The sequence below is a fragment of the Dermacentor albipictus genome, chromosome 4 (genome assembly GCF_038994185.2).
Source record: "Dermacentor albipictus isolate Rhodes 1998 colony chromosome 4, USDA_Dalb.pri_finalv2, whole genome shotgun sequence".
NCBI lineage: Eukaryota > Metazoa > Arthropoda > Arachnida > Ixodida > Ixodidae > Dermacentor > Dermacentor albipictus.
In genome coordinates, this window is record NC_091824.1 from 150,931,698 (window position 1) to 151,075,876 (window position 144,179).

Below are 144,179 nucleotides of genomic sequence, written 5' to 3' on the forward strand. Positions count from 1 at the left end.
AAAGCCTCTCGCAGTGATCAACAGTTACCACTGCACTGAGTCCGGTCACTCTTTCCTATGCTTGTGGAATCGCGTAAACATTAGTCGCCCTCCACCGCGTTTCTCTTACGATTACACGGAATCTATTCCTCTAGTGATGTCAGTGCAAGAATGAAAATTTGGAATGGCATCGATAACTGCGCTACACAAAGATGCATTTACAGATCCAGGTTTAGATATTTCTTCAAATAGTCGTTAGTTACGATTTATTTATAAAGGCTTTCATGTCTTCTATAGGTGGTACAATAGCCACTAGTGCCCACACTAGCCGTATTTAGTTTACTGGCAAAGTCCAATGGCTGCTTCTGTACTCGCTTTAAAAGCCAGACACAGTTCTAATTTACCCTGATCTTCAACCTTTCTCCCATCCCACCAAGTTAGGAGTCATAGTTAGATATATTAAAATATGACGTGGTATAGAACACTTCTCAATGCTTGATCACTGACACCTGAAGTCCGTTTGCTGGTGCAATTCAAATATGATGTTTGTGAGCAATGCTTCAAATAATGTTTACAAAATCTCTCGTTACCACATTTTGCAGAATTTTAGAAAGCGATCTGACATGGAAACAGCTATGCTGGTAATGCGGGTGCCAAGCATATGTTAAGGATGAACAAGGAATGCAATCACGTTTCAAGGGTTCTACGCTCAAACACTTACAATGGGTATTTGCACGCAGCATACTTAATTGAAAAAAAGATTCTAAAGACCGAAGAACTGGCAAGCTTTCAATCAAGCAATATAAGTTACAGCAGGAAACATATTTGCGAATACAGCGGCTCAGTAGAGCATGTAGCAATATAAAAAGGTAGGTTTTTCTCTTTTCTTCCTTTTTCACAGTCCCACGGCGTAAGTGCCTGAATAAACAAATCTAACAGTTATCCTCTGTTGGGGGCTTCTAAGGCACTTAGGATCACCGAGCGCTGCTTTATGAGCCTACATTATTTAGGAAGTTATTATACTTTCGGTATAGTCGCTAATTCTTCAGGCGATAACATGTCTGTAAGGTGATTTCGACAAGAAAATTGTAGGTAGGCTACATTTGCCCGGCAGTAATGTTCTAGTCAGGAATCGTTTGAGCCTATACAGGTGTGATGAGTCGTCGTAGTAGCGTAAAAATATTCCCACCCGACGCCTACAAGAGCATACTTTAAATCCAACTTTATTAATAATTGTATCGCAGACAAAGAAAAATAAAAAGAACGGCCACACAACTACACAGCATTGTTCTAGGATGGGTAAGATTGACGTTGCCTTACAGCCCATATCACTTGTGTTTAGAGTTGGGTAGCGCTGCAGTTTGGAGGGAGTTAACGCAGTCTACCGGAAGCCACTTGCTCGAGATAGCTAGCGTTCGAGTATGCTGTTGAATTTCGACTTATAAGCTACCTGCCAACTAATCCAGAGTAGTGGCCACCCTACGAAGCAGCGGCATGTTTGAGAACCACAGGTCGCTCATTGCAGGAACCATCTTTGTCGCCGGACCACAAGTGTCATCTATGGGAGCCTGCCTAACAGGTGGTCCATGCTGATTAAGCCCATGCAAGGTCATGCAAGCTGTCCAGATCAGGAGGCTTCCACATATGAACTCCTAGTACAATGCTCCCTTACAAATGCGCTGCTGCGCGCAACGCTATCGTGTTGCGTTATAAAAGTGGCGTACACTATGCAGCTTCAAGCTGACATACATAAACGCTAGATCAAAGGAAAGCCATGTGCATAAAAGTAGGAAGCAAGAAATAATGTTAAGCTTGCGAAAACATTCTGCCAGCTTCACGCTTAGTTGGAGTCTAAAAGCAAAGCAGAATATATCTGCTGCATAGTTCAATCGATGAAGACAATTTCCTATTATTCAGTGAGGCGCCGGATTTACACGTTACAATCTAAAAAAAAGAAACTTGCCTTTCCGGTAAAGTACTGCACAACAATAAGTAGTATTCACCCGCCGAACTAAACTTAACGAATTTCAGTATTGTGAATTAGGAGATCCAAGAAGCTCGTTTTTGTCCTCCAGTGCAGCTATGCACCGAACATATGTGAGAATGTAAGCTGTCTCACTGCCTTTGATTTAAAGTGAACAAATATAGGAACACGCTATATTGAGGAGGTTCTTTCACGAGAAATGGTGATGTCATAGTAACCAGCCTATTATCTTTGCCATAAGTATCAACAATTTTTGTCGTTTCTGCTTCTTCGTCGTGTTTTCCTCCTCGAGCTACAGCCATTCAACTTGCCTTGCTTTTACCAGCGCCTCATGGAGCCTGCCTGGATTTACATTACTATTTCATGTATGTGTTCAATTTCGAAGCATCCTTGCCTTTGTTCACTATTGTAATTTCCTGTGGTCAGCTTTACGTACTCAATTGCTATGGCATGGGCGGAGATAAATGCAGAAAAAAATGCAAGAAAATACCTACATAAGTGGAAGCGATAGAAAAATAGTGGCCTAACATATGAGACTCTCTTGAACCTAAAGAAGGTGGTACTGAGTGCTATACTTTTTTAGTGAGACTTGAAAGTGTTTTAGGATAGTTTACCCACCATTGTGCCGTATCATCATGCAATGCTAGTGCTTAAAATGTAATGAACATTAAACTGGCAAGGAAAGAGATGAAAAGCTTTAGAGTGCAAGCTATTAAAGCCCGATACCCAACTGTTCCCATTGCACTTTCTTTAGTGGGACCAACTATAGAATCGCCTGTTAAGTGTTCAGCATGATATACTCAAAGAACTATTAACACTCGCATCCGCGCACGATTAAACACGCAGGAACCTCGAGCGCTCAGCGAAGCCGAGAATGCAGCAGGTGATCGGCATTTCATTATTGCCGTCGCTGCAAGTCTTATTATTGACCATGCAATGAAAAATCCTCAGGGCAGTATGCCGAAGCCACTGGACTAAACGTTGACTCTTTAGGTACTTTAAAGCGTACGTTAATCGTACGCATAACAGAGCAAAGCCTTAAGAGTGTCCCTGGAGAGCTTAATCAAACTGATTGCTCACGCAGCGTGGAACTTCTTCGCGAATAGTAATAGACGAATCAGTAATAGTATTAGTACTAAGAGACGAACCAGTAATATTGGCTCAAATTGCACCCTGCTCAACCCTTCTTTGAGTGCGGGAGCAAACAGCAATTTTTTAAACATTACCGCTACTGATTTGTGGTGGCGTTTAAATGCCGTGTACGTTTGAGGATCGCTGCCTGAAATTTGGAGGAGTACACAGACCGTAAAATAATATAACAAACGAAAATACAAAATTTACTGCGCTCTGAACAATTTTTCGAAGGTCTTGACAGCGTTCTCGATCCATGCAAGCCGACGTTGTCTTGCAAGCCTCATTTGCCATTCCTCGCTGCGTGAGCTGCCAGTTCGCACGAGCACTAACCGCACTCACACGCGGCAGCTACGCCTTGTGCCACGCAACGTGGCTCCGGAAGCGGCTGAAGGTTCATCGGCCACGCTGCGCAGCTGAAGCTGCCTGAGGAACGCTGTGTTCTCGTAACGCGGTCCTTCGTCGCCGAACGAGTTGCGTCGCTCCTGCTGCATCGGCTGTGGCTGCTGCTGGGGCTGGGAGTATCCGCCGCGAGGCAGAGTGGCTCCCAGCCAAGCTTGCCGGTGGTGACGAAGCATTTCCTGCTCTTGCGAGCCACGCGCCCTGGTGGCGGGCTGTCCCGCACTCCAGGACATGTAAGAGTCCGTGGAAGACGCACTGTCCCGGCGACGGCGCGTTCCGAGTTCGAAGCTCTCAGCTGCGGCAGCGGCGTTAGGGTAGCGTCTCTGCTGGCTGGAGAAGGCACTGGTGGTGGTCTCGTGGAGATGGTGGCGCCGTCTTGTGGCGGCGGCAGCAGCGATCACAGAGGGTTCATCGCCGTCTTCCTCCGGGCACTGAGCGGTCGAGGAGTCGTCGTTCGGACAGAAGGGCGGTCCGGGCCGCTCCTCCGCTTGTTCCCCGTTGTCGTAAGGGGCCTGCCCGAACGTGGTCTCCGCCTGTCAGACGGGCGTCGATATGGTACGGCGCTCCCGCTCAGGAGTGTCCCGCCTCTGCCAACATCAAAGAGAGGAGGCGGAATAGGAGTATGAGCAGAAGGATTGACGCCGAAATGGATAAGTACTTTTCGACGTCGCTAAGGGGCTAATGTATGTCTATAACACTCCTTCATTCAATTACTCCTTCTGTTTAAATTTTACGTGCTGAGCCTTCGTGTCCATAAGTGAATACACCATAAAGATGCCGTCTCAAACTCATTTCATGCATCGCACCCAGTATGTGCTTGAGAATCCTGACCTAGACATGGTATCATCAAAGGGGATACGAGAGTTAAGAAATACATTCAAACGACATAGCCGGGCCTTCATGGTGCATGTCCTGTATGCTTGCACCGGTGTTGCACTGACATTTGCGCATTCCCTTCAACACTGTGCATCACACGCGCACACTCTGCAGAGAATACGAATACAGTGGAAAGAAGAATAGTTATAGACGAGAAATTATCTGTGGTTAGGAGGGTACTACTACCAATGTTCAACATTTTTCAGTAGGGCGGTTTCTTAATACTTCTTATGAGCATAAATAGAAAAACAAGGAAAATAGGCAAAAACAGATAGCGACCAGTTATCGCGTCTTCTTGCTTCGTGTCTGCATATTTGCACAAAAGCTTGGCAATAGCTATAGTTTAGGAAAACATAATACAAAACTCCATAACAGTAATTCCCGTTACCCTTTTGTTTACTACAGCCAGGAGAGCTATAGACAGCTTACGCCATCGCTCTAAACATGCCAGTTTATGCTGATAATCTAATTTCAGCACAGAAGCCTGCTCTATGACATTTTAATTCGTGACAAAACTCACTAGCCAACTTCTGCAACAAATCACGACCCGCACGGTCGAGCACCGGAACAAGTGCGGCTTCAGCAAGAGCTACGCCAGCAAGGTATCAGGGCAAGCAGGCAGACACACAGCAGTGGAAATCACAGTCGCACACGTGCCATCAGGTACGCTCTGCGCTCTGGCGCACAGCTGCGAAAGGAGCGTACCTGCGGGCTCCTGCGCATGAGTGTGGCCGTGTGCAGGGGTGCCTTGGAGGAAGCGATCATGCGGTCCACCTCGTCGGGGTCTGGCATGCCGCCCTGGGGTCGGAACGTGCCGCCACTGCGCTGCCGCTCCCCGGGGCTGCTGTCCAGGTCGCCGGCCACTCCACTGCCCGGGTAGTACCGCTCGCGGTACATCATGTCGTCACGAAATTGCTGAAGAGCAACGAGAACCAACGAAAGGAGCATAAGCATGGCGCGGCCTTTCTTAAATGGAAACAGAGGCTATCGGATGAAAGCCGGAGCACATTCGCAAGGGGTCATTATTAATAGGCTAATTAGTTCTGCAATCAAGGCTGACAGGCACGTAGGCGCACATCCTGAGCCGTCCAAAACACTTCTTGATCCAATAGCAGGAAAATAAATGGAAGAGGGGCGAGAGAAAGATGAGGGAGGGTGGTGCAGTTACTCTTAATTGGTATCAAATCACCTTTAAGCAGCGAGAAAATTCTACCCCGCGCACCTGAGGTGGCATCTGGACTTTGACATTTGGCAACGTGCCGTACATCATGCCGCCCTTGGAAATGCCCACGTCCTGGCGTATCCTACCATTGGATCCGTTCAGTTGCCGGAAGACCCACTCAGGATCTGCGATGGAAGAAAGGAAAATTAAGAAAAGAACAGGAATGGTTTTTCAAAAGGCTCTCAAAGAACTCAACGTGGGCATTCTAAGCGAACAGGAGTAGCCGGTGCATCCTACATGACGTAAATGATGGTAATGGAAAATTAGAACAGTGTGCAGGTCTCATAGTGAAAACATTTTTTACAAAATTTCTTCATTTTTTTTGTTTTTTGTTACTTACCTTCCAAATCTGTCTTTGGCGGTATGATATCCGGGTCTTTGATGTCACCTTCACTGGTGTCCTCGACAACGACGCCCTTTCGCAGAAGAGTCTGTGACCTGCGCACCAGAGACGCCGAACCAAAACGAACGAGAAACAAAACAAAAAAGAGGACGGAGGGGAAAGCCGTGCACAATGGCATCAGTTCCTCTACAGTATGCGACGAGATCTAACTTTAAATTAACAGACGAAGGTGCGGAGTGTACCAAGACGCTTCAAGCGAGAAGCTCGACGTCTTCGTCATAAACCCTAATTTTCAAAAAGTGCACATAAATAATGCTAACTTGAGGTGATGATAGCTAAATACAGAAACTGCGCAAGGTCAACCACACCGATGATGATGATGATGATGATGATGATATTCGTGGTTTGTGGTGGTCATACTGGTTGTAGATGTGATGATGATGATGGATTTAAGGGGGTGTTACAAAACGTACGAAGCGCACGCTGCTTCCACTATGCCTTTTCTATTTCGTGTTCATGTCCTGCTTATCTTTTCATCTGCCTGTTTATATATAGTTTACTTAAATTCAGCTTCTCCGCCATGTTTTTCCAGTGACGCATAGGTATGTGTAGGGGAACTGTACCTGAACTTTTTCCTACATGTCTCAAAATTGCGTAATATTCCTTCGCCGAAGCGTTGTTATAAGGAATTGCATGCACTGTGTGCTTATTTCTGAACTCCGATGCCCACGTCAGTGAACAGCGACGTTAGCAGTACTTTGGCTGTCATATCTTTAGGATAAGGTTCTTCGTGAAAACCACTGACACTAACGTGGAGGCCTTTCGCAGATAACCATTCTGAGGCAGGTTTCAAAGAAGGCAAGTAAATAAATAAGCATGGTCTCTTTTGGGTTATCTCCAATTGTGAATACGTGCCATGTTTAAGGATCGTTATCATTGTCACCTTCTCCAGCCTAAATATATTACAGCGTATTTTTAACAATTATAGCAGCATACTGCAGACTTTATTCGTTATATACAAAATGTGCACTCTATACGAGCGAAATGAAACAGATACTCGTGTACTTAATTTAGGTGCACGTTAAGGAACACCACGTGGTCAGAATTATACAGGAGTCTCCCACAACGGCACGCCTCATCATCAGATCGTAGTTTTGACAAGTCAAACCCGAGAATAACTTTTCTTGCAAGTACTAATCATGCATTTCTGCATAAGACAAATACTTGATAGCTTGTAGCTTTATGGTAAGATTTGTATATTATGCTTAATATAAATTTATTCTACAGTAACTTATGCTTAAATGTGTTCTAATTTATTTCTGTACCATGAATTTATTACGAAATCTTATGCGCAACATACAGATACACGTGATTTCCGGTATATTTACAAATTGTGCTGGTTCGGACGTTACCGAACCGAAGGATTACCGAAGAACGTTACCATGCATTTGTATGCGATAAAAAGCCTGCAAGCTCGGTCAATAATTAGGTGAGCCATTCTCTGGCTGGCATAGCGATAAGCCAAGACCACCAGTAGGACCAGCGTTTTACTCACATCCAGACGCTGTCAGCAATCCAAGGTCCAGGGCTGCTCGGCCAGGTAATTGTCTCACATTTGGCCTTTTCACGACACAGTGCATGCGCTACCAGCATGTTTATTTTAAAAATAATCAAGAGGATCACTCGTTGCTTCAAAAATAATAAAAACGTGGCATGATTTATTTCGGCTGAGTACTTTGATTTCACGCCACTTTAACAGCGCTTCCAGTAAACGTAAATATAAATTCGGTATGCTCGCCATAAGCGAGCGCTCTGTTGACTTGTTGCTCCTTGTAAAGCATCCTTTGCTCTAGGCTTAAGTAGCTTAAGTGTGCAGTCTCGGACTGCGTATGCTGAAATGGCAGGTCAACGAGCTGTTGATACCGGCGGCACCACACCGAAGTGAGGAGGTGATCACGAGACGAGACGAAGCATGCAAGCGATGAGTGCCACGAGTGCCACCCTCTTCACCATGCTTTATCGAATGATCGTTCATCGTCCTCCACCCGGACGGTGCCACGGGTACAACTAGGTCGTTGCTCGGCCGTTTCGGCCCACGTTGTTCGAGACTGCGCCAGGAGACGCTGTTGCGTTGCTGCGATAAAGAGGTTTTGGGCAACGCGCACTTGAGAAGTTTGTGACAAACGAGTTGCATGCTTTTTCTCGAAGAATTAGTCACTACATTTCTTTCTGTCTCCGAACGCGAAAGGACTCCGCTACTCACTTGTCAGCCGTGTTGAGCTCCCTGGAATCTGCAAGAGAGAAAAAAAAATATACGGGGGAAATGAGGCAAAGTCAACAAACTAGATAGTAAGCTGCGTGACAAAGAGAGTGTGACATTCGGTTTCACGCCAATGAGAGGAAATATGTCTGAATTCAGTTCTGCAGACAACGGCGAAAGAAAATGGGAACGGACAACCAGAACCACAGCAGGTGTATATGATGTTACCGAATCAAGTGTCCAAATTCCACTCAGTGTGTCTAAGTGATAGTAAGGGCTATCGTTCACTTGTACTGCCAAATAAAGAGCTATACAGATTCACAGCCTAACGTTTAGTCATTGAATATAAATATGCAAATTAGTAATTAATTTGACATCCATAAAATACCTTTGAGCCAGGAAGGCTCCAATTTGTTTTATTTTGAGATAGTCATGTTACATGTTATATTACTTCAGTAATCATTGTACAGTAAATTACAAGGACCTGTTTGAGTTTCGTTGTGCGCATAATAGTGCGATATTTCTGTTTCATGATTACACAGCGAGGCCAATACAAAGCTCGCTATGACGCTTAATAAATAAAATCTTATTAGTATCGCCATGAAAGATAACGTGCTTCGCTATTTATGATATACATGTCCGAATAAGATCCGTCCTAAAATTATATTGGGACATACTACCTACAGTCTTATTTAATACAAAGGTGAATAAAAATAGTTTGTCGACTGTATTTGTGACACAACTGTTACATGATTTCTTGTACTATAAATAACCTAAAGGAAAGCGTTATCAAGTTTTTATCAGTGTTTATAAGTGCGCATTTACAACGTCCTCAGTTGCTAAATCAATTATCAGCAGCTGTAACTTCATTGCCTCACTCTCGCTGTATTCTTTTATTCTTTGACACATGGCGAACGTGTCATGTTATAATAAAGCCTCGCGGTGTAATATTCTGTGAGCATAGTCCCCAGGCCTGAAACATGGTAGTGTCAAATGTACTTTGCAGAGCACCGCTCAGGTTTATTCCTACTCAGTTGCGGAAGTTAGGGAAGAGGACCAAAGAAGAAAAAGGAAACATACAACTAAGATTTCACATTTGCGAATATGTATCTACTTAAGGAGCTGTTTCTTGGATATTGAAGTTGTTTATGCCAGAGGTTGAAAAACAGTGCTATATACTCAAGACGCCGTCAGTGTGGTTATCACCGAGATATAGATAAGCAGTGTATTGGGTCAATCATGCTCCGCAGTGTTTAATTTGTAGCACTTCTACTTAACGTCAGTTAGGCGCATATTACGTACTGTGTTTCATGTCCTGGAGGGAGTACTTTTGCTCGATCTCACGGACTAATCTTTGATGAAAGCAAAGTTTAGAGGCTTCTAGCTCATTTAATGCATCACTTGCTTATTAAGCTTTCTCTGCGCATGCGTTTATTCTCTACGAATATGCATGTTAATAGTAGCCCAGTAGAGTTCACAAAACACCTAAAAATTACGGCTGTGTGGGACCATGTCTTATAGCGCTTTAACGTCCTCTTGTCACATCGAGGTCAATTTATGTTCGCACTACTGTATTGTTGTGTAAATCCAGTACAACCGTGTCGCGTAAAAAGATCACAGTGCTTTCGAACTATACTGTGGCTGAAGAGCGCATTTATTTTTCAGTAATTTGCTCATTCTTCTCATCTTTAACTGCACCGCCGATCTTGTGCACGTGCAATCTTCAGTCACAAAAAATAACCACGCATTCAACAAACTCTAGCAACCTAATCCACGAAAGCATATATTCTCAGAGAATAATCTACTTTAAATTGATCTTTCTTGTTATTCATCGTGCATTATTTTTACCTGCGTCGTTGTCATGGGCACGCATTCTCATGATGATAATAATGATAATGGCTACGAGGATCAGCGCAGCCACAGCCCCGATCAAAACGCCCAGAAGAGGACTCATGGCGAGCTGCAGAGAGTCACCTGCAAATATGTGGGAAAATATACACAGTGATAAAAATCTGTGACTACACTATTCCCCCCAAAATATATTGTGAACGAAAAATTTGGTAGAAAAGAACATGTTTACTGTATTCTGCATTCAGGGTTAATAATAATTACGCATGAGGGAAGCTTGATGAAGGCAAATATGAGTTAGCAAACGATTTTTCTATTGGTTTTGCTGCTATACGGGGGGGGCGGAGGGGGGGTGCACAAATAGATAACATTTGTAAAGCTATTCAAGCAAATCATACTTGTTGAGAAGTTGTCGGGAGGCTGGGTTTTGAAGCAACAAGCAAAGGATGGAGTTACTCAAAGGTCCTTAAAATTAATTTGTTTTGTTGTTTAAAGATTCAATTATGTTATTCGCCCTTTCATACTTCTATAATATAGCAGCAAAGCTTATATTTTATTATAGTGATGTTTTCCCCATATAATAAATTTTTTCAACCTAAAACATGGGTTTTGAAGAGGACTGGATAAAGCAGGCCAAAGCACGATAAGGAAAGACACGAGACTAGACTTGGACATGTAGATAAGCTTCTCGGAGCTTTCGAATTGGTGCCAGGCCTTGCGCGGCAAGTAGGCATTCGTACGCATGCCAAGAAAACGCTTGTTAGATTTGAAGTACGTCTTGTACCTCTAATACTTAAGCATATCACACAGCAGATTTTTTTTAAATAGCGCGATGCAGGACGAAGGAAGAAGGCACAGTCCAGAGCACTGACTTACACTCAAATGCTTTATTTTTGATAGGAGGCATATATATCCAAACGAAGGTTATAAAAAAACTCAGCTTGACCGATAGCTCATTTCTTTTCTCGAAATGGCGAGGGATGGTGAGCTTCGAAAATTTATGGCGTGCGCTGATCGCTGTATTTTTTAGCTATAGGCATACGTTAAAAAGTGGGGTGCCACCGCATTTCTGAAGATGTAAAACCAGCGAAAACGAACGCGCTGCTACAGAACCACGAAATGCTTCAAAAATGCTACTTTGCCTTTTAGACAATAAATTGTCATTTAACGATGGCTAGTTTGCTGGAAGTACGACTCTTCTGCGCAAGAATTATTGCTGTCTTTTACTTCAGCTTACCGCAAATGGATAATAGGGCCATTATTCCCATGTGCTACTCGAACGCCCCGACCAATCGTGCACTAGGCTGCTGATCCCAACTTCAATGCACAAGCTCCTCACCTTAATTACGCATTTAGATTTCTCGTGAAAGTAATGTCGGGCTCTTTGAGTAATACATTCAAATGACTAGAATGATGATATCTTCCATAGTCGATTTTCAAAAATTCTGCAGGATGTGAAAAAAATACATCCGATAACGTACCACAACGTAGCACAATATGCCACTCCTGAAAAACAACTGTGCAATACAGCACTATGCCCCAAATATGCTGCATTCTCAAAAAAATATACGCATCGCATGAGCGTCACAAAATCGAAGCTCTGACCCCAGTGCTGTTCAATAAAACCTAGAGCAAAGCTGCATGCTCGCAATTGATGAGCACTGCTTTTTCTCCGTTCACGTTGGGTCCTTGCTTCTATACAGTGTGAACAGACAGATGCACCAGACTGAACCTGCGCGCATGCGTTGTGAAAAAGGGGGACATGAGTGATCGGCAAGTTGAATGCAGAAGTTTGTTCCGTGCACTATTTCTTCTTTTCTCTTCTTTGTCTTCAGTTTGGTGCAGCAAACGCCAAGTGCCCTGCGACAGAGTGCAAAATCCCTTTTCCCGTTCAGCTGCAATTGAGTACCAGTGCGTGCTCTCCCACGCTGGCATTCTTCGGCGATGCTTAATTCTCCCAATGGTTTCGTGCTTCCGGCGTATGTAATTGAGAGCTTCACTTTGTTTACAAACGCCGAGATTGGCCACCCGCGCATCAACAGGAGCAACCTTGAAAACTTGCGGTGTGTAAATAACCGAGGCGAACACCGAGAACGCCATAGTGATTAAATACGAAGGGAAAGTACAAAAAGCAAACGCACAAGCGATACACAGCAGGTTATCTGGTGAAGCAGCGACAGCTTTGGGATAGAACAAGGCACAAAGCGGCACGTAACGACCATTTTCTTTTTTCTTGTTAGCTTTTTGTTTCTTCTCTAGTTAGCTATTTGTTCAGCATTAAACACTGATTAAAACAATATACGCTCCTCATTCCAGTCAAGGTCATGCTCTTTCCGGCTATCGCATCAAACAACAAATGTTTCCAATGAGAAATGTCCATTGGCGAACGAAAGTGGAGGGGCGTTCTATACTACTGAATATTAAGAGCACTAGTAGTGTACAAAATGCAAACACGTGCAATGCAACGAAGTATTCGGAGCTCCTCCAGTGTCTCGCCCAGCGCGTACTTCTTTTGGTGAGGCGTGCGCACACACAACGACCTGCTTCAGGGCGGGCAAATCTCTTCAGGGAAGCCTGCCTGGCAGGTTTCTTAAGCACCCTGCTACGCATGAGGACCGCTAAACAAAGACACAAGAGTCTCCTTCGGGCGCGCCATGGAGCTAAAAGTTGGAATTCGCCTCTTTAGAATTTTAAGGAAAGGTACAACAGGTGCAAATGCCGCGCTGACTCGTCGACACGCGTTAACGTGTGCAGCGTCTCCTCGGCAATTTGAATTGCAAATCCGACTAAACCCTGAGATGTGGAGGGGGGCGTGGCTTAAGTACCCTGCAAACTTTCACACTAACGTCGGGCGTTCTCACTGAGCTCCGGCAGGACAGTGTCTGGACACATCGTGTTGCTTGAACCGTGGCACTAAAGTGGGAAGGAGGAGAAGGGGAGAGACTCCGCTTTCTTATGTTTGCATGAAACGCGGGAAAATATGAATGTATGAGGAGAACCACGCACATTTCTGATATTTTTTGTGACTGTTCCTACGACAATGCGGACCACTCCCTTTGGGGGCTAAGCAGTCGTGCAATAATCTCGCACTGCTTCCTTGAGTTCGTCTTTCAAGTAAACTGAAGGGACATTTATGAACGAAGGGCCGTCTACGAATAATTGGCCACATTACTTAAGCGGCACTAAACGCAGGAAATAAAGCATAAAATAGGTACCACACAGATCTCTTTCAGAATTTTTACAAGATATTTACATAGCTGGTAAACAAGAAGCGTAAATTGGCACACATACACTGAGGACAGGCATACACAGAATTTTCAGTGCACGCGAATTCTTGCACTCTTTTAAAAGCTATGTTTCACCAACTAGCTCAACAAGAAATACTCTTATTGGCACTTAGGATCCGATGTGTGGGTTTCGCATGCGTTATGGCCTTAACAAGAGTAATTTGTGTAATAATTTGATTTTCCCTCATATTCATCTAAAGTAACATGCCAGGCATGCCACCAGGCAAACCTCTTCAATATTCATTAAAGTGCCTGCTTCCCTCTTTTTCTATTTCTCCGTCTTTCCTAAGGGAACTACAGAAGAGTGGGCAGGTAAATGATAAAAGAAAGAATTGAAAAACTGCAGCAATAAGACGCGCCAAAACAAAATAAATAAAACTCACAGGCAACCACGCCACAAACGCGAAACAGCAATGCACACGTGCTGTGACTGGCAGTAGAGTGACGAAAATGGTAATGTAACTAACAGTTCTCCTTCTTTACTGCCATCCCTTTTGAAATATTTGAGTTTTTCAGCCTACCCTGCAGCTTGCCATGATGTCTCTCGAAAATGCCAAGAAATGGTTGCGTTATCAACAGGCAATTGCTGAGCGCCGTGATACTGACTTACTAACGCTGTATCAGTTGACAAGGCTTGTTAATAAAAAAAATAATTATTTGGAAATTTACTGTAAGCGACGGAGATAATTAGCGAGGAAGAAGGAATAGATAAGTATTATAACATGCTAAAATAATTAAATTCTAGAGTTTTATTAGAAAGAACCACAATATGATCATAAGCGATGCCGTAGTGGGGAATTCCAGATTAGTGACGTCTGCTACCGGGCTAGTTGGCAGATGGCTTTTAGAAATGGTCTTAGGCACAAAAATATAAGACATGGACACACGCACACGCTTAACTGATTTTTTTTCTGCGATGCTTCACTTCTATACCCTCAGGCATGCGAACAGGAACATACACAGGTGAGGTCACAATAGATAAAAACCAAACCTAATCATATACTATCAGCCAGGAAACTAAACTCATTCTCGTGAAGAGACAACGACGAAACACTGATTGAGCGGTCATCAAACTTTCTGTTATACATCACCTCTGCTAGTTTCCGTGCCACAGTATCCTTACTTTTTCGTAATATCCAGGTGTTTTCCAACAAAGGTTCACACGTGCACACTTTACAGTGAAACGGCAAATGTGAGCCAGTCCCATTCTTGACTGATAGAGCATGTTCTGGCAGGTGGTCATTTATACAACGCCCAGTGTGGTCGTTGTGTACCTTGCTGCAGTCTAAAGGAATCTTATACATGACGCCAGCGGAGCATTTTTTCAAGAAATAATTTACGTGGTTCTTTACACACTCGGCCCTCTTAGCGGAAGACAGGAGCGCAGAAATGCGAGAAAGTTTACGAGGTGCCGAAAACACTACCGGTACATCGTACGTAGAAGCAACATTCTTTAACGAATGAGCAATTTTGTGTACATACGACATGACAACAGGATGCGTTTTCTGTCTTCGTTCGCATTCTTCTGAAGCACTGATATGCTGACACCGAAATTTCTTCAACAAAGCTTCGCTCACCGAAACTAACAAAGAAGAAGGGAAGCCTGCCGAGCCAAGTCTAGACACCTGCAAATTAAAGGTTTCCTGGATGACTTGGGGGCAAGATCTAGTTAGAGCCAACTGTATGCTAGTACTGGAAATAGCTCCTTTTACTGTTTTCGAATGGGTGGAATGAAACGGCAAGAATTATTTCTGTGCACGGGGGCGATACATCCAACAAACATGGTTTTCATGAACAGTGAGATGAAGGTCTAAAAATTGCAGCTTTTCAAAAGTACGAAGCTCATGGGCAAACTTGAGCCCTTGCCCAAGCACTTTAAAAGTACGCCTTTAACACGCATTGTGTAGGCACAGTCCTGTTGTTTGTTCAAAGCATTCAAAAAGTCATCTTCATACCTAAAGATCTGCAAAACCTTGTTATTTAACAAAGTGGTTCCCAAGTCATGGTCAATGTTCACAAGAAAAATGTTGCATAAAACAGGCGCCACACATGACCTCATACGTACACCATTCCTCTGTACAAACAGCTCATCTTCAAAAGAAATGAACGTTGCCCTAAGATAGAACTCCAAAAGCGCTAAAAAGCTTTCTACGGGAACTTCAGCCTTGTTCTGAAACGACACATCCCTATTTTTTTTTCAATACAATACCGCAAAGCCATAAACAGCTCTCAGTAAAGTATAAAGTAAAACAGCTCTTCAATATCAATCGATAAAATATGCCCCACAGAGCGATTGTCCTCAAAGAACGCAATTATGTCACCAGAATTTTTTACTAAACATGGGTCGTCTACCACAAGACTGTTAAACTGCTTCAACAAATACCGACTGACCAGTACCTCCCAAGAATTGTTTTTGCTAACTACGCAACTGAACGGCATCTCAGGTTTATGAGGTTTCGCGTGGAAAAACACAGAAAGATTACTGCCTTTGCACTTCCTGATGCTCTTTGTTAACGAAGGCAAGCCAGGATCATTGGACAGAAGAATAGCTTCCGCTTTTACCTTGGGGGCTGACAGCCGCACACTTCTGGAGTGAAGTGTGGGGCTTCAAAAGTGAAATATCGGAGAAAATAAAAAATCGCTTGCGAGTGTGCGCCTGTCCTTGTCTTTTATTCTGTTGTCCGTGTCTTATATTTTGCACCTAAAGCTATTTCTAAAACTCCGGATGAACTTGGACCACGTGTGGTTCTTTAACGTTTACCTAAATATATAGAGAAAAACAGAAAAACCAAGGAGAAGAAAGGCAGGGACGCCAACCAGACGAGCCTTCGGTTTGCTACCCTACACTGGGGTAAGGAAAATGGGGAATAGAAAAAGGGAAATAGTATAAATGCTGCACTGAGGGGACAGCGAGCAGAGGCAAGTGCCATAGCTGGTGATGTGCGTTGAAGACATCTGGGATGACCCAAGCGCAAGTGGTGGTTGTGCGAATAGGAGGCGGCGTGTGAGCCATGTGGGTTACTTAGGATTTGCACGCATTGAATTAGGTGTATACAGCACTACCACTGCACTTCGCGTTTACGGAATATGCAGCTGACTTGAGCGTAGCGAAGAGTATGCGAAGAATATTCATGAGGAACCCCAGCATCGCAAGCACTTTCCGGTATTGTTGGGGCAATTTGGTGGGAGTGGGCGCTGTGGACTCTACCGCAGTGCGCTGTATCCTTCGAGGTGACTGTGGCTCCGGCTTTGGCTTCGGCTGTGGCTTTAGCTGTGTCATCAGATGTGGTGGCGGCTGTAGTTTTGGTAGCGCGGGCCAAGCTTCCGTATTGATGTTCTCCGGCGCGTCCTTGTTGTCAGAGTTAGACCCAGTTGGTGTTGGTTAGACTCGACTCCGCAAGGCCTAAGGGGTGAGGAGTAGGCACATTCTTCACAGAGGCATCGGCGTTCTTTGAAGTCAGACGGCGTCAGGAGCGTCGCTTTCTAACGGCCGCAACAGCTTCCTGCCTAGACGAACGGTCTTTCGTCATTTGCTTCAAGACCGCCGTTTCCTTCATTTTGTCGCAGTAATTTGAGGTATACCATCATGGGACCCAAGGCAGGTGGAGTATTTGAGAACCGTGACTGCACAGGAGTCTGCAGCGTGGTGCTCTGCGAACCTTTAGCAAACTCTCGTTTTTTCGCAAACGGCGCTCGCCTGTCCCAGACTAATGCAATTGCGGCATTGTATATAGTGGTCGCAAGGAGTTTCTAAAGTGGCCAACTTTGACGCGGGAGGGATGAGAGAGTCACTATCTCATCCCTCCCACGTGTGTAGCATTACATGCTAAGCACAACATTTTAAACTTCTTGACCTCATGGTAATAGCGCTGAAGTCACACCATCAATCATGACCTGTTACAAAAATTTGCCACTTGATCCCAGAAGCATCTGCAACTGGCTAACCTCCCCGTCTTTCCGTCTATTCCTGCTTCAATCTCCTCCTCCTTCAACTTTATTCAAATTTGAACTGATACTCGAGGAATTCCCTAGGCGAAGAAAGCTATCACAGATATCCAGTACAACGCCGGTAACAAGGAAAATATATTTGAGCGGAACAAAGCGACGGAGAAACTGAGCAAGGTCTCCAGAACTTTAGCTTAGTAGAAGCGAACGGCGATTGCTTGACAGGAAATCAGTACAACCATTACTCTACATGGATATTCATGCGTGGCCCGGCCTAGTCAGGCAAATGCTTGCCTTTAGCCATGTCCCCTAAGACATGTGCATTGCCTTAAATAAATAAATCAATAAAGAAAGAACGAATAAATGGACAAATACAAAAGATAACGAGCACAATCAAGGACAGAAACTGTCGTTGGTTCTCTAATGGTGGTTAGACATGAGGTCTGCAAAAAAGGCACTTTTAGTTTGAATCCATTACCTGGTAGGCTTAAACCATATGAAGCGTTCAGCTACATTTCTCTGTTAAAAATGTCAAGAAAATAAAAGGGCGTATGTAAAAGAAAAAAAGCTTTGAAGCGAAACAGAAGCCTCGAATAGTGGTTCGATCAATATTCAAACTGAAAAAAAAAAAGCGTGCTGAAAAAAAGGAGCGGAGGTACGCCTGTCAAGGAATAGCACTCTCTTCTAGAGCATAGCCCACCTGGAACTAGTTGGTGAAAGCAAAAACGCAGGTCGCCTTACTAGAACAACCAGGACCCGAACGGTAGAGGCGTATAGTAGTGAAATATCCGAACAAAATTGAACTTATCTCCTTCCTCGCGAAACTAAAGACAAATGACACAGAATAGCAGTGGTCTGGTGAGAAACCAGCGGAAGAGTTTCTTCGTAGCTGTCTCTTTTTTTCTTTTAGCCAGGCTTCCGCGTCCACTGCCAGCTTTTCTGAATTTTCCCCTCTCCCTTTTTTTCTTCTTTCGTTGTTGTCGCAATGCAGAAAAGTAAATGTTATCGACAGAACCTTGACGTCTGAATTCCGTGCTTGAATTGGTCCGCAGAGCAGCGCATGGGCAAATTCCAACCGGGTGCGTTCGAGTACCACACCAATCTCAATTTCTATCTCCTCTTTTTTAAGTATCTCTCAGCTTTAAACTTTTCTATTCGCTTTCTCACATATAGGTTCTAGTTGTCTCCGTTATTGTTTGCTGTGAATTTCAGTCTACGCCTTCCTATTTCCAGATAAAGAACGGAAAGAAACGGAGACAAATGTTTTAATCATTCAAAAAAGAATGTGGCTTAGGGAAAACTCCACACCGCTCTTTCTTCGATTAGGGAAGGACAGCAGCACAAACCTTAGGGAAGACACATGGACACAACAAGCACGCGCTATGCAAAAAGTGAGGGAGAAACTGAAACCCAGAAGAGCAAGCAAGCGAAAGCTAGCCTGGCCATCGAAAAAGAAAGGTAGAAAAGAAATGAGTCAAGCTAACCCAAGCGAAAATGAAAATATAACACAGAGGTTCAAGATTACAGAGAGAAGCAGACGAGGATAACATAAAAAAAGGAAGCTAGAAGTTCGATGGAAAGGCAGTGCAAGGTATGTAAAAGTATGCGGACAGCGTTGAGGAAGGCCTGGCCTTTTCGTTCATTGCATCTCGCGAGCGAAACTATGCTGAAACGTTTAGTTTTTTCTTTTCAACTTATTCGAGGGAAGGCTTGGCAGTGGGATCAACACACAAGGGTCGATCAGTACGTGATGAGATGCCAGAAGGATTGAAGAAATGGTAAAATGACTAAAACCACCTTAAAGGGGTGAGATACACCGCATTCATGCATGCGCACCATTCTGAGCATTGCGGACAGGTCGCGAGAGAAAAGCGGTGCTTTTCTGGGAAGTCTGGATGAAAGGAAATTTTCGGTGCGCCCACGCACGCGCATACATATACATATACATTGTGTGTATATATATATATATATATATATATATATATATATATATATATATATATATATATATATATATATATATATATATATATATATATATGTATATATATATATATATATAATATAAAATTTGAGCACATAACTTCATTTCCCGATGGCCTTTCGGCATAACCTCCTGGCCTATTCCTCTCTGAGCTATGAAGTCATCTCAAGTTTTTAGGTACAATGTACTCAAGGTAATACGACAGGACAATATTTTGAAAAGCGAAGTAAAGGAGTGCAGGCAATTTGCCTGAAGTTGATTCCAGTCAGTTGCCCTGCATGGGTAAGCCAATGTTTACATATACGAAAAGAAGAAAAAGCAACGGCCCAGGAAAACCTTGAAAATTGGCAGGTGCATAGGAACTGCGTCACTGGTAGCAGTATCAAAATCAGCCAGGCGTGCAGAAGGCACCAAAATGTGATGAAGTAGCGCATTCATAGCCTGATACATAGACGCTCGTTGTGACTGCCACATAGGGAAGTATGCCCTGCAATGAGAGCCGTTGTCTAGTCTCTGAAGCATTTGAAGCTTCGAACGAAAACGTGAGCCCCCCCCCCCCCCCCACAAAAAAAAAATATAAGAAAGAACTGACGTGAATCGTGAGTTTATTGAAAGTGTAAGAAGACAGTATACACTTTAGGAGGAAGACAAAAATCATAATATCCCTGTTTGCAGAGAGATGTGCCCCGCCAGGCACATTGCCTTGTCCGAAAGTGTACCTGAATTTTCACACTTTGAATAAGCTTCGCCTCACTTCAGAAACAAAAGACAGCATAGTGGAAATTACTGTTGGGCTAGTGGTAACCCGTGATATTGCATTAATTAGGCGCAATTTAGCACTCCCGCATTCATGCGTAGACTCGCACACGCATACACTCAAGAACACCACCCTCCCCCCCTCCACGCCAACAGGCACAGCTTTCACTACGAACTGTTTATACAGTGCATGAGCCCCAAAATATATAGGGACACCCATGCGCAGTGACCAACATCCCAGCCAAACATATAAAACACAAGCAGCACATTTTAGGAGGCCCAACTTCGATGCGGCCTATTCAAATACATGTAAAACGCAAACATGTTTTACTACGATAACCCCTGCACCAATTTTAATTAAATTCATTGAATCTGAGAGAAAAATTTAAATTCTAGTGACTGTTGGAAACGAAATTTCGATTAAGAGCCTGAACTTTGTTAAAAAGATTTTCAAAAGTTCACAAGTTAGAAAAGAATAGAAGCACGAAATCGACAGATTAATAGCTCCGCATGAAAAATAGATATCGTGTTTCTGTAAACAGCACCCATTAGATAACTGAAAGCGAACAAATTCAATATGTCATTTTATATCTTACGCGAATTCTTTACGTTGTACGCAAGGGTTCTGCAGAAGCAGTATTTTCATATTGCTAAATTTTTTAAGATTCATGTGTAACAAATCAATTCTGTCCACTTTAGATGTACTATTAAATGCAATTCACAAAATTGTGGTATCATTTTTCATTGCTGAGTTACAGAGTTGTAAACTCGATAATTTCATTTTCTGAAAATTTCAGATTTTTGTCAATTTTTAGTACTAACTTGACGACGTAAATAAAATAGAAGAAACCAACCGTCACTAGATCTTAACTTTTTATTTTAAATGCAACGAACCTCGGCAAATTTGATGTAGTGGATGCTGAGAAAAAGAAGTTTTCCTTTTAGATGTATTTAGATAGGAGCACCCGAGCTAAAGCTTCCTCTTAAAGCTCTGTATAAAGAAATGAAAATTCCATTGGAAACAAGACTAAGCATGGTTTTCTGACGCACTGAACCTTTATCTTTCGGATGAAACAAAAAAAGAACCCCTTCTAATGCTACACGTGCCGTTTGACTTTCGCTTCTACCGAGAACCTGCGTATTAGAAAATCGCGGTTTACACCTACTTCATACAACGTGCGTTACAAGATACGCATACTTTACCTCTTCTTTTTTTTTCTTTTTTTTATGCATATACCTTTATACGGTCGTTCAAACATCTGTTTGCCCGACGTACACTTTTCCACAGTATAGTGGAATAGAGTATACTTCTCCCATGGAGCGCTTTACAATGGTCAGCTCTCGTTTTCTTTTATTTCTTTTTTTTTTGTTGGTATCCGCGTTTATTGTCACTGCATACGCGCGGGCAGTTTCCCGAGTTTCTCGGCCGCCGAAAAAAACCAACGGCCCCGCATGCCTGGCCGTGACCTTCTTTCGATTGTGGGCACGTGCGTCTGGTTAAGCACCCTGCCTTCTCTCTTTTATCTCTCTCTCTTTAATTTGTGGGAGAGCTCATGAATATAAGGCACCACTTGTGAATTCGTCTCTTAGGGCTCCCAAGCAATTCTGTCCTTTTGTGTTTCAGGTTTTAGCATCTGGATAAGTGACTCGGCAACCGTATTTATAACCGACAAGGGGATGGCCTGCACCCAACGATCGGCTTACTTGATTATTAAAGCTTATGCCCATCTTCCTTATATGCATAAGCTCTCCCACAATCTAAAGAGGGTTGTGGCCAGGCGTCGTTTTCTGGGCACCCGAAAAACTCGGGAAAGTGTGGTCGCGCATGCGCAATGTAAGAAAGCGCGGATGTCACAAAAAAACATCAGACGACGTTCGTAAAGTTCTCCATGGGAGTAGTATACACTATTCCACTATCCTACTGCAAAGTTCACGTCGTGCACACAGAGATATGTTCTATTGACCGGTTAAGGGGACATTTACAAAAATAAATAAAAAGGAGGGCAAGTAGGCGCATATTGTAGCGCATGCTGTATCATGTGGGTGTGAACCACGATATTATAATACGCAGGTTCCCAGAAAAAAAGCAAAGTCAGTGGCGCTGTGAAGCATAGAAGCTTTTTTTTTTTTTTCACCGAAAAGAATAAAGTTCAGGGCGTGAGCGAACCGTCCACATATTTTTTTCTGACGGAATTTTCCTCTCTTAATGCAAAGCTTTAAAGTGCGTCCCTTACTTGTTTTTTTATATGTTCGGCTTTATTGTTGGTCCCTTCGCATACATGTCCCTGTGTAAATTTCGGTTCCATCCGGTGAATAAATATTTGGGAGTGAGCGCCCTGTGTGGCGGGTGTTCTTGAGTGTATGCATGTGTAAGTGTGTGCATGAGTACGGAAGTGCTAAATTATGCCTAATTACCTTAATATGAAAAGTCAGAAGACTTCTACGATGCTACTTGGTTCTGATCTCCTATACTAAAAGAATTATGTGGTTTTGCGTGCGAAAACAACGATTTTATTATCAGGCACGCCATAGTGAGGGACTCCGGAAATTTGGACCCCCTAGGGTTCTTTAACGTGCACCTAAATCTAAGTATATGAATGCTTTCGCATTTTGCCCTCATCGAAATGCGGCCGTCGTGGATCTCCTATGGTAGTTGCCGCTCGTATTTGGCGTCTTCTGAAGAACTACTACTTTGTGACGCAGACAACTTCGTTGTTCCGCTACACTAGCTACTGCTTTGGCCTCCGAAAAACATGCACAGACGCCACTATTTTTCGAGTCAATATGGCGCACAACACGCCTCAAAAATGTATACACGCGTTATGCTCAAAGTAATTGGTTAGTGCAGCAAGCGCAGTTTCTCCCTAAATCCTTTGCAGCACAAGCACGAGATCGGTATGAAAGTCGAAGCTCTTTTTTTTTTTATCGAGATAGGATAAGTGTTAATCAGAAGAGGAGTTGATAACGTCGCAACGACGATGACGGGTTAGTCAAAACGTCGCATGGGCGGACACAGGACGTCAATTACGAGCCTTTAATTGATGTGACATATCAAAGAAATCAACTACCAGTTGTCGTAACAGTACTGACAATGAGTTGACACTCTGAAGTAAATGTGAATTCACCAGAGCCATAACTATATATACAAACGAGTGAAACGTGTGTGCCAAATCTCCCGTTGCTACAGCGTAATGCGATTATATGACCACAATGGCTCGGTGGCTGTAGCCTTCTTCTCTTGAGCACGAGCAAAGTAAATTTACTTGTAGGACTGAAAAGCTTGTTCTTTATTTCACGTGCAATGCGCCTAAAGTGTGTAAACTTGAAACTACCAAACCTTTTTCGTCTTTCTCTTTTCGCGCGACCATTTCCGAAGAGGCGCTGAGAGCAGAAACTTACTAAAGACGGGTTGAGAAATAAAAGGAAGTAGTACGTGCAACACAGTCAAAAGAGAAGCTAAAATAAGACGCTCTCATATCCGCGTGCAATCCAAAGGCAACGCTTTCCGTTTTCCCTTCCTGCCACTTTACTTCCGACTTCCAGTTATAAATATGAGCCTCCATTCCGTACATTTCTACTGATGTTCTGATGCCATCACGCTTAGACGCCCGCGCGTGGACATCGCTGCGTGACAGTTGCCATCACTCCTGGCTCCACTCATCTGAAAAGTAGGGCGCCGCTTGCTGCATGCGAAGAGCGCGTGCTCTGAAGTGACGTACGCAAATCGCTGGACGAAGTCGAGCGCACGCGCTCACACGCAAGAAGCGAATGAGGGAAACGCGCAAGAAAATGATAGTAATAGTACGCAATAAGCATGCAATAAGTAAATAAAACAAAACAAAGCTGAGGCGCTACGTTATTCTTTGTATCTTGGATTTTCCTTCATCTGCGCCGATCTACTATTGTCATTTTTTCTTTCTTTTTCAATTCGGGAATGATTCTGGGCGTCATTTGTTTCTTCTTATTCGACTTATGTAGCGTTTGAATTTTAACGCGTTTAGATTGTCATTGTTACGTTACTCGTTTTTCTTAACGGCTTTATTGCCGCCATCTCAACTACACACAGCGCCATTGCAGAAACAGCACGAGTCAGGCACCTAATGATTAATTGCACCTCTTCACTTTACCTCTGAGCAGTGTACGCGTTTTTACAACATCGCGTTCTAAATAGGAGCAAGGACCACCACAACAAGAAGAGTATACCGTGAAAAGTGTAGGCCTAATTTCGCAGTAAATTGCATCCAGTACTGCATCTCTCGCGTGCGTACACGCATGCACGCACAAAACAAGGCCAAAATGATTAATTCGTAACTATAAGGGTCTCCCGCACGTGTTCTTGTGAGAAAATTTGCTAATTAATTTTCGCACCTGTCGGCGCAAGCTTTCCCTATTATGTATGCCATTTCGCGCAGTGCTTTGCTGAGTGCGCTGCAAATGCGAGAAAGAGTCATGTGGCATTAATATTCAATGCTACATAATGCATTCTCTATGGTAGAAAGGAGCTTATTGCTGCCGAAGAAACGTCAGAAACATCTTAAACAAGCACAGTGAAAAACAAGACAGCTTAGAAATAACATGATTATGTAATGTTTGGTCAAATTTTAGTGTGAAAGCAACGATTTTGCTAATAGCACAGATGTCCCATTGATTCGCAGGCCCAATTCTTCAGTTAAACCTCCGAGTTTCTAGCGAAATTGTGCCCATAGATGGTGACCACCTTGACGCATAAACTGGTATACCACGGCCACATCTACAGAAAATTACCCAATTTATGCATGATACAATAGGCACAGAACTGATTAGGCACCAAATTTCAATTTTCTGCCAAGTCTATTTCTGCCATACAATGTCACTTTTTGTTCTACAAAGTGCGATCACTGAGCATTACGCCTAATTCTTTAAGATCTATCCTAAGCTTGATAATAAGTTATCATTACAGAAGTGCAATTCCCAAAGTTTAGGCAGAGTACTGTACACTCTGAACCCTTCGCTACAGCTCCGGCCCCCACACTGACTCTCTCAACGGCAGACACTTCTGCTTATAAGCTGTGGCTTGGCGGTTTATTCAAGAAAGCCTGCTCCACTCTCATCGAAACGGTTGTGGGAGCTCTGTGCGCTGCTCACGGTTCCACCGAGACCATCGATCACATGCTCTGCGAGTGTTCTCGCTTTCGGGCAGAGACACGATCACTCTCCATCGCATCAGCTCGATTGGACGACGGGGCTTTGTCTACTGCCACTGGAAAAGCGGCCTCACCGTTCAACCACGCACGAGTTTCCGAAGACCCTAATTCATTTTTAAAGACCGACCATCTCGGGGAATTGTCTTTGACCACGTAGAACTTCCCTAGTACATGTATATGGTTAAATAATTTTCATTCTCTCCATCTTTCTGTTCCGTTCGCCCACCCCCTCTCAGTTTTCTCTGATGCTGTCCAGCTGTTACCGGTCCCTCCGGTACTGTCCGCTGATACGCGACTGATATCTCTTCAGCGATCAAGGCACACCTTAATTGTTCGAGTGATACACTACAGACTTCCGCTTCCGGAGCCCATAACATGAGCAAAACTCGTGCTCACCGTCTCCGTCGTCGCGCGCCTCCTCGGTGCTCGCTGTGAAGATGTCGCTGTCGCTGCGCCCTTTGGCGTTCTGAGCGAAGGCGCGCACTATGAACTCGGTGCCCGGTGGCAGCGGCTGCACCAGGAACAACGGCCGCTCCTTCTGCTCTCGCGTCGCGAGCGTCTCACTGCGCACCGAGTCGATGACCTGAAACAGTGAAAGGTTGTCGATATGCGTCACTGCATGCGGTGCCACGGATATATATGTCGCATGACACTCCATCCAGCCCCTCTTAAAGGGGGGATGGGTGCAAAACGACATGCAAAGATCGTTTGAAAGAAGCTTCAGTGACCGCATATTGCAATGGCTGTTGCACTCTCCAATTCAGTACTCTATCCTACGAGTCATTGCAACAAGTGTTTGATTGCACTGCAGCTTCCGTCAAACCTTCGGTGAACCATTTCACTTACTTCATTTACAAAATAAATTGGCTAATCAGGCAGGTAGCCTTGGCGATACTGAAAGTGAGCAGCTTTGATTAGCTGCAGCAAGAAGTTCAAATAAAAGAAAATGAACGAGTATCCTTTTTTCTTCGCGTAAATTACGCGCTCAAACTATCACCACATTCTTCGGCAGCGCGATGTCAAGCGGACCGTGAGCGCTTAGTGCGTAACGCAGTTCCTTCTTGCTTTTCACAATACATTCCATTTGAGGCTTAGGAAATTCGTAAATAAGAACAAGCGTTACGCCTGCTAAGGGTAAGGCAGCATGGTCGATCTTGCGCCGGCAGAGCACGCTTTGCCGGCACGCTTTGCCGAGACGATCCATCAGCTATGGAGACATTCGTCGACAGGAAACTCCTGAAATTCTTTGCTTTTTTTCTCTTATTCTCAAAATAACATGCCGGAGTGCAACTTTTTCTCGCGTCAAAATCTTGCTCGAACGCTACCGAGCCATCAGAGTTACGCAGCAGAGTTACAGGCACAGGCGGCCGCTGAAGATTTCTGAAGTTTGGCTATACTTAATCAGAGTGCGCTTCTTAAACCATGCCTTGCCGTTTGCTGATGGCGCACTGCCACGTGATTCAGCTTCACGACTTTGATATTGCATTTGGTGTCAGCAATAAATACTCGATTACAAAAACATTATGTTTGTCCCCCATGTGAGCATACAAAAGCAGGGCACTAGGAGCTGTGAAGTAGTTGCTGTGCATTGTGTGGCAGCAAAGTGAGGCCTTAGTATAACAAGCACCAACGAGAGACAAAGGCGGTATGTTTAGGACATTTGCTGGTTCTACTCTCAGCAATGACCAAGTATTAGCCAATGAGTGGAACAAGACGCACTACGTTATAATACTTCTCTTTATCTTAAGGAGTTTAGGAGACAGCTTTTTGACCCACGTTTCCGTCAACATTAGTCATTCTCAATTATGTGCAGAGTGCACACTGTAACACTCTTAGTCCGCACAAGGGTAACTAACAGCTTTGCAGTGTCGGCACCGAATGTTTACAGGGAATATCTTCCTTATTTACATACGCGCAGCTGCTTCCTTCAGTTGGCCAAAGAGTAGCCGGCTGCACGAATGAGCACGCGCTGCAATTCTCGGCCCGTATTCGTGAGACTACTCATGCTTTAGCATGGTCCGTCAGACCAGGCGCTGTACAAATGGGGCCTCATACGTGTCTTCTATATAACATTATCGAATGCGACAAGCATTACATTAATATATATGAAAACCAAGAAGGAGTATTTCATAATTTGTGCCATGGATTCAAGGCTACATGCTTGGGCTCCCAGAAAAATGAGCTCGCTCGCATATCCTGCAACTCGTAAGCAATCGAATGTGATCATCCTTGACAAGGAAGACACACAAAAAATAATAATTATAAAAGAGGGAGGGGGGGGGGGGGTTGAGTGTAGGATCCCATTTACTTTTAGACTCACCTCGAGATGAAATGTTTGCTCCAGCCCACCGTCGTATCCAGAGTCGCATTCTATTTTGAGCGAATCAGCGGTGGCGTTGACCACGTTGCAATTACTCAAGGGCTCCGGGGGTCCTGTGAAGGAAATAGGACAAAGCAGAACAGAAGGTAGACTAATAAATACACTATTACTATTTACTGTACATTTGCTACATGTACCAAAAAGAAAGCGTAAGGAGAGGTTGGCATGATTCGAAGACAATAGCAGGACTTCCAGCAGCTACATATTATAGACACCGAACAGCTCCAATAATCTCACATAGGTGAATTGATTTATAATGCACACAGTCAGTTAAATACGGTTTTATGCAACACACTCTTTCAATGTACCAGATCAATCTTGCCAAAACTGTAGCACTGAGCCGGTGAAGAAATCGCAGGAAAATTCATTAGGGCACGGAGCCTTCACACTTAGCTGTGATATTTTGCTCTACGCGGTGCTCTGTTGTTAAACGCGACGAATAGAGCGATTCGAGAGAGGCGACAAATGGCGAGGAAACTTCCTTTGCAGTTGGTCACTGTGAAATATAGGCGTCGCACCGAGTGCTGCCTTGATAGGTGTATGCTCTGAAAGAACGAAATTTCACTACTTATACAGGCAACCAGACTAAACCGGCTTATGTAAATGGTGAGCGATAAGAGAGCGAGCATGGTTGTTAGTCGACCTGTTGCCCCGGGTCTATTTCTAAAGAAGTTCCTGAAAGCGAAGAGCACGCAAAACCCCAAAGAGCTCAAGTGGTGCACCAAGGTACACGTGGTGAATGTTTCTCAGGAAGAAATGGGGCTTGCTTATCTAATATGGGATCCGTTATGTTATATTGACACTGAAAGTGCCTCTATAGCAACTGCAATAGATCTGCTTCCGAATGTCGTGTTCCACTGCAGCAGTTCTAGCAGAAGATGGGGAAACCTGCTGCTTGTTGCGAAATTTTAGACTATTTGACATGCAGTAGTCGGAACGAAACAAAAAAGTGGCTTGGGTTCAATGTGGCTTGAACCTAGTTACACGAGCGAAAACTCTTTTAAGCATGGTTAGACACGGTTTTGCTTCTTTTAATGTTTTATTGCACATCAAAGGCTTCATCACTGTCTTGCTGTGGCTTGACTAAGGTAAAGACTGATTTATGTTCTGTAAAGTAGTTTCTTGGAGCTAGAACTTGGGTTACACTAATGTTCGGACTCATCCTGGCGTCTGCAGCGACTTCATCCATGGCGAGACCAAGCGCCACCGAAGCGGCTGTTAAAACCCTCGCCTAGTCACGTGATACATAGTGGCGAGGCTCGAGTTCAACCACCTCTGACCACGAAAACAGGTTGAAAAGGTTAAGAAAGCTGTTCGCTTTCAAAAGGATATGAGCTGGGTAAAAACCTCTCGCGAGTGCGTCTGTAGCACTTCGCACATTAACGACTCTGGTTTTACATCACTTCATTTTACGCAGATTCTTATGGCTGTTGTTGCTGCTTTTTTCGAGAGCCTTCTACTGTGCAACATCTGGGCCTACAATGCAGCATCTGGGCCAGTGAAAATATCACAGGCCCTGTGTTGTTCGGGCTTTCATTGATCCTGTTGTAGCGCTGTTTTTCTCGGAATCTTCCTCAACACTATAGCCCCAATTCATACCCTTCTACTTTTTGTTCTCATATACGAAATTTTTATAGCTACTGCAAAATATGCTAGCTAAGCAATCAAAATTGCTGTTTAGTGTACAAGGGCTGCCCTAAACAACAAGATTATGGCGGTAACAGGAAATGCAACATATTCAACAAGAGATAGTTAATACCGCGTAAATATATACTGCTTGTGATTTAGACACGTCAGAGTTTTCGAGATCCCTTAATATGAATATCGATTCGGAAGTACAGCGAATAACCGTAATCTGATCCAATCATCCCATGTGCCCGTTGAATAACACTGGCTGTGCGGTTCAATCTCACCACAAGAATCAGGGATTGTGAGGGCTTCATTATTTCCCGTGTACTAGTTGCGTCGCTATATATTTGGTTCTATCAGTAGCAGTGCTGCCCATCGCATTGCCTCGTCTATAAGCCGAAACTCGCATCGGCATAGGGAATGAAAACATGGCTGTATATTGCATGTTCCATCATGCCTCGTCATAAATATAGGGTGCTTACTTTTAGCTCAACCAAATTTTTAGAAGTGCCTGTGGCAGATACCACAATTCTAACACTCCTAAGTGGTCGAGCGCGAAGCAGGACAGAGCGACACGGAAAGGACGAGGACGAGCGCTTACTGCTAATCGAAATGTATTGTTCGACACAGAAGATTATATGGAAACAATGTGACATTGCCAACATGCTCCTGTAGGAGCATGTCAACAATTTTAGGAACGGAAGGGAAGATTTTTTTAGCCTTACATTGTAGTGCATGCGGATGAGCGCCACATTGTAGCAAAGAAAAGGAATTTTTACGCACATGGATTACTGCATGCGCATCCTTGTCGAAGCAGCTAGCATGGCATGTGAAGGATGCCCTTGCATAAGTTAGCGATTCCTGGCCTTACCGCAAAGGGAGTTGGCATTTCTAGACAACGTCGGCCCGAATTGTGAGGCCAACGATGGTATCTCTGTTTTATGCCGCGTTTCGCATCTTTTCTTCTGTTTTTTTTTCTATACAAAATTCTGCATTAAAGACTAAAATTTAGCTTGGCAGTAAGTACCTAGTCCTTTCCGTTTCCCTCTGTCCTGCTTCGCGTGGCACTATTTCGCCCTAAAGAAAACCAACAAGCCAATACAAACACCCTTCTAACACTCCAAGAGGTGGACATTACTCCTACAAAAAATCAGAATGCTTAAACAAGTAATAAATGCCGTAACGTTAATTACCTTTCTTATTATTGGCTCATGACCCATATTTAATCTACGAATTGTAGCTAATGAGTCCGCATGGCCTATCCACTTGTAACAAATTTTGAGGAGGGCACCAGTCTCAATATATGCGCCTTCAAACTTGTGGTAAAAATGCACTGTTGTTCCACTTACTTTTTGTTAAAGAAAACGCTGCTTTGTGCACTGAAGAACCAAAGTAACTGGGATGCCAATGTATTTTGTCGGATACTCTGAAGATTATTAGAAGTGGTCTTGAGAATTCGTTCCAAGTAGATATACCTTGCATACTCAATAGCTACAATTCGTGGATTGAAAAATGAGCCGTAAAGTAATTACTGGCTCATAAACTTCTTGCTTTCGCCCCGCGACAATTTACTGTGTATAGCGTCATGGGCGCGAAAGACCTGACACATAGTCGCGAATTTAAGCACGGATAAAAAAAAATACTTCTTGCAAGCGATCTATGATCCATTTAGCCAGGCACTAATTTTATTACGATAGAAAATATACGGACACTCTAGGCGAATTTCCACCATCGTCGCCGTCGTCAGCAAGTTTCCGCGATCATCGAGGGAGATGTGTTGCTGTTTTTCTGAGCGCGCGTTTCACCGTGCTCGTTAATTTAGTTAGCAAGCGAATGTTCACAGCAATTTTCGCAGCTTATAAAACTACTAAGCTTGATTTGTATAGCTGTCTAATAATTTGTTATAGTAATCGATGACTCGACTTTTGGGCGAAATTGCGGCTTTTTAGCCGACGCTGTTTTGATCCGCGAGCACGATAGCTAAGTGGCTGACCTTGTGGAACGGACGCTGGCCTGGTGCACGTACCAGGCCCTGACTGAGAATTCCTCCAAAGTGCATTCGAGAACCTACTTGGAGCTCTATGTTTTCGAACACAATAAACGGTCTCCTAAATGCACTTGTGAATATTTTTTTCACTCTGCTGACCATTTTGTAGCAAATAGAATGTAAGGACTACGTTTAACATGAAGTGTCCATGTCATACCGAGTTCGTTTTTGTTTAATTCTACACATTATTCGCATAGTCGATACATGCACTTGCTTCAGTGCTAGTTCATTGTTCATCTCTTGTATGCATGTCTTCTTTTCAATACTTTCCTCTTTTCCGTGCTCATCGCTACTACGATTTAGCTTTCTGTGCGACAAGAAAATGCCAGACATCTTCGAAATTCAAAAGTCAATATGGCTCCCAAAAGACACCATCGAGAAGTGTTTTCTTAAAATTCGATATACCAGTTCAGAGGATAACACCGAATCCCTTTCAGGAAAGTACTGCTGGCGGCAGCTCACAGATTCAATTTGTGCGAGAGTTTCTTGAAGAAAAAAGTAATGCTGAGAGGAATACAAAAAGGCATCCGATCATTCCGTCCGATACCAGAAGTGCGGAATAGTTCTTGAATCTTGTCGTGTCGACGCTGGTCTTTCCGTCAAATCGCTCTTCATTTTAGGAGTCCTCTATTCTGACTTCTAGAAGCGAAATAAGGCAAATGCAGTCCTCTTCCATTCAACGAGAGAGACAAAAAAAACACACACACACACAGAATGGAGATTGTGAAAGTGAATAGTGGATGTAAGCGCGCGGCGACACCATAAAATAAATCCGCAATCAGCGCCAAGATAAAAAGAAATGTCTTCGCTTCGACTGTTTTTCATGCTTCCCTCGGGCAATACTCCTTACTGACTTTAGAAGTTCCTGTTTTTTCGGCCCGAAGACATATGCGTCTACGACTCTCCTTCACGACTACCAACCCATTGTCATCAAATGTAGGCAGTGTAAAGCTTCACAGGAAAGGAAAGTTTAGTTTAGTGTAGTTTTGTTCAAATGACCTTTCCAGTTTACAATGCTATTAGGTTAGTCGGGACATAGAAAAGCTGAGATAGTTCATATCCTATGCGGAGTACACCTGCTGCTTATACATATTGACGAAATTTCTTGCTTTAGGCAAAAACCGTCGCTCATTTTTTTCTTCCCACTAGCGCCTACTTCGCGAGTGACGGTAATCACGACTTTTTTTGTTAGGCAGCCGTTGAACTTAAAATAATTTTATTAGTGTCTTCGGTTGATAAGCTCTGAATTTGAATTTCTCGGAATTTGCTCTAGTTTAAACTCTAATTATACTCACTAATCATGAAAATCTGACACAAATTATTTCTGTTCAAAACACCCATATGCGCCCAGTGTCCATAATTCTGTATACTCATATTGGTTCGTACATCAAAGCCAATATGAACCCATACGAATCAATACTAATATATGGGATTATGATAAAGGGCGCATGGAGATTTTGCAATATTATTACTGAAAGAAACAAAGTACCTCACTTCCGTACCGCCATCGTGATCTCTATAGCAGCGCTCACTTTTTGCGCACTGTACTATATTGGCATTATATTCTGTGTTTACGCTGAACAAAACATGCGAAACAACGCAGCAGATTTACTGCAGCAACTAAAAATTTCATCGTATGCATGCACGTTTTACTGTTACATTTATTGATTACAAAACGGGGAAGCTACGCAGTGATTTCTCGGCATTTGATTGTCCATGCTGATGCATTCAACTTTTAACAGGGCATCATTGTCTTAATCGTTCATTTAGTCCGATACATAAAGCGGGACACAAAAACTCATTCGCTAACTATCAGCCGAAATCACTCACAAGTGCCTGTTCCAAACCACTGAGAAATATCATTTACAACATGGTAATCTAGCACTAAGATCAAAATGAGTACTTTACGAACGTCCAACATGGCTACAGAGCCGGCCTATCCTGCTTGACGCGATTAGTTGAATTCGGCAATGACCTCTTTCATTATTTTTACCCTGGTGAGGAGATTCACTGCGTATATTCTCTGGCTTCAGAAAGACTTAGGACACCGTCAGGCAAGCTCTTAACTACACAAGCTGGCTTCTCTTTGTATACACTACACTGTCGTAGGTAGAACCCGTGACTATATTTAGTTGTGAACTCGGCATGTGTTACTAAACGGTGGTTGGTCTTATAACTTGAATGCTTCATCTGGTGTCCCCAAGGGGTTAGTTTAGGGCCCTACTTCTTCATTTTTACAAATTCTATTTTCATGTAATTCAAAGCACTGTGCTATTGTACGTAGATGACTGTGGCGTTTATAGCAACGTTAAAGATGTATCCGATGTTTCTTTTCTATGACGTGACTGGACAGTATACAGCACTGGTGCGCAAAATAGAAAAGGCATTTGAATCCCCTTGTAGTTCCTACTTGTTCCGCTCACACGTAAGTGTTCCCCTGTTATGCCTACATAACCTATTGAAAATGCAACCCTCAAGAAAGTACCCCATTACCAATATCTGGCATCTACTTTGGGCACAACATAACCTGCTGTAAATATATGTAACGTATAAAAGCGTACGAAAAAGCGTATGGAACGGTAATCTTCATCACACGGGATTTGCACACCGCGATAATGAAGGGTAAGGAAGTTGTGTGCAATTCAAATCTTAGATCTATTTTTTAGTGCGCTTGTGCGTTTTGTGATACACCTTCAATTACTTCATCTTCTGCTTGGGAGCGTGCACAAAGCCGAGTCGCGCATTCTGTCGCAAGCAAGTACGAATTCTGCAGCAGTGTTACAGACATAAAGCAAAGCTGAGGTTGGCCACCTCTTCAATAATGAAGGTTATACAGAACCTAGAGTTACTTTAAGGCATTTATTTTAATAAGTCTTACGTTGTTAAAACGCACTATTTGCTAGATTCGTACTCCTTATACAAGCAACGCGACCACGCATTGAAAATAAAGGAAATGCTATCTGCAATAATGATTCTCGCGGAGTGAAACAAGCTTCCCAAGGCCATTAAAAAATGTATGTCAGAGGAGGCGTTCTACTCAATTTTGTTAAATCTCTCATAAATGATGCTTCATTTCTACTGCAATAGCTTTCTTCTTAACATTTAGTCCACCTTTCTTGTCATTCTTTTAGTTTGTATATGTAAGCACGTGGTTTCTTGCAATATATTATCCATAGTACTCCTCTGCAACAATTCCTTTCATTAGAATCTGCAGGTAAGGTTCATAAACAAAATAAGTAGAACATGGCCACTACTACTCCGCGAACGCAGCAGAAGAAACTTTGTAAAAACGTTCAATACAAAAATTGTAGGAAGCTTAAGCTTCGCCTTTAAGATTGGAACGCGATAGCATTCAAAGATCCCCGACTGCTTCTCACGTTCCCCGAGAAATGCGGCTTATATAACCGTAATGTTTATCGGGGAACGCTGGCGGGGAACGCTGGCGGGGAACGCTATGCACGAGGGTGAGCTTTCTGGTAGAAAAGCGGCCTCTTGCATGTGCCGATCCCGGAGTCAGTGCACAGCCACGCCAAACCTCAAACGGCAGCTGGAAAAGGGCTTTGCGTTTGAGTTTCCGCGTAACAGAATTCTGTTTTCTCGTGTGCACAAATTGCAGTCCAACGCTATCATGTCTGTAGGTCGCGTGTAAGTCGTACATTACGAATTTTCTGAAGCATTTTACTTCGAGAAATTCAGTTGGTTCAGTTACGCTTATGCGCCACGCGGAGGGCCTGCGTGGTTCGGGATGCGTGGTTCGCCATGATTTTTCTCTCACGGACAACGCCGCCGACGCTGGCGCGAGCGCCAACACCGGATTTTATGTGACACGAGGCCCTCAGCGCTATCGTGTTAAAAGGTAACCGATCGATTCCATTCAAACGCCAATAATGATTTGCCGTATTTACTCTAACGCGCATTTATTTTCCCGGAAAATGTGATAATAGATCACGTGCGCTTTAGACTCGAGTACAAAACAATATCTGCAAAACTTAAAGGCTATCCACACCACCATTAAAAAATTATGTAATTCACACACCGCTGAAGCTGTATGAGCATATGACCTGCGGTAATTTTGTGCCCACTCCGCAAGTTTATTAGGGTATACTATATTTTAGATGCTTTATGCTACGCTGCCATTTTTGCAAAGTGTTAAATAAATGCAGATGAGGTGCTCTGGGCCGTTGAGAATGTTAAGGAGGCCTCAGAAAGTGGCAATGAGTGATGTCCTTTCTGTCCTTTACCACACAAAAAAAAAACGGAAAGTGAAAAAGCAGAAGTTTCGTTCACGGAGCAAAATATACAGGGAAGCCCACTGATTTCATAAGCGTTCATTTGCTAATGCGGCGAAGTGACGTTTCGCCACTAGTAGTACAGATGGCAACGCCTTGCTTTGCTCCATGCTAGCAGCTAGATTTCTCGTGTTTCTTTCGCTGCTGCCTCGCCAACCACGGTTCCGGCGTGCACCTCGTCTGTCGTCTGCTTCAGCTTCCACTATAGACGCTTGCGCTGTATGTCACTTGTCGCATATAAATGTGCATAAGCATCGTCGTTCGCTTCAGCTCGTGCTGCAGACGTTCACGTGTAGATGTACGCTTGCTACAATAATATGGTACAAAAAAATTTTTCGCTCGGCAATTTCTAAAAGACTTTGAATGCGTTTCCGGCACTAGGTGGTTGCATTTAAATCCACGCAAACAATGGACGTAAAGCTTTGAATAAATCCGACTCGCAGCCTGCTCACGCAAATAGCAGCAAGCGAACCACCGGTGATATCTAGGCGCTTGCTAGATTTTGCGCATATACATCATGACATAATGTATACTTGAAAAAAAAAGTATGAATGGTTAAAATCGCAGGAAACATCATTTTAAGTAGAAAAGAACGCGAATTACAAAAACCTTATGCCCGGATACTAAACTTCATCTAATTCCGTTCCGCAGCTATGATCTTAGGAATAAAGGAGTAGTTGTTATCAACATTCGTGCTCATCTCACACACACACAAGAAAATTTTCATTTCCTTTGCCATACCGCACTATCATCCAGGAGTGAAACAGTTCGTGACTTCCCTAACCCACCATCGAAGGAGCCTAACAAAGTAAAACCATTACATTGGCGACGAAAATCAATTTTGAGTTGAATAAAAGACAGGACAATCAAAGTGCGCCAGTTGAAGATTAGAACCACGATAGAAGCGACAGTGCTTACCGCGAAAGCTTCATATTATGACCGCATAGAAACTACTCGAGACAAATCGGTATCAAATGAAAGCAATCTATTTAAGTTTGCAAAACCTATAAAACAACCGAGCAATGCAAAACGCGTTCCCGCAATCATACTGACACGCAGCTTCGTTCTTTTCTTGTGCGTTTATCGTCTGCTACGCGGCCCCACTTTGGCCACGCAAGAGCCGTTTCTCAAGTTGGCTGTTGATATTCAATTTCTGAGGCACGTGGCGCACTGTACTTGTGTTTTCAGCCTGGAGAATATGAGGAGGGATGCGCACTAGTGGAGGCTTGTGGTGGAGAGCGTGAGCCCAGTGGGAAGTGGCTGCTCTGCATCGCTAAGGGAACAGGATTGGCGAGTGCCAGAGTCGGCTCCACTCTATATCCAACTCCATGGTTTTGCTGCTTAAATTTCTTGAATTACGAAAACCATGGCGCATGTCAGAATCAACAGCATTATACACACACACACACACACACACACACACACACACACACACACACACACACACACACACACACACACACATATATATATATATATATATATATATATATATATATATATATATATATATATATATATATATATCGGGCTGAATAAGTTCATTGCACATTACAAGCAAGTGCTCGTAATCATTTAGTACGGTAACTGTTCGTCCCCTATGCGCTACCATTACTTAACGCCACGCCTACTACGCGCCTAGAAATTCATTAAAATTGCGCTTTTTTTATTTTCCCTTCGAAAACAAGATTTGGTAAAAATATCAAACACTCGAACTCACCAGCGGCGACGATTGTGAACACGCATGGCTTGGCCTGCGTGCCGACGCTGTTCTTTCCCCAGCAGTAGAGCATGCCGTAGTCGGTGCGGCTACGAGGAACGTGGGTGGCGACACTGCGCAGTTCTTTGTCGACCGGCATGGCGGACAGGTGCCGCTCTCCCTCGAAGGTGCTGTTGAAACGCCACTGGAAGGACACATCCGGCGGATCAGCTTCCAGTTCGCAGGACACCTGAGCCGCCTCGTCCTTGGCGACGCCGTAGACCAGCTTCTGTCCTTCCCGGCACACCGGAGCGACTATGTGAAAAGGAATGTAATGCCACTTTTAACGAGACATGTTGCTAGGTTGTTGATGCGCTATACTTAAGAAGATAAACGCGGAAATAATAGAGACACAAACACGGCGGAGAATACCCACCACTGGCGCTCAACTAAAGGCACGTTTTGGGCAAAAGTTAGCGGACAGTTGATGGTACGCACATGCGCAGAACAACCGTCACCCGGCAAAAAAAAAGGAAGAAAAAAGACAAGACTTGGAAGTTCTTTATCAGACGTGACGAACCTTTTACATCAGCCTTGCATGCAAACTATTCACTTCCTTTGTAATGTTTAAAAATGTGTCATTAACAAAAAAGACAAGAAAGAAAACAAATCCAAAAGACTATTTCTCAATCATGAGAATGCTATGCAAGAAAGGTATTTTCCTAGCTCAGTAACGCCCGAACACAGTTTCGTATAAGTAAAGATTGGAACAACTGGTTCATATTAATTTTAGGTAGAATTTATTTATTGTAGTAATTAATTATGTAGTAATTGATTCGCTTACTCCGTCAACCATGACTAAAACTTCACATCGGCGAATTAAGTAGGCAATCATAAACTTTGACTCAAGTTTCTCGCTCCTAAATCAGCATTTTGAATTGTCAAGCTGTGCGTAGCACATACGACGATATTTGCAGGGCATTGCAGGGTTAATTTGTTCCCTTTTTCTGTTTTCTTGCCGGGATTGGTCGTGGAGAACATTGGTTGTGCAGCTCAGAGAGCTTCATTTTAAGAATGCTAGCGATAATATTGCTCCATTGTGCGTCAAAGCACGCCGCCAATGCAGATCTTTGTACAGTACGCATATGGTGATGAAGCTCTCTATATAGTACCACCCAATAAAGAAAATTTCAGCGCTGATGCTGCTTTTCGTTTCTATTCGAAAGCATGCCGTAGTACTAGCAGTTACTGTAGGGTTACTTAAAGTGGTTGGAAACACTTCATTATTCCTGCTTCATATAACTTTTCAATGGACACAAAAAGCGTACGGGCGTTCACAACGTAATCAGTATAGAAAAGGGTGGCATTTTCACATCTTCGAATTATGCTGAGTTCTTTACCCTAAATATTGTTAATAAAACTGTTATCGCAGGGCCAATGCACACGAACATTGGCCGGAAGTGTCAAATTATGCGCACGGTAAAATGAAAGCTAACGCAGCAGTTACATATTGTTGGCTTGGGTAAATTTTACTTATGTTAGTGTAAGCTTCTGGCTTCACGTTACACGAAACACCAAGTGAGCTATATTTTTTTGCGAATTATTAGCATTTATGACAGATTATCAATAATTAGAGTGAAGAGCTGGCTGCTTGTAAAAATGTGCTAAATTTAAGAGAATTACCGTACTTCGAATGCATTCAAATTATGGGGCGTCCCCAAGCAGCTCCTTACACGGGTTGTATGAGAGACGACGTAGTGGTGACCGCGGACCAATTTCTACTACCTTAGGTTAGTTAAGGTGCACTTAAATCGAAGCGCACGAGCTTTTATTTATTTATTTATTTACTTATTTATTTTTACGTATCACCTTTATCCAGACGTACTCACCGCGACCAGTAATTAAACATGTGACCTCGCACTCAGTAGCATAACTTTATAGGCACCGAAACACTGTGACGGATGCGTTCCGAGTGCTTAGAGCGTTTAGACATACTAAGCCTCAGCAGTGCCAGCAACGACGCACTGTGACTGATTGAAATCGCGGTACTCACACTTGACCTGTAGCTGCAGCTGATTGCTTTCGCCGTGACCCTGCGTGTTGCTGGCGAGGCACTGGTAAGTGCCAGCGCTGGTGCGGCGGATGCGCAGGAGCCGCAGCGACTGGTTGCCGAACACCAGGTCGAGGCCGGCGTCTCGGCTCCGGTCGAGCAGGCGGCCGTTGTGCTTCCACCAGACGTCGCGCACGGACGGGTTGGCGCGCACCGCGCACTCGAGCAGCACGTCCGAGCCCTCGAGGATGGCGCCGCTCGCGTGCGTCGAGGTGACGCTCAGCGAGAGCTGCGGCGCGTCTGCAGTTCGAAGAATAAGAACGCAGTGTTCGACTAAGTGTCTCATGCACCACATTGGGAACATGGGTTCGACCGTCAACCGCACTGTAGATCGACAGAGCACTTGTACACACACACAAAAAAAGAACTGAGGATCCATAAGTACTTCTTATGAGTTGCCAATGCGAAAGCGTTAATCTCCAAATGAACGCCGCTGACCGGTCCTTCGAGTTTTGCGCTGGGAGTAACGTACCATTGTGGTACGTGCTACCCGAGCCAGCCAACAGCAGCAGCCTGTGGTGCCAATGCCGCATGCCACCGAAGTGGCGACGTGTCACGGCGGTGCCATTTCTCCTCACGCAATACCTGGGGCTCTACTACAGCAGCTGGAGTCGCATCCAACGGGAACTCCATCGAGGCGCACTCCTAACGTGGCATCGCAGTTAACGGGAATTCATAGATGCTGTCTCGCTGCTACAGACGCCGGCTTTTTCGCTCAATGAGCCATTAGACATATTCGCAAAAAAAAGAGAAAACAAACAAAAGAAATTCGCAGTTCCGCCCGAAAGGCGAAGCACCGATTGCGATAGCAAATTAGTAGACAGCTGTACCATGTAAGGATAGTAGTTTTATCGACCGTATAAATTTGTAAACATTCGCTTACTAACTGAATTAACAATGGTAGAATGTGTAAGCGTGACTCAACGAGGCCGTAGAAAGAAACAGATACACAGAGACAGCGCTGTCTTTGTGTGTATGCTTCTTTCTACGTCCTTGTTCAGTCGCCACATTCTATCGTGGATTCAAACCAATTAGCCCGTCAACGTGTTTTAACTAAATTAACCAGCACGCTGTCAAACACACACAAGTAAACATGAACACATCTCGCTCGGTGAGCGCGGAAACTCGCTATCAAGGCTCTGGAGTAAGAAACCGCGGCAGCAGCTTGCGAATTGACCTTCGTGAATCTCTCGCTCCAACGCGAACAAAACGTTGAAATCACAGCGCATACGAAGCTACCGGCACTACGCGTACTCTGCAAATGATGATGGTAGTGATCTAAAGAAAGGAAAGACGCTTGATTCAGATCGCTTTGAAGATGAGGCCCGCGCGGGTGCACACTTAAGCCACGTCACAGATCGCTTTCAAGACACAGTAGCGCCGGCAAAGCGTCCCTACAGCGTCCGCTATTCGTGTGGCCAACGCCTTAGTAGACGCCGCGTTTGTCTCCACTCTGTAGGGAGCAGCGGGCGAGGAGGACATCGAGGCACCGTAGCCGCCGCCGGAGAAGGACGCCCCTCCTCCCTCGTCTCGCCCCCCTTGCCTCGCGCTGCACAGGAGAGGGCACGCATCCGAGCAGCGTTCCTTGTTCGCGCACGCGAGATTGAACCGTGTTCACCGGCTCACCCTCAAACGCTTTCACTCATACGGAATTTCACGGCGACGGCGACGGCGACAGCAGAAATGCGCCTGGAGTGTCCATATAACTGCTATCGCACTAAAGGAAAAAAAGGATAACTGCGTTCCGCGGCTGCATTTGATTCCGCACTGAATGCTGTCGTATTGTGCGCACTGCACATCATTACTTATCCTTTTCCATCTTCTTTTAATTGGAGCCTTTCTTCCTTCTATTCCTGCTTAGCCCTCCCACAGTGCAGGATAGCAGGCTAAGCTAAACCTGGTTAACCTCCCTGCACGACCTTTTTCTTTCTATCTCACTCTCTACAAGGCAAAGCCGCGGCGCTAGTTTCTGTGACAATCGCCACCATGACTCAAAGTAAATATTACAGGTCAACGCAATGAAAATAGCGTAGCAGATTATTTTTGTTACTAAGTGTTTGTAAAATTAGTGTCGTAATGGGAAGATTAAGCCAAAGAACCAAGATACATACATGCCGGAGGATCCCTAAAATCAGCATTCATTGCGCACTCACAGCCTCCCATCCTGGGTATTTTACGTACTTTCGATTACCTTATTTCAGCACACATAACAAGCAAGCAGAGAGAAGTACTAATTCATTACGAATGTGCACAATCGCTATTTGTTTAAATAAGAAAGACAGATGCGCTGGTAAAGAGAACGCTACGCTATACATCTACGTTGTAGTGTAATGGGCTGGCGACTCATTCACAGTAATACTCAATGTTTCCCGCGTGTAATTAGTCAGGTTTATTTTTGGCTCTACTGAACTCTCTCCGTGCTTCTGTCTGGAAATTAGCGCAGCGTCATAAAAGGACCGAAGCATAAAGGCTTAGTCTCTTTCATCTTTTTTATATTGTATAACATAATCAGGCAATGCAACATTATTTCACTCGCCAAAACTGCAGCTCTAGGCTGAGAAAATTTCGTGTCAGATACTACACAAAAATGCTTTGTCAGAGACGCAAAACACAATTAGAGCAATTATAATGGCATGCTTCCTATTCCTATTTTCCAAAGACGTCTCTTTGTTTTTTCAATAGTACAATGCTTTGCGCCGATAGTATATTTCGATCTCGCAGCAACGCCAAATAAAGCATCCAGTCACAGAAACTGGGCCGAACACGGCAGCTGACGTCTTCCAAATCGCTTCAGGCGAGACGGATGCGACAAGAAACAAAAGATGGCGAGACAGAGGGAAAGTGAAGGCCGGGTAAATCAATTAACGACGTCTCTGAGCGAAGGCCGCCCTAAGGGAGAAGCGACCCGTCAATGGCGGTTACCGAGTGAGACCCTAAACGCATAACGACAGCAGTGACCTTCATCATTTCGTGAGAGAGGTTGTCGGGATTTCATTTAGCGACAGCTCGCCCCCTATCGGTGCTACAGGGAGTCGTAAAAGACGCCTTATCGCAGGCGTGATTGATACTCAACGATGTATTAGGCACAGTGAATTGGAGACAATGTAGCTGATGAAACGAGAAAGAGGGAGTTTTAGAGATAGTGTACCGAAGCGGCTTGCGTATGCAAAAAGCCAAACTCTTTTGTAGGCCTTTTCTGCGTTATCTTGAACTCTCTTTGCGTTATCATGTACGCCCGGTGGTTTGCTTCGTCCTCCTTTGGGTCTCACATTTCTAAAACTAGCTATTTCCACCACTAACGTGTGATGGATAGAATCGCTGTCCCGTGAATGCATCGCAGCTGTCACGAAAAAGAAGAAGCAGCCAGATGTGGGACGTTTTTTGGAATTAACAGGTGTCTAACATAGCGTAGTAATAACAACGCAGGTGCTCTTTGTCTCAAGCTCACATTTGAGAGTAGTATAATGATCAAGCTGTGAAACACTGTGCCAGCGATAATATAAATAAAGTAGAAGACGAAAACAGGCACGCCATGTGATTGTGGGTTGACCTGTAAGCGTGAACTCACATTGTGCATTTTTTTTAAATCTTTCGCCAATCTGATCCTACAGCACACTGAGCCGGCTAAGCGGCTTATTGTGCTGTTAACTGCCGGTGCAATTAAGCCTTTCACAAAAGCGGGAATGTTCAACACGCCGGTTAAACAGTGCCTTTCAGATTCATCTAAACGTAGGCATTTCTAATTTTGCGAAGTGTCGGGTTCAGGAGTGCCAGCATGCCAGCACACGTTGAATAAATGACCCGAAGTGCTTCACAAAGTAAACTTATTTGCTGATGAAGCGATTCGATAGTGCGAAAACGACAATAACGATCCCAAGCATTGCTGTCTCGCTTTAATGCAAAATGAGACTCGGAGTTTGGCTGCCCTTGAAACGAACACGTGCAAATGCAGTCGAGTTTCTCGAGTCCCACATGCTCGTCGATGAACAAGCATCAGGTAAAAGAGAGCGAAGGATGAGCGCAGCGCGAGCTAATTAGCAGTTGTATTATTCCACCCGCTCCAAACTTCCAATCCAGCATCCGCTTACACTCGGAGCTTTGTGCGTTCGCGACTGGACCAGGTGTGACTACGCACGAAAAAAAAAAAGTAAAAAGCATGGATTACGCTTCTTGAAAAACGGGTTCACTTGTGCACTCACACGTGACAGACAAAAAGATGGCATCCTCGATGGCGCTGTCGGGCAGCTGGGGGTTGTCCGCCTTGCAGGTGAGCAGGCGTTCGTGGTCCTCGGGCCCGGGCACAAAGATAAGCGTGCTCGAGGTGACGTTGCCCTCGAGCTTCTCCACGGTGCGGCCCAGCTGCTGGCCGCCCTTCCACCACGTTATGCGCGCTGCCGGCTGCGCACCCCGGGACTGGCAGCGCAGCTCCGCCCGGTGACCCGCCACGAGCACGTCACGCGCGCTCGTCACCTTCACGTCCAGGGGACGCACTGCGCAGAGCGCGAAGACGGTTGTCGGCGCCAGTGTGCGTGTTATTTAACCGAGAGAAGGAAAAAACTCGGGAGTGAGAATGATAGGGAGTCGAAATTTTTTCTCCACTTCCTGCATCTACGTATCGACATTGGTCGACAAAGGAATGTCACCGGATCTAATGTTTAGACAAGGAGCTTTGCCTTTGTAGGGCTAGCGTCAGGGAAGACGCTGCCCTCACAGAGACAAGTCAGCTTGTCGAAACGTTGGCTGCAGCGACATTCCTTCATGGACCAGTGTGAAACACTTATAGGTACGACATGCTTACCTGATAACCTTGGTAAACGTCGTCGAATATGCCTTTTCATCTCGTTCCCGTCAGCACATTAGCTTGTGCGCATAGAGGGTGCATAAGAAGCGTTGGTACAGAAGTGAAGGTTGAACTTTCAGGCAGTAATTTACGCTCTGCAGATGCGCAAATTAGGCTACGCTGAAGCAAACCGTATGCTAGGCCTCTGAGCGCTTGACTTCTCGCTCTCCTTTCCAGCCTTCGAGTTCACTCGCCGTCTTTTACCTATCGCGTCGCGACAAGCACCTCGAAGACGGCTGCTTGCATTTCAGCTTGAATGATAGGGCGATCGTGTCTCTTGCTCACATTTCAATTTTACTTGAATGAACACAGCGATTCTGTATGAGCTGTTAAGGCTTTCACGGTATGTATCATAATCGTCATCCAGCACCTGGAGTATGCAGGCGAACAGCTAGGCTAACATCTCCAGCATATCATTAAATCTTGTATCTCTCTCTCTTTTTCTCTAGCCTTCATGGTTCTGTGAACTTATGTCTCGCTAGGACTTCGTACCGCTGACAAACACGGCCGTCACTAATTTGACTCTATATCTCATATTTTGGCGGAATATTTTTTTGACCCGTCTATCTATCATGTTTGCACCGTTGTACGGCGACGGTAGGAAGTAAGGGTTCCCTTCGCTCGATTGTACTCCTGTACTATTATCCACCGTTCCAGAGCGGCCGATCTCATTGCTAGAGTTCGTGGAGCGCCGTAAGAATATTATCGCAAACACTATCCCGGCCATTATTAGAGCAGTTAGCCAAAAAGCTGCATTAATGGCCTCTCTGACATTCTTTCGCCTTCTTCATGTTTTGTATGTGTTATCTATGCCTCTCTCTTTGTCTTGAAACAAAAATGGCGATTTCTAGTTTGCATGGCACTGCATGTCCCCGATAATGTTTTCCGCTAATACCACACCTGTTGGCACCTGCAGGTTCAAAAACGCTCTGCCCGCACTGTTAAGACAGTAAAGCTTATTCCTATTGTACAGGGCAGAATTAGTTCATAAAAAAAGTGAGCTAGAAATGACAGGGCCTCGCATAACTCCTTCGAAATTCTAGCTATATTCTTGGACAAATCACTGTATCACGTATTTGGTATAGATGAGGTTTTCTGACAAAAAAAAGAAAAAAAAACATCATCGATTAGCGATAACAACAAAATCGCGGGATGGCTCATACGAAAAATAAGCAAGAGTAACTGCATAAAAGATGCACAATAATGTATAAAGATGCCAAGGACGAATCCCTGCTGAATACACAGACTAAAGTGGCTTGGTGGCACTAGCCTTACATTAAAAATACGAAAACACAGGCCTTTCATGGGTTTGGCTTCGGAAGAAGCGCGGGCCGACATTATAAGCCTCATGTAGAAATATGGCTGTGAAAAGGAAAACTCGGTACAGTTCAAGTTTTTACGGCTGCGCGAAGTGCATTTAAAGTGAGCCGCTGACATGCACACTGAGTCCTTGTTCTTTTTGTAATCTAGTGACGCTTACACCGTGACAGCTGGTGACAGCGCGACTTGGACCCGACTGCTTATTCATTTTTCGCATTATACGAGACCCAACGAGCTTTATTGCTCTACAGTGAATTCACTGCGCAAGAAGAGTTGCGTGAAAGCCTAAGCTTTGACAGAATTTAATATGACACGTAGAAGAAAGTAGGAGCGAAGGAGGAGAAAAAATGAAGGCTTAGCTGATAAAAAAATTCAAAGGAAACTAAAACAAGGTTCATCCCATGAATGTTCTAATGCAGAACACACGCACATATAAATGCCATGAAACAGGAAGAAATCATTGAAAGCGAGTTAAAGTTCCATCATTCAAGAGTAAAGCTAAGCGGCTTCCGTACTCTAAGACGGCGCTTCGATGATTCGAGTTGAAATGCAATCAGCTGCCTTTGAGGTGCCTGTCGCGACGCGATACGTAAAATACGGCGACTGAACACGAAGACTGGCAAGAAGAGTAAGCAGTCAAGCGCTCTAAGGCCTAGCATACGGTTTGCTTCAGCGTAACCTAATTTATGACTGGGCAGAGTGGAAATTACTGGAGGAAAGTTCTACTTTCACTTCCGTACCAACGCTTCTTATGTGCCTTCTATGCGTACAACCTAATGCGTTCGCGGGAATGATATGAAAAGGAACACGCGACGCCTTTTACCAAAGTTATCAAGTCAGCCTGTCTGATATGATCGTTTTTAATTTTTTCCTTTCTGCGTTCGGTGTTCTGCGAATTCAAGTGTAGGTTCGAGTCAGTTTCCGCCATTATTGAACGTGCTTTTTTCGCTTTAAGCTCCGAATCTATCAGTAGCGAGAAACTGAGCCGCCATGACTTGACAATGTAATTTAAGACAGCAGTTTTCAAGTACCTTAGGCAATTCAACTGATTTTATGTCTTTGAGTAAGCCCTGTAAAGTTGAGAAGATAGATCTCACGCTTGGTCTTAGGAATAGGCATTGTGCATTCCTTGGCTGCTTTATAACCGTGAGTACCATAATCAGATAATATATAAGATTCTGGTGGTTTACGCGCCAAAACCACAATAAAACTATGAGGCATGCCGTAGTAGGGGATTCCAGACTAATTGTGATCATTATTTAACGTGCACTCAATGCGTGGTAAAGGGGCGTTTTTGCATTTCGCCCCCATTAAAATTTGGCCGCCATGGCCAGGATTTTATCCTGTCGCCTCGGGCTTAGCAAGGCAGCACCAAACAACCACGCCACTACGGCGGGTTGGAGTCAGGTATCGTGGCTCTTGTTCCTTTTGTGGCTCGTCTTAGATGTTTGCGCTGTTACGTTTAGTTCAGAAGTATGTACCAACTAGGCCCAAATGAAGTGTTACTGAAATTCCCATTTAGAATTTACTTAGATGAACACAGCGATTATGCACGCTAGGCATTATTTCATTGTGTTTCGTTAACATTCTGGCGCAAATTGCTTGATATTAAATTTCTTGAGTGAACAGTTCCGTAGCAGCGAGTACGGCTAAATTTCATGGTTTCTGGGCACTTATTGCTGGTCTTGATTTGTTGACAGTGAGGTTTCTTCATGCACGTCGATGTGTTCTCCCATATGTGGGAACACATCGTTGTGAGCTAATGTGCGCTAATGTAAGCTAGTCAGCTCACATCGATGTGAGCTAACAAACCTGAGGCGAAAGTGAATATAAAGCGTTCCTTCACACAATGAAACAGTAGAGGTAAGTTATTTAGTTTTTAACTATTGTTATTGACGTCCACCATAGTGCAGTGCCTGCCATGTTTCACTTTATCCAAACAGTTCGCAGAGTTTAGTGAGTTTTTGATCCGCTGTGTTTGACTATTGTATCAGTTTTTATTTGTATGACTAGGGTTCGGACAGACATGCCTTCATTTCTCAGTCTTCCCACTTACTCTTTTTGTCTTTCTTGATACAGTAAGTTTTTTTTTTATAATCCACATGAGCACATCAACAAGGCCCGGAAAAACAGCACCTTTCTGCGGCCGTGTTAAGTAATTATAAGACAGTTGCACATGTTTGGTTGCAGCTCTATGTAAGGGTGAAGAAAACTACGTAATAGCTAGTTTTATTGCTAGCTTTTCGTATGCCCTTATAAAACACATTGATACAATCTGTGGAGAAGGAAGAGGAGGAGGAGGAAAGAAGGGAGGAAAGAACGAAGGAAAGCTAGGGAGGTCGACTAGACACACGTCTGGTTGACTATCCTACACAGGAGGAGGAATTTCAGTCAAGAAAAGAAATAAAGGAGAGGTAGAGAAGAAGGTACTGTTAGTGCGAATACGTGCGGTTGTCCATCACGTCACGCCTACAATCGGTAACTGTGGCCAGTCATTTTCATGAAACGTAGCAGAACCCGTGTCACTTTGTAAGCTTGTAACGCGTAGGGCCATGATCCGAGAATCTTAGTGTCTGAAAATGGTCTGCTGTCTAACAGGTTTAACATCCTCCAAAGAACGTCGCGTTCGATGTCATAGAGATTACAAAACCACAGCACGCGCTCGATCTTCTCTTCACACTTGCATGACTCACAAATGGGTGTGTCGGACACTCCGTGGAGAAGCTACAAACCTTCTTTAAATGCTCTTTCCCTTCAATATACGTTCCTATTGCTTTGTAATGATTTGGCGGCATATCTGCCGATATTTGTGGTTAAAAAGCTTCTGTCCTTTGGTCTGTCTCTGTTCCCTGGTTTGGTCTTGCTCATAAATATTAAGTGGTTGTTTTCGAATATTCACTAGACAATAGTCTACAAAACCCCTGGGGCCAAAATACTACACAATTTCTGTGGATAGCCCATAGAAATAATTTCGCTAGCACATTTGCTAGTATGGTCTGGTCCACTCACGGTTCATGTCGATTGTCACGGAGGCGTAGACGGGGAGCGTCAGATTGGTGTTCGACGCCTGGCACGTGAGCACGCTACGTGCGTCCGAGCGCTCCAGTTTTGGGATTAGCAGCTCGTTGCGCGAGGTGGCGTCGCTTGTGTTGAAGTACTGGTCGTCCAGAAGGTTCATTTCCCGCCACCAGGTAACGGCCGGTAGTGGAGATCCTGAAAAGTAAGGAAATTATGCAAGATCTGTAAGTTGTTTTAAAGTGAATGACGACGACAAAAAAAATTGAGAAATAGTTCATTTTTGTAACGTTCGGCGGCATTGCAATGGCAACGCTCTCTTTTATCGAAGCTTTTTTTTTCTTTTTTGCTATAGTGACACGCACTGCTTGCATTGATGGTTACTTGATGACAAATAACTCAGCTGTAGCACGGTTGGCTGTGACTTTGTAGAAACGGGTCCCTTGGTGTTAATAAACTCAGATGAAATTCCGCGCTCTTAGTGCGTGCCTGTTACTCACTTTTCCTGTGTTTTATGTTGTTCCCTTTAATGATGTGACACACAGGAATCCTAGGATTGCTACATAACGCAGGCCCCAAACGTATTTATAACCAGTTAACGCCACATGCACAGACACACCAAATGTGCACAAATGCGCTTTATGCAAATATATCATCACGTATACGTGCGCACATCATTATATATAGTTTTTGACGGAGAGTTTAGACGCTACTGCTTCATCTAAAGCTAGACTTCCTGCAGTGAAATCATGACAAGCGCTTAGTGAAATTCGGTGAATGTTCCGTCTAATCTAACACGACTTTCCGGTTGCTGTTATCTATTCCAAATTTATCATTGGCGTGAGTATTCGGCCTGCAGGAAATTACTGTGAGTGCTAATGTGAAAGTAAGCCCTCGGCCCCGGGCGCAGCAGAAATAAGATTACAAGCTGAATTTTTTTTTTTCATCGATAACGGCTGTTGCAGCTACGGGGTTGAAGCTCTCGCCTGAAATTGTATCTTACCTCCCCTCGTTTCACAGGCCAGCTTCAGGGGAGCCCCTTCGTCGTAGGGACCAATGACGTCTTGCAAAACCTTGCCCGACTCGTCAGTGATGATGGCTTTCTTGGGGGGTACTGGACACGGGGAGGGGAAGGGGGAACGCACCAAGTTCTCGCTCAGAATCACGCATCTATATTTCAAGTTACTCGAGTACACGTTGGGTTTATATTTTTCATTATTGCGTGCAGATAGCAACGCAAAGAGCGACGCTTCACCTTGGTTGTTTCTTAGCGCACTGTTAGTGCGTGCTGACGTATACGTACGACTGTGTGTTTAAGCAGACATGCATAAGTATCATAATAGAGCGATAAAGCGGTTCCATGCACCGAATGAACAAAGCGGCCTTTAGTATACACCTAAGTAATGCAATACGCTTAGTATTTATGGAGCTATTCCCGGTTAGTTCGTATTTTGCGGGAAGCAGTGATAATGTAATTCTGAACTCAGAAAAGGCCAAAAGTTCTGTGCGTTTTGCCGGAGACAATAGACCGGATATGGGCACCTACTGAAACATGAATGCTGGGAAACCCCGCAGGCAGTAAATGCTGGTTCTTTTTCATAATCATTCACAATGAGAAAACTGGGCCTGTTTGACTGCCCAGTTTCCATGGGACGCGGTTTCAAATCTTCAAATGTTTGTCAAGCTGAACATGCTAAATTAAAACTGCACAAATATTATTTTATTTCGTTATTTTCAATACTACAAACTTTCACGCTCCACTTTTTTGTTTTTATCGGCTCAAATTGGTCGCTAACACTCTACTTGACAGCACTGCTAAGTTTTACATTCCATCCAGTGATTTAAGCTGATATCTGTAAAACCGTTTGAGGACATATTGATCTTTCCTGATTTGTCCCTTTGTGCTTTTAATGTTTACAAATGATGTTCTACTTGCAGCCCAAGGTAAACTATGCAACGTTTGTGTTGCTTTATCGGATCACACTGATATTGATAAGGTCACTGCAAGCCCACAGGTTTCATGATCCTTTGAATCAAGTACATTGATTGAATCATCACGGAGTCGATGCTTCGCAATAAATATCACGTTCATTACCATTTCAAGAAATTTGCTAGCTCCTTCTCTCTGGTCATTACTTAAGCAGTTCATAACATATAAACTTGATTTATTTATAGTGCAAAACTATTTCGTTTCTGTATATCTGCGGGCTCATTCTTCGTGACACATTAGTACAAATCGGGGACTTCGCTACCATCTCACATGACGAACGCGACGTCTATATTGTCTTGAACGCAGTGACCTCTTGCGCCACTCTTCAAAATTATACGAGAGGCGTCTTAAGTGTCTTCACGTGGCTGACTCACACAATATCGATTGAGCATTCAAAGATAAATGAGTCAGCCACGGGTTACTCTTTCGAGGTTTCGAAACACAGTGGATGGTAAGCTGCAACTCAAGGCGCCACACATTTTCGTGCGAAATGATCTGTGTTCACTTCTTCGTCCGCGGAATGGCGACACCAACCTATCACTTCCAAGGACACGACATAAGTGTGCGTCCTCGCCCATCGAAAGTCCACACGGCACTTGAACTCCCCGGCGTCTTCTGGCCGCACTGGATCTATGCGGAGAAGCGCAGTTGGCAGGGCGCTCGTGTTGAAGTCGTAGCGTCCGCCGAGATCAGGGCTGGGGAAGTGCTTGGCTCGCTCCAGGGGAGAGTTGCGAGCGTCCACACTGTAGAGGGGCCCGTGAACCCCCGACTTGGACCACAGAACTAGCGTAACGTTGTCCCGGTCGTGGTTAGACGCCGGTACCGACAGGTTGCACGGCAACTCGACGGCGCCTTCCACCACTGCCGTGAGACGAGGGACCACTGCGTGACACAGATGAGTTTTGATGACACCAATCTACTTTCTGCAGTATTATAGTACACCGAGCGTTGTCAAATTAAGACGACACCATTTCATCGACAATTGAAGTTTCGTTTCGCAGGCAAGTCCCCTTGATCAACCGGATATCTCAAACAGGTACTGCTGTGTTACACAGGTGGTGTCGCGCGCGGCTAAATCTTGTTACACTGGAAAACGCTCCTATTCTTCAACATCCCTAACATAGTCGAATTTTTCTTTCGCTTTGTGCTATGTTGAGAGATCGGCAGAATACATCTTCGCACCTGATATGTAGTTGCGTAACTTGTTGCAGACCTACAGACCTTGTAAAATAGAAGTGTGCGATCTAAATCATGAACAACAATGCCATGCCTAAACAAACTACGATGTACACGACGTTATGCTAAAGTAAGTTGGACTTTTACGATAAGGTATTGACACCACGACGTTTGTGAACACATCGGAGACAACTTACAATAATTGACGCCACTGACCGTGTCATGCTCAACACTTCAATTCTTGTGAAATAAGCGAAGCTAAGCATTTTCATGCTCTGTCAGTTCTTGAGAGAGAAACGAGGCCAAACGCTGACGGCTTCCTTTTCAGGAGGTCAGATGTCCGCGACTGCAGATATTTCCTGGCCGCCACTTGCAACAAGGACTATGATCATCTTCTTATGGGTGGGAAACGCAACCCGGACGAAAGACAAGAGGGCAGTACACGATACGAACGCAGTTTACTAACAACTGGTTTATTTTTTCAGACAAGGGAATAAAATATACAGAAAATGCAAACACGTGTGAAATGACGCTTACAAGACTGAAAAGGTGTTAGCCAACTAGCCAGTCAAAAACTCAGTTTCTTTACCCTGCAGAGTGATAGAAGTCTGGCTGACGCATGCGCCCGAGTTTACATGCATGAAGTAGGCTTCCATAATCTCGCGGTTGATTTGATTCATATTTTATACAATACTTCCGTTTGTTCAAACATAGGTTTGCATAAGCAAACTCTACAATGCGTGGCCAGATTAGAACCTGTTGCATTCCTGATCACACCTTTGTGCTCCCTAAGGCGGATGTTAAGGCAGCGTCCTGTCTGCCCGAAGTACTTCTTTCCGCACGAAAGTGGAATGACGTAGACCACTCCCACCGAGCATGCCACAAGCTTCCCCAAGTTTTTGACGCGGCACAGAGCCTTGGACGCCTGTTTAGGTCTATTGACAAGATTGCAACTCTTGTTTAACGAGTTCTTTGATGAAAAGACGACTTGAACGCCATATTTCATGGCTGTCTTATTTAACCCATGTCCCATCTGATATACATAAGGGATGACTGCATACTTTTTTACTTTTTCGATCTGTGTGTAAGGCGCTTCCCCTTTTTTATTTTCTTCACTAGCCCTTCACATATTGACAGGGTAATAGAATTTGGAAAACCGGCCTTCTCTAGACGATTGAGTTGTTGCGAAGAGCTCAGATTGGCGAAGTGGTGGCATGACATTCTACGAATTAGTTTCCCTCTTGTCTTTCGTCCAGGTTGCGCTGCCCCCCCCCCCCCATAGGAACATCTTCAATCATGAACTCGCCCAGCTTGCCGTGTTAATAAAGGACTATGGTCACTTGCACCCTCGTGGTCGGCTTAGTGAACACGTGGGCACTGGAGGAGTTTGAAGTGACACTTAACGTAAGCAAGAAATGAGTTTAGGTTTTTTAAAGTATTCTTTCTGAGTTGTATTTTCATTAATTTCGCAATGATCGGTTGATAATTAGAAGAGAAAATGAGGTCTATATTTTCTTCCTCTTGTCTTTAATTTCGCACGAAACCGCCGTGTTGGTACGTGACTGCGACGTCGTGGATTGAAAGATTTCCTCACATGTGTTACGTTGCAGCATCGCAAAAGTTCTCGAAACCTGTGTAATATCAGTCTCTTGCGCTCATTTTGAATGTACTGCAAGTCCTTTTCAACCAACAAAAAAATAATAATAAGTATACCGGACAAGACGCTGTCAAAATTTGTGACATCATAGTAAACGTTTGCGGAAAATTCAAGGAAGCATCACCACCGTCTTTACTTAGGCCTTTTCTGAAGCCTTTCCTTAAGCCTCTTCTGGAGAACCAAGCCTCCTCTCGCAATAAGAGAAGCGCTACTTAGAATTACAGATCAACTTACTTTTTTTTTCTTTTAGCGTCCCTTCAGGTCGCCAAGGAAACAACAGCGCGTGGATGGTCTTTAAACCGATGCACGCGAAAAAAAATACGTTGTTCGTATCTTAACACAAGGTGCGATCATTGATCCTTAATGTCATTAGATGATCTTATCAAGAAGCCCGGTTAAAGCGACAAATTGACACATCCAACAAAAAAGACTGACAACCCGCAACAGGGATCACACAATAACGCTGCCGTCATCGTCGTAAAATTGCGTGTGAAAGCAGAATAAACTCAGCGCAAAAAAAAAAAAATAAGATTCAGAAATCGGAAACAAAAATGATTTTGTCTTCGGACAGTTACAGTAGTTCACGCACCTGGCTTTTTTTTTCCTTTTGAATACCAGCGTTCGCATTATATATGAGTGCACTGCTTTTTCGACGCGGGAAAGGCTAGACGGCAGTTGTAGACGTAGAATGGGGTCCAGCTTATGAAATCGGCAACTGATGGCACTTGAACTCTAGAAATATTGTGACCCTTTGCGTGCGAGCAGGCGAAGTTTCTTGGCAGTGTCCGAGCTCTCCAAAGGTATTGGACGCGTCTGAATGTCTACCTGGGCAGACCGGGTAGCCCTGTCAGCAAAGTTGTTGCCGACACTGCCACAGTGAGCAGGAATTCACCGAAAGATTATGTTGTGCCTTCTTTCCAGAAAACGGTGGTGTACTTCCCTGATGTCGGATATCATCTGCTCGTAATTTCTGCGGTGTAATGCAGACTTGATATTGCTAAGGCCTGCGTTAGAGTCACAAATTACGACCCATTTCTCTGTCGGCTCTTCGGTGACATACGTCATAGCGGCATTGAGAGCTGCATGTTCTGCCGACGTAGATGTAGTCATGTGTGACAATTTCAATTTAACTTAACCTGCTTAGCTGGAACGATGAATGCAGCAGTTGAGCTGGTAGCTGAGGTCGAACCGTCGGTATATGCATGCATACAGTCATGTATGTCTGGTGTCCTGTAGTTGGAACTGGCGTTCGCGAACGCTTACTCCTATCGTATGGGAATGGCCGAGAGCCCGATGTGCGACTCCTGTACATGCGAGGATACCATAGAGCACCTATTGTGTACCTGCCCTCGTTAGGAACTGCGATGCCTTTCACTGTGGACAACTTTTCACTGTGGACAACTGTGGACAACTCAGAGGACAACTCAAGCCCTCTGAGGCTTTGGTAGGCCTGCTATATGTACTTTGTTTTCCTTATGCACAATAAAGATTGTATTGTATTGTATTGTATTGTATTGTATTGTATTGTATTGTATTGTATTTAAACCAGCTGGGCTCGAGATAGTACTCCGAGTCAAAGATACTCAGACCGTGGCCACACCTATCACTGGCACGAAAAGCGATTCATGCACCAGTACAATACTGGAAGTGCACCGGCGTAAGAGACCGCTTATAGTGTCCCTGTGCATCCTCGCACACGCACTCTGTGCTCTTTCTCTCTCTAATTTCCTCTTTCTATTCCCCTTTTCCTCGCCCCCAGTGTAGGGTAGCAAACCAGGTGCTCGTCTTCTTCACCTCCTTGGCTTTCCTGTACTTGCTCTCTCTCTCTCTCTCTCTCTCTATCGACACTGCACAGAGCTCCTTTGCAGTGCAAGGATGCTACCGGCACTAAAAAGGAAAAAAAGATATACATATATGTATACAACACCAAAGGGCTACTTTTCAGTACAACCATTTAGGTATGTGTACTCTTTCCTGTATATAGTTCATTACATAATGAAAATGTATTGCTTACGAACATGTGTTATCGGTCTAGCTGGCATTTCATTTTCGTTTTTCTTACCGCTGAGGAGAACGCCTAAGGCACGTACAAGAGAACCTCAAGTCTATTTCTGCACAACATCTGTGCGTGTTTGTACGTGTCTTGTGTATCCTAGGTTGTTGAGACCTAATTGCCCCTTTCGCTTCGACTGCCGAAAAATGACGCAGTAGCCAATATGTTAAAGGCAAAAGATAGTAGTAATAGGTAGTAATATGCCAACAACTACAGCTGCGGTTCCTAGGAACAAAAGATTGACTCGCCATCCCGGCCCCCAGAAAGTGGATGTCCAGCGAAGCTGTTGAGAACCATCAGTGCAAACTCTGAGCAATGCAATGCTTTATTGAGTCAGACTAATGGTAGTAATGATAATTTAGGGCAATGGTAGTAATCGGAGTGATGGCAGTGTGGACAGCATGCTGCCGCTGGTCGTAATGCCGCTTCTTTTTTCTCTTTGCCGCTCCTCGTAGTCACGCTGCTCTTCGGGAGTCCTAGCTATGCGTTGCCTAACCATAGCGGCGCGGCAACAACAATGAAATCAATTGCTCGGCTAGTTATCTTATATACGAAGGCTAGCGACGTCACTCCCCATGTTGCAAACAGCCGTCGCTGCGGCGCCTTGCGCACAAGTGACCTTTACAGGGAAACGTATGCGGAAAGCGCTATGTGCATTGCATTGTTGTCAGGAACTCGTTAGCATCAATTATGTGCTTTGCATGCTTCTTTTGTGGTTGTTCTTTATTGAAACGAATGCTGTTCTGTATGTTGTACGCGTGATTACACAACATATATGCACTCTTCGCTTCACTTTGCTGAGTGCTTGAAGCCTACTTCACTTCGGCCACGGGCCAGCCGGCTATTGCACACCTCCGGGATCGGCGCAGGTTTTTGCCCACGGACGCGAACACGAAAAATGCCGACCAGTGAGAGGCTAACAGTTTCGCTGTAAAGGAGGCGTTAAATATACAAACTGAATCTTACAGATGACGTAGCATACCTTACCTCAATGGAAAACTTTTTTCGCTTTTCTAAATAAGGGACTACACTCGCGTGTACACTGTGAACTTTCGAAGCAATCCGCCTTCCCTATTTCTTGAACCAGTAACGTTTGTTTCTGCAAAAGTAGTTTGGTCCACATTTATCAAGCCTATGTTCCCCACTCTTTTAGTAAACCATTCCATTACTTTCAATATCATAACTACTATATAAAGCTTAATAATTAATTTTCTTTTTCAGACAATTATCTTTCGGCACTTTGGCTACGTGGAACTTTCGAGTTCCTGTGCGTTAGAGTGATAGAGAAAAAGAGGGGAGGGGGAAAGGGGCATTCGGTTAGAAAGGAACAAATGAAGCAGCCGAAGTCAACCGACATCCGAGTTGACACAATTTGTTTCTTTCTTTCTTTTTCTCCTAACACGCTGCCGACAGGCCACGTTCTGATTCACAACAGCGTATGTCGATCACTCGTTTCCTGAATCAAGTTTCTCTATCGTATCGTTTTCTGGAGCCACCCTGGCGTACATAAGGTGAACCGAGACACGTACCCTAGTCCGTGCATGTGGCCGTAAGGAACGACTCCAACCATATAGAGAGACAGATAAAAAAGAAATAACCGAAAGTTTGTGACGGAGAGATCAGTGTTGGGTTATACGGGAGCTCCGGGAACAGAGAACAGCAGGGTGCGAGTGTTGACAAAAGGAGCGTGCAGAGAAGGCAGGCAGGCACGGGTGCGTGCGACCACCTATAGAACAAAGCACGACCGGGTGACGCGTGGTGGCTCCCTGAATGCAAACGTGACGCGTCGTTGATTCGGCACCACTGCCTGCGCCGTCGTGTTGTCACGCCTTTGCGTTTCCTCCCTTCGCGACAGAGCTCGCGCATGGTTCAACTTGTACATTCGCCTACACTCTCTCTCTACCTCTTTCACGTTCACAGTGTTCATTTGCTTGTATCGAAGGGGGAGACCGAACAGCCGCACATTCCCTGCCGCGTGGTTCGTTTCGATCGCGAGGAAGTTCGGGGGAAAGGATCTCTCTGCCGCTGTAGAGGCTGCATCATTCTTTTCCGATACACGCTTTCCCGCACAGCCGCGGCAAGGACGTGCGTGGAATTGCGGGCAAGGCTTCGACAAGTCGCACGTGACGAAGGTCGCCCGACACAGGCCCAGCCGGGCGAAAGGGAACGTGAATGCGATAGCCTGCCTGGAAGCGAGCTCGGTTGACGGCAACAGCGCCGCCGAATAGGGAACGAAGCCAGGGAATCGGGCGCTGTTATGGGGCCTTTGTACGAGTAAGTTGTGATTTTCTGTTTCGCAACAATACGAAAAAGCATGCGACGTTGCGGATGCGGAATGGTGACAGCTACTCGTTGTTTTACGTACAAAACGTTATTAGGAGACTACCACAATTTTAGCTCGGGTGAGTTGCGACAAGGATCTTGCCGCTGGAAGCAAAACGTCCAACAACGGCAAACAAATCATGCAGAAACACAACAACGCCATGAACGCCATACGGAATTTCATCTAGCTGTGCAATAGGTAAATGGTATGCTTTAAATAATCTCACGTTTACGCAAGCGTAAATCAGATAGCATACTTTATTATGCCACTATATAAATTAGTGTTCCATTTATGAGAATGCACAGGAACACATATTATATGAATATAGCTTAGAAGTTTTATCAATGCCCATTAGCACCAAAAGACTTTCACTTTGTCCAGTACCGTTGAAATTCGGTAGCGTCGTTGCTGAACTTAAGTGGGAATTTAATAAAAACTACACAACTTCCACATTTCTGCAATCCGCAGGTGATATAAAAATGTAAATTTTTCGCACATTTGTTCTTTATTAGCTACAAATACGTGTCCTTTTTTTTTTCTTAGAGTTGGCTATCCGAAAGCACAGTTAAAGAACCAAGGCAGCTCAAAACGAAAACTAAACAAAAAATACCAGCACACATCAATCCTGACAAGCAGAAGCGCCAACGATCCACAAAGAATAAAACATACACTATCAGTGCAGTTTTGAGCCACATTCGCGATGCACGTATATCTACATCTCGCGCACACACGGTAGCAAGCGCTTTCGCTGCGGCTGGAATTCCTATACGGAAATCCCAGCGTCGAATTAAACGACCTGGCTCGTGCGGAACATGTCCGTTTGTCTTCGCACGTCAAGCGCTTTCACTAGAACACTCACCGTTTTGTGCAACGCGGAAGTTTCTTAGCGACCATGTGGGAGAAGCCCACGTCAGGGGAGAAATAAATGGTGCCTTCGAAGTTTGTCGCAGCGTAGCTATACACGAGCAAATTCTCGAGGGTGGAATGTAGTCCACGTGTGCAGTAAATGAGACGGAGTTCACGGGTGGAAAAGCCGGGCGCCGAAACGGCTCGAACCGCAGCTAGAGCTTTGCTTTTTCGGGAGTAAGAAGTGTCAATTTTCTTGGCTCTCACTGTGCGCTTTGCCGGCCGAGTACTGTGTGGTTCGGTCGACCACGTGATTCAATGACGCGTGTCATTCGGGCGAGAGGGGACTTTGCGCGACGCAGCTAGGTTCCAAATGGCTCCTAACGTTGAGCGGGAGTTCCGGGCACCTTTTGCGAATGATAGAAAGAAATGTCTTCAAGCAGGTGCTGCTACCAGCTCTAGCTTGCGACGGAGGAACTGGGACATAGATGCTTGTGTTTCATCGCAATGAGCATACAAGTCTTTTTTGCTGTCTGGTTTTCGTTGGTATGAATGTTTTCCATACACCCCTCACGCAAGAGACAATAACGCATTTTACCTCAGCTTTCTCTACGCCCACTTCACTCACACTTCACGTGCGCACGCACTGCATAGAAGTTCGCTGTGGTCTCGTGTTTTCGACAAACCGCTGTGGCCAGGGAACCAGTGGCGTGGTCAGCGTACCGAAATTGATAGAAAGAGGAATTTAAAGAACTTGGAAAAAGTGAATATTTAACAAAATTCATCACGAGTGTCATTGATGCAATGGAAACAAAAAGGTCAATCACGTGCAGAATTCGATGTTAATATTGGATAAGTTTCGTGCGAGTTCAGAGGCTCTCATAAGACAGGAAACGTAAACAACTTTTTTTTAGTCTATAATACAGGGGGCAGAACGTTGGCCTGCTTTAGTACAGCAGAAAAACTGGCACGTATCATTACCGGCATGTTCCGCGGAATGAAATGCAGAAAGTCGCAGTCAATTGTCAAGAAAAAGGAGCTAATGAAGGTATGAAATTAAACTGCATGAGCACGTCGACAATTCTTGATCGTAAGCAGTAAATTAATGTTGTGAAGCTTCCATAGCTCTGGGTAATAAATTTAAATGTATTCTGTCATCGCGCTAGTTATGTAAATAGTAAGGAACCTAAAGTGGCCGTTTGATTAACACACTAACCAATAAAGTCTCGATCAACCGGAACCTTATAAAGCATGCAAAAGGAAGCGGTAAAAAGGGAAGATAAAGTAAAAATGAGAAAAATACTTTGAAAAGATATATAACGCTAACGTGCATCTAGCAAGTGCAAGTATATCGAATAACATGAAAAAGTGAGCAATGCAGAAGTGCATTCGTAGCGTTCATGAGCCGAAGAGAATAAGGAAGCAGAAAAATACCAGGCGTCTAGTAATAACGAGAAACTAAACGCTAAATTGACTAAGAAAGGGAGGAGAGATTGAACGAGAGTGAAAAATGCAGTAAAGAGAGAGAGAGAAAGAAGAGTAGGCATAAACTTACTATTGCTACGACTATGGCTATAAATAAGAGTTGCTAAAGGTTGAGCAATCGTCTAGTATGTACAAACCTCGCTCTCGCCTCGTAAACGCATAATTCTCGTAGGCGTCGACAGCGACCGCTCTTCCTGTGTTGGAGCAGCAAGAAGATATCGCGAAACACTGTGAGATCACGAATAGGTCATACAGTGGACATATATCACAGCAAGACGACACTGCACAATTATAAGGATAATAATAATAACAACAAGAACAAAATAATAATGATATAGGCATAATATTAAGCTGTTACTCGTTTTATTGTTGCATTGCTGAACTTGGTTTTTTTTAACCCTCTGGAACAATGGCAGGCCTGAAGGAGTAAGCCGCTGTTCCAGCTTGAGAACTTCCTAGATTATAAATTGCATTCCCCCCTCACTCCCCATTTCTTCTTTCCCTCTTCATTTTTGCAGTCAGCAGACACGAAACAGAGTAATACGACAGGGGCCAAGATGTTGATCCCTGTCGTATAATTAGTGCGCGAGAAGACTAGATTAGAAGGATCCTCAAAATAAAAACGAACCAGACAAGGTGCCGAAAGAAGAGCAAGCTCTTCTGCGATTAGCACAAGAACACCTCATCTACTGAAGACAACAACTTCGTAACTCGCACTGCTTAGGGTCAGTTGTAACCCTGGCCTCACCATTTACAGCAATAGGGTCAACATGGGTCGCACACACGCCAGCGGTGGCTTCGTAAGCTTTCTTAAAAGCACCTCCGACCAACCCGCAGATGATCTGCACGATACCACCTGCCCCCTTCTTAAATGTCCTGCCCTCCTTTCAAAATTCAATAATGCACCACCAACGTTTTCCCTCCATGCTATCGCGCGGAACATGGCGAGGAACATAGTGACGGACACGGTGTTTCTCATTTAGTATAGTGCAGATTTGATCGCCGTATTGCAGGAAATTATTAGACTCAAGCTTCAGTTACTTCAGTGGGCGAATCAAGCCGGAACGGGCTGCTATCGCACACTGGACAATTACCTCACACCTGATATTTTGTTCAAGTACACCTATCCTCACTCCTCACTTCTAGCGGTAATCACAAGATATAAGTTTCTTATTCACGTTATGTGGTTCGGTGGCTGATTTGACCCATTTCAATTTAAGGAACACAATTACCCTTAAATCTATTAGGATAAGCCGGAAAGCTTATCACGTGCGATTGAATAAACGACATGAACAGTGTACGCACGGCGTTGTTGATAGCCGCTGGACTATAGACATAAATGAATATAGGAAAGAAGCTCAAGTATTCGATAACGGAACAGCGGTAATATCGCTCGAGAAACATGAAATATTTGCAGCGTGCGTTAAAACAGCCAGTGCTGGATATTTTGCGTACAACATCTGCGCGCCCCTCTACATCAACGCATTTCTACAGCAGAGTGCGATCGCGTTTTACTCCCTTCATGCGACTTACAGGAATATAAGTTTCAGCGCAACTTCCATCGCGACCACGCTCGAAGAATGCCTGCATCGCAGCGGTCACTGCGCGGCCTGCCTTTTCAGTGAGCCATCGGACGTGTCATCACCATAAGGCAAACAACGACGATCGAAAATTGAAAGGACCGCCACGTGGCTTTCAGGCGACCTCACGCGTGCGCCACCACCGAACCAACTTCCTTGGGTCTCAAAACTCTCGAAGCCCGTGCGCAGCGACTGTGACACTTTCGATCCACTCTGCCGAGGGCTTATGCGGCTCACACGCGGCACTGAGTGGAAACGCTATCGACCCGACAGCTCTCAAAGGCGCGGAAATGCGGCGAGGAGTGTCAGCAAAGACGCCGAAGCAAGGAAAACAGCTGGAATCGCGCCAAACTCTCTTCAACGGGTGTGCGTGTGCCCGCTCTCCCCTTTTACGCGCCCGTCATCGAGAGAATCTTCGTTAATGCCACGTCTTTCATCGTCGCTCGGCATTCCACCGACCGCACTCCCACGGGCACGCGTGTGAACGTTCTTATAACCTGCTCGCGCTGGTCGATCGGTGCCCTGCTGTGACAATGTTTTCAAACTCGACATTACGTATGAACTCGTTCTGACATATGCTGAACCTATTACAGCCTTGATTGACGTCGCCGTGGGCGACATTTTCGGCGCGTTTCGAACTGTAGACCGCTTTTCAAACACATGTCGTGTACCCAGATCGTTTATTTACAGTTGGCGACCCCGACGTGTATGCGCCTCCTATATTTTTGATCACCTGCCTTCAGTCTTTAAACAGCTGGAGAGTGAGTTCCTAAACTTCTCTCGTATTTTTCGGATGCATAGACTGTTTTTTTTTCTTTTTTTGCTAATGTGTACCCTGCTGTTTAAAACGTTTAGGCCGTGTGGTATGTGCTTCCTAGTTATTACATTCAGGGGCAGTGTTTTTTTAGTATGTGGCGTGAAAGCATCAGGAACAAATGTTTGAAAAAAGGAGAGCTATTGCAACATCCATTTTTTGTTTCATGTTTTAAGCAGACATCAAGCTTTAGCATGCGCAAACAAGGTTATTCTTTTATTTTTGAATGTATTAGTGTTTCGTCTAGTGCGGAGACATTTAAACTATTGTACTCGTTATTAATGGAAACACAACCTGGTACATAGTCATGTTTTGAATAACCCTTCATCTGCTCACAAATCAGCGTATCAAGTGAGGCAGAACGCAATGTTCAATAATATAACTTAGACGGAATATAATCCAGAGAAACGTCACTCTCAGTGTACACGTGGAACCAGCACTCCATTATCCTACTATTTAAGAGAGCCGGGCTTGACTACACAGCATCAGGTCATCTCTTCTTGCATAATGGCATTGCGAAATAGAGAACAGGGTAAGTGCTCATGTAGTTGCCAGCAACCTCAGTATATATAAAAAATATGTATTCACGGAAAGCTCTCAAACAACTTAAGGCATAATAAATATGAAATCACAAAAACCGCATGGAATAACAGTCGACACTAACCACTGGACTAGCCTGACGGGTTCGGATATGCTTAAAGTGAACGAGACCACATTAGGTGTTGCAATCGAATGCGAATCGTATAAAGTCCACGGTTGCATTTAACTAAGAATGGCATAGAAAAGTGAAATGCGCTCCCATGGAATACTCAGTGCACTGGGAGACGTGACCACAAATATACGGACAATAAACACGAAAGTGTGAGGCTTCGTCATAGGAAGACAATGAAGAGCGTTCGATAGGGTTTGACAGGGAACACCAGATGCTGCATTGCGCTTTACCCTCTTTTCTATATATTATCGCACGTGTTTTCTTGCTTTTACTGTGTACTTCGAGAACCAGAAACTAGAAGCGGTGAGTTAAAACAGAGTGAGTGCGGTAACAAATAAAAATGAGTACGGCGCGGCGCGTGGATGAGCCCAGAATCGTGGTGCGGCATAGTATATATAAGCGCGCTTCCTTCAGGAAAACGTAACAGCTCTGTTAGGCTCTTCACGGCCGCCCAACTCTTTGGTTCTCGCATATCCAGCCTCCCCCGCCTCTTCTTTATACTCGAGATAAAGAAAAGTGTGTGTGGGGGGGGGGGGAGGGGTAGAGACGCCGACCTGGCGCGTTCCGCGTATCCCGCTGGAAATAGCGCATACATATTCGGCAGCGGAAGCGCAACGACTGCACGCTGATGCCGCGCATAGCAGCCGGCGCGCAGACCATGTCTTATCGCGTTTGGGCATCTTCTCAGAGAGAGAGAAACAAGCAAAAACGAAGAACGCGAAGATTGCCCTCGGGTACGTGGTGATAACAAAACGAAGATGTAAGAGGCGCGCCAGCATGACTCACTGGGCGCACGAATTTGTCCGTGTGCGTGCGTGTGGGCTGCCTGCCCGATGCCGAGAAGAGAGACGGGTCGGCGCGCAAGGGCGTGCAGTTCGTGCCCAATGGTGTGTCGCCGCCACTGGCGGAGTCGCGTTTATTCCGCACCGCAGAGCGGCACACGTGGAACATGGGGGAGTTTCACCGCGCAAGGAGAAGGCGAAGCGGGCGGGCGGGCGGGTGCAGTGCTGGCATTGGCCCTCTGCTGCTGAGCACTCGTGAAGCCGGTGTCCGCGTATCTGGCGGCTTTCCCGTGCACCGAAATGCTGCGCGGCAGGAATGCGGCGCTGGCGTTTACGGGCACGAGTAGAGATCGCGTGAAAGGGTTTCGTGGAACAAGCCTGCTGAAGCACCCAGAGCGAGTGTACCTTTGCGTCAATGCTCTCTCCGAATGACTGCTCGTTAAAAGTCTCTTCCCCTTGTTTATTTTTGGCTCATTTCTTCATTTTATCGAAGTTAGAAAGCATTGAAGAAGAGTTACCTCCTTTCAGGAGGACTGATTTGGTGGCTGTTTACCTGCCACATTCGGTTACCTTGGGATATTGAAAGTTGCCAACCTGTCCAGTTAGAGTGAGCGGTTTGCAGAAAGGAAGATAAAAACACTAAAAAGATTAGTGCCGCATTCATTGTGCGTGAACGTGGATTGGTTGATTGCTCTAGCTACTGGACACAGCCATCGCATTAGCGGGAAGAATATATAAAAGCAGAAAGAACAAAATTGATGCTAGGAAGCATAATAGGCATTCCGGCTGTATATGTGACCCTGTTGGGATTTTGCAGCACTTTCTCGTCGAGTACACTCCACAGCTCGGAAGTCTTCTTTCATTTAATTTCTTTCGCTTGGAAGAGTAACAAAGCAAGTTGGAAACCTTATGCCGACCTTTAGGAAAGATAGGAAAGAGCGCAGACTACCAACTTTTACTGCAAAGAACGCCAGGAAGCCAATATGATGTAATAGAAGGTCTATTTATTAGCTAGGGTTTGTTTCAAGTCAGTTAAGTTGACTTGGTTTATAGCAGTTTACACTAAAACGTTCGCAACAAAGTAACAAAGTAGCACTTTAATTACAACTATGGGATGAGGGAGGGGGGGCACTTTCTGCCACGGCGTAAACTAGCGCAACAGCAAATAGACAAAAGCACCTGAGGCTTAAGCACCTAAGACAAAAGCACCTAAGGCTAAGGTGATGGGAAATAACAAATAGTATCGAACACGTATAGATACAGATGGCGCAGGATAAAAACTCCAAAGTGAGAACTTTTAGACACCACCAATTTCCAATGTTAGCAGGAGCATAGTGGAAGCACTTGAAACACGCATTCTAGTTAGTTCCTTCCAGTGATGAACATTTCTCCCAAAATAGGATAAAAATCTTTCTGGAACGGCCTCGCCTGGTTTTTTGTGCTATTTATTATTCACGTAGTGTAACAGATAACACCACTGTCGCAAACCAAAGGCCGTGCTGGCCAGCACGGCCTTCACTGTGCGGCGTTGACATTACATTAACGTACGACAACTGATTCACCGGTGGACTATCAATGAAAATCAGGCACTCCCAATTATATCAGATAATGGGAGAAGTACTTCTTGTGTGACGCATGGGTCCGCGAAATGCAGAAAACAGTGTCACAATATAACGCTTCTGAGCAGTCATTAGATTTTTTTTTAAACGTTTCCGACAGATTCAGTATTTGCACTATAAAAATACTCGCTCTATCCAAAGTGCTTATTTGCAAAATTTTTCATGGGCAATTCAAGAAAATATGAACAGAACAGGAATATCACCCATGAGAATACGAAAAGCTTAATGAAAACGCCACTCACACCTATAAACATGGTAAATAAGGGTAAATAATGGTAAATAATGGTAAAGAACGTTGGGATACAGTGCAAAAACTTGGATTGCTCACCCGCAAATCGCTTGAGAAGTATATCAAGCACAATTACTCACTTTGGGTTTCGTCGGTGACTGTTGACATCGTGCGAAGCTTGATACCTGGAACACCTGGAATGCAGAAACTAAATGTTAGGCAGGATATTATAGAGCGTTGGGAGAGCTACACCAAGTATTATAATTCAGAATCAGAAAGTATAAAACGCAAGCGAACAACCCCTTACTGCTTTGTTCTTATTTCGCTATTTTTTTTTTTACCAAGGCGATGAGGCCTTGGCGTTTCTTAATCCAACTTGCGCAATTTGAACATCAATTACATGTCCTTGTCAAGTGAGTATGACTGAACGAGTAGAGAATCCAGTTTTTATGTCCATTCAGCAATAAGTGGAATTTGTAGATGGAATATCACCAAAGAAACATGCACCGCAAAGGACACGCATACACTCTAAGAACAGTTTACACCCCTTGGCGTGCCCCTTCTGCCACACAACAATAATCGTCATCTGCCTTGATGCGTTTCCTTTCTTTATCGCTGCGAGCCCGGAACTTTACAGTAACGAAAGGCACGCGCGTTATCAGCATAGAACAGTTTACACCGTTTGGAGTGCCCCTTCTGATATCATGAGTGGGCGTCAAAAGTTGACGTACCACGGAATTAAAAAAAAAAAGAGCAATAGAAAGTAAGAAAGAAAAAAGAAAGCTGACATTATTTCCATTGCGTGGGCACTCAGCCTGGAATTCGAATTTTCAACCATTAGTACTATGTATTGTATGTGCGAATAACATATAGTACTGATTTAATGATTGCGGCCACAAAGTAGTCTGAAGTTAGCGTTTTCTGAGGTCCCGCGGACCGTAAGCTTTTGACGCCGACTGCCCGTGCCAGTTGTCCTTCTTCTATATTAAATGTTGTTCATTTGAAATGGACAAAATCGAGCACAAAATGAGAAATCGTTAGGGTGCAAGGTATGCTTATAACAAAAGGAGATCATATTTATTTATTTATTTATTTATTTATTTATTTACTTATTTATTTATTTATGTATGTATTTATTTAACATGCTTTCAGGGCCTGAAAGAGCTACGAAGAGCAATATTAACAGTAAAGAAGAATAGACGCACAGTTGGCAACAGCAATAAGAAATATATATCGATTGTTGCACTCACCCCGTTATTATTTGTTATTTTTGACTCTTTTACAACAACAAACCTTTGAAGTATATTTTGGAATCTTTGGAGTTTTATTCGGAGACACGTCCTCAAGAAGAATTCAGTGCGAGGGAACAAAATATAAGAACGTGGAATGGCCTGGGACACAATGCGCCAGCCGTGGGTTTCCTTAGGCAGACGCAAAAAAAAAGAAACAGAAACCCGTGCGATTGGTTGTACTGGAAAACGCTGTTGACACATGCGACACTGGGGCAAACATCCTTTCTTATACGTGGCACCCGTTCGGGATCCAATGCCGCCATGTGCGCGCGCGCGCCACTGGCGTAATGTTTGCGCACGCAAACTTCCGAGCCATGGCTTCGGCGACGACGATGACGAGTCCCGATGCGTGCGTCGCTCGAAGCTGCTTTTGCCGATGACAGACTCGCCTGGAGCGGGGTCCGCCCGCTTCTCGGGTCGATGCGTTTCGTTCGCGTCTGGGGCGTCGGGACACAAACACGATGCGCAGCGAAAAACGCAGCGGAGTTGGGCACGGGCCAAAAAGATGCACGGCGACGATTTGCCGCTCGAGGCACTTCGCGCGTATTCGCGGCCTTCTCTTACGCTCGGAAAGCAACAAAAAGCTGTATCAGGAGTTTTTCATACTGCTCTAAAATTTTCTCATTATCACATTTCATGTGATTATGATATTTGAGAAGTTGATCCATTAATTAAGACCAATTGTGTAGTTAGGACGGATAGGAAAACATAATCTGAGTATCTCCCAGCGTCGGCAGACAACATTACCTAGGTACCGTCTAGCTACGTGGTATTTGCATATTTTAATATCTTGGAGCAAGACCGGTGGGACGCCCTGCATATGGCAACATATAAGGATTCTGTACGGCTTGTGTCAGAGGGGCACGTACCCATTCTGTGCATACGATGGGCCAAAAATAGGCACGCATTCAGTGACATGTACAGAATTTCTGAATTAAAGAAAATGAAGTAGATGAAGGAAACCGTTGACCATATTGCACTACTCCATTAAGCGGTGTGCGTGCCTTGGCGTACCTACGAGTTGGCATCATATGCTCAGGTCTTAGGCACGGACTTATTTATTATTACGCAGAGCGGATACGCACTTACTGGCACTATTTTGTAGATCATGATGCTGGGTTCCTAAAGCCCGTTTTCCGGTACTTCGGCTCACATATAACTTTTGTATCTAACCGCACATGTTCTCTTCACAAATCGCAAGGCTGATTGTAGAACTGATTTGCTTTGTTAAGTGCTATATATGTCATCATGTTGTCAATTAATTCGACCTCACGCTGTGATTAGCTAGCTTCCAAGATAGCTGAGATGGTAGAGAGATCACCCTGGAAACGTCTCGGTGCCGGGTATGATCTCCTACCAGCATCAATTTTTCTGCATCCGGGAAGTTTTCTTTTTGAGAAACTTGTATGGATTCTACCTTCGCAAATTTTCCCTTTTGAGAATGCCTTAGGAGCTTGAGTCTCTCCATACTGCACCAAGTGTCCTAGCCTAATGAAACTGCGACGACATGTACGTGGCTGCCCTACTTCCGCTGCAAAACGAAAGTAGGAATGCGCAATTTACGGCAAAGAACCTTTCCATGTTCGGGCCTCCATGGCGATTTCTTCCTTAATGAACGCGTGCATCCGTAGGATCTTCGCAGCACTAAGCTTGGAACTGGGCTATTTTGCGCCATTCTGATTACGGCACCGTACGTGGCTTGCACACGTTCACGGAGCATGCAGACTTAGTCGGAGGATCCTCTCAGGGCGGTTGCAACTGTAGGAAGAATAAACACAGTCGCTCTGATCAGACCATTGATGTCTGATTACAGAACTTGCATACAGTAGTTCAACCTGTGCACTAAATCAATTTCTTGGCTACTGTTCGGGTGCGTGTGCGTGTATTTTTTTTATTCGCTTGGGTTCCCACAAGGCATAACTTTAATATGAAATTGAATATAAGCATGAAGGCCAGTTTTATGCAGATACAACAAAAGCAACTTATACAGCGTATTGTTCATGATCCATCTTTCATAGTTTTCAGACTGGTTGGTTCTTATCGTCACACCTCCAAATGCCCTATCACGGCCTGTCTTTGCTCTAGGGCCGTCCAATGTTGACAGACTTCGGACATTTGACTTCGTTTTCACGTGGTTGACTCCAAGTGCAAGAGGTGGCTGGTATAAAGCCTTCCACCATGTGAATCCACTGGAGAGAGACTTCTTCCACGCGTGAAAAATTGTGGGGAAAGATACAAACACGCGGATTTCGGGCAATGATAACATGGATTTTTGGGCAATGAGAAATGACCGGCAGTCATAGCGAAAAGGAGGAGTTGCAGGTATGGAAAAAGAAAGAGAGAGACAGATGAAGAGGAAAGACAGGGAGGTTAACCAGATATTAGTCCGCGGTTTGCTACCCTACACTAGGGTTGGGAGACAGCTTTCAAAACATGAAGCGCCAAGAGACAGCACACAAACAATGAACAATGACAAGACAAGGCGCTTTGCAACTGGTTATTGAGGTCAAAAGCGGCGGAATATATATAACTGTCCTCGGGAATTCCACTGAAAAATAGCTGCTTGTCGGACCTCATACCAGAAAGACAGTGGCTGCTGAGCCATGATCTACTCAAGGGTTGCCAGCACCGGACTCAGAGCGTCCAGTACTTAAAGCGGCCTTCTGGCAGACAGTGTGTGCATGCTGTTTAGCAACATGCGAATGACATTCAATAAAGGCCTAAGAAGAGCTATCACTTGCTCATCTGTTTTCCGCGACTCCTCGGATGGAGCACCTTGCTCTACTGAGGGAAGCATCTGCTGTTGCTCTTTTGCCGGTCGTGTACACGTAAGCGGCTATTCCTTTCTAGAGAGATACCTGGCAGTTTTTCGCTTCCAACATCGGTGTTTGGGGTGCTGGAAACTTCCGCTGATGGTGCTGCATGACGAGTCGACTTTTCTTGAAAAGTTGATATTTTCCGTCGTGAAGACCTTCGTTGGTGACGTCGTCTTCACTGGACCTTCTCACCGGCGTCCCTGTGGACAGAACTTGGTCTCACCATTTGTTTGAGAATGGAGATCTCTTTCTTGATCTGGGGACAGTCTTTGGAAATGGCGCAGTGATTATCTTGACAGTTAGGACATTTCAACATGGTTGCGCTGCAGTTGTCTTCTGAGTGGGGTTCGGCGCATCGAGGGCATACTGTAGAATTTCTGCTAACACCCTTCACATGGCCAATCTTCTTACAGTTGACGCATTGCATTGGTCTTGGAAGAAATAAATGGTCGGACTTGGTAGAAAAAGTGACCAACCTTCATGTAGGAAGGAAGACAGTCACTTTTGAACGTTATCCTCACACAGCCTGTGTTGCCGAGGCAACCAACGTGCACAATGACGTTGTGTTCACTTGCTGGTTTTATCAGAACTGGGAAGTTCGCGTGATGTATTTCCTGGCCAATGTCATAATTGACTCCTGTTATTGTGGCACCATTTGCTGGCATGATGGATCGGTCCTTGATGTTACCCAGCTGCGTTACATGTTGTAGTGTGTTCAGCGCGCTCGGGTTCATCACATCGATTGCCAGGATGTTTCTCTTAGTGTTTATCCTGACATCCTTGATCTCATTCGGCACGATATTTTCTAGATACACGGAGAGTGCTTAGCTGTTGACGACGCGTGGGTTGTCAGTATTGTTCTGTGGCACAAACAGACTGGAGTGAGGCCATCATTGAGGCGCAGTTTACACGGTGGTCAAACTTGACGCCTAAGATGCGATGATAATTCTTCGTTTGGCCTTGCGGTGCAGGACAGATCGAAAGTTGTCTTCCAAGGACTCATCACCTGATCTGAAGTACAGCTCTGTGTCCTCTATATCGCTCCATATGTTTCCTCGCTTCCTCGAAGCAATTTCCGCAGGTGAACGGGAAGCGGAGGGGCCTCGACATGTTGTACATCCACCACCGCGATGTAGGGGTTGGTAGACCCCACAAGTGAATTGAGAACTCCAGAAAAGCACAGACAGGCGAGATGTGATCTTGTTGTAGCCTATCACGTGTGTGGCTCCTACCCACGATGGGGCATTGGCCAAGAAATGGGTGAATTATTCCAAATTATTATGGAGCATTAATTTCAGAATATCTATGGAATTAGCATTCAATAGCGTAGAAAATTATCTCTTAAGATCAAATCAGGAAAATCATATCAAATGTGTGATAATTTAAAAGTACAAGAAAGTAGAATTCAGCGGGGCATTCATTTGAATTCTGCAAGAAATGTTTAGACAGCGAAGCAAGCATCCCTGTGGCTGAATTCCAAAGTGGAGGCCCCGAACGAAAGAATAGCAGGATCTGTTAAGTCCAGGCCAAGTCTCCGAAAAGTATTTCCAACAATCTTTTTCTTGCCGCAGTAAAGTGGCGACGAGATAGAAGAAAGTGATGTATAGTCCCCACCTAATTACAAAACGAGCAGAGGGGGGAGGAAACCAAACCCGACCTGTGTAAGTAGAAATTCAGGAAGGGAACGCGGCAACGTATTTTGGTGAGAGAGACCTCAAGAGTCTTTGTGTTACAGGATTCGCTACGCCAGGGAAATTCCAGGTGCTTTTAATCTGTAGAAGCAGCCAGAACTTGGTTTGATAAGGTTTTTCTAATTGATCGCATCCAAAATGTAGCCGCCGTGATCTGTGGTGTCACTGGTAGAATAGGAAGAACAGGGCCGGATAGTGATGTATTTGCCAGTGTGTTCAACAGGAGAAGCACTTCGTTTTCCTCCCATCTCGTGGTGAAATAGTGAGCATTGAGGTCAACAAGGTGATTGTTGTGACCATGACCATGTACCTGCACCCAGCGGACCGTAATCACCACATGTAAAGTCTCGTAAATTTTCTGGATCTGCTTGCAAATGGCATAACGTTTTTGTTAGCTGTTTGAGGTGCTTAACCGCACTGAGGCAGTCAGCACACATGTGGGCTTTGTGAACATTGGGAAAATTTAGTAGGGTTTCTATCGCACTGTGCATATCCCGCAGCTCAAATAATAAAAGATCTTAAGGGTACGATGCATAGCTGCGGATAGCTTGGATCTTAGGGTGTATCGGAATAAAGGAAGCTATTTGTCCTCCTCTTGGACTACCCACCGCGTCCGAGTAGATCCATCAGTGTCCCTTAATTACGGTCATTTCGGCGATGGGAATAGTATGAACCCATCGGCGGAGCTTTGTCTTCTTGTTAGTGGTTATTGATCTGCAGTGCCATGGCGGAAAATTGTCCAAGGTCTTAGTCATAGCAAAAACTTCATAGAAATGGCTGCCTTTCTATGCATCCTTTTCGCTCTCTGTCTATCTTATATAAATGGGAATAGAGCGCTGAGGCTGCTGGTATGTCGCATATTTGCCAGTATTTATCTCTGTCTGCGTGTGGTATCTTTAAGTCTTCTTGCTTGGTGATGCTGGTCAAAGTTGTCGCTGCTGTATTGATTCTATGCGTTTTATCTCTCGAACTCGATTTCCCTATCAATGCACGGCAGAAGTTCCCTTTATATGTTGTAGCTTGAGATGGGTGCAAGCAAGAAATGCTTCAGAAAGCTTTATGGGCATACACATTTCACTATCTCACCTGTAAGGAGACATCGCAGTAGGAAATAGGAGCAGCTTAGAATTTCTTCAAACTTGTTCATTACTGGACCAGCACCGCGGTCACCGGCACAACCGAGGTTGGTGCAAGCCCAAGCGCATGACAGTGCTCATCTAAACGGCTTCCATGGTTGCTAACTGAAACCACCATAATATAATTGTGTATAATCGTACCTCGAAATAGTAAGACATGCCTACGTGGCTGCAAGCATGCACCGAAAGCTTTGGCTGCATTTCGATTGCTGACTCTCAAAAATTACTCGAACTATGTCACAATTGACTGCTTGCGTGCTTTTTATCCTCCTTTTGTAACCCGTACGCTCGGTGTTATACAATCCATATTTGACTTCAATTCAGCTCTCTTAATTTTCTAGTTCCGATATGATGGTGTTCGCCTCCTCCACTGGGCGTCATGATTACCGCATTTTTGTAGTCTTTATAAGTTTAGAGCTAAACTTCCCCGCAGAATAATTTTTGTTTTGCACCGATTACTCATAATTTGGCGACATGCCTCTGAACAAGGCAGCTGTTCATCCGAACGCTCGCCTGGTTTCACGTATACAGCATCATCTTGAATTCTAAAGATCTAACATGCCATTCCAGAATGGTTCTGCCCTTCAAAACATTCGTTCCTGCTTAAAATGACATGGTTTTGGGCCGGTTGCAAATTAATATGTACATTGATACCATCGTGCATACAACGGGACATCAGTGCGCAAGTAAACAATGCAAGAGAAACAAACCTTTTCCATGCAACTGCACGACAGCAGATAATTTATGTTACTATGTTGGAAAAGCTAGCAAGATAGTAGGATATTAGTCCGACGAGAATTTCAAAATTGCTAGTGACCTCCCGGGAATCCCACCTGGACATACAATAACAGTTTATGGCTTTAAAAAGCAGCAGCCACACAGTGAGACCAAACCAGAATCTGAACATGCCTCATTCCAATGCACTTAATTTCGCACACTGACGAATTCTGTTTATTAATGATTACCAGTGCTTGTTTCGTGCGCGTTAGGTGCAGAACATTCAGTTTTGCCCCCATCACACCTGATTTTCCCGTACAAGATTTCATGTTATGCAGCGAAGATATATAAATTTCCTACAATTTCCTTATCAGTGATTCATTTGCACGTGTGAGACGAAACTCAACGTTCTTGCGTTATAATGAACCCTGGAAAGACTTCATATATTCACATCAACTTGTAGACACCATCATTACTCTTGCATCTGTGCTAACGAATCCATCCTTGGTTATGCTCATTGTTTCGGTGACCACGGCATGAGGCGACAAGGAAGCCGGACAAGAGGGTCAGCAGAAAAAAAAGAGAGACCCGATGGGACTCTTACTTAATTGCTATCCCACGCACGAACGGGCTTCCCGGGTTCGGGAGGTCTGCATCCTGCTCTTATTTTCTTTTTTGGGCGCTGTCGGAGCCACGCGTCCTCCTCTCGCGGCGCTCTCGCCGCAGACGCGGACGTGCGGGACCCAGGGCAATCAACTCCAAGTGGAGAAATCACGGCGTCAACGGACAGCAGCACAAAGGACACTCGGTCGTGGTGCTCCATTGTGCCTCGTCCCCTGTGCCAATCGTCTCGTGCGAGCTACTGCCGCGCAAGCATCGAAAGGATAGTGATGGGCAGTGCCGAGAATTGCTGGTTTGCCTTTTGTAAATTACTGGCACCTTAGAGTGCCATGTTCCAAGGACTCTTGTTTTTTTTCTGTTGGTATTTCTTCATGCTCGTGACTGAGTTGTCGAGATGGCATTCTTCCTATGGCCATTCTGCTGTCCAGCGTCCTTACTTTCCTGCCTGGCGCATTTTGTTATTTGGTTACTTATGTGATGGCGTTGAAATCAATTATCTTCTTCTCAAGAGAAAAGTCTAGAAATATGAAAGTTTCAATTGGTAACTTAAGCTATGGCTGTCATGGGCTAGAAATGCTTGGCTGGCCTCATACAAGTGAGTGTATAACAGGGAATACCAGAAACTGCAGCCTCACTGCGTGGTAACGGGTCCTCAGTAAAACAAGTAGCAACAGGCGTACATTCACAGGTCACTAGCAAAAGGTCAAGTACACATAGGAGCATCAAAAGTTACCAAAAGAAAACAAGAAAACAATGAAAAAAAAGTTTGAAACATTCTAAGTCTCCGTACTTTTAAGTATTATTGCTGTCGATTTCGTGGTTTACTTCGAATATGTTTGTTTATTATGACTGCAGCATGAATATAGCGCAATTTGGTCTATTCAAATGGATTACCTGAATAGGTGGACATTACTTAAACGACAAATTTAAATGCCCAAATGGGTACTTAAAAATAGTCACTAGTAAACATTTTAAACAGTTAATTTACTTCAGGGCACAAGTTCCAATTGCGAAATTGATGCCGAGTAGTCATGAAGTCACGTCTATTGAGCATAAATCCTAAGATTAGCTGCACTTTACAAATTTGCGGCCCCAAATCTGCAAATACATACTTTGGTGTTATACTTACGGTCGTCCAAAACTTCATGGCGTATGATTTTGAGAAACTGTTGTCTGGAACGCCAATACCCTCCGGAGCTGACATTTCAGGCCAGGTATCTTTAAAGTGATGCCAGCCCAGCGATTTCTGGCTAAGAAAAACATAGCTTGACTGCAATTTGTCTCTAATTTCGTAATTAAATTCGCACAAAATTATTCACTAAAGGTTTCGCGCAGAACCATTTCAAGTAAGTCATCCGTACAGTATGATATCTTATGCAGATACGTGCGTTATAACAGCCACTTTCGTTTGGATCTCTCCGAAGTGAAGCAAAAAACAAACGGTATGGCCACTTAACTCGGCGTAACGTCTTCTTGTGAACTCTCACACAACCCACAATAAGAGTGATTAAAAGTCACCATACCCTGTGAAGATCTATGCAGAAGACACCGGTTGAAGCTTACTCTACCACACTAGCCGCGGCACCCGCACCAAGCTGACAATCGTTAAACATGTTTCACTGGCGCCACAGCACATTGTGCCCAGTACTCGAAGCCTCATCTACACGTGATGTACTTGCGGTAGTAATTCACACTAACAAACAATCAAAAAGCGACCATTCTACTACTGAATGAGAAAAACTTCATCTAGCCCCATCGCTTTTACTGTCTGTAGCAAGACCCAAGTAGACTGGAAGTAACAATAATAACCTTTATCTACAGCGCGAGCATGCTTCCAGCTCATTAACGATCCTCTTCCCTCAAGGGTACCTTTGTTTAAACGGCCCCTGGTGTTGCGTTTCCCACGCACTGCCCCAACATGCTGATGCATTTGTGGAAAGAGAGGCACTCCATTCCTCGAATCCGCCCTATAGCAGGGATTCCTCATTCCTACACTCTTAAGCAAAATTATACTCTTTGGGTCATATCTTGCCACACAATAATACTCGTCATCTGTCTTGTCCGCATTTCCTTTCTTTAACGCTGGGAGCCCTGTACTTCCAAGTCACGAACAGCATGCGCGTTATCAGCACGACAAAGCATTCTTAACAGGAAAGTAGCGAGCGCAGCGTTTTCATTAAGGGAAACGCAAGCAAGACAGATGACGATTATTGTTGTGTGGCAAATAAACACCCCAAAGGGTGTGCATTTGTTTAATAGTGCAGTTGCATAACCCATAACCCGGCCTATGCAAGGCACTCGGCGTTCTGGTCGCTTTCGGCATAAGTGGCAGATCAGCTAACCTCTGCCGATGTCTATAATGGCCGGCAGAAAGCCAAGAGGTGTAGTTTGTACATTGGTATATTTTCACATACTTTCACATAATATATATTTGAGCCTGGCTGTAAGAATACGCACTTCTTAGTACCCTCTTGGTAAGGCACATGGACAAAGGAAGAAATAAGGAAACTGGTATCAAATTACGATGAATCCACCAAATGATGATGCAGGGCATGGAAAAAATAAATAAATAAGTAAATGAATAAATAAATAAATAAATGCAAATGGCCGCTGTCCTTAAGCAGGGTTTGAGCTTTCAGTGCTCGCCGTTCGTGTACCAGAGAAACTGAGTCAAAGCATATACACAGGTTGTTAGTTGTTATCTGCGCGCGAACATTCCCGTTCGCAGGTTCAGGAGACAGGAAATATGTGTGATGTCATAAAGATCGCAGCGACACACACCTACATACATACACACACAAAGGGGAAAAGAAAAGGGGGAGGGGGGTGGAAAGAAAGAAATGGATAAATAACACTGTGGCTGTTTAGTGCTAGCGGTGTTTCGGGGGAAAATCACGTAGCGCGGACATCTTTTTTCTGCGCGCCGAGCTAGATTGAGATCGACGAGCGGCTACGTGTCCCGGCGGCCAGCGAGGGGCCATCTCGGTGCCGGCAAGCGGTCTTGATTGTCGCAGTGAGAAACGTGTCTCTTCTGTCCTCTGAGGTCGCTGGGCCTCCATGAGGCCTCCGCCTGAAGGCGTCTTTCGCGTCTCCTCGCGTCCAGCGTCGTTCTCCGGTCTACGCTGTGCGGCCCCTAGACATCGTTTCGCGCGTTCGCCCAAGCGCGCTTTCCCGCCACGCGCCGAAAAGACCGGAGAAGATGACGTCCCGTAATTAGGTCTCCCGACAAAGCGAACGTCCCCGGGCCGCCAAATGGGAGGCGCATTACCCGGGTCATCTGCGAGTGCGTTGCACCCCGAGACTGTCGATAATCCGCCGAATAAAGTTTCGTAGCGCCTTCCGATGGACAACCAAACACTCAATGTAACTTAATTCACCGAACGCACGCTGAAACAGCACAAACTGGTAAACCTAATGCGCTGCCCATCAAACAGAGCGAAGAAGACAGATATTAAAATATAGCCGCTGGTACATTTCAGCCTTCCTATCAATGTGCGAGATCAGAAGACACCAGAGATAGATGCACTCCTCTTCAAACTAGAGTAAATGCGTTCTGCAGCACCCCTTGGCCAGCTTACGCGTGTGTGGCCGCATTACCGTATTTGAGACCAATGGCCGAATAATAATCAGACGCAGCAATAATACTACCATAATACTAATAATACTACCTAAAACGGGTTTTAGGACTTAGTCAAACTGCTGATGCAGCTTTTTTCCTCAATACCTGTCTACATTCAAATATATGTTATTTATGGGAAATAGAGCACTTACTCACTTGCCTACTTACCTACTTACATAAAAGAAAAAAATTAAAAACAGCTTCCCTCAAGCAGCGAATGAGTGACATTTGCAGTGAAAACAACACATATTGCAGCAAGATAAGTACTTCATGGCGAGCTGTAACTGAGCAGCTGATATGAAATGTTGCACGACGGCAATCGGCGCTTCTTCATGTGTGTGAAATTAGGGCCTATAAACATTCCATCCCTCCAAAACAATTATAGGTTTTTGCTTGGTATTACCGAGAGATCGAAGAGAAGAGAGTCGGGAGAGACCGAACGAAGCAAAAAAAGGGAGGTTAACCAGGCTGTCCTGCACTGGTGGTGGGGGAAGCGGCGAGGAAAAGGAGAGGAGAAGAAAACACATGATAGTGATCCGCGTGCACTGACAACAGCTTGCACCAAGCACTCAAAGGCGGTCTACTTTCGGTGGTTTTGAGCCGGCCCAAACCCGGGCCGTGCTTAGCAATGTAAGATCGGATAACGGTTTCCGTGCACTATGTCACCATACAGCATGAAGCATGGCAGATATAGAGTGCGTAACACGGTGCGCACATGCTGTTTGGTCAAGAATAATTTCTCCCAAGGTTTGTTTGCGATTTGTGTTGAAGAATAAACTAATTTAGGAACTGTAGGAAACCTCTAGGGCTGCAGCGCTAAATGCATAGTACTTTCATAAATTTTGTCTAGGCAATTTCACCACATAGAGCTATACAGACGACCCAAAGCAAGAGGAGAGTACATTCACACTGGAAAGATTGTGTGACTTCGTAAAGCGTTGAGGATCCTACCAAGCTATGGCAACGTCGACGTCGAATATGCAGCTGTTGGTGTAAAGCATATTCAGGCTCTTTTATAATTTGTTTCATGCGTCCTTGTTTGATAGAACCTGGTGAAGCTATTAAACTGGGAAGGCTTAGCAGTAAGGATCGGCGGCGATACCTCAGCAACCTTCGATTTGCAGATGAAATTGTCCTGTTCAACAACACTGGGGACGAGTTACAACAAATTATTGAGAACCTTATCAGAGAGAGTGTAAGAGCGGCGTTGAAGACTGATATGCAGAAGACAAAGATAATAATCGATAGCCGGGTAAGCGAACAAGGGCGCTCTAACGTAAAACTATTCCAAACTTTTCTTTCCCAATTTTGCAATCAACCTTCCGCGATTGGTGAAAAACTTTTTCGACCACTCCTCTTTCACCTGTCTGTCACGCGACGTCACGAAAACCGCGATAGCACCCCATCTGATATAACGTGTACACACAGATTATGCATGATTTGACCGAGCAAAAGAAAAATAGTTATTTCTGATTCGACGCCTCTTCGCCATTAGCCCTCGGCGATTGGTCAAAACTTTTCAGGCTGCGCCCACTTCACCTACCCCACACGCGACGTCACAAAACCGCAAAAACTCAACTCGTCAAAGTGACGTGTACGCAATAAAGATGCATTAATATGCCGAACAAAACTGAATTTTCTGCTGAATAGCCGCAGGCTGCCCCGTTGCGAAAGGAATAAAAGATGGCTGCCGCCGATCGCTGAGGCACCGGCTACTCGCACCTGTAGAAGAGCATGGGTATATTTGCGTGTAATAAACCTTTCTACATGGCCGTGTAACATTTTCGAGCACTTACGGCCCATGTAGGACCTCGTTCTGCAAACTCTCCTTTGCTGAGGATCCGTTTTAGCGTCATTCTTAAGCTTCCGTTGCATGCCGCCGCGATTGCCGACGAGCCACCGCAAACTAAGTAAGAGAAAGCGGACCGATCGCAAACACTGGCACTACACCTCTTCATCCGGTTATGGATTTTCAGTGCAGTGGCTCGGCCCTATCAAATCCCTCTCCACTTGAGCGTGCTCCTCACCTCTTGTGAGCCAATTAGATAAGAGTAGTGTAGGCAATGTTACTCGTTTTTCAAGCAAACAAAAGTGACCTCCTATGAACGAGGAGAGCGTTTGATTGGTCTGTTCAGAGAGCCCGGCGGGTGACCACCCGATGCTTGCGTCGGCGGTTACGCAAATTTGACGTCAGGATATTGGAATAAAAGCACATTGGAATAGTTTTACGTTATAGGGCCCCAAGAGTCCAAGATCGCCAGTCAGGCTGTAGAGCCTATGAAGGAATACGGTTACCTATAGGTCAATTACTCACAGGGGACCCTGATCATGAGATGGAAATTCACAGAAGAATAAAAATGGTTTGGAGCGCATACAGCAGGCATTGTGACATCATGACTGGAAGCTTATCATTATCATTTAAAAGAAAGGTGTGCAATCAGTGCATTCTACCGGTGCTAACATATGGGGCAGAAACTTGGGGACTTACGAAGGAGCTAGAAAACAAGTTAGTGACCGCGCAAAAAGCGATGGAACGAAGAATGTTAGGCGTAACGTTAAGAGGCAGGAAGAGAGTGGTGTGAATCAGAGAGCAAAGAGAAATAGCCGATAGCCTAATTGACATTAGGAGAGAAAAATAGAGCTGATCAGGTCATGTAATGAGCAGGTTAGATAACCGGTGTACCATTAGGGTTACACAATAGGTGACAAGAGAAGGGAAGCGCAGCTGAGGACTTCAGAAGACTAGGTGAGGCGATGGATGGATGGATGCAAAACTTTAACGAAGGTCCTGAGGTACGCGACTAAGCGCGCTGCGGGCCGCTTCCACGTTGCGACAGTCAGGCGATGCCCGACCGCCGCATCGTGGGCCCTCTGGACAGCCCATAGTTGCGCCCCGGCATCGGTGCTCTTGATAGCGGAGAGCCACTTGGCCTCATTGATTTGTTCTGTGCCTCGTAACGAGGGGCAACGCCAGAGCATATGGTCTAGGCTAGCGATGCCAATGCAGGTGAGGCGATGAAATTAGGAAATTCGAGGGCGCTACTTTGAATCGGTTGGCACAGGATAGGGGTAAGTGAAGAACGAAGCCTTCGTCATGCAGTCGACATAATATAAGCTGATAATAATAATAATAATAATAATAATAATAATAATAATAATAATAATAATAATAATAATAATAATAATAATAATAATAATAATAATAATAATAATAATGGTGGTGGTGGTGGTGGCGTTGGTGGTCGTGGTGGTGGTGGTTTTGACTGCCGTATCTTTTCCCATATTATGTCATCAGGTTTTTTTTTTTCATCTGTACGCCTTTTCAGCTTGGACCCCATCGCGGCCACGTGTACGTGCCTGTCGCGGTACTCGGTATTGTGCGGGGTTACCTCGTCTTCCGTATTCGTATATTCCAGCGTGTATAGGACGACATGCGTGTTTTATTTGCTCTTTTCGATGTAAGTGTGGCTTGCCGTACCTCTGACGCTAATTCTTATCGCACAACATTTATAATAACATTAGTATTGCTGCGCGCAAAGAAGTACCCATTACCATTATAGTTGAGGAAATACTGCTTTATTTTGAATGAAAAAAGAAGCGTTTCGCTTAAAGCACTGAAATATGACGAGTATTGACGTGAAAATTATGTGTATTGCTCTTTCTGCCGCGATTTGCAAGTGCGGTAAAAGTATGCGATGACAAGTTGGCCTAAGCTGCTATTTGAGTGCTAAGATTTTACTAGAAGTTGATCAGTAAGAATGACCTCTGCTTCGGTCTACGGTGAGAGCGTCTTACAAATTGGATGGACAAGAAAATGCGTTCAGAAGCGGTCGACAATAAGGCATGCCTCTTCTATCTGGTCTTACGAAGTTTACCCTTAACCTAGGTTTCGAACTGCATCGACTGAACAGCGACTTATACATACAAGAGGAAAAAAAAATATTATCTTGAAATAAACTATTGTGAGATATGAGTTTATTATGTCACAAGATGAATGAGCCTTTAGTTACTGTGACAAATATATGCAATATATTTGATTATTGACTCTCTTTTTTGGTTTTGTTGAGAAACTGAGACACTGGCTGGAGGAAAAGGCTTTTACAAGAAAAGAAATGCAAGATCAAGTATATATATGTGTGTGTGTGTGTGTGTACGGTTTATTGATTCATTTGTTTAACTGTAATTGAATGCGAACTGCTCTCATAGCTGAAACGTTTTGCTTCCCGAATCGTTACCTTTATTCGCTTAACCCTTTATTTATAGCTGCGGAGAACGCGGCTACACATTGGACTTGTAAACATAACCCACCAATAAATAAATAAGTAAATAAATCAACACCAATGATCAATTGAGAGGCTAATCGCTACAGCATTTAACAAGCATTTTTAACCTGTTTTTACAATAGACAACCACGATATTGCTCCTTACAGCAGTGATGTGTATCCCCCTAGTGAAGGTGCCTTTGTCTCGGAGGAAGGTGTTCTTAATATGATCCTGAGCCTTGATACGAAAAAGAGTGCCAGCCCAGATGAGATTCATAATACTTTTCTTTATCGTTATTCTCTTCGGTGTGGTCGCTACCTAACGCTCATATTCAAGAAAGCACCCTATCAACTAGTATGGTCTTTTCGTCAAGGAAAACAGCAGTAGTTATTCCCTTATATAAATCTGGCAACAGACAGTGTTTGTTGAATTACAGGCCGGTCGCTCTAAGAATCTATTCGTGCAATATCTTGGAGCACATACTACACAGCCATATCTCAAACTTCCTTGTTAATACAAATATTTCATCAAATTTTCAACATGTTTTTCGTCGTGGCTAAAGTACCACCACTTAGTTGATGGAATTTAGTCACGACACTGTTAGTGCGCTTGATTTAGGGTACCAAATTTATTCTATCTTTATTGACCTCTCCAAAGCGTTTGATACAGTTACTCACTCCAAACGTTTATGCAAGCTTGACTCAATATTTAACAATCCTTCTCTTCTGCACTGGATTGCAACTTTTCTCATCGGCCGCTCACAAAGTGTTTATTTTAGGAACACTAACTCTTCTGCTATTGACGTAACATCCGGTGTGCCGCAGGTTTACCTCCTGGGACCACTAGTGTTCTTGCTGTACATCAATCATCTACCTTCTAACATAGTTGTTAATATACGTTTATACGCGGACAACTGCGTGCTTTATCGAACTATCATTTCCACAAAAGACCATATTCTATCTAACAATTCCTTTAATTATTTCTGCCAATGGTGTAAAATCTGGCAAACGGCTACAAATTTTAAGAAAACCGTGTACATGTCATTTTGTAGGCATATATTTCCATCCACGGTTCCTTGTGCATTTAATGGCATGTGGTATGGTATGTGTGGTATGGAATCCACATCGGAAATCAGACACCATGAAGTTGGAAATGTTTCAGAAGAAACCTATTAGGTTCATCTGCCGTCGATACGATAGCAACTTTTCTCTGTCTTTTAAACTTTCAGAGTTAAATCTAACTACTCTCAGCATCCGCCGCATCATATAATCCCTAAAGCTCCTGCACTCATTAATTAACTCGCCAAACACTTCTTCCTTAAGTACATATATAAAATTTGTTGAACCTTCCTCGTTTGGGAGGTATCACCATCTTAATATTGTACCCTATTGGTCGTGAACTAATTTTTTTGCATGGACTGTAGCATGGAGCGCAAGGAAATTATCTTCCGGTCAGTTCTAGGCGGGGCCTTAATTTCTGGCAATCTGAGGTTTACTGAGGCAGTCCTCGTTTACGCACCGGAAGTAGAAGGTGGTATTATAGAGGGACTACCGTGCAATCTTCTGTCGATATCGGCGAACTGGTCCTATGTTACAGCCCAATGCATGTCTCTCACCAAAGTTGCAGGCAAACTATTTCGACTCTCACAAAGTCTTTAGTGGCAATAAGGAAGCTCCAATGCAAAGAAACAAGTCCGTAAAGATCTTGAGACGACTCGCAAAAATTTGCCAACTAGCTCGCGCATGCGTGGCAACCTATAAGAGCCCTTTTACTGCCGCATGCATAAAAATGACAATAAAATCCTGATCCGCGACACATTTTAGGCACTGTTGCTTGGCTGGGGTCGTCGTTCGGCGAATTCGTAAATGAAAAGCACTGGCATAGAGAGAGAGAGAAAATGATAAAAGCAAGGTAGGGAGCTTAACCAAGACTGAGCTCGGTTGGCTACCCTACACTGGGGAAAGGGAAAGGGGGACGGAAAGATGAAAAGAAGAGAAAGTCCACTGGAGATATCAGTCGATCACTCAGTCCGAATCATGCCACTTAAAGCCCTCATGCTACTTAAAGAAGAAGCTCACATCTATTGTTCACGTTTTCAAAAGCACTGGCATAAACACACAGACGCCTATAGGGCTGACCAGTGATGGTTCTGCTCCCCCTTGTTGCCATGACCGGCTGAAGTAAGTATAAGGGATATCGAGGATTTCCTGTCTAAGACTAAGCCCTGCCCAAGAAATGTGAATAAAAACTGCATCAAGGCCGGTGAACTAAATGATCAATCCACATATTGATCCCGAAAACACTACAAACAGCGTGTTTCTTCACACTTGTAGCCACGAGCGTTTGGATCGAATGCAATCGAAGCGCGATACGGGTAAGAGGAACGACGTGTACACAGGTGGAGCTGGAGGGTTTGCTCTCGACTGAATTTGTAGAAATCTTAGGCGCTTTCATAGGCTTGTGTTGTGAGAGTGAAGGACTCGCCAGATTGCACCTAGAGCTATCGGGATCTTCTATTAGCTTCGTGTGCATGCGCTCTTCAGGTGAAAGAGGTATTCATGGAAATTTATGTTTGCCCTAGGTATGGGCTGTATAACTCTACGGTATTACCTATGTAGCATATACTGATTATTCTGTCTGGAAATGGGATTGTCCATCCTTGCAATAAAACTCGATACCAGCGTACGAAAGCGTCGGGTAAGAACCCAAGGTCATACTGCGAAACCATGGTTATGCTGCCTGCCCTTCATTTCTTCCTCTCTCGCTCTCTCTCTGCACTCTGCTTTAACGTCGGCTGTCGTCAATAAGGGCTCACATAGCGTACTAAGGAATAGGGCAACTAAACAGTTGATGAAGACTTGGAGAAAAATGACGCACGCATGCCGTTACCAAGAAGAATAAGACAAAGAATTACATTTTTTTTCAGACTAGTACGTAATGAATTACACGTAATAATTAATGCTAATCAATAACATTTTACGTTAGTTCCTTAATAGAACAATTACCTTGTTTACTCGGGAACGTTCACTGCAATTCATTTAGTTTTTCAGTTTACAATTACGTGTAACTAGTTACTTTGTCGACAAGAGAAGTTGTAATGAACGACGCAGCTTTGAAAGCCTGAATTTGGCTAAAAACTACATTAGGATGCCCAAGAGCGGGCCAGGCAGCGGCCTTACGAAGGCACATGCTCAAACAGGCAGACCATGGTGCTGCGTGTTTGTTTCATGTTAACACTCCACCAGATGTTGACCGACGAATAGAAGAGGTAGGTGCTGGTATGTCTGATAGCAAGGGCCACTTCGGACATTATGGCCACAAAATTACATACGGGCGACCTTTTCAGCTTTTCATTGACCTAACTGGGAGCAACATTTCCAAGTCACAGCAACACTGAAGCTCTGTGTGTCATAGAGGGACCGGATGTGCTGTAATCACAATCTTGTGCGCAAGGTTTGTATAGGTTGCAACACCGCCCAACCCCTTAGCGCACACATCGAGCTAACTGGATAAGGTACCGGTTTTGCTCTCCTTTACCGCAGTGTCATTGCTGATGTCATCACAGCAAAAAAAGAGGGATGACGATCAACGACTTTTTTTTAAATGGAATTGTTAGTGCAGGTGAGCGATGTATGAAAGGCTGCAGAGAAATCACTGAAAGTGCTAGGCTAGCACGTTTGGTTCGCAATATCTGTGGAGTGTCCATAAAGTTCGGAGGAAAGTAGCGCAGAAGTAATCGATTAGTATTCTGTAATTCTTCAATTACTTTCATGGGGAAGTAATTGGCAACTTAAATCAATTACGTGTTTGAGTGAAGTAATTTTAATTGTAATCACTTACTTTTTTTTCGGTAACGTGTACAAGTCTGCTTTTGTTTTTTCAATACAATATATTTAGGAGACGCTTCCATTTTCAGACAACGTAGGCAACTCCTTTTCACATAGACGAAATATATATTAAAAATGAAATAAGACGCCGGCGTTGAAGAGGAGATAGGTAACAAGAACAACGCGAACAAGAACGCTTGCTTGGTAAATTGTTTTGGCAGCGCGCGTTCTAAGTCATTGTCTTTCGAAATGAGAGAGGCAAAGTTTCATGCTAATACACAAAACTTGTGTAGGACACTTTTGAACAGAAGCAGATAGTGAGAGAGCCGCTTCGTTAGTGGTATTCAGGAGAACTTGCGCGCCGTACAAATGATAAGCAAGAAATTCAGAGACGGACACGTACTGTTACATCCTTCTCATCACTAAGTAAGGAACCCCCAATGATATAGTATCGCATGCTCCCCCTCCCCACCCTCTGCCTTCACCAAAAGATAAAAAAAAAAAACAAGCGCTCATTCTGAGTTCATTACGAAAGTCTTTACATCATGTGTCTTGAGGGCACGTGTATGGATTCGCTAATGACAAGGATCCTTTGCCAGGGTCACTGCTGTGGAATAGTTGCACCACAGTACCTCTGAGTTTTCACAAATTTTGCATAGCATACGGCATACAGTTAAACAAAGTCCAATTAGATGTTGCAAGGAGGGTTCTCATTTAGTTGTACGCCATCCATTTATTTCCTACTTTTAGCATAGCGCGTTAGCAATGTTGCATTTCATATTAACATCTAAAGAGGGGCTTTGCATCCGCGCATTTGTGTGCACACAAACGGAAGAATGCAGGCGCAGCGCAGTTACGAGACACATGAATTCGACTAAACTGTTGGAAGCTGCCCGTAAGAAAATCTGGGAAAAGGGCGGTAAATATCAGACGTCTAAGCTGAACGAGAAACGGCAAAATTGTAATTGATTTTAAGAACCAGAAGGCGGCACGCAAAGAGCTATAGATTCAGCTTCAGCCAAATTTTTATTAACATCTTTAGATGGTGACATATTAATTTTACAGAAGGCGCGCTTGCACAGAAACAAAGCGGCAGGAGCTAAGAACGAGAAAGAAAGATGGTTAATCGATTAAAGACAAAATATCAAACACACCAAAAGAGTGCCACCGTAATTTTGTAAAATAAAATGAATAACTGCTGTTTTGTGCATGCTATTGTCTAATAATATCGACTTCGCTGCAGAAAAATTGAATTCCTGCGCTTATTTAGACAGCAGATATACGCAACAATGAACTGCAGCGCCGCAATAAATTGAGAACTTCAAATTGTATTCATACACACACAAACACACACACACACACACACACACACACACGCACACACACACACACACACACACATATATATATATATGTGTGTGTGCGGGTGCGTGTGCGTGTGCGTGTGCGTGTGCGTGTGTGTGTGTGTGTGTGTGTGTGTGTGTGTGTGTGTGTGTGTGTGTGTGTGTGTGTGTGTGTGTGTGTGTGTGTTGACGAGCCCCGCCTTATAGCATTTACAGGAAAAGCGGGGTAATTTGAATTCAAAACACTACCGGGAAAATAACAATTTACGATCAACCTCAGGCTTTCATTGCGAGAGAGCAACTATAAGGTCACTCCAAGCGAATTCTTGCCGTCGCCGTCGCCGTGAGGTTCGGTATATATTTAGACATCCTTTTGGACCTCTCTGTCTTTCCTATCAATGAATTCTATTCATTCATTAGACATCTTTATTTATTTATATATATATTTCTTTATGGGTCTCTTCTTGAGACATTACATGAGGGAGGGGAGGGGGGGGTTAGTGACGAAGAAAGATACTACAAATTACAAAGGATATTTTGACGAGTCGCTTGAATGCAAGTGGGTCGGTGATAGGGGCAACTCCGGTGGGCAGGCCATTCCAGTCTCGTGTTGTGCGCAGAAAAAAATGATTGCTGAAAGGTCACGGTATGGGCTTGTGGGGGATATACTGTGTTAGAGTGACTGATGCGGGAAATGCGATGTGCTCTTTTTAAGTACGAGTTGTCAAAAGACAGAGAATAAAAAAAATTATGAAAAAAGTTAAGAAGTGCTATTCTACGGCTTGAGACTAGAGAGGGTAAGTTCATTTGTGCTTTTAGTGCTGAGATGCTTGAATTGGGTACGAATAAGTTGGCAGAATAAATCGTGTCGCGCGGATTCTGAACCGACTCGAGGGCTTTAAACAGGTTATTGTGGTGGGGGTCAAAAATAGCATCGGCATACCCCAGTTTGGGCCGCACAAAGGTTAGAAATGCAAGTTTTTAATACAGGAAGGAGCGAGGAAAAGGTTATGGCGTAGATAACCTAGAGTACGATTAGTGGAATTTATTATGTGGTTAACATGTCAGGTCCAAGTTAAGTCACGCGAGATATACACACCCATATATTTCAATGAATAAGTTGTTGCAATCTACGTGGTATTGATGCTATAATTAAGCATATCGTAATTACGACGACGAGGAATAGGCATTAACACGGTTTTAGCTACATTTAATGACATGAACCGAGTGTTACAGGAGTTTCGTATGCGTGATAGGTCATTTTGTAGCGCCAAATGGTCGATGGGCTTAGTAACTGCTCGATAAACTATACAATCAACTGCGAAGAGTCTGATATGAGAAGAAATATTGCAAGGCAGATCATTGCTGTATATTAAGAAAAGGAGGGGACCAAGTACGGTACCTTGAGGTACACGCCTAAAAGCACGGGTGTCAAGGATGAAGAGCGTGAGTTAGCGTATACGAACTGCTGACGGTTAGATAAAGACCCTCGAATCCAGCTTAGAGCACAAGGATGAATGTTAAGAGGGGATAACTTTATTAAGAGACGACCATGAGGGACCTTATCGAACGCTTTTTCAAAATCTAAAGATATTGCCACGACCTCGACACAGCTGACAGCCACACGGTGCAATTCGGCGCCACATGCTAGGCATGTTGGGTGGCTCGCAGAAGAAGAGAACGACGAAGGTGCCAGGACAGCGATCAATAAAGAGATCTCCAGCGTCGACCGAAGTCCTTTGTGGCTTTGTCTGTGACAAACTGGTGGAGGTGCTGGGTACGCGTCTATGTACTCTGACCCCCAGGAACTGGAAGTGGACAACCTACGCAAAAGCCGACGGCTTCAAAGACTGCCTCCGGAATACGGCCTGCAAGATCTGCCGAGGATGTCCACCACAACCGCAAGCCAGACACAGGAGACGTACGGTACGGGACAGCCTCCTGCGTCGCTGGTTCTCCACACCCCACGCTGGCCGCGGCCGTTCCATGGTGAGCCTTTTGAGGACGTGGAAGACTGGCTTGACGACTTTGATCGTGTGGCTGACGTCAATTATTGGGACGAGCAGAAAAAGTTACGGAACGTGTACTTCGCCCTAGAGGACTCTGCCCGAACATGGTTCGCTAACCACGAGCCATCCATTACCACCTGGCAAGAATTTCAGCAGCAGATACGCGATACGTACAGCAGCCCCGCAAGAAAAGAACGAGCAGAGCAAGCCCTTCAGAACAGGGTTCAAAGGCCGAACGAAAGCGTCGCCATGTTCGTCGAGGACATGTCGCGGCTTTTCAAGCGTGCGGACCCTGGCATGACAGAAGCGAAGAAAGTACGCCTGCTGATGCGTGCAGTGAAAGAACAGCTGTTTGCTGGACTGATGCGAAGGCCTCCAGGTACAGTAGCTGAGTTCGTCAGTGAGGCTACGACAATGGAGCGAGCCCTTCAGCAACGTTCCTCAGCCTACGATCGCCAAATCAGCCTGGGATCAGCGTCTTCTCTCTCGTTGCCCTATGACACCAATGCGCTTCGAGAGCTTGTGCGTAGTGTCGTGCGTGAGGAGCTCGATCGACTACAGGGAGCACGATTTCAACCGACCGTAACGTCCCTCACAGATATCGTCCGCGAAGAAGTCCGCCAGGCGGCACAGCCATTCGTGCAAACCAGACCTGAAGCCGCCCCCGTACTGACTTATGCACAAGCAGTGAGGCTACCATCGCAACCCGGGAACCACCGTAACCCGCCTTCTTCTGAAGAACCACTGTGCCACTTCCAGGGCCAAGCTTCACGTACAAATATATACGGGTCCACGAGCCCCCGAATCAATACGCGAAAGTCAGACGTGTGGCGCACACCGGACTATCAGCCACTCTGCTTCCACTGTGGCGAAGCGGGCCACTTGTACCGTGCCTGCTACTACCGAAGAATAGGACTCCAGGGCTATCACCCTGGCGCTCGTCGCCCACGTAAGGGAGAGCGCCCGAGAGAAATCCAGCAATATCTGGCCAGTCAACCTTCGTTGCCGTACGCGCAGTTTCCACCGGTTGAACAGTCCCTGCCAACGACCCGATCTCCGTCTCCGCAGAGGCGCCAGTCACGATCACCACCTCCTCGACGATCGGCGTCACCTAGCCGCTACACTACGTTCTCCGCTTCCGTGGGCAACCGGGCCACGAGCCCAAGTCGGGGAAACTAAGAACAGCGACCTCTGGGGGTGGGGCCGCTGTCCAACGCACTTCGAAAGATCCTCCGCTGCGACCCCCCGACGACGGCGTCGACGACGACGACGATAACGATGACGACAACGACGACTGCGTACCTTCGACACCTTCCTGCGAAAACCGTGAATCTGTTTCAGCCGACATACTTGTTTCTGTAGATAACCACCCGGTAACCGCTCTTGTCGATACTGGTGCCGATTATTCTGTCATGAGCGGACAACTGGTTACTGCACTTCGCAAGGTGACGACACCATGGCCAGGACTTAAACTCCGTACAGCCGGCGGTCATGTTCTCACGCCGATCGGCAAATGCACTGCGAGGATACAAATTCGTGAGGCCACATTTGTCGGTTCATTTATTATACTGGCAGAGTGCTCCAGGCAGGTCATACTCGGCATGGACTTTCTTCGGGAGTACGGCGCAATCATCAACCTTCGCGAGTTACTTGTCACTTTTTCCAGCGAACACGCAACTCATTCGGGCGACTACCACCCACAGTCCACGGTGTTACGCGTTTCGGGTGACTGTGCTACTTTACCACCCAGGAGTACTGCGTTGATCACCGTAGAAACAGACGATGATCCTCCCCGTCTCGGTATCGCTGAAGGCAATCTGTCAGTCTTGTTGGCGCGACAGGTTTGCGTAGCCCGCGGCATCTTGCAGCTGTCGTCACGGACTGCTCAGATTTTAGTGACCAATTTCAGTCGTGAATACCAGCACTTCGCCCCACGAACTGCCATTGCCTATTTGGAGCCAGTCAGTGACTTTCCCGCTTGTTTAACTGTAGGACACACTGATGAAGATTCTAACTGTGACGTACCAGCCAACAACAATATTGATGTAAATTCTAAATTATCAGCTGAACAACAGGCTAGCATTTGGAGCCTTTTACAGTCTTTTGCGGACTGTTTCGCTTCAACATCGAAGGTCAACCAAACGCCTATTGCGAAACACAGAATTATTACAAATCCCAATGACAGACCTGTGCGCCAACGTGCCTACCGTGTTTCTCGTAAAGAGCAAGACGCCATTCGAAATCAAGTCCAACAAATGCTTACCGACGATATCATACAGCCCTCCACCAGTCCATGGGCGTCACCTGTGGTTCTGGTGAAAAAGAAAGACGGCACACTGCGTTTTTGCGGTGACTATCGCAAGCTGAACAACGTTACGAAGAAGGACGTTTATCCCCTTCCCCGCATCGACGACTCTTTGGACCGCCTTCGACACGCTCGATACTTCTCATCGATGGACCTTCGCAGCGGCTACTGGCAAATAGAGGTTGATGAGCGTGACCGTGAGAAAACCGCATTTATTACGCCTGACGGACTCTACGAATTCAAGGTCCTTCCTTTCGGATTGTGCTCTGCGCCTGCTACTTTTCAGCGCATGATGGACACGGTTCTATCAGGTCTCAAGTGGCAGTCATGCCTTGTCTATTTAGATGATATCGTTATGTTCTCAGAAACTTTTGAGCAGCACATCCAGCGTTTACAAGCAGTTCTTGCCGCAATTCGTACTGCTGGTCTGTCTTTAAAGCCTGAAAAATGCCATTTCGGGTATGACGAACTCAAATTTTTAGGCCATGTCATCAGCTACGAAGGCATTCGACCAGACCCCGACAAAACCATTGCTGTTGCTTCGTTTCCAACACCTTCGAACAAACACGAACTCCGCCGTTTTCTAGGGCTTTGCGCATATTATCGACGCTTCGTGGCTAACTTTTCACGGATAGCCGAACCTTTGCAACGGTTGACTAAGGATAATGTTCCGTTTGTCTGGGAGCAGGACCAACAAGAAGCCTTCTGTGAACTCCGGAAACGTCTGCGCACACCTCCTGTTCTAGGACACTTTGACGAAGACAGTGACACCGAGTTGCACACGGATGCCAGCAACGTTGGCCTGGGTGCCGTCATCGTCCAGTGGCAGGATGGAGCCGAACGCGTGATTGCATACGCAAGCCGCACTTTGTCTCCAGCTGAAAGGAACTATTCCACTACGGAAAAGGAATGCTTGGCTGTGGTGTGGGCAATTACTAAGTTCCGACCATATTTGTACGGCCGATCATTTCGAGTTGTGACAGATCACCATTCATTGTGCTGGCTCGCCAATCTGAAGGATCCATCTGGCCGTCTTGCACGCTGGAGTCTTCGCTTGCAAGAATACGATATGACGATAGTATTCAAGTCCGGGCGTATCCACACCGACGCCGACTGCCTGTCACGTGCTCCACTTCAACCGTCGCCAAACGACTTTGCTGAAGAGGACGCATTTCTGTCCATTATCACAGCATCAGACATCAGCAAGCAACAGCGCGATGATTCAGAACTCCGGCCGCTCATCGACTACCTTGAGAACCGTCTACCAGAGCCGCCTCGTATGTTTATGCGCAAGTTATCCTCCTTTTTTCTCCGCGATGGCGTGGTCTACAAATTAGGTTTTCACTCGACCGCAACCGCCTGCCTCCTTGTAGTGCCGTCTTCACTACGTGACGACATCCTGCGGGCCTCTCACGACGAGCCATCTTCGGGCCACTTGGGCTTCGCACGGACGTTTTCACGCATACGCCAAAAGTACTTCTGGCCTAACCTTCGCCGTGACGTAAAGCAATACGTGAAGACATGCCGCGACTGCCAGAGACGCAAGACACCACCCGTGCGTCCTGCTGGACTTCTCCATCCCGTGGATCCTCCGAGGATCCCTTTTCAGCAGGTTGGCATAGATTTGCTTGGACCATTCCCCACGTCGAGGGCTGGTAACCGCTGGATTGCTGTTGCCACAGACTACCTTACACGATACATTGAAACCAGAGCTCTCCCACGAGGCACCGCTAATGATATTGCGACCTTCTTTGTAAATGGTATCGTACTCCGCCACGGTGCCCCTAGAGTGGTTATAACAGACCGGGGCACAGCATTTACAGCGAAGCTCACAGAAGATATCATGCTTCTCAGTGGTACAGTTCACCGCAAAGCCACTGCTTACCATCCCCAGACGAATGGGCTCACAGAAAGGCTAAACAAAACGATCGCTGATATGATTTCCATGTATGTTGACGTCGACCACAAGAACTGGGACGACGTTCTCCCATATGTTACGTTTGCATACAATACTGCCGTTCAAGAAACTACCGGCTTCACCCCTTTTCGCTTGGTGCACGGCCGGGAAGCTGTCACAACGTTGGATGCAATGCTTTTACCCACCTACTGCTCTAATGTTGCCACTGATGCTGCCGAATTTGCTCGATGCGCCGAAGAGGCGCGCCAGCTCGCACGAATGCGTATCCGCTACCAACAACAAAATGACGCCGACCGCTACAATCTTCGTCACCGCGACGTCACTTATCAACCCGGTGACAGAGTATGGGTGTGGACACCGATCCGCCAGCGTGGTCGGTCGGAGAAGCTTTTGCGCCGCTGCTTTGGACCTTACAGGGTCGTTCAACGACTCGGCGACGTCACATACGAAGTGATTCCTGAAGGAGAAGGCACCACGCACCGTCCCCGACGCCCACCCCTGTCCGATGTCGTTCACGTCTCTCGACTGAAGTTATACAACAGCCGCTGAACGCAAAGCTCCGCACCTCTCTCACCATCTGCGTCTCTCTTAACAGTATCCCCGTGGCAATCTCCAGTGCATCAATATCCCGCATCGAGACGATGCTCCTAGGGAGGGGGGTAATGCCACGACCTCGACACAGCTGACAGCCACACGGTGCAATTCGGTGCCACATGCTAGGCATGTTGGGTGGCTCGCAGAAGAAGAGAACGACGAAGGTGCCAGGACAGCGATCAATAAAGAGATCTCCAGCGTCGACCGAAGTCCTTTGTGGCTTTGTCTGTAACAATATTGTGTCAGTCGGGATGTTACGATCTAGGTTTAAATGTAAGTCGTGCAAGAAAAGAGCAAGTTGAGTGTCACAGGAATGATATTTGCGGAAACCATGCTGACTTGGGTGAAAAAATTCGACCGATGTTAGGAAGTTAGCAAGATGCGAGTATAAAATATGTTCCATCGCTTGTTATGGAAATAGCAATATGCCACGCTATATGCCATGCCATGCAAGATGACATGCGATATATGCTGGTTATATTGTCGCATCATTGTGTCACTAAAGGTTGTCATACCAGGTCTTACATGCATGACAAAATTATTCCTCAATATTTTGATATTGGCAGCCAGCACACAACTGTCATGAAACAAAAATCGACAGTGCATGCTTTTTATCTGAAATATTTTCATACATAAATATTCAAAGCGCGCAACAATAACATAATTCAAACTGAAAATGATGCCACATCATTGGCACATCTGGGATCGGCCAGGGAAAAAGATTCGGAACATATACGATATGAGAAAGTGAAGTCTAGAAGCGTACGGTGAGGGGCTAGTTGGTATGACATTATGAGAACAAAGAAGAAAGAAAAACTGCGCAAGAAAGAACAAGACAGAGAAAGAACCACACGACACAGGCGCAGACTAACAACTGGTTTAATGCTCCAACGCTGGTTTAGTGCTACATGATAGCGGCAGTGGTCTTTGTGGCTGGTGCACATGCGTTCGGTCGTTGGTGGGAAAGAGGCGTTGAAGCATTAAACCAGTTGTTAGTCTGCGCCTGTGTCGTGTGGTTCTTTCTCTGTCTTGTTCTTTGTTGCGCAGTTTTTCTTTTTTCTTTGTTCTCATAATGAAAAAGTGGTGTTACAGTCGATAAGAAAGAGTTGGCATGAAATAATAAACATAAGTGACATTGGCCGAATGCAGGATGCGAAAAGAGGACCCCTAGAACAGCAGCTCGTTATCACTTGGCTTACGTTTACTTCAACTAATACTTCAACTGGGGCTACGAGTCTTACACTTGCTGTAGCATTCTAACATGTTACTATCACAGTCATTGCTTCGCCGTTGTGACAAAACTGTAGTATTTTTTTATCAGAGTATCAAATTTCCTTTCGTTTATCCTGTAACCACAACTACCGTGGACTACCATGTATTCGCTTGCATTTTAGCCCATAAAGGTGCGTTTTCGACCTCCACAATCTTCTTTCATGTAGTGAAAAATAAGTACTAAGAAATCGACAGAAGGCAGGTATTCAAAGCACTGTGGGTGAGCTGGTCTGGATTACGTAATTGTTTTATTTCATTTTTTTAAATCAACAGCGAAACAGGACGACCTAGTTTGCGGAAGCAAAGAGCAAGCCGCAGTCGTTTCCGTCACTTTTTATGCAGATTTCGTGCGCTCTTTGTTTGCAAGGGGCCAAAGGAAGTATTTTCAAAGCCTGGAAAACAGGTCTTTTGAATTGGACAGAACCCAATCTAGCTGAGTATGCGCAAAACTAAGCCGAAGGATATAGATGAATACTCGCGAGGAAGAAGTATATTCTTTCAATTTCTCAATCTTGTTGCTTATTTTCTACCATCCTTTCTAACTTTATCTGTTTGTTTTTTCGGTAATATCAAAAAGCCATAACAACAGAACACCCGCCGTGGTTGCTCAGTGGCTATGGTGTTGGGCTGCTGAGCACGAGGTCGCGGGATCGAATCCCGGCCACGGCGGCCACATTTCGATGGGGGCGAAATGCGAAAACACCCGTGTACTTAGATTTAGGTGCACGTTAAAGAACCCCAGGTGGTCAAAATTTCCGGAGTCCTCCGCTACGGCGTGCCTCATAATCAGAAAGTGGTTTTGGCACGTAAAACCCCATACTTTAAAAAAATAAAAACAGAACACATTAGCGACTTTTATTTATTCCTTGACCTATGTCCTTCACTACGGACAAATATTGTTCAAATGGCGATGGCTATTTATGCCATCGGGAAAAGCTAAGCAGGATATATTGCCATTGTATACTTACAATGGGGTCTTTTTACTACAGGTACACGAAAAGTGTGGTAGCGCTCAGTGAAATATGTATAATCTGCATTAATACGCTACGCGACTTATTGTATATATTGGAAAATTCACCACCTACCCTCCTTCTTTCCCTCTTTTTGTGTAGGTTGATTCATTGCGATCGGAAATGGTTATGCAAGTTTATCTATGCTCGGAATAAACAGCTATGCGATAGACTCTTGCAGAGATTTTAGGGTTTTTAAAGGTTCTCTAAAGACAAAATAGATTTGTGTTTGCGTCATTAAATTAGCCTCCCACAATACGAAACAAAAAAAGCCACTCTTAGCACGAGAAAGTGCTTCAAAAAAGATGCGAGAAGGAAAAGACGGGTGGCATCGCCGCCGTGAAGTTCTCGCACCTAAAGCTTTACTCGCACCGGCTCGATGTAACGCCATGACGCCATGAAACAACACGTCCTCGGGCCTTGGGGAATTTTTACTAGTAATAAAGGTCTAGTCTAAAATATCCGAAGACTGAACTTCGCAAGTTCCAAAAACATCTAATGAACCACTAGGCGGGCAAAATGCAAAGAATTACATTGCATTTTGTGACGTCACATTGGCGTTACGGCCTTGGGGTTTTTGCGCGAAATAAAGAAAAATGAGGCGTTTATACTTATTTTTTTATCTAATAATCAACTTATTCCCACAAAAAATTGACGAAAGTAGAGATTTTCAGGAACATTTGCTTAATCTAAACGTTTTTTTTTTTAATTGTTGCAATACGCGAAACTTTCTTTGCCGTAGCCTACCACGGTACTACGTCCATCGGTTAGACGGTGAGTGTCTCGCAGTTTGCGGCTATATATATATTAGCAACGAATTCTACACACAGCTTGTTGACCACCAAAGCAGTGCGAATGTGCGCACCTCTGTTATGCTTAATGAGACAATGTATAACTGCACAGAACCTATACATATCCAATGTAGCTGCACAGGCGTGTGTATGTGTTTCTCCCACTGTGTGTGCTCTTACTTTTCATCTTTCTATCTCCTTTTATCCTTCCGCAGTGAAGGACTTATCAAACTGGATGCTTCACGTTCGGTTAACCTCTCTCCCTTTCGCTTCTCATTTCTCTCTCGCTCTCTCTAGGTATCTCCAAGACGCAAAGCTATTCCATTAAGAAATCTATTTATCCATTAAATGACCTCATTATTTAATAAACAAACATAATCCTAATGTGATAGCGCATGATATCGTCCGGCTTATTTTGTTTTCTAACTTCGGTTGTTTCATTCTTCAAGAAGTTGTGAATATGCCATCGATTGCTCCGGTCTATATAAGGCGACATTTCGTGCGACAAAGTGGTGACAGTGACGGCGCACCGGTCTTATGCGTTTTAATACGATAAATCATTACACAACCCCTGCAAGTATGACACCCGCTCATAAATTTCTCTAAAGAGACCACAAACTGTTATCTAATAACATTATTTTCAATGGTTTCTTTTATTTTCTTCATATTTCTTACATATGGCCTCCTCCATTCTTGATTAAGTGTAACACAACCTGTGTAGAAGCCATAAATGTGTTCACGCATGTCTCCCACTTCTTTCTTCTGATACCCTTCCTCCTTCTTACCTCGACAAACATCCGAGCATCGTCTGCGTGTTCGTTACATTTCTGCATCGGCGTCCCGAAATTTGCACCCGAATGAACAGCTGTTTGAACACAGGAAATTCTGTAAACTGGTTGGCACACAAACATAATTTGTATGAAATTAAACTTGAGACCTCTGCGGGGCATGACCATTGCATGAGATTACACGCTGAATAAAAAATAAGGAGAAGTGTACGCATCGATTCGGGTAGGGAAGGGAATCGAGGACGACAGAATATTAGGCGGGTTGATGGATGGACGGATGGATGGGTCGATGAGCTTTATTGTGATCCTTTAGGGCGCGCGTTAGCGTACGCCGGGCCGCTCCCACGTCGGGACTGAGAGGCCGAGCCTCTCCACCACGTCGTGGGCCCGTTGGACAGCCCATAACTGTTGTTCAAGGTTGGGGCTCCACAGAACTGCATCCCAACGTGAAAAGGTGTTGCTTTTGGCACCACGTAACGCGGGACACCAGCAGAAGACGTGATCTAAGTTAGGTGAGTCGTTGCAAAGTGCACGTGCATTTGTTGCTGAACTTTGGCGTAAATCCTGTGAAGAAGTAGGGGGCTTGGAAATGCCCCCGTCTGTAGAAATCTTAGTGTTAAAGCCTGAGATATATTGAGTTTGCAGTGTGGGAGGGAGTAGATGCTCCGAGCCAAGTAAAATTGCTTAGTAAGTTCGTTGTATGAGGAGTCCCGATCGTCTGTACCCCCAACATCACGCTGTCCGGTAGCTACGAGGTCAATGATCCCTTGCGCAACATTGTGTGCCGACTCGCTGAGGTTGGGCGGGGCACCGTCAATCTGTCCCATGTGGGCTGAGAGCCATACGACTGTGTGTGTCTTAAATTCCTTGCTTCCTAGTATCCTTAGGGCCTGCTTAGATACGGTTCCTTTCGCAAATGCCCGAACGGCTGATATCGAGTCACTGTAGATTGTTGTCCTCTTGTCGCCCAATAAGGACATCGCTATTGCAGCCTGCTCTGCGATCTCAGAGGACATCGTCCGAATCGAGATTCAGTTCCTGGCTTGACTTTCATGGCCTACGCTAACCATAGCAAAATCCCGTCCGTGAGCGTAGCACGCTGCGTCTACGAAACTGCTCTCCGAAGCCCGTTCACGAGCCTTTTTCAGGAGGACCCTCGCGCGTGCCTGACGTCTTCCAACGTTGTGTTCCGGACGGTTGTTTCGTAGGATTGGGGCGACAGGGATGTGGTCCCGCTGCTCTCGAGAGATGCTGCAGAACTTTGTACTAAATATTGGAAGGGGGGGGGACGCCCAGCTACTGTAGGATGTGTCTTCCAGCTTGTGTGGCAGATAGTCTGGTGAACTGGGCCCTCTCCAGCGCTTTCGCGATTTCCTCTAGCCTGTTATGCCTGTTATGCATGCCGAGTTGAAATAAGCGTTCCATGTGCGTGTGTATGGGGAGGCAGAGAGCTCTCTTGATTGCCTCCCTGATTAATGCGTTAAGCTTATCCCCCTCCGATGTTTGCCAGTTGTGCATGGCCGCGACATAAGTGAAATGAAACAATACGAATGCATGTACCAATCTCACGAGGTTAACTTCTGCGAGGACCTGCTGCTGGCTGGCCACCCTTCGTATTAGTCTGATGGCATTGACCGTCTTCTTAGCGAGTCGCAGGCGGGTTGATTAAATCAGGAAACTTGCAAATGGAAGTTGGAATCACCTAGGGCAAGGCAAGGGTAATTGAATATCGCTGGAAGAGGCCTACTCCATGCAGTGAACATAAAAATACGCTGATGATGATAGCATTTAATCAAGCTCTTTGCTTCATATAGAATCCAAGATGTGCTTTGAATCTGCACAACGTGTAGACATCATGTGGCTATCTGCATAGGATTTATATTAAATGGGTTAAGGAAGCTTAGCCTAACGTTGATTGCAAGTTTTTTTCGTGCGGTTTTAAGAGTAACGTGGTGCGTGCAACGATAAAATTGGCTCGACAACGCAGATCGGATACACGAAAAGTTCTTGCGCTACAATGGTTCGTAAGAACAAGTGATTAACTGATAAATTGGTTTTAAAAAACAAATGTCAGCCAATTATTATGCCCGACATAATATTAGGGCCAGACCCCAGCCGATAGCATTTCAGAACTTCTGCAAAAGAAATGTTTTGTGAATCGGTGTCCGCTTCTTTAAATCCTTGTTGCACATTATTAAAGATAGTTCTGGCATTTGATGCGACGAAGGCAGGAACTATATAGGTCCTTGATAACGAGCTGAGACATATTATATTGTGCTGAAATACACGATGACTTATCTGGATTGATGGATGATTGATTGGCGGGCGACAGGCAAATGCAAGAGAAGCATCGTTATTGGTATATTTCTTTGAAAAAACATGCATATTATTCAAATAGTGAAGGAGCAACACGTTTTTTTTTCTTTTTAGCGAACAACATCTAACAGTACGATGAGTCTTCAGATCATCAATGCCATGTACAAGGTAATGTTAGTCATTATTAAATATTATATCGGTGCACTATTTAATGAACGTGACTAAACGCATATTGCTTGCTTTGCGACTCAGAGCCACTCAGTATTTTCGTATATGGTAGTAATATGCAGAAAGCTAAACAGGGTTGATTCGGACGTTCCTTAGAATGCCCTATAGTTTGTTTTATTTTACACGTTCCAAAATTTGATGCCTGAGAAACTGATTAATACAGCTTGACCACTTGTTTGATTACGAGGAATAAAATGAAAACGAAAAAAAGAAAACTTGTGAAACTCGTTTCGTAGAGCAGCCAGCAGCATGCTTTATAATCCCGTGCTCCTTCTGGTGTTCATGCATGCATTCAATTTTTGACGTAAATTACCTGCCCAAACCTGTATGCCCAAACACTTCAAGTCAAAGAATTAGAACTAAGTGTAAACGTTAGAATTATCAAATATATCAGCCAGTCTGTAAAGGAAAAATTGCTCTCTATGTCACAGGCCACATAAAAAAATAGGCGAGATAGAGTAACGTACACAGTGAAATTGCACAAGAGAAAGCTTCAAATGTATTCCATGCATGAGAGCTGAAAGCTCTTGGGTGAGAACTGCGCGAGGACGGGACAAGGAAACAAACAAACTCGAGTGCAGTCAATGAGAAGATTAATACCAACAGGTATATGGTACAAGGATAAGGAAGAAACAGGGCCCGATGTAGGAGCAATAACTTGAAGTGGTGTTTAGCTGGGCTTGTTGGTGCATATAAACTTTTGGGTGAACTGCGTCATCGATCCCTATTTCTATACCATGTTCGTGCTCCACATACTTTTTTCCACAGTTCACCCAAAACTTAACATGCACCAACAAGCCCGGCGAAAAACCCGTCTTCAGTTTGTGTCTTCTACATCGGGCTCTGTTTAAACCGTAACTTTGCACCATATACATGTTTTCATTAACCTCCTCATCGACGCAGTTGACCCAAAAGTTACTGTGCAGCAACAAGCCCAGCTAAACACCCTTCAACTGAAATCTGTCTGTTCGTCAAGCTAACGTCTTCAAACGGCGCCAGCGGGCAACTTCTCGAGCCGCAATTAAGAGTCACCTCGTATGAACGTATGTCGTGGTAATTTATACAGATTTTTTTCTCTTTCTCTCTTCCACCACGTTGTTGCGATAGCACTTTGGTCCGATCCCTGCTACCGCTACAGCCTCTTTGGAACGAACACAAAAGAAAACCCCATTTTATTTCTTTTTTGTGTGTGTGGCCAGGCAGCGCAAACTTTCAGTCGTTTGCAAGAGCCCTTCGTTTAGGAAGCGTTAATCAATACCTAATTGAAATCGTGGCCACCCGTGTGACTGTGAAACATCTAAGTTAGGACGTGCGTGCGCGCACTAGATAGCCTATCAGCTTCGCTTTTTCCATCCGAAATCGGCCGTCCCGATACGGTCATTATCGAAAATCATTAGCGCAGCAATCTCTCAGACCAGTTTAATGATCGAATTTCGTAACCGATTTCGTGGGGACGTTTCGAGTTGGCTTTGCTAGGCATACAATTGCCATTTGTTTCTAACATGGCGCAATAACGACCGACGCTGTCGTGTGACCGACACCCTCGTATAGAACGTTACATCATTGCCGACGAGAATTAGCAGCTTCGAGCGAGATAAAGTATTCCCTCTGTCACCTGCTTCCAGGCGGTACTTTAAACACGATTCAAAGCCACACGCCTTATTGCGACAGCCAGGAAGCCTGCATCGCCTTAAAGTCAGCGAGAACGGGCGGTGAACGACTATTCGCCCGTTGTGGCCATTATTCACTGGTGTCGAATTCGCCTAGAAGGTTAATCAGTGTCGGCAATTTGGAGTGAATAGGGAATCATTTGTATCCCGAAGTCCCCCAAACGTTCGTTTCTTGCCAGCACTAACGTTCTCCCTGGACCGTGCGCATGGCTTTGCGCAAGGTTGGTTTGGTTCGTCGGGCTCTTTCGTCCGTTCACGCGGACTTGTAAACGTGCAGACAGACTGGTTAGCTTTCAGTTTCTGGGTACAATGCCTTCTCCGTTTTCTCAATTTTGGGCTTCACCCTTTGCTTCTTAAATGTTTAGCTAGCTTCTTCTTGTAGGACAGCAATGGGTTCAACTCCTCGCATGGTATTAAACGAGTACATTTTCTTGGGATGCACACGATGCAAGTGAGGTGCGCATGCAGTCAGGATAATGTTCAATCATATTTATTTTATTTTTTGAGAGTGATATTGTAAGTGCTTCCTTTATCAGTTTCTCGCGCAACAATCAGCCATGAGCATGGACCATGGCCTTCAACGGAGGAATGCAGTAAGCACCAGTGTGCATGCATGTCACTTTACTGTTATTTGCTAAGGGGCATGTAAGAGCTAGCTAACGCCGCTACCAACTCGGGCCAACATTTTGTTTGACAGTGTTCGAGATGCAAATGACAAGAAATGACTGTCTGTGACTGATACTATGCAAGGCAAAGCCATGACATCCGCCGGCTTAGCACGAGTTTCTTTATGGCACCTGCTTTGAATTGCCCATGGTAAAGATAACAAGCAGAGCAACGTTTCCCATGATGTACGCATGATTGGTGTCTTCAGAGGGTCACATAAATCCGCCGTGAAGGATAAAAAAATATTAAATTATGAGGTTTTAGGTGCCAGAACCACGATTTGATTATGAAGCACGCCGTAGTGGGGCACTCCGGAAATTTGGACCACCTGCGGTTCTTTAATGTGCACCTAAATCTAAGTACAAGGATATTTTCGCATTTTGCCCCCATGGAAATGCGGCCTCCATGTCCGGGATTCGATCCCGCGACCTCGTGCTTAGCAGCCCACCACCATAGCCACTAAGCAACCACGGCGGGTACGTACACCGCGAAAGATAGGCCCGGAATCAGTTGTAAGGTTACAATATAAAAGACGAATTGAAAACGAGGAAAAGAATATATAAAGAAACATTAGGTGAAGAAAACAAACGCTAATTGAGTGGCCCAACCTATGGGCACAGAGAAAGGTAACTTAGAAAATATTAATCGCAAGGAGAATTTTAAGCAGGAATTATTCCGGCAGTCGGTTTCTTTTACAAGAATAAACAGGAAAATCCACGCAGATAACTTCAGTTCCGAACCAATAAACATAACTTAAGCTTTATTAGCTACAATATGTAACTGTCAATATTACTAGAAACTGGCTAATTTGTGATGACTTAACAAGTGGGACAAGGAGCCGCATAGCTGAGCTTTTTCTATAACTTTTTTTCCTCAGGTCACCCCGCAAGGCCGCTTTTTATGCATCTTTTGTTTTTTGTAATGTCCTTGTCGTTCGCTAGCATATGTGACCTTACTGGAACACAGCTGCCTATGAATAGGTTGATAGCTGCTTCCGAATTTTCAATCGTTTCTTCACTGCGATACCTGTTAAGGCTAGTAGCAAACTGCCGTGACGCAGCCGGAGATATCATCCGTGTCTATCACGGCCGCGCGTACACGTTGGAATTTATTATGGAGTGTGGTGCAACCGGTACATGGGCTTTTCGCCTAGGCATGCTCGCATGTGTGTACGATTATAGATGCAGATTTAATTTACTCTCTTGAACTAACTCCGTCCTAGGTTTTCGTACCTGCGACGTTTCTTCTTTAAAATGTTTTCGTTATTATTACTACTATTATATCGCGAGAATGAGTAGTCGTCATCATTCTATAGATATATATTTTGTTTATTATATTTTATTAAACAATTGTGTTCATCATAATGATGCATCCATGGCAGGAATCGGCAAAAAGAAAAGAAGACCCTTTCAAGAGCTAAGGAGTGGCCGGCGCCTTAAACTGTGCGTCAACATCTCCTTATATAATCTAAATTTTAACAGAATGCACATCACCACTCGGGTTTCCATTCTGCCAGAGAAAGTGAGGATTATAAGTATAACAACGGTGGGTTAAACGACCTTTGGCCGAGGAAACATTAACAAAACCCCCTGCAAAATAGGCGCCGCACGAGGTTCATGTTGCTGGGCAATCATCGCGAGCGTTTCTCCTTGTGCGCGTGAATGGATGCAACGTGTTCGTATTAAAGGAAGGAGAACGGAACTGAAAAGGCACCTGCCTATGCAAAGAATATTACAAGGCCTTTACAAATATGTGAGCTTGTCCTGAATAGACCGCGGCTTTGTATTTAGGCAAGGGGACGCATATATGGCAAAAGAAAAAGAAAACTTACCTGGCCATACAAAGTCGAAGAAAGACACGATTAGTGCCAGGGCCCACGTAGAAATAAGGCGCGGATGTCGCATTGCAGCGAAGGCCCGACAGCACAATCAAGCACGCCTTCTCAGATATCTGCGAAAAGAGTCCACACACACACAAAAAAAAGAAAAGGAAATGGAGGTGAGAAGATACTCGACTTTTCACCTTGCTTGGCACACACTCGTTTGCAATCTCAATTTCGAAAGCAATAAACACGTAACGCACATTCATTTGAAAAAGTTTTATTCACAATAACTAACTGTAAATAAGTACTTTCAGTTGTTGCAATAGTTCAGTGGCCAAGAGAGAGAGAGATGTAGAAGGAAGGCAGAGAGGTTAACCACATATTAGTCTCCGCTTTGCTGCCCTACACTGGGGTTGGAAGAAAGGAGTTAACATTCTATAGGTGTAGTAATATATTTTGTTTATTGTATATTGTTAAACTCAGTGGCCAAGGAGTTCTAAAGACATATAAGGCTCCTGAAACTTGGTTCATGAAACGGCCTATGTCAGTCGAGGTGAGTCTTTCACACTTAGATCTCGACTACGCATCAGTTTATTCTGTTCCCGACTTTCGCAACTGGTGCGATACAGGTAGCGTTGTCAATGAATTAATCCTTCGAGTACCACGAAAACCCGCAAGTAGAGGTTCCCAAAATCGCTAAATACAGGTAGAATGTCAGTATGATGATAACGATGGCCACGATGCAAATATGCAGCAATAACCTTTGGACGATGGCCGAGCGCGTCGCTGGCGAGGAAATCGACAAGAGCGTTAATACAGTGCGCAAAGTCGACTTGCCTCAGTGCTCTTATATACACTTGGCTGTATATGCACTATAGACTCTTTTCTTTTTCGTCGCTATATTCCTTCACTACAGTGCAGGGTGGCAAACCGAACGCGCGTCTTCTCAACATCCCTGCCTCTTCTTGTGTCTCTCTCTTCCTTCCTGCGCCTACACAGTATTCCACAGAAACGGCACGTGGGAAAAAAAAAACACAGCCTTCTTTTTGTACACAAAGCAGTTAGCGAGAGAGCTGAAGTTTTACAAATTTCAGCTCTACATTACACGTGGGACGCATTCTCAAGAACCACGTCTGCCTTAGGATGCACAATGTATCGCTCTGGTTCGCTAGAGAGAGAGAGAGAGAGAGAAACATTTATTTCATTTCGGCCCCCTGTCCGGGGCTACTGGGAGTTAGGGTGGTGGTGAGAGGCTGCCGGAAACGGGGGCGAAGGTGCGACGTTGGTGGCGTCGACTCTTGATTGGGCTGGGTCCGCTTCTTGGGGTACTCCAATCCCAAGCGCCATGGTGAGCTCCGTTAACGCGGCCACATTACGTGGTGTTGGGTCAGCCAGCCACTCCTCTAATGTGTGTGGTCTTTTTGGTAGCGTCCTAAGTATAGACTGTAGTGCGTGTTGACTTCCCGGGCAGTACCAGAGTGTATGGGGTGTATTGGGATATCCTCCACAATGTGTGCACTTGGGGGAGCCGTCTTTTCCAGCTATGTAGTGTAGAGTGTTTTGTGTGGGTAGGCAGTGTGTTTGGGCTTGGCGCCAAGTGGCAGCGGCCTCGCGTGTTGAGGAGCGTGGTGGAGCTGGGAGAGTAGTATCTTGTTCATGCCATTTCTCTAATTTTAGGCGGCGCATGTTTGAAGATATTTGTTTTAATTCTGTAGAACTGGGTGCGTCTGTCCACTGAAGAGGAGGTCCCGGAATATTTGCGCGGGATAGAGCGTGGGCCTTTTCGTTTCCCTCGATGTTACAGTGGCTAGGTACCCATTGAATAGTGATGTGGTGTGCAGGATTATTCGTCGTATATCGATGCAGGATTTCACGGATGGGGTTGGGCAGGTTTCCGGTGAGGAACGCTCGGCATGCTGCTTGACTGTCTGTGCGAATGAGGATGCTGGTGTGTGTGTGCTGCGGTGCTGTGACTGCTTCAGTTATTGCCACTATTTCAGCCGTTACTTGGCTAGGAAGGCCTGCGTACAGGCCTTGGGTATACGCATTGGTCGCGGCGTTGTATGTCGCCGTGCGGTGTGTTGTGGGGTCTGTACCCGGGGATGCGTCTGTGTAGTACACAGTGGTGTCCGGAGGATTATGTTGGGTGCGTTTTGCGCGTGCTTGTCTTCTTCCTTGGTCTGTTTGCGGGTCCATGTTTCGGGGAATCGGCAACGTGTGAATGTTGTTAAGCGTTTGCCACGGTGGAGGTGGCAGCGTTATTTCAGGCATGTTGTCTTGAGAATGTCCGAGATCTTTAAGCAGAGCTTGACCTTGGTGTGATCGTTTTAATCTATTTATTTGTGATTCTGTGTGGACGTCCAATAGTCTGCTAAGATTTGGAAGTATGTCGGTTTGGCTTACTCTGTGATTTGGCGCGTATCTTGGAAGTCCTAAAGTGATTTTGGCAAGTTGCCTGTACAGGTTTGGTTCGCTAGAGTATCGCCTGTTGTGGCCACGAAATGCACGCGAAGACGCCACTGCCACATCTGAGGGTCTCTGGCCTCCAATACCCTGCGTACATTTCGAAGCGCGAGCAATGCGTCATAGCTAAATGACTTGCGCGTCCGTCTTATATTGATGCACCTTGACGTTCTCGTTTCGTTGGTTGTCTGACAAGAGGATTCAGATACCATTGACGCCTTTGATTTTCGTTTCCTCAAGCCCAGACATTGTTTTTCCAAGCTACTTGCTATCAGTTCATTTGTTTTTGTCTTTATTGCGTGTTTCTGGTCTGCGTTCCCTTCTACGTTCCTGTGTGTGATACATATATTTCCATTTATCGTGCTATTTGCACTTGCTACTACACTTTGTATTTCTTGCATTCCTCCCCTGCAGTGCCACGTGAGGAATGTGGATAACGAAATAAACAAATAAAATAAGTGCATTGACTCAGACACGTAAGTGAAATCGCAATGAAGGTCACGGACAGCTCGTTTCCAGCGTTAATTCGGCTACTCTCAACGCGTTTCGACCATGTTTGTGTATGACGCCTAATGTGTGTCAATGTCTGAGGTGACACGCATCTCACAGTTAACCGTTGAACATAATGCGCTCTTCTAGTGGCAGGTCTGTATGCATTAGAGATACCCTTAAGCCGATTATATATATGCAAGTATTTTGGCGTGATTTATTGTACAGTTACGGAGAAGAGAGGTACGCTCACTGACGTATACGCGCATGTGTCGAGACTCACTATAGTGTGTGGTGCAACCTATACTCGTGTGCTTTCTTTGTTTATACCAGTGTATCCAACACAATATGTCCACTTCGAGAAGAACCGTAAACTAGGTGAGGTATTTCGAGTTTCAACGACTCTGTTCGTATCTTTGTCCATCGTGTTGTGGCTTTCTTTTTTCCCGTGTCAGTTTAGCACTTCCTTGCGACCATATGGGCTTCATTCACTTTTTTTTCATTATTTATGTTGCCAGAGCTTTGCTGCTGTTCAAAAGTTGACATGTCCCCTCTTCTTCACCTGTACACCGTGTTATCCTCATCCCGCTCCAGGCGAGCGCAAACCCCGCAAATATCACAAATCTGTACTGCGGCAGGCCGCAAGGTGGAGAAAAAAATATGACAATAAAAATTTGTGATCTACCGGCAGTAGAGAAAGCTACTATGAAAATCCTTACGGGCTTCCGAGAAAACAAAACTTTGCAGTGGAAGAAAATTCTCACTGGTCCGTGTAACACAAGCTTTGAAGGATTTAACTTTGAGAGCATTCATGACGTCAACGAAGTTTTGCGCATGGGGCTTGGTGCACAATGAAAATGATCTTTCTTTTCAGATGCGGTGGAGTGGCACGTGCGCCGGTGGTAGAGATTCCATGGAAGCAAATGAAATAGCGACACAAGCACAAACTCGCTTCTGTTTGCATACGTAAATAAACATACGCAAAATTGGGGCCTACGTTTTTTTGATGTCCTCTTATTGCCCAGCCTAAATGGTTTGTAAATGCACATATCTGTTCTGTGTCTGTTATTTCACGATCAACTTGATTTCTTATTATAAATGATGTATACCTTAGAAAAGTCTTTTGTGAATGTCTCCATTTGCTCCTCGACATCAATGTAGCCTATAATGATGTTGTAACTAAAGATTCTTCACATTCTACTTTGCATATACATTGCATCCTTTTCAGTATATGAAATAAAGCGCAGTCAGGGTTTCAAAAACCAAGAGACGCTGTGTTCATCCCGAATAATACGAGTAACAATAAAGACAGACGTGCGATGCGCTTTAATTTCCACAAGTCAATCTGTAACACCCTGACGCACGGGAGTAAATTTATGTTTGTTCCTTTTTCGACATTCCTGGTAATTTATCGGAACATTCTCGTTGCCCTTCACTTCTGTACAATAAATAGACCATTTCCCAGAGACGACATACATGTTCGTAAGGCAGAGATAGAACGTTACATAAAACGGCTCCTGTCACAGTAACCAAGGAACACCTCACACAGCTCTCAGAAACACCTCACAGAAGCTGGCAGGTGCCAAGATTCCGTCCACATATCACAATATTTGTTTTGTTTATTACGAATGTAATATTCTTCGCCAATGATATTTTGCTAGCCTTAATATGATTTTTTAATGGTATGAGAACATCTAGTTAAAGAAGCAAAGATCGAAAACACTGAACAGAAAACAACAGAAGGCAACAGCCAACAGCCAGCAGAAAATACTCTTCATAGTGATTCATACTGCTCGCTTCTTTGTAATCTTTGTCCGCACTGGCAACAGTAAAATGACAAACATTTTACTGTAGGAATTCTGCAGAATGTGCTTCTATACTCGATCCACTGCAGCGTGTGGCTCGTGTTGTGTTGCGTACCTTCCAAGGTAGGTTTCAATGGGCACAGGTGTGTTAACTAGTGATGGCCAACTATAGCACGTGTGTCAGCAAGCATGAAAAAAAAAATTTGGACATCGACCTTTCAAGCTCGTCTTGAAATAAAGATGTTAAAACCTCAAGGCTGTACGGTGCTACGAATTTTGAATAAGCTAAAGCAAAAAAAAATTGTTCACATGATAGCTCCACTCATTCTATGAATCGGACTTCGTAGGTAGTAAGAGGTGGTCGAGAAAGAAAAAATATGTGCCTATTATGTAGCTGAAACCTATTCAATGTTATCTAACGTTATTACGGACTAATGATTGCTATCTCTAAGATGATACCTTAAAGGTATTGGGACGTGTGCGTTTAGTGAAGCGTGATATGTACAGTTGTGTGGGTATTTTTTTTTTAGATTGTGTGAGGTATTTGGGCCCAAGAAAGCATTAATTAAAGTATACGGTGCTGTACTATTGGAACGCATATTATTTATCCCATATCTCAGAAAGTTCTTCCGAGCGAGTGCACGAGAAAAAAATTGAGGACAAGTGCAAGCATTGCTACGGCAATGTTCACTAAATGAAGTGAGGAGAATGTGCAGGGTGAAAGGAACTAAACTGCTCGGTAATGTCATCAAGGGGCACGAATATAGCACGAAAACATTTGGAACCTTCAGATCTTATTACAGAGCTGAGAGGCGAACGCGATCTTATCCGAGGCAAGTAGCAAAAACATAAGCCTCACAACAGGCTCAGCTTACGTATCAGGGGTTTCTCTCTTTTTTCGCCGAGAACGTCAGTTGCCAAAGTGCGAAACAAAACGTGCGCGTAAGAGTCTAAGCTTACAGTATATCCATCTTGCAAGTCAGTAAAAGCGTTTGTTGTCCGTGAAATGGTATTTCCAGCAAGTGGCAGGCAGCAGAAGAAAAAGAAAGTGAGAAGCGACGTTTAGCAGGAAAAACAAAGGCAACAAGGGAAGTGAGCTGGAAGGGAAGTTCAAAACACAACGCAACCTGGCAAATCACGGGAGCGCTCAAATGGAGCGTCGCTCTAGTGCGGAAACATTGACGCCCGCCTCTTTCAGCACTGCTGTTACAAGGCTGTTTCTGGGAACGTTTCAAGCGAACGCCTCTGCAGATCCCGCAGAACACGGCTTGGTCGCCATTGTTTACAGACCTCTCAAGAACAGAGAGTCCTGCTACGTTGAAGCGTTTGCTAGGATAGAAAAAAAATGGAAAGGAACACGCCGAGCGATAAAAGCGGCGCAGAGTGTTGCGGAGTCTCCTGTAAAAGCGACGAAAGATGAGCCCCGGAAGTGTGGCCGTGTCCAAAACACGAAACAAGGACGCGAAGGCTTCGCCCTCGAATGAAGTCCATATAAAGCATCCTCTCACTACATTCGCTATAGCGAATGGCCTCATACTTGTTTGAGTTTCTCTCTCCTTCGCTTCTCCACTGTCCACCTGCTGCAGCACTCCTCGTACGAAGCCCTACATTGTACGAGTGGCCCCGGCACGAAACTGAACGGCAAGCTTTCCGGTGACATTGGCGCCATTAGCGCCATCTGGATCGCATTTCCAATACAGAACTGTTCGCTCAGAGAGCGAGGCACTCACAAAAATTTTATTTCTTCTTTCTTCGTTTGCCTTACGGTTGGGAGATAAAAAGCTTCGTTCTAACATTACCAGCTTGTATCAGTTCCTGACTGGTAGGGCGAGTGATAGAGAAACTGAGCAAGCGAGAGAAGGGTTCTCGTAAATTCTGTTATAGAGTAATATGCGTAGTAACGCAGTCACTACCGAACATTCCAAAATCCACTGTGCTACACTTTACACAGAATGGACACAATATGAACGGCACAGATCTGGCTCCCACAGAGCGGGCACAAAGCGCACACAATATGATCTTACCCAAAGGCCTCGTTTGGTCAGCCTCACATGCACAATTTCATCGTGATAAAGGTTATTAGCTCTAGTAAACTTGTGGGGCAGTGATCGTCTCAAAGCCGTTTTCTCTCATAAAAAGAGCTTCTAGCAGAGCAGCTTAAATTTCGGTGAGCATAAGATGGCCCGCTAGGCGTAATGTAAAAAAAAACTCTGACCTATATTCGAAACCGTTAACCATTTCATGTCTAGCGCAACTTCCATTAGGTGCGGCGTCATCATACTCAAATTCGTTTTTCTTTTTCCAGAATTAGTATGAATAATGTTTGGTTTTCTCGGCTTCCCGAAGAACTATCGCCAGAGGCGTAGGGCAGAGAGTGTGTATCGCCGTTGAAATGCTATCTGTCCTGCTCTGTTACTAATAGTTTGCTGCGCAGATATTGAGGTAGAAAATAAGTAGACTACTCCATTTATCTATGTTATGCAAAGCTGTATGAGTTGCAAGTTGTGGCATCCACCAATAAAATATACAGGAACACAAAGGAGGCGAGAAAAGACAGCGCTAGTGTCACCTCTACTTTTTTCTTGTCTCCATCTTTTCGCACAACAAATCATGGATTTGCTCCAGCTCGCCCAGTACATCATTCATCTCAAACGTATAGGGACAGTAACCAGACATCTTTTCCAATTAACCTCCCTACCTCCTCTATATATCTCTATTGCGTATTCAATCGATTGCAGTTTTTGCAGTGATTTACAGAAACTTCTTTTCGTGACTACAGACACTGTGTGCTAGTAACATTGAACTATGTTTGGAATCGTATAATTACTCGAGTGTCTCTAAATAAAGAAAGCGCAGATTTGTTGCAGCTTCACTGAACACCGACTCTAGGCTCTTAGCGATCCCATTGAATGCAGGAAATCCTTCTTCGAAAGTATTCATCCCATGCGCAAAGGCAGCAAGTACGAGAACGCGTAACAGAGAAAAATATGCATTTTTGCTTCAGTAACGCTGACAGAATCCATGTGCACAATCTCCTAAGCGCAACTGTGCAATTTTTTAGAGTTACGTTAACATGCAAATTTGTTGGATTCATTACATTTCTTCAGTGCTATAGTGTCCACTGATGCTTAATGAATCGGGTAAGCACTAATCCCAATCCACCCTCACGGAGAGAAGAAATTAATTTGCTGTTTGCCCCAATACTTGAGTAAATGTTATGAGGCCTCTACTGCCATAAAGGGCGGAAGGTCTGATTCTTTATGACCACTCAAAACTATTTGCCCCGCGATTGGGTCGGCCAGCAAGATAAGAGAAATTTCTCAGTAGCAGTCAAGCTTCAAAGGGAAAAGGGACACTACTCAAACGAGAGAGCTTCTCTTTCTTTAATATTTCCGTCATGAAGCTCATTTTATCATTTGCCTTGAGGAATTGCGCTGTGGTTCTTTTTGTTTGCTTTTTGATTAGTGATCTCCCGAATCCAATCGTGGCCTTAAATGAACATATAATATCCTAGCGCCAACAGAGTGCAAATGGGGAAAAAAAGCGAAACGGAGTGAGGAAAAAAGCTTGCAAGGAGTCAAGGCTTAGTACTGGAATGGAATTGTTTCGATTGCGAAAAAAAAGGTATACGTACACTGTCTAGTTCGTTGATCAAGGGGAAGGCGGGGGAGCGCGCTCTAGATTGGAAAATGCACCAACTTCAACAGCTCGTATGGCTGAGGGCACAGTACACCGACACCCATTATAAGAAACGATTGCTCACAAGCACTTTCTTTTGAATTGCTTTATCTTGCTTCTCAAATGAGACTGAATCGTAGCGTGCAGTGAGTGAGTGAGTGAGTGAGTGAGTGAGTGAGTGAGTGAGTGAGTGAGTGAGTGAGTGAGTGAGTGAGTGAGTGAGTGAGTGAGTGAGTGAGTGAGTGAGTGAGTGAGTGAGTGAGTGAGTGAGTGAGTGAGTGAGTGAGTGAGTGAGTGAGTGAGTGAGTGAGTGAGTGAGTGAGTGAGTGAGTGAGTGAGTGAGTGAGTGAGTGAGTGAGTGAGTGAGTGAGTGAGTGAGTGAGTGAGTGAGTGAGTGAGTGAGTGAGTGAGTGAGTGAGTGAGTGAGTGAGTGAGTGAGTGAGTGAGTGAGTGAGTGAGTGAGTGAGTGAGTGAGTGAGTGAGTGAGTGAGTGAGTGAGTGAGTGAGTGAGTGAGTGAGTGAGTGAGTGAGTGAGTGAGTGAGTGAGTGAGTGAGTGAGTGAGTGAGTGAGTGAGTGAGTGAGTGAGTGAGTGAGTGAGTGAGTGAGTGAGTGAGTGAGTGAGTGAGTGAGTGAGTGAGTGAGTGAGTGAGTGAGTGAGTGAGTGAGTGAGTGAGTGAGTGAGTGAGTGAGTGAGTGAGTGAGTGAGTGAGTGAGTGAGTGAGTGAGTGAGTGAGTGAGTGAGTGAGTGAGTGAGTGAGTGAGTGAGTGAGTGAGTGAGTGAGTGAGTGAGTGAGTGAGTGAGTGAGTGAGTGAGTGAGTGAGTGAGTGAGTGAGTGAGTGAGTGAGTGAGTGAGTGAGTGAGTGAGTGAGTGAGTGAGTGAGTGAGTGAGTGAGTGAGTGAGTGAGTGAGTGAGTGAGTGAGTGAGTGAGTGAGTGAGTGAGTGAGTGAGTGAGTGAGTGAGTGAGTGAGTGAGTGAGTGAGTGAGTGAGTGAGTGAGTGAGTGAGTGAGTGAGTGAGTGAGTGAGTGAGTGAGTGAGTGAGTGAGTGAGTGAGTGAGTGAGTGAGTGAGTGAGTGAGTGAGTGAGTGAGTGAGTGAGTGAGTGAGTGAGTGAGTGAGTGAGTGAGTGAGTGAGTGAGTGAGTGAGTGAGTGAGTGAGTGAGTGAGTGAGTGAGTGAGTGAGTGAGTGAGTGAGTGAGTGAGTGAGTGAGTGAGTGAGTGAGTGAGTGAGTGAGTGCACTGAAAGTACCTTAATAGTTACGCGTTTTCTCGATTCGCGTATTCTCCATCAGGACAGTTGAAGCTATTAGCCAGACGATAATATAGCGCATATTCCCTAATAAAAGCAGGATATATTCCAGCGGCTTTACAACTGTGTAGTGGTTTATAGCACCACCGAACCTTTAGCTGCCACCTTTATGATAAGGTGTTATCGCAAAACGGTCGTTGTCCTTCAGCAAAACTCGTGTGTCTGTCTTTCAGAAGAGATGTCGCCGAGATAACTAACAAATTGTGACGGATCAATCTGAATACGTTCACATGCGGCTCCCCGAGTTCGTGGAAAGGGAAAATGGCACTTGTTTCGTACGTGAAATCAGTGCTAAGTAGAGCAGGGGAGTCGCTGTGTAGCGAACAAAATCACGTCGATTAATAATCACTCAAAGAGACAGTGATAAGGAAGACTGGTAGGAAAGGCAGGGAGGTTAAGGATATTTTTTTTTCTCAATTAGGCTTGTCTGTTAAAGCAACATCATGGCATTTTTCAGATGTTGATACTCTTTTAGAGCTCGCTACCTTCCGCTCACTTATAAAAGTTGTAATTTTGTTCTTCACAAAATAATAAAGCATGATTCCGCTTTTATCAGGCCTGTCAAACAGGGTCCTGAAAATTGGCAACAATGCTGTGTAAGCCTGTCAGCCGGGAGGCTGATATAAAGGCGAAAGCGTCCAATGAAGTAATTCCTTACTCTTCACCTCAAGCTCCACAGTTGTCTGCGTCGGCATGCTATCCTGATCGACACATGGCGCCAGAAGTTTCTTATTACGCCCATCCCCGCTTTGACTAAGCCAGTACCATAGAAGGACTTCCACCCCCTGATCCCTTAGTGCTTTCTGAGGTGGCGGCTGAGAACCGGAAGAAATTCAGCCAGAGAATGGACCTGTACTTCAAGGCAACTTCATCTACGAGTGAACGCTCGAGCGCTCAGAAGGCTGCAGTCTTCCTCCACGTAGCAGGTCAGGAAGCAATTGATATATTTAACACGTTCAAACTCTCACCCGAGGAGCATGAGTACTATAGCGTTATTGTGAAGAAGTTTGAAGAATATTGCACGCCAAAGCGAAACGAGACCTATGAGCGCTAGAGCTTCAGAAATCAGCATCAGAGTGACGGGGAACCATTTGAACAGTTGCTATGAAATGTCCAGCTCAAAGCGCAGAGCTATAATTTAGGAGACTTGAAGGAATCAACGGTTCGAGACCAGCGGAACGGCAGACAAGAAGCTCCCGACGCGGCTTCTACGGGAGAACGATTTCACCCTGGATAAGGCAATAGAACACGGCAAAGCGGCAGAGTTAGCTACTAGCCAAAACCAAGCATGGGAAAACGACGAGGCAAAGCTAAATGCCGTACGAAAAAAGCAAGTCCAGCAAGAAGGCGCCGCAAAGAAAATATATTCGCTAGTGCCCCTACTGCAACCAAAGTCACGAGCCGAGAAAATGCCCAGCTTGTGGCAGAACGTGCGGCATATGTCAGAAAAGAAAGCACTTCGCAGTGTGCTGCAGAACAAAGAAAAGCCTTCAAGAAGTTCACTGCCCACCGCAGGCTGAAGCGGTATCAGACGACGAAGTCCAGATTTTGGCCGTGAGCAAAAACAATGCTACGAGGTACCAAGACTGGACAGTCACGACAACACTGTCTAATCGCTCCATACGCATGAAAATCGACACGGGGGCACAAGTCAACTTGCTTCAAGGGTAGCGAAGGAAGGCGTCTTACAGCATCTTCCACGTTGCTTACGAGCTACGGGGGAAGAGTGATAAAGCACTTTGGAACTGTGACGGTGCCACTTCGCATCGGCAAAATTGAAGAATTGACTCATTTCTTTGTGGTCAAGAAAGGAAAGCAAGCGCTACTAGGCCTTTAGGCTTGCGAACGTTTCGGAGTAGTTTCAAGGGTACAAACGATTCAAAGGCCTGCTGATTTGAAGCCGCAAGTTTTCGGCGAGTTTCCGCAGCTGTTCCAAGGCCTAGGTTGCATAAAGGAAACCCACAGCCTCGAGCTGAATGAAGGAGTAAGCCCAGTGTCGCTGTCCTCACGCCGGATTCCGCATGCGCTTCGTGAGCCACTGCGCCAAGAGCTGACCCGCATAGAACGTCAAGGAATCATCCAAAAAATGCAAGAGGCCGCTGAGTGGGTAAACCCTCTTGTCATCGTCCAAAAAAAAAGGCCGTTTGCGTGTTTGCATGGACCCCACGCACGTAAACCGGTGCGTGAAGCGCGATCATTATCAGCTGCCGTCCAGAGAAGAAATCGAGTCCGAGCTTGCAAATGCAAAGGTATTCAGCAAGCTAGATGATAACTGTGGTTTTGATCAAATGCCCTTGGATGATAAAACTTAAAAATCTGCATGTTTGCCATGCCGTTCGGTAGGTACCGCTTTTTAAGTCTGCCCTTCGGGATAAGCACCGCAAGAGAAGTGTTCCATAAAGCGATGGGCAACATTTTTGACGGCCTAGACAGTACCCTCGTCTACGTCGACGCATACTCGTGTGGGGCGAAACGCAACAGGAACATTATAAGGGCCTACGAGCAGCACTACTGGCAGCAAAATCAGCAGGATTAACGCTCAACCGTGAAAAGTGTGTCTTCGGCACGGACGAAGTAAAGTTCTTAGGCGACGGCATCTCGGCAGACGGAATCAAGCCAGATGGAAGGTTAGTTAAATGTGTAGTGGAATCCTCTCTCGTAACTTCAAAACAAGGTGTTAAAGAACTACTGGGCGCAGTGAACTACTTTGGAAGTTCATTCCAAACCTGTCTGAGAAAACCAAGAATCTGCGAGGCCACGCTCGGAGGCCACGCTGCGGGGACCACACTGTGGGGTGCCACGACGAGCATAGCCGCCGTCATGAAGCTCAGAACTACCGCGTGCTCTGATATCTGTGGTTCTTCAGGCACGACGATGCAAACAACCCCGAGCGCGCGGCGCCCCACAACGCGCTGAAAAATCTCGCGCTGGGACTTGTGCCATAGATGCACGCATCGTCTGTCTAGGACTGTTTAAATGTTGCTGACGAAGAAACTATACCATAATTAGCATTGTGACATGGTCAGGATTGGTTTAATGTTGTGTGTACCATTTATTTATAACAAATTTAGCCAAACTGTAATTTCGTTGCAGTTGGCCGTTAACTATCCAGCCTGTTTCATTCTATTTGCTTTTGTTTTGTTTTTTCATTTCCCAATACTTACGTAGGACAGCGCAAGCTTTTAGGTCTTATGATAGTATGACGAAAATTCTTACTAATAACAAAGTGAATATAAGCCGTAGTCTTAAGCTGCACCAAACCTAAACATCGAGAAACGCAAGTATTGAGAAACATTAACGTCAATCTCCAATTTGCTAAAAGACTTTGCAAAAGAAAAGTCGCCTTCCGGACATTTGTGCACTCTGGAATAGGCACGCAGGCAACTACCAAAAGAAAAAAAGGAGATAAACTCACAGGTCAAGTCAGTCCTGAAGAAGTTGCTGCATTCGGGAATGAACATCATGACGGCACCTGAAACAGCAAAACAATTTTTTTACGAATTTCAATTTTATGGATTCTAGTCCTGTTGATGTGACACATCATCATCTTGTTAAAAAAAAGAAGTTTAAAGACGCAACAAATGAGTCTATTATAAATATATATATATTCCTGCCTTCTTTTTTTGAGTCGCACCTATTGATATTCTCAAGCCGCAGAAACAATATTGTAACCTTGTGGTGAAGGTCAAGAACATAGTAACAAAGTCTGAATAAAACGAACTCTATATTGGGCAAACTTGTGCCCCTAAAAGCAAGTTACATTCAAAGCACAAGGAAAACGAGGAACACAGTCGGTGATCGTTGAAAATTTGATGTTCTACTCAAGTGCGTCGGCTTTTATACATGACTCATCGAAGGTTCCAGCGTCATCGCTGGTGCCCGCGAGCCTTCCAGAAAGTTCTACACAATTCGTGTCCCACATACAGTCTGATTACAGAAGCTTCGGCGAGAACATATGCAACAGACATAATCAACGACAACATTCGAGTAAATTCCAAATAATGCCGGCGCGTCTTGCTGAGTGATAACATTTGGTTGTTATCGGGTTAAATTCAGTCACCGGAAAAGAGTATAAATGAGTACATGTGGAAGTATTGTGTTGCCTCAGAGCACAGTCGTGAGGAAGCGCGTCCCTCCCCTTGCGCGCAATAATGCTCGGGCTAAAGTGTGAGCAGTAATAGAGCAATACTTGCAGGAAATAGAATGAAATGTAAGTCTAGAGAAGGCATCACTTAGAAGTCTTGATTTTCTCTAAATAACCACATCGGGGTATTATGTCGAAGTATTAAGGGCATAAAAGCGTACAGGAACAACTACAACTGCAGTAAAGCATTCTAACGGATGCAGCTCCTTAGTCGCCATGGTACACGCGAGTTGCCTTTGACACAGCGAAACAAAACCACTGAATTGCTTGTGATGAAAAGAAATTGAAAATAACGTTCTATTTCAGAACAATAAAAAATCTAAGGAATAACAGAAAGTGTGTTTTGCTTATAAGGCTCTTGTAAACATCCGGTCAACTACACAATGGTATTGTGCTCTTCCAAAGAGGACTTCCCGTGTCCCGTTATGATAAACATGGTGCAAACAATGTTTCGTAAACGAAGCACCCATTGTCAATAGCGCCATGCTTATAAAGAAAAAGAAGCGCACGCACATCGAAGAGACGCCTCCGCGCTTCGTACTTTGAAAATTTGCACTGCCGTCACCAACATCGAGAGCCGGCCTCATTAATTATTCAATCAGTTTGATTTTCTTCCGGGTCGTTTCCTGAATTCCGTGTTCCTTTGGATCTCGCGGAAAATTTCGTTACCGCAAACGTCTACTGGCACGCGAATCGCCTTCTTCTTTTCTTCATTGGCTGCGAGAAAGTCAAAAGGATTTGTTTTCATGTTTTGTATCCGCACATGAATCAAACCCATAACAAGCTCCTATAATGAAATCTACACGTAAAGCCACTAATCCTATTATGCCTTCCGGTGCTTTCGGTACTGCAATTTTGACAATTTACACGTGAAGTCGCAATTGACAAGGATATAACAGGCGATAAAAGTGTAAAACGTACAGACGTTTTACACTTACAGACTTCTGACTGTAACACTGTAACTCCGAAAACTGATAAATAGGCAAACGCACAGCCACGAATAAAAAAAGAACCTAAGTCTAGCAACAGTGCTATTTACAATAAGTGAACCATATTTCTTTGAGCCAAAGATGAACTACTCGCATTTATTGAATCATAACAATCTGTATGGAAAACCGTGCGGTAGGAATAAATAGTGGGATAATAAAGAAGAACGATGGCTACGCATCGAAGCAGGAATATTTTGTGTTCTGTATTATAGAAAAAGCAATTAAGCGTAGTTTTCAGATACCGGTGCGAAATGTACAGTACTCCTTAATCTAGCGAGCCGCCTGAACGTGAACCTAATGTTCACTGCAGACCAGTCGTACGCCAGCCCAATGGCTCCGATTTCCAGATCTCACAAAGCCGCAAAGATAAGGTGTATACAAAAGCGCTATCGATTCTTTCTTGCCTTCTCCTTCACATGCCTCTCTTCTCTCATGAGAGTCAAAAATACGATGCGCACGATGATTCGCAAGCCGTCATGATCCATCTTTGATTACGTCATCTGTTCTCTGTTTTAATTTATAATGGCATCAGCGACTTACGGAATGCAGGGTGCGCAAAAAAAAGAAACTCAATTCACGCATCTTAAGCCTCGGGTTCATTCTTACGCATGGTTTCGAAACTTAGAAGATAAACAGGTTGAGCTCGGAGAAAAGTGAGCAAGGCGTAGTTACTTTATTATGCGTAGGTGGGCTGCATGCGCGCAGTTGCACGTGGTGTGCGGGTGCCTGCATATATCGCGAGACATCATTTCGGAGACTGCATTTAGAAGATTACATCGTAGCTCCTTGGCGACGTTTGCATTTGCTCTCTTAAAACCGTTGCCGGGATCATCTCCAGAAACAAACTGAGTGCACTTAATTTGCGAGGCGAAGAGCAGGGATCTAAAACGGGGATGGTAGCGAACTGGGGAGAAGGAGGGGGGGGGGGGGGGGGGGGTAGGGGTATCAGCAGGAGCCACAGAACATGTTTGAAAAGGAAAACGAGTGCGAGCCGGAAAGCAGATTGGAGTTGGGAGCTGTTTGCGCATGAGGTGAGCCTACTTATTCAGCACGTGCCTGAAATGAGTTAAAAGATTTTCAAAATAAATGGTCTTCGGGATGCCGGAAGACCGAGTCGGGGTCCTGCGGTGAAATCTATGCAATGCGCAGGGATTGTTGTGTCTACCCCCCCCCCCCCCTCTCGTCCACTAGCTTCACACCACCCGACTTCCGTTCTCCTAAACTTTTGCATGTATGCGCTGGAACGCGTCTGCGCCACCGACGCCATCTCGCGGCCTCTTTTTCACAACGGAAATAAGATCCGCGATACTCTCAGCGAGGAAACTGCATTGCACGCACCAATGGCCGGCGCTTGGAATCAAGGCGCTGCCGCGTGCGGAGGATTTTCCATGTTGGTCGCTCATTCCCGTCCAGTGAACGAAATAAATGTTCGCTTCCTTCAAGAGAGAGAGAGACAAAACTGAAGAAAAGGAAGAGAAGAAAAAAATATAATCAGCCATTCCACTCGGTGAAAGTGGATCACCAGCGGAGCTGTTTAGCATACGACATAGAGGTGACACAGAGTTTTGAACATAGGTACGGACTCATTTATCTTGATTTTGATATACATTCGCGTGTAACATGGGACCGCCGCCCCGAGGAGCCGGAGGAACCTAGACGCGCTTGACGTTTCGACGGGACCACCACCACGGGAGAGTGGAAGGAAAGGAAAGGAGATACGAAAGCACCTGGAACGCCGCCCAAGAGAGGGCGGCGGGAACGTAGGCATGGCCGACGCGGGTCAAAGTGCAGCATCTGTGCTAATAAGCTTAATGTCTGATAGGGGTTGTATTTGGACCCGAGATATTAAACTTATTTTCGCAAGCTGGCGGAGTGTTTGAAGCCTTCATCACCTCCGCCGTGGGTGGGCCAGGTATTGCACTATCTTCGGCATCGGCCCACAATTTTTGGTCTACGGACATCGACGCGCAGGAACCTAGCCATATACAGCTTCGCTTTAAAAAGTGGGGCGTGTCAGCATTTTTTTCCGAATGAGAGAGAAGCGTTTAATGACAATGGTATGGTGATAATTAGAAAATGTTGCTTATTGCAAGGAACAATGTTAGATCAGATACAAGATTTGCATGCATATCTAGCTGAGCATGATGCAACATAAGAGTATATCGTCGTTGAAATACAACTGCAAGTGGCTGCTCTGTAATCTTGATATTACTTTCTGTGCAAATCTCGTGTCTAGTGACGTACAGTGCGCTTCTTACAACTTTGTTTTAACTGTGCGTAAGTTGGTTCCGACATTCATTTTCATTTTATTTTATGATTTGATCTCGTATTTTTGCTCGGTTGTTCGAGCCGCCCTGTCACTGCTATTGTACTATTTGCTTAAGACAGGAGTAGCGGGCATCACTCTTGACCCCAACCTCTCGTATACTCACATATAATAAAATACGACAGAGAGAGACTGACGAAAGGACAGCTAAAATAATTATTTGCCAACTGGGTATAGAGGGAGAGAGCGTAATACGAGGAAAGGCACGACACTTCACCAGATGAGCGTCTGTTTTGCTGCCCTACACTGGGAGTAAAGGAAAGGTGGAACAGAACAAGTAAAAGAGGGCAAAAATGAGCGCTGCATGCATACAGTGGGACGTACAGCAGGAACACAGTCGGACATTGAGGTCCATGTTCTTCAAGAACTGCCGCGGCGCTAGAAAAGCTTTCTGCGTCATCGTTGGATGCGGCTAACGCGCAGGAACTTTTGTATCGAAACATTTCTCATTTGAGTCCAGTCCCCTCAGTGCACTCCGTAAAAAGATGCGCTGGACGTCGCATTGAGGGCAAGTGCACAACAGGTGTTGATAGTATTTTTGTTGTTTTCAGAATGGCAGCTGTCACACATTGGTGCCAACTGGAGATAATTTATGAGGCCTGATTAGGGCCTGTTTCAGGCAAGTACATCGCACGTGCATATGTAGTTGGCATGAACATTCAGGAAAGACCTAAACAAAAGTTTCTAGGAAAGCGGAGTCAACGTTTTGATGGGAGACACATGTTTATGAAACCGAAAAAGAAGTTTTTCGACATATATAAATATTTCGCAAAAAACGTCACGGTATATTTTCAAGGCACATGAGCGTAGCATAACCTTAACCCTGAGCGTAGCCTTAAGCAACGGTTTTGACAGCAGCCATGATGCATGCAAAATAAGAAGAATAAACTGTCCAAGAAGCACTAAGATCTCCAGACTACTATGGGCTCACGAATGTGTCAGTGGTTCCTGCTAGCCAATAATGAAGTTCATACGAAAATCCTTTGGCAGTGTGGCTGTCGTACTCTTTGAGTACGTTGTAGTACAGAAACTAACAAGGCAATTAAGAACAAAATTAGCCCTCCAAAGCAACAATCGTGCTATCACTGAAAATATTACATTGTGGTACGTTGTATTACGTAGTAACATAATATGTTGTATTAACACTGTCGCTCTCCTCAACAAGAATGGAATGGAAAAGGAAGCATCAAGTGAAATGAAAGATAAAGAAAATAACCAAGAGAGCGCGCGTGCACACACACACACACACACACGCACACAAACACACACACACACACACACACACACACACACACACACGTACGCACACATGCACACACGCACACACGCGCGTGCGCACGCACACGCGCACACACACACACGCACAACCACACACGCACGCGCGCACATATGCACGAATCGCAGTATGCTGCAGCTTTTCTCAAGTAAACCCCCGCTGTCCAACAGCACGATCTAACGATGCGGTATCTTCCGGCACGCTGCGAGTGCGCTCCTGCGGCGACTGCTTCGAAGCTGCACGGCGGGCTTCCCAAGGAATTCGGCAGGGAAAGTTCCGCCCGGGAAGCGGGTGGCCGCTGAATCTTTTAGCGCGGGTCGTTTTCTCGCGCCGTGTAGCTTACTTACAGCACGGCAAGACGTAATAGATCGCGCGCCATCAGGAGCCAAGGCTGTGGGCGCAGGGCTGGTCGAATCGCCCTCGCCTCGTCGCTTTACTTTCGCCTTCTTATCACCACGCGCCGGCACAACGCCAAAAGGAAGGAAAGAAGGCGTCAAGCAAGAACTTTGCGCTGGGACGTGCGATCATTTTGGGCCGTTTCTTTGTTTCAGGAGTCGAAGAAGCAATAAATGTGGTGCTTTCGCCGAAGCTTACTCTATTCGGCAGCGGTTTCATTTGACAGCAGCAACGAAAGACAATAAAGCTTCTCTCAAAGAATAAGAAGAAAGAAGGAGACTCGCAGCATTTCCGCGTATTGCCCATTTTCTTTTAAGAAATGTACAATGCTGGGGCCTTATAACGTAAAAATTTTCAAATCTGTTTTATTCCAATCGCCTGACGTCCTATTTACGTAACTGCCGGGGCAAGGATCGGGCGGTAACCTGCAGCGTTATTTTAACTGCCTAATCAAACACTGTACTCACACATAGGAGGTCATTAATAGTAAGATCGCAATCTTTAGTGATCATTTAGAAAGGTGCAGTAATTTTGCAGAATATTCTCAAATTTGTCTCCCTCCGTAAGAGAGTCAAAAACATTTTGTTGCACAATAAATAAAGTTCATCTAAGTGGACCGTTAATTCAGGCAACCTACTTGCCTGCAGGAACTTACATGTTTTTCTTTAGTAAGTCATATTTGAAATGGGAAGATATTACAGAAGTAAAAGGAAAATCACGATAATTAGTTTTACCTAAGTGCTAAAACATAGAGCGGAAAAAGCAACAAGGAAATCCGAACAACAAAGCGCTCTCGTCGTTATAGAGAGATGTGGTGTTTAGCTGCAAGTGTTTTCACGGTCAAAGTTTTAGCGATGCAGTACCAACAAGTAGAAGCATCACATATAAGGTTTCACCCAACGTCACATTTCTATATTTTAGAACATTAGCAATGCTATAATTTAGGATAATATACCGGTATTAGGGCCTTTAAAAAAATTTGTTAATGCAGCTGCCTTCTAAATTATTTCATGCGGCGTACTACATGGTTAATCTACGCACGTGCCAAACGCAACCTATAGAGAGAAGAAATGGGGTTAACAGAGGGGCCCGATTTTTAATAATCAGATCACAAGAAGCCAACACACAATGACACCAAGGAAAACATAGGGAAAAGTATTTGTACTTACTACCTGAGATAAAGAACTCGCAAATTATTGGAAATGAAAGTGGATGAAAATCAACTTGCTCCAGGTGGAGAACGATTCCACGTCTTCGCATTACGCGTGCGATTAGCTCAATTGGTAGAGCATCGCACGCGTAATGCGAAGACGTGGGATCGTTCCCCACCTGCAGCAAGTTGTTTTTCATCCACTTTCATTTCCAGTAATTTGCCAGTTCTTTAATTGAGTTAGCAGCGTTCCTGTTGTCCACTTGTCTACACTTGTGTCCTGTCTGCACGCCTCACCTCTTTTTTGGAATTAGATTGCGTTAGCTATACAACTTAAAGCCCTTGAGATAAAAAAACCCTGATTTGAGTACAGGTGGCTAGTGCTTCCCAGCGTGCGTTTTCAGATGCCTGCTCGAGAGCAGAGAGAGAGAATGAGAACTCAAGGACAGGAAACGGTCATTGACAGGAGGTCAATCAGAAGAGCATCCGGTTTGCTACCGTACACTGGGGGTAGAGGAAAGGGGAATAGAAAGAGGAAAAAGGGAGTGAGTAAGCACTGAGTGCCTGTGGTAGAGACACTACACACAGGGACACTATAAACTATACACATTACACTATAAGATGGGCCGAGGCACATGGATACTTTTGGAATGACAAGAATAACATAAAACATGAAACGCCGTAAAATTCATGACTGCAGTGAATATGGCGATTGAATACGGTTTTTCAAATATGCCACTGAAATCTTTCATGCGACATACAGCAGCTCCTTTAGTGGGTCAGGCGAACAATCTGAGAAAAGCATCCGAAAGCTTACTGCGAACGCGCTATGCATCTCACACACTCTAATCAAGGTTGAAGGAAGACTCGAATTTCTGCCCTCGCACATGCTTACATTCATTTCGTGTTTTGTCTGTATATGTGGTTGAATATAAGAGGCAACAAGTCACAGCCCTAATGCCAGGAGCTTCCAAGTGTTGGGCAACTAAAGGCCTTCCTCGCAAAAAGATTCCGCAACGTCGTCCTAATGAAGGTTAACCCTATTCCAAGAGCCTCTTTCACCTCCAAAGGTGCGCGCTTGATAAAAGGCTAGGCCATCCGCGGCCCCAGCGAGCGATTACTGTGCGGTGCAGTCTCCGGCGGCGCAGACTGTCTAATGAGCGCGTCCTTAGTTTATTAGGCGGCTCGAGGCTTCGCTAATGAGCGAGATGTCTGGAAAATTCTGTCAGGAATACATGCGCTAAATGTTGTCTGGCGGGCGTATAGCTACACTGCCGAGGCGGCTGCGAAGAGCACCCACTCTGTTTTCTTGCATTATTCGAGTGCCCCGGCAAAGTCGTTAGTACGAACAGGTGAACATATCAGCGCTCGCTCGTTTGGCTTACGAACAAGCGAGCGAGATTATGTGGCGAGATTAGATAGATCCTACAATTGCAGTGGAGGCAATCCTTCCCAGGTGCTGACAGTATGGAAAATAGAAATAAAGGAAATGTATTTTGCGTCTGCATTACGATACAAAAATATACACAAAAAAAAGAAAGCTTCAGACACTCTTCATCAGACACTAGATTACTTTCTCACAATTATTGAGGGATTGCAGAACCCGTAATTGAGAAGGGCATTATGCCTACCTAACTATATATTATAACGATACCTTATTTAGGAGAGCCGCACTCTATAACTATTACCTCCTACACCCGAGCCAAATTATGCAATCTTCTTGAAGAATAATTTAATTTCAGCAAGAACAACAGTTTGTATACTTCCATCGGCGCTCTCATTCTTGTTCTAGGCCTTTTTACCGAGTTTATCGTGCTGCATTCAACGCCTAGCTAAAAAATATGTCCCACAAAAGATCAGTTACGCCCCAAGTAGGTCAAGCTTACTATGTATACCTGCATTCTGCTTATAACACTTCATTGTCAATTCATAGTGTACACAAGACTGCGCTATATTGGTCGTAGTTCGTTTATACAATGGATCATTGCACGCCAAATCAACCAGTGGTTTTTCGAGTAACACAAATACAGCTGAAAAATTTCCGCAAGTACAAAATTCGGTCTCCACGTTTATTTTTGTTTCAATAGCTTTTCTAGTCTTTGGTGATAATCTAATTTTTCTGCTCAGCTGAGCTAGAAGGCATCAAAGAAATCTTTTTTTTCAGAGGCGCATTGTATGATCCAGTCGTTGAAATGGTGTGTATGGCAAGGTGAGGAAGTAGTGTGGCTGCGAAAATTCAGTTTTTCAAATGTTTGCATACTTCAAATGCCTTTTGCATTCACGAAAGCGAGTAAAATTAGGAAGGTTGAATTTTTTTTCAGAATTCAAGAAGGCCCATAAGATACAAATTAAATATAAAGGTAGCCAGGTTGACATAGTATAACCGAAAAGTATTTGAGCTTTTGAAAGCTTATCCAATTGCCTAAAAAAAAATATTTCGTTCCTTGAAGAAACTTCATGTTCAAAGTTAAAAAAGAAACAGCCGTGGTGGTCTGTCTAAAAATATAGGTAAGAGATCTTTAAATAGTTATACATATCTGTTATGGATATGGGAAGTTAGCATAAAGTATTATTTTTAGACAAAAAACTTATTTTTTGACTGTTTGTGTCAGCCCCTGCATTTCTCAGAGGTGCACCCCAGCTTGCCGGCCTGGGATGGAGACGACAAAGAAAAATGATCCTATGAACGAATTTGCTGGCTTCGTCTGCAATGCAGATGACCGAGAAATGGCGTTACGGTCTGCGTTTTACTCCCAAGAGACGCGCACTCTAACGTAATGCGGCGTGCGCTTGGTGTGCTCCAGAAGAACCATACATCCATTGCACATGGAATATCACGACGTGGTAATTTCGTCAGGGAGTCCTGCAGAGTCCATAGGTAGGGTTCATGCAGTTTGCAGATATGAATATTAGCATTTACGTCGCACGCAAATCTAGAAAGAACACTGATATAATTCACATAATTTTTTTAAAAGATATGTCGCGCTGAAATGCACTGCGACATCCCAATATGCATTGCCACAAGCATTGCGACATACATACAGGGAGCCCAAATACTCCCATCAGATGTTACAAGTGCGAAACACCTTCATAATTACAACTGAAAGCTTACGTCAGGGTAAACACAGTGTTTTGGTGTTGCGTGTTACCACCGTTCGGCAGCCTGAACATGTTTGGAAATTAAATTTATGTGTGCCCTATTAGGGGTGGGGGGGGGGAGGGGTTGATGTGCTCAGACGTGGTTGAAGTCCACGTTTCGCATTCATGGAAAAAGATTATGAGTCGAGGTTGTATCGCTCGATGTCCCTTCACGTCGTATTGCTAAAAAAAACAAAGCCAGTCACAGTTTGTAGTGCAGTTTACCGGGCTCATCATATTACCAATCTCCTCTTCCTAGACGGCAAGGCTTCACATATTTATGCTGTCTCCACGATCCACGTATGAACATTTCACACAATAATGTTTCGCTTTTATGAAACACCTTCTTGTAACTTCTCATACGCATACAGATACGTAGGGCTATCTAATGATGTATCACATAAATTTTTAGGTCGACCATCAACGCGACCTTCTGAGCTTGGATACGAAACTTTCTGCAAAAGAAAAACAAATACACTTCTTTTAGGAGATATGCTGAACCTCCAAAGCTTCAAATGTTTTCTAGCTATACTATGTCAACCGGGCTGCTATTCTATATTTAATTTGTTCCTTATTTATTTTCCTGCCTTCCAATGAAAACTTCGAAATCTGAAATTACACCCGCTTTTGCCGGTGCCAGAATTATTGGAAGTGTTGAAATAGTTGAAAAATTGGCTATTTTGGCAATTGCACCAATTCATTGTGTTGCCATAGACACCATCTTAATGTCTCCATCGTAGAACGTGCCTTTGACAAAAAAATGTTGACTGGTGCATTCTAGCTTGGCTGTGCAAGCACAAAAAAATTTCGCAGAAAGGCTGGATCAAACTTGGCAAGAAAAATAAACGTCGAGAATGAGTTTCTAGCTTTCTAACAAACAGATAGAGTTAATTAAGGCACTTGCGTTGTAATCTGCTAAAGGTAGCGTGGGAGCTCATTAATTTGGCAATCCTCGGTGCGGTTAACTCCTCTTGCTCGCATTGAGGATGGATCAGGTATTTGAAATTAGGTATACTTGAGTCGACGGGCAGAGAAAAAGCTGCAGACGTGCCTTGACCGTCACTCAGGACAGATGCATCCGTGAATATTCGAATATAATCTGGAAATCCTTCAAACATGTGTGGCTGAGCCAATTAAAATAATGCCGAAACAGGCATATAAGGTTTTCTGTGTAGGTCACGGATTGTGAGATGAGTAGAGTATACGTGTTTGCTGATCTCTTTCTGAGGCGGAAGTGTAACTGCAGCACCATAATTCAGAAATACCAGCAGTGTTCATAAATTATGCCGCCATTTTCCCATGCGAGAAAACACGTTATGAATCAGACGATGAGAGAGCAGGTGAACATTCGATGTGCGGTGCAGGCGCTCAATATGATACAGAGCTTGCAGTCTCAAGGGTAACTGATGCGCTTCAGAGAGTAATGCAACATATTGTGCCTCATGAGACAATCAAAGCATTAGTCGGAGGGCAACGCGATGCCCTCGTTCTGGTTGGGTCATCAAACTTGGTGGAACGTTTAGGACTGGTAACGCATACATCAAGTCATATAGTACAGATTACAGATACACCTGCAAAGCCATTCTTTGGTCGCAGCCGGCAATTCTAGCGGTAAAGGCGGCCAAATACTTAAGGAGGTATAGCCATTTCGTCATTTAAACTTAACGGCAGGACGCCAAGAGTTGCAATTCTCAAATTAAGAGCAAATCACGGTGTTGTCACATCCATCTTTTCGGCATTTTGCCAAGGTACAGTCGTCTCATTGTTCGACGATAACGTTGTTTAGGATGACATGCTTTTGCAGCCAATTAGTAGGTGATATCTGCAGGCCAACTTCATTTATGTACTCCACGTTCAGAGCTCTTTGCGAGCTTGCACGAAGCCACGGACCAAAGCGGGAAGGGCCTCCTATCCACACAAAATTATCAACTGCATAAATAGCTGTGCCCACAGGGAAGTCAATTTCCCGAGGCAAACGACTTCGAAGAGTGGCAAGTACGGTGTTAGACAGAAGCGGCGATAATAGTCTGCCCCGTGGGACTCCGTAATTCACAGTGCGGGATTTACTTGTTATTCCTCCGACATGCATTTTCATAAGGCGCTCCGACAGAAAATCACGCAAAAAACGGAGCAAATGAACCGAAATTCCCACGCTTGCAAGAGCGAAAAAAATCGCCTTATGCGGAACTGAGTCGAAACCTTGCTGCATGTCTAGGAAGAGCATGTAGGGGGAGTGCTTGTTTCATCTAGCAAATTCAAGCACGAAGACAAGGTCTGAAATGCTCTGCAAAACTGAACGGTGGCAACGAAAGCCACTCATGACATCAGGGAAAAAGTACAGCCTCTCTAGCATGACATCTAGTAGAAACAAGGTCATTAGCTTTATTAGCTTAAAGTCACTTGAAGTTTGGGATATTTGTAGCTAGGACTTGGGGTATGTTGCAGGACAGCCAGGCTTTAAAATCGGCATTACCACGGACGATTTCTATACTGCAGGGATTACACAGGTTCTCTACACTTCATTATTGCCCTCCAATATACGGTCATGGAAACTCTTATCAATGTTCCGCAATGCTTGGTACATCACACCATCCTCATTTGCGGTAGTGCGGCGTTTGGAGAGGCTGAGCATGTGACGCAGCTCCTCAAAAGTGAAGTCTGACTCGTTCATCTGGCAGGCTGAAGCATAAGAAGCAGGTATGGTACTCTGACTTCTCAAAGAAAGAAGGCCGCCTTACATAAGAGAGACTAAAAGGTCTGCAAATGCCTCTGCTAGAATTTTCTATGACTGGACAGTCGCTAAGCACAATGCAGCCGTAGGATTCTTGCAGATTTCGGGAGTGCGGAGAGCCTTCAGTATGCACCTTGGTTCCGAACGGGAGAATGCGCAAAGGAACCATTAGGTTAATTAAGCTGACCTTGGTTAAACGCGGCATTCAGTGAAGATAAACCATTAATAATGGTAGTATTAATAGTAACAGAAAATAAACGAGGCGGAGCACGCTAAGCTCGAGCTGGCGTATACATCAGCGTCCAGCCATCTGCGACGGCACGTCCGCTCAACTAACGTCACGCTTCGTAAGCATTGCACCACCACCACACACACACACATATATATATATATATATATATATATATATATATATGAGATTAGGACTGCAATAAAGCATGGTCAACGGAGGATAATCAACGATTTCATGATGCACTAATAACGTTTGTTTGTCTTGGAGAATGTTGAAATTATGTCTTAACAAAATTCACTGTATTGTATTTATTGTCTATGTAACCTGTATTACCCACTCCCCTCTGTAATGCCTTTGGCCCTGAGGATATAATAAATAAATAAATAAATAAATAAATAAATAAATAAATAAATAAATAAATAAATAAATAAATAAATATCTTATTGAAATATTTCGAGACTACGGGAATGGCGGACATCTAATCCTACTTCTTTTTCGATCATTATGAGACACGTTATTCGAACCTCTACGCCGCTGAACAAAACATACGAACCGTGTATTTTGCGATAAACTTGATTTGCTTCTCCGCATATGGTTGTAACTTTAAAATGAAGATTGCACTCCAAACCAGGCAATGGGGCCATTCCAGTGCACTTGTCAATTTTAGTTTGTGCGTCTCAATTACGGAGACGCACAAACTCAATCACACTTTTCATTTACATCTTTCATTTACGTTTCAATTACACTTTTCATCTAATTATATTATTTGAGAAGTTGATTAGGCCATCATCATCATCATCATAAGCCTAATCGGGCTCAATGCAGGGCAAAGACCTCTCCCATACTTCTCCAACTACCCCGGTCATGTACTAATTGTGGCCATGTTGCCCCTGTAAACGTCTGAATGTCATCCGCCCACCTAACTTCCTGCCACCCCCTGATACGCTTCCCTTCCCTTGGAATCCAGTCCGTAACCTTTAATGACCATCGGTTATCTTCCCTCCTCATTACATGTCCGCCCATGCCCATTTCTTTTTCTTGATTTCAACTAAGATGTCATTTACCCGCGTTTGTTCCCTCACCCAATCTGCTCTTTTCTTATCCCTTAACGTTACACCCATCATTCTTCTTTCCATAGCTCATTGCGTCGTCCTCAATTTCAGCAGAACCCTTTTCGTAAGCCTCCAGGTTTCTGCCCCATACGTGAGTTTTGGTAACACACAGCTGTTATACACTTTTCTCTTGAGGGATAGTGGAAACCTGCTGTTCATGATTTTAGAATGCCTGCCAAACGCACCCCAACCCATTCTTATTCTTCTGGTTATTTCAGTCTCATGATCCGGGTCCGTGGTCACTACCTGCCCTAAGTAGATGTATTCCCTTACCACTTCCAGTGCCTCGCTACCTATCGTAAACTGCTGTTCTCTACCGAGATTGTTAAACGTTACTTTAGTTTTCTGCAGATTAATTTTCAGACCCACCCTTCTGCTTTGCCTCTCCAGGTCAATGAGCATGCATTGCAATTGGTCTCCTGAGTTACTAAGCAAGGCAATATATTCAGCGAATCGCAAGTTGCTAAGGTATTCTGCATCAACTTTTATCCCCAATTCTTCCCACTCCAGGTCTCTGAATACCTCCTGTAAACATGCTGTGAATAGCATTGGAGAGATCGTATCTCCCTGTCTGACGCCTTTCTTTATTGGGATTTTGTTGTTTTCTTTGTGGAGGACTACGGTGGGTGTGGAGCCGCTATAGATATCTTCCAGTATTTTTACATATGGCTCATCTACACCCTGATTCCGTAATGCCTTCATGACTGCTAAGGTTTCGACTGAATCAAACACTTTTTCGTAATCAATGAAGGCTATATATAAGGGTTGGTTATATTCCGCACATTTCTCTATCACCTGATTGATAGTGTGAATATGGTCTATAGTTGAGAAGCCTTTATAGAATCCTGCCTGGTCCTTTGCTTGACAGAAGTCTAAGGTATTCCTGAGTCTATTTATGATTACCGTAGCAAATACTTTGTAGGCAACGGACAGTAAGCTGATCGGTCTATGATTTTTCAAGTCTTTGGCGTCCTCTTTATTATGGATTAGGATTATGTTAGCATTCTTCCAAGATTCTGGTACGTTCGAGGTCCTGAGGCATTGTGTATATAGGGTGGCCAGTCTTTCTAGGACAGTGTTCCCACCATCCTTCAACAAATCTGCTGTTACCTGATCCTCCCCAGCTGCCTCCCCCCTTTGCATAGCTCCCAAGGCGTTCTTTACCTCTTCCGGCGTTACTTGTGGGATTTCAAGTTCCTCTAGACTCCTCTAGGGTGTTACTGGTACTGTATAAATCTCTATATTGATTAAGTAATCAGGACTAATTATCCAATTAGACGGAATGAAAAAAAATTGTTTGAGTATCTCCAAGCGATCTTAAATAACATTACCTTTGTTCTGTCCAGCTAACTAAAGCTAGCCTAAAGTTAGCTGGGACACCCTGTATATTTACCGCAATGTATCTTCTAGGTATTATTTCGTTTTTTCTTTAATGCATCCGCCTGAGTGACCATCTATAGTCCACCAGTGCCCCTTCCCGCGTTTACGCGTGTGTTTATTCTCCCCCTTTCTTCCTCTTTCTATTTCCTCTTTCCCTTAAACCCAGTGTAGGGCTACAAACCTGACACTTGTCAGATTGACGTCCCCTGCCTCTCCTCTCCTAGCATTCTTTCTCGCCCTTTCACTGAAAGCTCATTTCACCTAATTCAGAAAGCGAGGGAACAAGTCAGGACGGATAATTCTATTGGAAAACACAGGCTTCAACAAACAACAGGAAATTACTTCCATCGCGATGTTCAACAGCGTGAAAGACAGTAAAGCTAACAGAGAGCAAACGTACACTGCACTTGGCGTTCAAGCCTCGGGCCGTCAAGCGCTGACGTTATCAAGCCGAGTCGTAGCGTTAGCGCGGGGGAGAAAGACGATGCCTATTCTGTGGAACACACGTCACAGCAGCGAAGTTCCGCAGGGACGCACAAACCCGCGAAACAGGAAGCGACCGCGCCGTATACGAGGCCGCATTACGCTGCAGACCCCATTAGAAGCGGCCAAACTCGTACGTTTCTTTTATTTGGTCCCGGGCGATATACGACGAGTCGGGGCTTGATTTGCCGAGAGTTGGGAAGAGAGCGTCTCGTTGCAGGGGGCGAATGGAGCGTGTGGAGTGGAGCGACGGCGGAGGGATACACGCACACGTTGAGTTCATAGACGGTGCGGCAGATCTGGCGACTGTCGCGCCTTATTTATGCTAGAGAGTTGGCAGCCAGCCGAGCCGCCGTGTCGCGCAGCGGCGGCCGTGGCGTTGGAACGCATTCTCGGATGGCATATCTGCTTTGAACAGAGAAGTGTGGGGAGCGACAGAACGAGAGACAATTCGCGCTCTTGAGCGGATGCGAGGCATGCGGGGAGGGTGCGCCAGAAAATGAGTTCGCGAAGTAAAACAGGCGGGACAAGGGGTGGGAGTGAAGGAGGATGAGAGCAGATGCATTGCGCTCGCAAACTACTCGTATAGTGTTGCTTCCGCACGTTTGTATTTTTCGATATTCGAATATAGTGGAGAACGGAAACTAGCGGCGGTGTTTGCACGAGCTAAAGTAAACGAAAAGAATTAAAACTCTGAAGTGTCATTTAGGTTTCTGTTGGCTTTAAGAGCACTACTTTGCCGGGAAACCGAAACGTCTGCGTAAATACACTGTACAGATTAAGCAAACGGCTGTAGGATATTTTGATCAACGTACTCTGGGCGAGGTGTTCGAGAAGGATAGATCCACAGAATAAGGGAAAGTGATTAGTCATGGAGCATTCCTCTCTGTAAAAAGAGGGGTCGCAGGTTGCCGTGGATTATTTCGGGTCGCGTGACTCAGCTGCATGCCGGAGGTTTCACGTCATGCGCTTGTCAATGCACCTCTTTCGGGTCACGCAATCTCCACTTTGAACCCATATGAACCAGTAATTTCTCCAAGCCGTCATCCTCCAATCACTACCCGCTTCCCACTCTTCGCTTTTTTGCTCACTGTCCTGATGCTGGTATGCTAGTTATTTACTCCTCTACTCTACCCCCTTTCCATCAAGCTATGGAGCTGCCGGATGAAGGCTGTATTTTCCGAGGGATGGTGTCGTAAGAGGCTGCTACTTCTTTTTTTTCCCCCATTGCGGGAGCGTGTACGGCTCCGATTAGTCTTGCGCTCCTGATGACACACCGCGAAGAGAGTGCGAGAATTATGCGTTCAATTACCTCAGTTAAAGAAAAAAAATCCAGAACGTTCCACTACGGCATCCCTTACAGGACAGTGCATAGTTGCACGCAGCTTTGCGCGTAGAGAAAGAGATCATTACATTTCTCAAGGACATTGGCCAGGACCATGCGTTTTAATTATTTGTTAATTTGTGTTCTTGTGCATACTTGGTGCGTTTGTATTATGCATGAAGGCGTCGTTTCATTGTCACCGTCATCGTTTGTAGTATCATGTCAGGCGCATGGCCACGCACACATCTCCTGCATCAATTAAAGTATTCTTTCTCTGTTTACATAGACAAAGACAACAAATGAATGGTATGAAGAGCAACGGACAGTTCTTTACGTTTATCTTTTTTTCTTCCACCATTGCGCTAGAGACAAGCACAATGAATCAACTGGCAGTTTGTTTCTAACGACATAGTTTATTGAGTTAGTGTACCGCGCTAGTTCTATACTTGCAAAGCCTTTGCTCGAAAGGTTCCACATTTATATCGCCAAAGGTAAATCCTGAGTGAACATCCTTTCATGAACTGGGTACCTCAGTACCATCCGTAAGAAATATTCTGAAAGGACTCGGGCGCATCTTTGCACCACTGGCCCACCACGCGCACAAAACTACATCCGCGAACCCCAACCCTGCCCGGACAGCACGAGCGCGCCACACACGAAGTCGTGACGCACGACCGCTGCGCGCTGTCACGCTTTTTGGGTCCGAGGTTGCGGAGGGAATGACCCAAGCTCAACAATCTTAAGGCGTACACATATAGCGGAGGTAAGGTTAAAGCAAAGGAGGGGAAAAGCTCCTTCCAATGAGCATGTACTCCCCCTCCCCCCACCCTCCCTCCTGCTCTTCCTCCTCCGTGAAGTGCTGGAGAGCAAGAAGAATCGACTCTTTCTGTCGAGCGTGGAGAATACCCGAACGCTGCCAGGGTGGGCCACTAACGCTCGGGCGGACACAAGCAGTGTAGCGACGCTGCTGCCGCCCTAGCTGCCACTGTTTTGGACTGGGCGACGCCCCGCGTGCGATCCTTTTCCGAGTGGCGTGTTTCTTTTTCCCTCGCTTTCGCTTCCTCGCGGGAGCCCCAGTGAGCGCGTCGCACGAGCGTATAAATAATTCTGTCAGACTCCCTCATCTGTTTGGCTCCCTTGTTCTGGAAGAGAAAATGAGTTGCCACAGCGTGCGGCCTGCGTGTTGCTCGTTTTCCTTCGCGCGAGCTGGCTCGTCATGAGTGCAGCACGGTCGCCTTCTGAGGGACCACCTCAGGTTCTTGAACGGGAGACTCTTGTTCCTGCAGCGGATTTTAAGTGACAGTTTTCTTCTTCAGAGTTTATAGCGTTTAGCGGACGTCAGTCTTTCTAGCTCCGCCGTTTACAGCGTTAGGCAACTGTTGGGTTTAACTGTGCAGTGCGTCATTTCTGCCTGATCTTTGTATATTTTAAAGCAAAGCTTTCTAGGCGAACACTCTCAGAACTTCATGACAGTGGTTACAGTCTTGCTGAATATACTTATCAGCGTTTGTACAAGCGTTATATGACGGTACCCATGAAGCGTCTCATACCCGCATTGTATGTTGACATATTTGCCCTTGTGGTTTAGCTGGCAGAAACAATAACTTTCTATATGAAACGTGCACGTAAAATGTGGGTTCAAAGGCGCCTTTAAAGCACACTGACCTCTTTATAGATTGATGAAATGTATTTCTCGAATTCTTTTACCTACTTTCTTTGAATTAGCAGTTCGGCATGTGGCAGTGGACCGGCTCTTGCCCAGTTCTCCAGAATGGGTGTCTTCTACTGCTACACCAGAGGTGCAGATTCTCTTAAACATTGTTTGATACGCGTCGTACATTTCTTTGCCTAGGCCTGTCAACACCAAATATTATGCATCGTCTTGGCCGTAAAGAAGTTAATAAGTTGTTTCAATGAACTTCGCTTCGGATATATTACAATATAATCATTGGATCTGCACGAGTTTTGAATTGTACAGAGTGTGTTAATGGCCTTTTTCTCATTGAGCACATTCAAAGATATGCCTGTCTATGCTTACACATTGTGTTACGTTTGCAATTTGGAAAAAAAGTCCGCCATCCCGCTCTGTGAAGGTGGATGACCAGCAGATCTGTACATATGGCGATAAATATGTTGCTAATAGGTATCTTCACTGAAAATAAGAAACATACCAAAATGAATTTCGTGTTTGTCGCGATTTTTTGTTCTTTTAATTAATTCAATGCTCAATCTTTTTTTAACTTCTTTTGTTTGCTTTTTTTGTTTATTATTTGGGCACCCAGGCGACTATCGCTTTCTGATCGCTATGATATACGGTCTATACGCGGCTACATGACCAATGACGCGTCGTCGGCACACCGATGTTTGTGTAATATTGAATTCCGAACCTTTCGAAATAAACGCCACGAACCACTCTCCGTCTGGCTAAGACACGTATATATGTTAAAATCGACCACAATTGTGGTGGTAGTGGAGTCAGTAGGGGTGATCCAACCAAAAGTGCATACGCTAGGCATTTTCGGTTCGATCTTCGTCCGTATTACGTGCCACCTGCCGCCCACATTCCCGCTCCTGTTCGCGACGGTGTTTATCGTAGGTGCACTGTTCTTCCCCAATGCTCACCGTACGTGGCATACCCATTGCACGGGTGGAAGGCAACTGTGATAAGGTTACGTGGTTTGCCTATAGAGCGCGTGCCGTGAAACCGTAATCCATACTAAGAAGTCTCTGCTCCAGTTTTAATTTTTTTATTACGATATTTTTATCACGATACGCTATGACACATCTCGCGATTAAAAGCAGCTGGGGCGTACCTGGCGACACGCTTTTGCTTTATGCTTTAGCTCTTTTAGTTCCGACGCGGCCACCATGTGCTTTTTGTTTTGCGCACGCGCGCAGACTGCCACAGTCTAGCGTATAATAGCTCTGCTGTAAAATTAAATCGGGGGTTCGAGAAAGATATTACTTGCTCAACATTTGCACCACAGACACAGGACGACAGCATTCCGCACGTTAACGAACAATTTTGTTGTTTACTGAAAGAAGCTCGCTCGCTGTTAATCCGCAAAACGAATTTGGTTCGGTGCCTAGCATGACTGCCGTTGATCGCACGCCTGAGTTGGGCACGCTTTTATTTGTCTGAGTCTTGTTGCGACAGCCTCGCCTATCACGCGTAAGTGTTGATGCAATTGAAGAAAAAAGGAGCTGTTTAAGATCAACGGAGCCTTCGGCGAGTGGTGCAGTACACACATCAAAGTGGGCGGCCTTCGACAGGTCAGATAGCTGCAAGAATTTAGGAAAAAAAAAACATCACAGCTTTTTCGCAGTACGTTGAAGATATTACGAAGACATTGCGAGCAACTTTCATATTTTGCTACGTTTCTTCTTAATGGTCAGCTCACATTTCTTCTTTCATGTTAGCTTACATCGCTAAGCAGTAAAAAATAAACACGCCTCTATATCTACGCCTCGAAGAGTATTACCCCGAGGACATACAATGACGCCATCTACTGGAATCTCTCCGTGACATCGAAAGTGACATCACGTGATACCGTCTGCGAACTGTTCGGCGTCTGCAGGGGTCCATGCATTGTTCATTGCAAGTGTTTGTGTGTTTTTTTGCGTGTTTATTGTATGTGACACAATGTGTGGCGTCTTTGCTACACAACAACCTAGCGCGTATATCTCAATCTGGTGTTTAGGGGCGCAAATTTATTTAGCGGGCGAGGAGCCTGTTGCTTTTATATTGGTTATTGAGTTCGGAAGTTCTTTTATGAAATTAACTGTGCGCCCTTTTGTCATAATAGTAGCACTGTTCTCCGCACTCGATGCGGGTAGTACGGCTTGCCGCTTTCACCAGAATGATCGCGGAAGATTGACTTATCGCTGGTCTATTATACTACGAGGAAAGTTAACCGCTTATATTTTTCTCTCCTCAATCCCTGCTTACGTTGTGCGCGCGGATGCAAGTCGCATGCATCTCTGGGCAGGGTATAGTGACTAATGTCATATTAAGCGAGCATGCTGCATGCAAGCTCGGTGTGAATAGCTTGCTCAACTCTTACGATCACCATATTATTTCATTTTCAGTGACTTTATCAGCAAAGCTTCTCGCTTCCGCTTTGTTTTCGAATGTGGGGTAAAACTCACACCGCGCTCGGTCGAAAACATCCTGCATTGTGCAACCGAGCCGTGTAAACCTTGCTCTTAAGAGCGCGCAACTAAATTGCTACCCTGGGAAAGAACCACGTTATTTGCAATCCTACAATCAAGGCTTCAATCGCCTAGCCAACCAGTTGCGTTGGCTGCAGCAAAGGCACGAAGGTGCGAACGCGAGTACCATGATGTCGCTTGCTACGTCATAGCGATAGCAGTGCCGTCTTCTCCAGTGGTGGCCACCTAGATCAATAGCAGGAGTTCGCCCGCGACCCAGATTTTTCGTACTTCTTTGTATCCCATTGGTCGCTAAGCTCCCGTGCAAAAATTCAGGAACACCTTCTGTCCTGGCTTCTACCTTTGGCCATGCACGTGTTATCTTCAAATTGCGTGAGCTGGAAGAGCGGATTGAAACTGTTCCTTCAACCCTCCTGCTGCAACTGCTCAGGTGGACGATATTCCATCTTTCTCACTTTTGCATCTGCACCGGTGATCAAAACGAGCGGACTTATATCTTACTGAATGGTGGCACCCATTCGCTACTTCGGAGTGCTCCATGGAAATGCTATAATAATGAGACAAGATGTTTTGAAAATCAACAATCTTCGTCCTAAGTGGGAAGAGTGAGCAGGGGGGTTGGGGAGAAACAAATGGTCGTGTGCCCTGGAGACACAGTACATTGAAATCAAAATCAAAATTATCGTAGAGTAAAATGAAAAGATATGTTCATGTGCTTGATAATCATTCTTCCTAGATTAGGTCAAAGTCAAGGGTGTTCTATAAACCTTGAAATCGCCCTCTTATCACACCGACCACAGTGAAGGAGCAGTTTTACGTCTATGACAACCAGGGGTAGTTTCGGCGGCATTCAACGTGGGGTGACGTTGTCAGGCTGCTGTTGCCTTGCTTTTTTTTTTTTGCCAGCGAGATCGCCATCACAAGGGAACTGATAAAAACAGTGACTGAGTGACGCCGCCATCACTGCCAGTACCGCAATCTGCCTTATCTGTAGGCCCAACCGCCGAACAGAGCCACATACTGTTCATGGGCTAAATCGGGCAATGAAAGCTCTCGTGCGAGACCTATGCCCACGACTCTCCCTCCTTGGTGGGCCTCAAGTACGTGCTCTCCTGCACCCCAACCATACCATGCCTTTTGCCACTTCGTGATCTCTTATTCTCGACACTGCGGCGAGACAGCACGACTGCCAGCGCACTTCACCCTATGTTCCAGCGGCAAAGCAGGCAAGGGCCTGAGGCCGCACTGGAGTTTGCTTGCACCCTAAAGTGCCCGTGAGGGTCGCGAGCACACGCATATGCATTCCGCCGCGCTCGAGTGCGCAAAAATAAACCGCGCCACAGCCAGCCCACTCGACATGTGTGCGCAAGCAGCTACTTTCGTCTACGGACCGTGGAGATGGCACGCGCGGTGCTGATGAATGTGGCTGTCCTGTCTGGGCCGCCATGTACGGGCCGGGGTTTCGACCTCCGACGGCGCTGCTGTCTTACCTCAGCGTAGTGCCATGCCATTAGCTTTGTCACCTTTGAGCGGAGCCCGCACGTACAACGCGCTTTGTCTTGCCGGTGTGCGCCGCACAATGTAAATAGTAGAGCGCGTATTTCTTCCTTAGTAAATACGGTAAGTAGCTGCCGTTGTGGAATAGCAGACTTAAAATAACTGTTTACCATTCTAAAACCACAGCTGAGAATGAAACTCTAAGCAGCACGAAAAAGAAATGTAGAATGAACGAAATAACGGACACGAACGACACAGTCTCGACGTAATTGCGCAGTTAGAACAATACAAAAAAGTAATAAAAAACATACACATCAAACGAAATTCCCAACCATGCCGCACATGACATTTGACTAACATGATTGGCATACGCTCATAGCCAAAGAGTTGACACCAAAGCGCACAAAATGTGATTTACACGTGAAAATCACCAAAGCAACTATATCACGAAAATAACTTATACCTGTTGCATATAGCTATACACTAAGGTATAATCACTTCGCTCACTACGCTCAAGAATTACACGCAGGGTTTTGGCAACTTGCCGTTGTTCCGTGCATTTAGGAGTGCAGCAATACAAAGCATTTATTTACAAACGACGGTCATTTCATTACAATTTCCTTCTTCTCCGCTATCGTATTTTATGTACACTGCAGCCTGAATGCCTCTCCCATGTCTTGCGCCAACCGATTACATCTATTTCCCTGAAATTTCCTGAATTCACCACATCACCTAATCAGAAGAAATCACGCCGACTTCTAAATCAAGCCTCTAAAATCCTCTAAATGTGCTTATCTGCTAGAGAGCGTTTTACAGCCAGGCTGTTAAGGAGAGCCCCACAACGATTTTCATGCAGTGGCGGTGACGTTGGCTGACGAAATCTGGTGGCGTGCGGTGGCATAGTGGGTGCCCCCCAAGGATGAATAACATTTTCTTTATTGACGATGTCATAAAGCTGGATTTTTCGCTTTCTTCATTTCATTCTGCTTAATGATGCTCGTTTCCGAATTTTCGGGCGAGTACGTTCTTTCCACATTCTTTCTGTTCTGCCATGGTTTGATCTCTTGTTATATATTGAATATGTAGCAGCATAAAAATCTTTTGCTGGGCAGGCCTTTCAACAGTATTAAGATTTATCTCACCAGTACGGGCGTATATTCAATAGTGGTTGATATTACGGTTCAACTGTGATACATTATTAGAACACGTGAATTATATACAAAGTGGGTGGGTTATGTGGTTGAAGTAAAGCTCTCTCGCATAACGCAGCCCCAGTCACCTGAGCATTAGAGCTCGCATGACAAAATGCATAATACCAAATATTTCTGCTCGCATCTGTTACAGAGATTTATTAGGGCATGAAAGACTTCGACAGAACACACAGCCGAGAGCCAACAGCTAACTACATTTATACGTTAACTGTATGTTACCACAACTACTTGGCAGCCATGTTTCTCAGACAATTACAAAAGGGCTAATTGAAGTGCGTGCTGTTTTCCGACAATAAGAAAAAAGCTCAATTTTGAGTGCTTAGGCTCATCATAAGAGCACTTTTCCAGCGCCACGCTTGAGCATGTCCTGACCTCCCAGGCTTGACACTGAAGAATTGCCCAAGCCGGAATGCGTCATGGGAGAACGTGTATTCCGGCGTCGGCGACACAAGGCCCGGGCTTTCCCTCTCTCTTTCTTTTAGCCTTTGTTGCTACACGACTTGTTTCCCTCGCCTGATTTATTCTCTCCTTCTCGCTCATTTTTCGTTTCCTCCCCACACCTCTATAATAAGACGTCTCGCCCATAGGTACGATGCTTGCGCCGCAGGTGAGGGGTGTCCGCTTTTAGCCTTTGAGCGTTAATTGTCTTGGGAAGACGCCGCGCTAGCACACGCTACAAGTAGGAGAGGGAGTTACTTGACGTGACACGTGTCAAAAATAAAATAATGAGCGGCGCGCATGCGGCTACTGTAGAAGACTCTCCCAAACACGATCCCCCTTCTTTTCCCCCTCCTCCTAGCGCCCTCTAACTAAGCCTACCAGCCACTCCTCCCCCCCCCCCCCCAGGTACTCCACGTCATGCCCTCTTTTCCTACGATCTATTTTTTGCACACCGGTACTATTTTGTCCCCGCTGAGCCTGCGCATTATCGAAGCTTCTGCGCCGTGGAGCGGAAGGAAGCAGGAAGGCGTGGGGCTCCTGCGGGCGTGAAGGGCCGCCGGTCTTTCATAGACATTCTGACATTTTGACGGACGTGCGTCTGGGCGATGCGTCAAAAGAGAGGCGGGTACCTTCGTGCCTGTGCACGCCTCCCTCCCAGAAAATACGGACGCAAGCGCGTCGAGCAGGTAACGAACGCTCGCGACAAGTGAAGCACCGATAAGTGGCGAACGCGAATTCACAGCGGCAGCAAAAACAGCTCCGCTGTCTTTGTCAGTGCAAGCAAAGCTTTTATGAGCTGGCGTCAAAATGGGGCATCACGATAAGAAATAAGCGCGTAGCGTATTTTGGATACGAACGTATCTCGTAACGGTCATGAGCCGCGGTGGCGTAGCTACCAGTGCAGAGATGAGTTTTGTTAAGGAGCGAAATACTCCAGTGATCATTTCCGCTTATACTATCGCCTTTGCGAGATTCTGCCTGACCTTTCCCCGGCATGGTGGCTCAGTGGCTATGGTGTTGTGCTACTAAGCCTGAGGTCACGCGATCGAATCCCGCCCGCGGGGGTGATGGGGGTGAAATGATGGGTGATGGGGGTGAAATGCAAAAACGCCCGTGCACAGTGCATTTGGCACACGGTATAAGGAACCCCAGGTAGTCAAACTTAATCCAGAGTACTTCATAATCATTCCCCACAATCAAATCATGGTTTCCTCAAGTAAAACCCCACAACATAATTCTGCGTGCCTCAGCACTGGATGCATCGAAATAGATGGCCGAACGTTCGAAAGCCGTAACACAATTTTTTTTAATGTGCACGATTACTTGGAAATTCACTTGAGTGAATGGTTGCCACTGCTTTTAAGGAAAAGATAATCATCAACGTTATCGTCGTCACGATCATCATCAGCTTCACAGTCACCTGTGAAGTTCGCCACAGTGGAGCGCTATACCTTAGCCGTGCTTTCACACTTCACGACAGAATCTTACCTTTCCGCCAGTAGATGCGAAAGAGCTCGTCGCTAAACAGCCGGTTTAGTCTGGGTTCATTCCCCACACAAGATCACACCACATGTCGCTTAAAGCTATTGACGCATACCATCAAAATAATAGTGTAGATCTCTAACAATGTTGTGGTCAAAACGATGGGTAACGAAACTTTTAATCACCAGTGAGCGCGACCAACTTATAAAGATAAAGTAAGTAAAAAAGACAAAACGGTGAAATGAAAGCAGAAGAGTTTCGACAAAGCAACCACAAGGCGCTCCAAAGTACCACTCGCCGAGTCGGCTGCGACATCATGCTTGAGAAGCGTTGAGTGAAGCAAGTACCGCTCAAGGAAACATCGGGCAGCTTCACTGCTTTGCACATCAATGAAGCGCATATACTTTAGCTCGGAAAGCTCCGAATGAACGCGAAATATAA

The 144,179-nt window shown here is 44.9% G+C and overlaps 1 protein-coding gene and 1 pseudogene across 2 annotated transcripts; one reads left to right on the plus strand and one right to left on the minus strand.

Annotated features, from left to right (window-relative positions):
- Positions 1-3,279: 3,279 nt before the first annotated feature.
- LOC135909764 (nephrin-like) lies at positions 3,280-117,720 on the minus strand. 2 transcript variants are annotated; one of them, XM_065441833.2, is made up of 17 exons: positions 117,669-117,715; positions 104,519-104,637; positions 65,936-65,989; positions 51,054-51,401; positions 49,533-49,643; positions 48,524-48,727; positions 43,554-43,844; positions 39,298-39,594; positions 37,266-37,559; positions 27,521-27,633; positions 25,597-25,783; positions 10,046-10,171; positions 8,201-8,228; positions 5,935-6,032; positions 5,595-5,719; positions 5,078-5,287; positions 3,280-4,083 (listed from the first exon to the last, which is right to left on the minus strand). In XM_065441833.2, exons 2-17 carry the CDS (start codon positions 104,589-104,591, stop codon positions 4,033-4,035), a joined length of 2,610 nt encoding a protein of 869 aa, XP_065297905.1. In that variant the 5' UTR covers positions 104,592-104,637; positions 117,669-117,715; the 3' UTR covers positions 3,280-4,032. The 2 variants fall into 2 exon arrangements, with proteins under 2 accessions (XP_065297905.1, XP_065297906.1); XM_065441834.2 differs by lacking the exons at positions 3,280-4,083; positions 5,078-5,287; positions 5,595-5,719; positions 5,935-6,032 and adding an exon at positions 7,577-8,071 and having other exon boundaries at positions 117,669-117,720.
- Positions 117,721-121,152: 3,432 nt separating this feature from the next.
- Positions 121,153-121,332, plus strand: LOC135909802 (U2 spliceosomal RNA; annotated as a pseudogene).
- Positions 121,333-144,179: the final 22,847 nt, after the last annotated feature.

Coding starts and splice junctions, on each gene's coding strand:
- LOC135909764 (XM_065441833.2), bottom strand. CDS start 104,591: ATGCGACATCCGCGCCTTATTTCTACGTGGGCCCTGGCACTAATCGTG. Junction 65,990..104,518: donor CTTCGACTTTGTATGGCCAG/GTAAGTTTTCTT, acceptor TCTGCATTCCAG/GTGTTCCAGGTATCAAGCTT. Junction 48,728..49,532: donor GGCCTGTGAAACGAGGGGAG/GTAAGATACAAT, acceptor CTTACTTTTCAG/GATCTCCACTACCGGCCGTT.